General features: G+C 45.7%; 2 protein-coding genes across 5 annotated transcripts; both read left to right on the top strand.

Annotated features, from left to right (window-relative positions):
* Nucleotides 1-11,925: 11,925 nt before the first annotated feature.
* arid1ab (AT rich interactive domain 1Ab (SWI-like)) lies at nucleotides 11,926-81,331 on the top strand. 3 transcript variants are annotated; one of them, XM_035793023.2, is made up of 19 exons: nucleotides 11,926-12,020; nucleotides 41,266-41,490; nucleotides 45,466-46,110; nucleotides 46,288-46,404; nucleotides 67,122-67,362; nucleotides 67,588-67,674; nucleotides 67,917-68,087; nucleotides 69,492-69,810; nucleotides 70,604-70,764; nucleotides 70,938-71,047; nucleotides 71,318-71,527; nucleotides 71,749-71,953; nucleotides 73,819-73,951; nucleotides 74,167-74,324; nucleotides 74,577-74,841; nucleotides 75,069-75,165; nucleotides 75,377-76,217; nucleotides 77,564-77,694; nucleotides 77,945-81,331. In XM_035793023.2, exons 2-19 carry the CDS (start codon nucleotides 41,278-41,280, stop codon nucleotides 79,835-79,837), a joined length of 5,997 nt encoding a protein of 1,998 aa, XP_035648916.1. In that variant the 5' UTR covers nucleotides 11,926-12,020; nucleotides 41,266-41,277; the 3' UTR covers nucleotides 79,838-81,331. The 3 variants fall into 3 exon arrangements, with proteins under 3 accessions (XP_035648916.1, XP_035648914.1, XP_035648913.1); XM_035793021.2 differs by lacking the exon at nucleotides 11,926-12,020 and adding an exon at nucleotides 26,807-28,045 and having other exon boundaries at nucleotides 70,938-71,038; XM_035793020.2 differs by lacking the exon at nucleotides 11,926-12,020 and adding an exon at nucleotides 26,807-28,045.
* A 9,957-nt stretch (nucleotides 81,332-91,288) lies between these two features.
* LOC118398044 (palmitoyltransferase ZDHHC18-B-like) lies at nucleotides 91,289-104,441 on the top strand. Of its 2 annotated transcripts, XM_052470266.1 has the most exons (10): nucleotides 91,289-92,671; nucleotides 94,067-94,227; nucleotides 95,588-95,737; nucleotides 96,102-96,239; nucleotides 96,362-96,413; nucleotides 96,641-96,743; nucleotides 97,396-97,508; nucleotides 97,741-97,834; nucleotides 99,624-99,734; nucleotides 101,418-104,441. In XM_052470266.1, the coding sequence occupies exons 1-10, from the start codon at nucleotides 92,424-92,426 to the stop codon at nucleotides 101,832-101,834; spliced, it is 1,587 nt and encodes a 528-aa protein (XP_052326226.1). In that variant the 5' UTR covers nucleotides 91,289-92,423; the 3' UTR covers nucleotides 101,835-104,441. The 2 variants fall into 2 exon arrangements, with proteins under 2 accessions (XP_052326226.1, XP_035648912.2); XM_035793019.2 differs by lacking the exon at nucleotides 99,624-99,734 and having other exon boundaries at nucleotides 91,292-92,671.
* Nucleotides 104,442-130,935: the final 26,494 nt, after the last annotated feature.

Genomic DNA, 130,935 nt, shown 5'->3' with positions numbered 1-130,935 from the left:
CTTGGAGGAAAGCTCTCTACTATGTACAGACAAAGTGAGCATAGCCTTGCTATTGAGAATGGCCACTGTAGGCAGACCTGGCTCTCAAGAGAAGATCCTTCCTACTCCTCCTCAGACGAAGAGGAGAAACATTACAACTGCCCACAAAATGAGGTGGAAACTGAGCTGCACTAACCTCCTGCCAAATATATGACCATATAAGAGACACATGTTTCCCTCAGATTACACAGATGCACAAAAAAATCAAAAACAAACCCACTTTTGATAAACTCCCATATCTACTGGGTGAAATACCACAGTGTGCCATCACAGCAGCAAGATTTGTGACTTGTTGCCACAGGAAAAGGGCAACCAGTGAAGAACAAACACCATTGTAAATACAATCCATATATTTATTTATTTTCCCTTTTGTACTTTAACTATTTGCACATAATATGACATTTGAAGTGTTTTTGTTATTTTGGAAATGTAATGTAAATTTGTATTGTTTATTTAACTTTTGTTTATTATCTACGTCACTTGCTTTGCCGTTGTTAACATATGTTTCCCATGCCAATAAAGCCCTTTTAATTGAAATTGAATTCAGAGAGAGAGAGAGAGAGAGAGAGAGAGAGAGAGAGAGAGAGAGAGAGAGAGAGAGAGAGAGAGAGAGAGAGAGAGATGCCCTAGAGTACACGAAGATGTCAAAACAGAAGGTGCCCCATTGACACACACACGCACGCACAGAGACTCTCTCACACACACGCACGCACAGAGACTCTCTCACACACACACACACACACACGCACGCAAAGAGACTCTCTCACACACACACACACGCACGCACAGAGACTCTCTCACACACACACACACGCACGCACAGAGACTCTCACACACACACACACGCACGCACAGAGACTCTCTCACACACACACACACACACATGCACAGAGACTTTCTCACACACACACACACATGCACAGAGACTTTCTCACACACACACGCTCGCACACACAGAGACTCTCTCTCTCTCACACACACACACACGCACGCACAGAGACTCTCTCACACACACACACACAAACAGAGACTCTCTCACACACACACACACACACACACACACACACACACACACACACACACACACACACACACACACACACACACACACACACACACACACACACACACACACACACACACACACACACGCACAGAGACTCTCTCACACACGCACGCACAGAGACTCTCTCACACACACACTTATTTATTTGTATTTCTTATAATTCAATAAAGTAACATGAGATATGTATGTAAAACCTTTACATTTGACATTTTAGTAACTTAGCATATGCTCTTATCCAGGGGGACTTACAGAAAGTGCATTCATCTTAAAATAGCTTGGTGAGGCAACTACATATTACAGTCAAATATACAAGGTACGGACATCCCATTCCAGCTAAACAATAGATATATAGCGTTTTGCAACAACAAATATCTATGAATAAAAAAATCTGGGAACAGTAATATTTTACACACACATGATGGTACCCATTAGCATTCATTTCTGATGAAAAAAACACAACTCTGAAAAATGTGTGGATATAACATTTAGGAAAGAAAGTCTTGAAGATACACAGGCAGCTAATTCTGGAACAGAGAGCCTCTGGTCAATAGAAGGTGGGCCTTCTACTGTCATACTGTGAAATCTGGTCATCTACCACGCTAGTGAACAGTTTAGCGACCTCACTCTTGAAACAGCACCGGCTCAGGCACAACAAAAACCTGCATCCTTTGGAGGAATATAACAGAAAATGTCTGTAGCCACTTGGTTGGAATCACAGATGTTGGGTTATTCTGTGGAGAACCATATGTTTTTTTTTTTGGGGGGGGGGGCAAATCATCACACAAATCAGCCTCAGAAATTCTACTCCCACTTTCTGATATAATCAGAATAAAGGATCATTTTCAAGGTGAATCGGATGTTGTCTGAAAGCTTTTATAATACATATGTGTCAGTTTCACACATCAAGAAGAGTTGCTAGCTAGCATAAGCTAATGTATGTCTCCACAAGTCATCACTAAGATGGTGACACACTCTCACCATCCTGACAGGGCCTGTCAACTTAGCTGTGGATAGTTTCACCAAGTAGAACAGACTTGTAAACAAACTGGTCTGCCCCTGTTGAAATAACATCTAGCAGAGGTGTAACATGTCCGATGCTACGGCCTATGTGAGAAAGACCCTTTCTCCACCCATTGATAATAGCATGTGGGTGAATTATATGTTGGTAAAAACATGTACTATCATGTTGATAATTGTAAACCATGATGGTACTACTAGGTGCTGAGGAGAGTACAACGAACATGTGAGGCATAAAAAACAATGTCCGCCGCTCTTCTTTCCACTTTCTAAGCTCTTACAGGGGTATCAATACCAGTACTTCTCTGTGATGCCCTGACAATTGTTCTGTGTATACCGAAGTCTTGCAAACACTTCAACATAGGACAAATAAAATGTTTTAGTTTTATTCAACTATAAGGTTTACCGTGGACTGGCTGGCATTTGATCATTTGTTTTATTGGAAAAACCCACAGCTGCCCACTCTGTTTCAAGGTTTGGTGACATTTTCATTGAATTCTCCCTGTCCAAACCCAAACGGCCCCCTCCGCCTCTCTTTGTTTACTACTGACTCACTGCCCAGACCTGGAGGAACCCAGGAGGAACACATCTGTACAAACCAGGAAGAGATGACGGGTTTAAATAGGAAGGGTCCATCTTAGAGGTGGACTACATCAGAGCAATGTTGTGTGTACAACAGCTGAAGTAAACAAGGAGTTACTGTGGCACAGATGCTTAGATGTATTTGCTGCGTCAGTACCGTAGACTCACTCTGAATCTGATAGGCATACGAGGGGCTTGTTCAAAGGATAGTATGTGTATTTTCTGTTGTCATCCTTATAAAGCTGATTTCTAGATAATTCCCATATATATCCAGTTTCTAGGCATCCTTTCAATTCCAATATGAATGGAAGTTACATGATTTTTAGATCAACAATCCCATTGATGATTGCTTGCTCACCAGTGTCCTCATGCGATGCTTGGATGCCCACTTCTGGTAGGATGGAGGTGCCCAGTTGCCCTCCTTCCATTCAGACAAATCTCTTTCCTTTCACCCTGCCTGCCAACTGTGTCAAGTCATGAATATTAACAGTGTGAATCAAATGAAAACAAGGCTTGTGAATGAATCAAATAATGCAACATTACTACTCAAGGATTACGACAGGATACTTTATTCGTGAGTCTGTAAACTCTCAAAGGTTCAGCGGAAAAAAGCGAGCACTCTCAAACACAGTCAGATAATCCTATAGATAGATTCCCAGAAATGAGGTTTTCTTATGGTAGAACAACCAAAGCCTTCAGATGGCTCTGTGTTGTTTTGAACATGATAATAATACGCAATCAAAGCACCGATTTGAATTCAAATGTAGGCTACATTTCAGAGGCAGACGTTTTGGCTTCATGGAGTTTTGTCGGTACCATGTGACCTTGCATCATATCGGACCGGTAGAGGGATTGTCATTGTTAAAATGTTGTAAATATTGGAAACATTGAACTGTTGAGCCTTTGATAATAAAATGCTTTATCTTATAAAGTTGTATCCATTAATGCACGTGAGAAATTTTATTGATTTATTTTACCCCGGGAGAACAGTGAGTGAGTGAGTGAGTGAGTGAGGGAGGGAGGGAGGGAGGGAGGGAGGGAGGGAGGGAGGGGGGGTTTATGTATTGCACATTACAGCCAATTATCTTCTCTGGTTCTAAGAGCGTAGAATTGAAAAGCCAATTCCGAGCTCAGAATGCCATGGGTTTGTTCTCATTCATGTAAAGAATCCCCATCTCTCTTTTTCACTCTCATTTTCCCCACCCCCCTCTCAGATCCACTCTCCTATTTTGTCTTCAAACTTCAGTCCCTCGTTGGCCCTTGAGTTAGCTGGGTTGGAGGCCCTCTTCTGGGTGCTGATGAAATTACCCCTACTACCACTCTAAAGCCGAGCATCAATCATGAAAAAAGAGGAGAAAAGCCCAGTGTGAGAGATGCTAGATTGGAGTGGTAGCTGTGTACTCCTCCTGCATAGTAAAGCAGGTGGCTCTGAATCCATTCTATGAGTGGTGGGTCTGTGAAGTGAAGGGGTAGACTTACTTTTCTAAACTCATGGGTCATTACACACAGCCGGTGTAGGAAGAGAAGAGGGACTTCAGCCCATGCGAACATGTGAAACCTGTACAGTCTGGTCCTGGATCTGTGTTTACCATTTGTTAGACAGTAAGTGATGGATGTTAACATAGCAAAATAGTTAGTTTAAGACCTAGCAAAATGAAAGAACGGCAGCCCACTGGGAGGTAAGGGCGATCAACATCACAGCATCTTCCCTCTGTTTCTCCTAAAGGTTACACTCAACATGACACACATATCAAGACAGGAACTCGTCAGTAGACTCTTCTAATGCACGTTATTCTGAATGACAGGGGTAGCAGTGCGAGAGTTCAAACCTCTCTGAGAGACATACATATTAATATTTTGTCTGTCTGACATACTCACTCAAACAGACACACACACAAACACGATCGCATGCACAAACACGCTCGCATGCACAAACACGCTCGCATGCACAAACACGCTCGCATGCACAAACGCACGAAAGCATGCACGCACACGTAACAGATCAGTTTGAGTTTGAAGATAAAATAAGGAAAAGTGTGTCTTTGCCTTCCCTTTGTCAGAAGTCCATTGAAACAGCATGCCCCCTGCTTGCCTGGCTGTAGTGACTGGTTGTTTAATGAGTCTTACTCTCTCTCTCTCTCACTCGCTCTTTCTTGCTCTTTCTCTTTCTCTCTCGCTCTCTCTCTCTCTGTCTGCCTTCTCTCTCTCTCTCTCTCTCTCTCTCTCTCTCTATCACTCTCTCTCTCTGTCTACCTTGTCTAGCTCTCTCTCTCCTATCTGTCTCTCACTGTCTCGCTCTCGCTCTCTCTCTCTCTGTCTACCTTGTCTACCTCTCTCTCTCCTCTGTCTCTCTCTGTCTCTCTCTTGCTCTCTCCTCACTCTGTCTCGCTCTCTCTCTCTCTGTCTACCTTGTTTAGCTCTATCTCTCCTCTCTCTCTCTCTGTCTGCCATCGCTCTCTCTCTCCTCTCTGTCCCTGTCTCTCTCTCTGTCTCTCTCTGTCTGCCATCGCTCTCTCTCTCCTCTCTGTCCCTGTCTCTCTCCTCTCTGTCTCGCTCTCTCTCTCTCTGTCTACCTTGTCTAGCTCTCTCTCTCCTCTCTGTCTCTCTCTCTCTCTCTCTTTCTCTCTCCTCACTCTGTCTTGCTCTCTCTCTCTCTGTCTACCTTGTCTAGCTCTATCTCTCCTCTCTGTCTCTCTCTCTCTGTCTGCCATTGCTCTCTCTCTCCTCTCTGTCTCTCTCTCTCTCTCTGTCTGCCATCTCTCTCTCTCTCTCCTCTCTGTCCCTGTCTCTCTCTCTGTGTCTGCCTTCTCCCTCTTTATCTACCTTTCTCACTTTCTCTTTCTATTTCTCTCTCTCCAACTCTCTCTTGTTTATTTTAGTCCTGGTCTGGAATAGAGAATGAGGCTGATTACCCTTCCAAGATTGACAATTTTATGCTGCCGAATTAAAAAAGAAGCCTCTGAATTAGTGAGATAATTGTGGCAGACTCTTCTAATGGGCTGTCAGTGATTACCACCTTGCTCAACCAATCAGCTGTCAGACATACAAAGAGGGGGGAGAGGAAGGGTGGGAGAAGGGGAGTGAGGAGTGATGCGTGCTGAAATGAAATGTCAATCATATTAATCTAAATTAGTAAATTAGCGTGAGTAGCTCATTGTCAGAACTGATAAATATGGATGCGTCACCAGCAACCTGGAAGCTACGACACAGTGTTGAAGGATAGATGGAGACACTTAGATCAGGGAGCAATAATGACAGACAGACACATAGATAGAAAGAGAGGGAGGAGGAAAGAAGTTGAGAGATGGAGATAAATTGCATGTGAGTATAGGGGATGGTGACATGAGACAGCCATGAACAATTAAATAATCCCTTCCATTCAGTCCAAGAGTTGCATTGGCCATGGCTGTTGCTGTTCCCTTCACGCTGCTATATTGGTCAGTTCGCTGGTGAGAGGCTTTTGAAGTGAATGATTGTGACACCAAGTGAAGTGTAATTTTATGTCATGAATATGCAGCATACAGTATAAGAGATACGTGGGGGTCATTCTTGAATTGAGGTGAAAAACACTTCAAAATGACAAATAGTTACACATCATACATGCTTTGTTTATGTTGAACTGTTTACCAATGATAAAACATAGTGTTTTATTCTGCAAAACCTTATGTTTATGAATTGCTTTAAGTACTTAAGGTAGATCAATTGGCTTGTCCCAGTAGTGGTGTGTAATCGTTCTGGATGTTTTGGAGATTTTGTGATATCTATCAATTATTTTGAATATTAGAAAGTGAACAAAATGATTTAATATAATATATTGTAGAATCAATAAATAAAGTTGAATAAAATACATTTTTTTTGCTCAGTTTATGTAATCGGTGTTACTGCCTTGCAAATCACTCATTACAAAGATATACAAGGACCTTGAGCATTCCCTTCAATGGCAAACCGTTATCGGGGGAGCTGTCTACATTAAAGAACATTATTAGCTAATTGCACCTTGTTCGCATGTCATACATTTTAGGATTCCATTGATAATTTGGTGTGTCTATGGCTGCGTTTATAGAGGCAGCCCAATTCGGAAAAGGTACCTCCCACTAATTGGTCTTTGACCATTCAGATCAGCTCTTTTGCCAATAATTGGGAGAAAGATCAGAATTGAGCTGCCTGTGTAAATGCGGTCTAAATTCAAAGTGTCACTTGGTGTTACTCTATTTAAATGAAGGGAAATAACATTGTGAGACAAATATTTAATCATATCACTTAAGTAAATTATTGAAGCAGCCGTGGCCTTTAAGAAATTCCTCAATAACCAAAAATGTCTCATTGGTGTTACCATCATTGATGTTAATACTCCTACTGGTACAAATGAAGAGATTTGCACACTCCATATATAAACTTCCAGTAATTTATTGGGTGTGCGACTCTCTTTATTTTTATAGTTTATAGTTTATTTGCCGTTAGTCAGCACCTCCACACAAAATAATCGTTCTGGGTGTGTGCCAGGTCATGTTTTTTTTTATAATACTCCTACTCTAGGCACAATGTTATCATAAAGGTACAAATGATTTAGTCATTTAGCTACCATATTATTTGATTTAGTACCCAAATACATTTAAATAAAAAAGGATCGCAAATGTCACCGCAATTCAACAACGACCCATTGAAAACACTGAACAGGGTCAAATGAGTGTCTCTCTCTCTAACGCACGCACGTACGTACACACACACGTACGTACCCTAACCCTAATCCAAAAACCTTAACCCTAAACCTAACCCTAGCTAATAACCCTAACCCTAAAACAAACCCTAGTTCCTAACCCTAACCCTAATTCCAACCCTAGCACTAATTCTAACCTTAACCCTAAACCCTCTATGAATAGCATTTGACCTTGTAGGGACCAACAAAATGACCCCAGTTGGTAAAATGTTTGTTTGTTTACTATTCTTGTGGTCCCCACAAGCATAGTTAAACAACACACACACACACACACACACACACAAACAGTCCTCCCCTTTCACAGCATTTCCCCCGGCCATGAGGAAGCAGGTTTTAAATCAAGGCAGAATTCCCATAGCTGGAACATTCATTTGTCCGCCAGCCTGTTAGGAGGAAGCATAAAGAGAGGGATCGTGTGTCGGTAAATCATGTGACGTGGCTTTATTTATGCCCACAGCAATGAGTTTAACAAGAAGAGCAGTCCTTCAGGCAATATTCCTAAGTGGCACTTGGGCCCTCCTCACCCCCCCTCCCACACACACACACACACACACACACACACTACATAAAATGAATTGTTTGTTTGCATGATGTTGGTATCTTATACCTTTAAAAAAAAAAGAAGAAAAAAAAATAATCAAGAACCTCAGATGTTTTTATGTGGCCATTTTCTGTGAAGCAATGCAGCTTGTGGAATGGATGTATTTCCAAACTTGTGCTACATACTTTTTGTCACTAGATGGGAGTCCTGGGTTGCTGTTCTGTTTCAAAGGGCCTGATTCTGTGTCCCACACTCTTCCCCTTCACAGATGTAATTACTGTGAATAAAAGGGAGTAGTTAGTTAGATCCATTATGGACCAGCATCATTGCTCTGCTTAGCTGCGTAGACCGATGCACGCTCCTGTATTACTGTCGAAGCTTTCCTCAGACTAAGAATAGACTGGTGGTTATTCATTTAAATGAGCCTGCAATATAGCAACACTAAAAATAGCAGCTGCCCCCTTCCTATACACTCCCAACCCCCTCCTCACAGATGTGTCCTTTCTTTCTTTTGTTCTTTTCTTGTTCAAATCCATTTCCGTCAAAGAGATAATGCTATTATGAAAAGGTTCTAGAACAAAAAGGGGAACAAAATCCAACATATCTGCTACCATCCCCGTTTTAATATCCAGAAGTGTGTCAACAAAAATATTACCTCACAGTTCATTTTCCACAATAATACTGTATATGGGCTTTATTCAAAGTGTATTCTTGGATTGATTAATCAAGCATAACCGTGATTCTGAAATACATCACATTACCATATCCCTCATTACCATAATCTGCATAGTCAAAGTGAATTAGTCTTTTTACACTAATGGAACCTGCATCAACAATTTTAAAAAGACAACGAAAGAGGATCTGTGCTGTGTACAGGTTCTCAGTCTATGAAGTAAAGCACACATCATCATGATGACACTGCACCACAGTCTAACACCACAGCCACAATGGCATTGGGATTAGCTAGTGTCAGAGTCTTGTTACATGGACTCAGACTGATGGAGTCATAGTCAGTCACAGTGGAGTTACAGTAAATGTGATCATCAGTGCCTATGAGAACTGGGAGAGAGGGACATGTGTGACCGTAGCAGAGACCAAAAGAGCAGCGCAATTATTCAAACCGCATCTCATAGCCACTTTGATAACTCTACCTACATGTACAGATTACCTCAATTACCCCGACTAACCCATGCCCCCGCACATTGACTCTGTACCGGTACCGTCTTTATATAGCGTCGCTATTGTTATTTTACTGCTGCTAATTATTTGTTACTTTTATTTCTTATTTTGGTATTCTTCTTAAAACTGCATTGTCGGTTAAGGGCTTGTAAGTAAGCATTTCACTGTAAGGTCGACGACACCTGTTGTATTCAGCGCAAATACAATTTTATTTGATTTATATCTAATGTGCTAATGAAAAGCAATGATTTAATGTGCGCAGGAAATGGATTGTAAAAGCATGGGGTTGTGCATGGGTTGTGCATGGGTTGTGAACGTTTGAACACAATGGGATCCAAGTTTTCTGTCTATATACTCCATACAATAGTACTCATTACTGTATGTAATCTGCTGATTAAATGTATGCAAACGTACAAAGCATAGGTTGGGAAGGTGGTTGTCAGTGAGACCACAGAGTGAGAAACAAAGTTTCCTCCATACAAAAGCCCTGTGGTGGGGTCGCGGTGCTGACCCTTCATCCATTCCTCTGAAAAGGCATTATGTTCCAACTCAAAGCCAGCCACCACGGTGGATCAGGAGCTAAACCAGTCTGTGTCTAATACGCAGAAAGACCGGAGAGGCTAGGTCAGGAAATGTTGCATGGTGCAGAGTCACAGCCCTCTGCCCTCCTCCTCCCAGGGGTTAAGGGTCAGCTGTCAGCAGGCGTGTGTGTGTGTTCACCTGGATAGTCTAGGACTGCAGTATCGTCAACCCCGGACTCCCTTCCTCCCTCACTCAAACCATATGCTCTTTGTACGTAGGACTGCTTTGCCTACGTTGCTGTTACCAGAAGAAAATCCTTAGAATCACACAGAAATGTCTGAGTCCTGTTTAAAAAAAAAAAAAAAAATGAACATGTTGTAATATTGCAAACATCAATAAAGAAATTGTTTTTGTTGATTCTGTTAATCAGTTCGATTATGCTGTAATATTTCCTAAAGATTAAGTCTTTAAGGTATTTGTTATTTGTCTATAACCCAGGAAACTCAATCTCCTTCCAAATCATCTTGGCCCAGGCTAGATCTATGAATAGGAAGTATATAGGAGGGAATAAGGAAATGTCCAGCATATCACAGCCTATAGATAAAGGGATTATTCCACTTTGACCTGGTTTACTGTATGGGAATACAAACACGGCCTGTGTCCTTTGTTTTTGCAGTGTGACACTGTGTGTCCCATTTCAATTAGGCCATAACAGACTGCTAAACTGCTTTCATCATTATATATGCTCTCAGTACAGGCTATAAGAAGGAAATATGTACAACCATACAGTATGGACAACATAAAACATTGTTTAATACTTATAGCTGAAGAAAAATAACAAAATTGCTATTGCTTATTTATTTATTTTATCACCAGAGAGGTCAGGGGCACCATCCACGATGTGGAGTTTTTACCCTGAGACATCAATCTACAGCTGAATTCCAGGATGATGTGAAATTAATTCAGTTTTACCGGCCCACGGAACAGATGGCTATTTCATTCAGGACTCAGGCTAGTTTTGTTGCCTGGCAATCTCTCCCCAAACCAAATCAGAGACCATAAAGTGTCACTTACGGCCAGTGGAATCTGGTTTTCCACACTAGTCCGGCTGTGAAAATGTCAGGCATCCCTCACAAACCAAGGAGCCTCGGCTCTATTCGCCTCCCAGACACAAACCTCTACGCAAAACAGAAGCTGACTCAAAATGAATTGACGGGTTATATATTATATTAAGCCAAGGGAGTGGGAGGGAAGTCCCCTTTAAAGATATTGGAAATTAAGAATATGAAAGAGGGGAGAGAATTTGCCTTACAATCACTGTTTTGAATGAATAGCTCTGTGTACTGGGCCTGCATACAAAATAACAGATAGTCATATATGTGTAAAATAGATATTTCCCTCATTTCAAAATAATAATAATAATAAATAATATGGGGAAATATGTTTTGGAAATATTATAAACAGCATTTCCTCAATGTGCAGTAAAAACACTAAATTGCTGGTAGAATAACATATTTTATTCCCAGACAATCTTTGTGCATTTATGTATATTTTTCAATTAATGTACCAATTCAATATTTTTGTTGATAAACTATCTTTCCCAAAATTGCCTTCTATATTTTCTACCCGAGCCTTTCCACTTTTCGTTACCCTTATCTTCTATTTCTTTTCTCCCTTTCACCCTCTCTCTCCACTTCTCTTCTCTTCTAAGGCGGGAGTTACAGGAACAGCAGCAGGCAGGCAGGCCCCATCACCGGCGGAGCAACACAGGAATGCATTGTATGTGTTAGAAAGGCAGGACAGTCAGGCGAAATAGTCCATAAGTTAACTAAAATCGTCATTTAGTAGATTTTAATCACGATACACACACCCCTGTAAAATAGTGAGTGAAATCCTATTTTCTAGCACTATTTTCCAAGGTGAAATGGCTGGGTATTTTGTTGTTTTCCGGCAAAAAAACACAGTCACACACACACGCGCACACACACACACGCACAAGTGAGCCGCGGAGGAATCCTTAAGGTTGGCAGTGCGTGCTTCGCCGCTGAAAGCGCACACAGTAAATTGAAGCTAGAATCGCTTCGAAAACCCGGAGTGGCGTTTGATTTTAATCTAACCCAAAAACCATTTAAAAAGTATGCAAACAAAATTCCAGCGTCACATGTCTTCGGTTTAAATAGTGTCTCAATGTGAGAATTTAAATATATATTTTTCTATTCCCACATTTTAACTGTTAATAAATGCCATATTTGTGTTCATTGAGGGCAGGGCTGGTGTTCTGTACTCCAGACTAGAGCTGATATTTTACCTCATGGAAACAACGCCGGGGAAGCCTGCCTGCAACACACAGTCGTGAGGTAAAGATACATGTTTAAGTATCAATCTTTATATTTTTGCTATAGTAAAGTCAACTGTATTATTTTGTCCATATGCATTCTTATCAAATATTCCAGTCACATGGTAGGCAACATTAATACTGGGATAGAATAGAATACCATATTTTTTTCCAGAGGGAATTTATGTATTACAGCAGAAGAGAAACAATAAATAGAAATGGATTAGTTCATTTGGGTGATCTCCGCCAGACCTCAATCTTCTAATATAGGCTATACATGCCTGATGGCCAGAACTCCCTGACCATAGATTGTCTATATAGCCAACGATCTGAACTAGCCTGATCCTAAGTCTATCCACGCCAACTTTCTCCACTGTCTGCCCTCTGGCCCCGGAATGCGTCCACTGGCCGGGATTCTTCCCTCAAACAACACTCAAGTATTTGGAATGGGTGACAAAACCAACACACCTCCCTATTGGTCTATTGGTTATCCCCTGCTCCTCTGTTCTCCTCTGTCTGATGCCTCTGTCTGTCCCCATCTGTTTGTCCTCCTCTGTGCTCCGAGCATCAGAGGGGCTGTTGGACAGAGATACAGGCAGCCAGGCTGCAGCACATGTGAGAAAAGAAAAGACAGACCGATTTCAAGGAATGAGGCGGCCTCAGCCAGGACTTTAATCAAACATTGGGGTGCCACTGTGTTCGATGTCAATGTGACACCATTTCAAAGAGATGACATATTAGTGAACACAATAGGGAAAAATCACCTCCTGTTGGAGTGTTGGGAGTCTCTAAACAAAATTGCCTTTGCCCATGTCTCTGAAAGAGGCTGACAGCAGGGAGGTACATTTAGTTGACATGCAACCAAAATATTTTTGGGGAGGACTTCAAAGAAAATGATTCTCTATCATCACAGACAGGGTCTCTCTTGCTCTCTCTCTCTCTCTCTCTCGCTCTCTTTCTCTCACTATCTCTCTTTCTCATCCAGAAAGCTGATCTTAGTCTTTTTACCTCAGAAAATCATTGTGAAAAAGCAGAGCAGGAGGAGGATTTCATGCAAAATAAACATAGTGGTTCAATTTCAGTCAGTGCCGGTGTAAACGTCAGTAATGGTCACATTTGGAGAGTGGGGAGAACAGCCTTGGAATTATAATGTAAACGAATTGTATCTCTGAATGTTTTCCTGTATCCCTCGATGACATTCATTGGATGATCTGGAGGAAAGGTCAGCTCAGCATTCTGCACTGGGCCATGCTGTTATGTTTATTTAGACTGTATTGATATCACTCTGTGACTGCATGGCCCCTCCCGTCAGAAACCCCATGCTACTGTCTAGAGAAAACCCTAACCCATTACCCATATTGCATTTACCCATCAACCTTAGGGGCTAGGGGTTAGGGTGCAGGGCTAGTTTTGGGACACAGGCCCCTCAGTCAGTCCCCTGTTTGATTGTCACGTTTGTCTGGTTGACACAGAGAGCGTGCTGCCGTGGCGACAGGGATGGGGCTGGGGTTTACCCCTCCCTGTAGCGCCCAGCTGTCGATGGTTACATAATAGCAGGGCCTTGTCGGTCTGCCGGATGGCTTTGTCCCCCTGTCACTGAGGGTGATTGTGGCTGAGATTAAGCTGCGGGCGAGGAGCTGCTGCTGAGAGTTCCCTACCTGATCTCCAGCAGAGAAAACAAGCCAAACAGAGACTGCGTACCAAATGGCACCCTATTCCCTATACAGTGCACTACCATTGGCCCTATGGGTCCTGGTCAAAAGTAGTGCACTACATATAGGGTATAGCGTGCCATTTGAGACGTATCCAGAGTCACACATTTGGGGACGGACGCCGCGCTTACAGCTTAAAACACACAGACCCAGCTAGAGGCTGGAGTCGTTCCCCCTTTCCTTTCACACTGTGCTTTGTGTGGCTAAACAGTATTTCTTGTCTTGATTATGTGGTTGATGTTAAATGTATTGCCAGAGTAAAGACCACCAGTAGAGATTACACGGGCTGCCCATGAATGACACTTTCTCATAGCCTTGAATATTAAGGTTTCAAATGACATAAATGGCCAAATGGGGATACCATCTGGGGGTATGATGCCACGGCTAGGCTCTACTACGAAATGAAGTTGATACTAATTTCTGCAGCACGCGTTATATACATACACATTTTCACCTGAGACAAGTATCAAAGCTCCAGCTCTTGTAAAATATATAGTAGTTCTGCTAGCCACAACGGATTTGAACAGATTTAAATGCACCACCAGAAGTACAGTTCAAATCGGTACCTATTTTGATCCAGCTATTACTGTTGCATGTCTGCATTGTATTATTGCTATGACAAGGACATGCATGTGATTTAAGTAAGCGTGGTTTAATAGCAGGGTTATTGAGCTTGAAACCATGAAAATCAAGGGCAGTATGTGTGTCTGGGGGGGGGTCAATTTGTTGCGTTGAGGCCTGATTTCCCTGGTGCCGGTTTTGTTAATTTAATGCATTATGCCATTGTTTACCCAGCTTTAGAGCTAAGAGATAGTAGTTTAGTTTCGATAGGCAAACAACTCCTCTCAGACAAGTGGTCCCTTCCCTACCACAGAGGAGGATCACCATGGGTGCAGGGCCAGCAATTTCTCTGATTCGACAGAATCCTTTTTGAAAGCTCTACCAGTAGTCTGGGTTTGTGGTTGACAGAGTGACTCTGTGGCAGGCGCCCGTTCTCTTTCTCCCTGCTCCCTTCTGTCTCTCGCTCTCTCTGTCTCTGCCTCCCGCTCCTACCTCGGCCCGATCCAGGCCAGCTTTCCCCTCTCTCTCCCGGTTATAGCAGGGAGCCAAGCCTTACATTAAATCTGGGTTTCTGCATAACTGGCCTTGTGCATTTTTTTCAAGTCTGCTGGGCCTCCTCTCCCTCTCTCTCTCTCTCTCTCTCCCTGTCTCTCTCTCTCTCTCTCTCTCTCTCTCTCTCTCTCTCTCTCCCTCTCTCTCTCGTCTCTCTCTCTCTCTCTCTCTCTCTCTCTCTCTCTCTCTCTCTCTCTCCCCCCCTCTCTCTCTGACTCTCTCTCTCTCTCTCTCTCCCTTCTCTTGCAGTGGAAGAAGTGCCTTATACAGGCAAACCAAACCAAGCCTCCCCTTTGCCTCCTGCTCAATGTTTCTGTTGCTCTGTGTTCATACAGTTCTCTCTCGCACAACAATAGACATAACATGTTTCAAAACAAATAGTGTTATAATACTGTGATTGTCAATGCACCATTGTTTTTGACCCCCCTCTAGACACCCTTAATATGTTGTTTTTGCATTAGTCCTCGTGACTGACAGATAGAGGTCTACTGGGGGTGGAGCCTCTTCTTTTCATCTATTATCCACCTCCCTTCTTTTCATTTTCTTTCTAAATTGCATTCTCTAAAAAGGAATATAGTTATAACAGGCTCTGATAACAGCTGCATTTCTCCCATCCTCCTCCTCCTTACTGGTTTGCTGAAAGAAACACACGAAGGAAGGCAGACGAATGTCTCTCTCCTTGGTGTGTGAAATTAAACATAGCTATTGTCCCTGACTGTCTGGGTTCTTATAAGTCACTTTATTGTAACAGCCCGGTTGAGGATTGTGTAATGAGGCGCCTGCTGCTATCATAGACACCAGATATCAAAATCTCTCTTTGAGAAGCACTCAGCCAAATCCTTCAGTGGAGACACAGGTTCATGGACAAGGCACTGTCACAGCAGAGAAGTAGCATGACTGATATTAGTGGTTTCACATTCATACACCTATTTATCATATATAACACTTAGAAGACACTCACTTCCAACGTGACTCGGCGTATTTCACTCTTACCAGTGTTGCACCCTTACTGTAATTAAAATGATATGATTAATTCATGTGTGGGTCCTTTGCTCACCCCTCCAGTTCTGTGCACGGCCGCGGACTCAAAGCAACAATAGAGTAACAACAGTCTCATCAATCACTTTTTTTCATGAATACCTCCAGCCTCAGACCGAGGATTCATCTCTCTCTCTGTTTCTCAGAGGTTATCCTCCTGTTGGAGCCACGGCTAGGCAGCAGAACACTATAGTGACACATGCCAAACAAAACCCTTGGTTAGCACTCTGAGTATGTGGGCATCGTGCCTTTGCCAGCCTCCATGCTGTAGGGGTCTGTGCCAACCTTTTATAAATGCCCTATTTGGCAGCAGCCATGTTCAGCTCTGCCCTGCCGAGGCATAATTTTTTCTCTCAAGGTTCCAGTTCAAATACCCTCTCCTCTAAATGTGAACATGTTCCAAATTCTAGAAGCTAGTTTGTATTTCAAATGTTATGGTGATATTTAAAGGAAACCATGAATAATGTTCTGCCACCTCATCTGGCAATAGTCAGCAACAGACACAAGTAAACTAAGTTTGCTCTGTCATACATTATAGGAATCAAACACTATAGCCATTTTTTTGTTGGTTATCCTCATTGGATTCACTCAATGGATAGAGAGAGATGGCAGCTTTTGCTTTGTAGTGTCTACTCTCTAATTTCTAGGTTTTCAGATAGCTAATTGGCTGGATACGCCTCCTATCAGTCAGCTATAGGCCTACAAAGGAGCACTCTCAACTCAGTGTCTGTCTTTCTTTCTTTTTTCAGCATTTCAATGCAAATATCTCAAATCCTACACCCCTCTTTACACACACACACATGGACACACACACACACACACACACACACACACACACACACACACACACACACACACACACACACACACACACACACACACACACACACACACACACACACACAGACACAGAGACACACACACACAGACACAAACACACACACACCCACACACAGAGACACACACACACACACACACACACACACACACAGAGACACAGACACACAGACACACAGACACACGCACACGCACACAGACAGACACATAGACACACACAGCCTTCACATTGTCCAGGTCTTGGGGCCAATCATCAGGTCTAGATAATAGTTGTCCTTCCAAAGCCTCTGTGCTCCTTTATCTGCTGTCCCCCCCCCCCCACAGGGACGTCACAAAGCCAGGACTAAGTTTTCTTTTCACAGTTGACTGGTGGGTGGTGTTGGACGGTGTGTGTGTTTGTGTGTGTGGTGGTACGGGAACATGGAACCCCCAGCATGGGTGCGAGGGTTCATTCCTGAAGTGTGCCGTCGACCCCACGCGTCGGCATGTCCTGTCACACTGTCACAGCTGCACCTCTCCCATGGTGGAGGGGCCACGGCTATGGTCCCCAGGCCCACAGAGGAGGGAGTGGGCGGGTGTGTGTCTCAAAGAAAAATGAGGAACAGAGCCTGTGGAGGACCCGATTAGATCCAGAGAGGATCTTGTGGTTGATGTTGTTACAGGCCTGACCAGCCTGCCTCTGGTCTGACACCTCCACACCTGGTTTGTAACTCCCTCTCCAGCATTGAAAGCATTGCATGCATTCTGTATGTTGACAATGTAACCGCCAAGGTTTATTCCCAATCTCTCCTCCTCGGTCTCTGTATCAGTATGTATGGGCCGGCAGGTTAGCCTAGTGGTTAGAGCGTTGGACTAGTAACCGGAAGGTTGACAAGGTACAAATCTGTCGTTCTGCCCCTGAACAGGCAGTTAGTTAACCCACTGTTCCTCGGCCGTCATTGAAAATAAGAATTTGTTTTTAACTGACTTGCCTAGTTAAATAAATGGAAATGTATGCATGCATGTATTTCCTTATACATCTCTCTCTCTCTCATCTGTCTCTGTTTCAACATGTACCCCTGCACATATCTCTGATCAAACTGTAGCCACTGCTGCTAATATATTCACAGCGTTTAGAATTTCCCTTCATCTGTGGCCTCTGAGTTGTTGTGGTGCTCCGGCTCACACTCCAAATAACACAAACACCGTAAAGCACGTTAGAGACTCCGTGGGAGACCCCATTAGAGACTCCGTTAGAGACTCCGTGGGAGACTCCGTGAGAGACTCTGTGAGAGACTCCGTTAGAGACTCCGTGGGAGACCCCATTAGAGACTCCGTTAGAGACTCTGTGGGAGACTCCGTGAGAGACTCCGTGAGAGACTCCGTTAGAGACTCAGTGGGAGACTCCGTGAGCGACTCCGTGAGAGACTCCGTTAGAGACTCCGTGGGAGACCCCATTAGAGACTCCGTTAGAGACTCCGTGGGAGACTCCGTGAGAGACTCCATTAGAGAATCCGTAAGAGACTCTGTAAACAATAGGCTATAACATAGAGTTGAAGAGGGAATGATCCTATTCAGTGTCTGCAATACTACTGCTACTACTCATTTTCATTGAGTTTCTCCTCACTGTCACACAGTAGCTGTCACTCAGGCAGTTGAGGGAAAAGTAATAGTAATGCAGTAGAAATGTATGACTAGTAGAGCAGACGGAGCTGTTCGGATGATGACTTGTACACTAAAGTACTCAAATCTTAAGATGAATTTCAACAACTATCAAAGCCGAAACTAAATAGATTCTTTGTATTTTCTCTGGTGGGCAACGAGCGGTCCGATTCATCTTCTCAGTCTGTCATGGTTCAGATTGATTTGCACAGCTTCAAGGGCTGTTCTAAAACTGGCAGCTCAATTATTCAATCTGCACTGTGTCAATATGTCCAGCTTGGCATCACATCACTCATACTGCCCAGCCCGGCCTGACCAGTCCAACTGGCCGCCCGTCCCCTCAATGGACAGGTCTTTCTTCGACACAACAAACTCCCAACTCCTCAGTCCCCTACCATTGATTACTGTCCTGGCTCCTCAATCAGTTTTCCTCTCTGTGTACCATATAGAAACCAAGCAGTCTAATGACTGCCATGTCTGTTTTACATGAGCCAAACAAATTGGTCCATTTTATGTTGCTGTGTTTTCATTCTTTACCTGACACTCCTCTGTGCTGCCCATCAGTCCTTCTCTCATCCTTATTTTGGTACTGCGGAGTCCCCTTCTCATGACAGCGTGCTCAGTGTGATTGTCAGGGACCGACTGAGTGCTCTGTCACCAGCGGAACAAGTTGCACAATATGTTTGTGTGTGTGTGTGTGTGTGTGTGTGTGTGTGTGTGTGTGTGTGTGTGTGTGTGTGTGTGTGTGTGTGTGTGTGTGTGTGTGTGTGTGTGCGTGCGTGCGTGCGTGCGTGCGTGCGTGCGTGCGTGTGTGTGTGTGCGCGTGTGTGCAACCAGAGGAACGAGTACGGTGCGCTCTATGACCCACTAAGGAGCAGTTCTCAGTGTGAGGACAATGATGAGTCCTTACAACTACAGAGATGATTCTCTCCATTCTCTCTGCTCTCTCTCTTTTAATCCCTGATGAAAGTCTGTCTGGAGCACTTCTCTGTCCTTGTGAGGAGGACACCATGTTTTGTGAGTGCTCTTAACCCTGCTCTGTGCTTCGTTTAGACTGGGGGTACCCTTCTCTCTCTCTCTCTCTCTCTCTCTCTCTCTCTCTCTCTCTCAATTTAAATTTAAGGTGCTATATTGTCATGGGAAACATATGTTTACATTGCCAAAGCAAGTGAAATAAACAAAAGTGAAATAAACAATAAAAAATGAACAGTAAACATTACATTCGCAAAATAAAAAGACATTTCAAATGTCATATTATGTCTACATACAGTGTTGCAATGATGTAAAAATAGTTCAAGTACAAACAAATATAGGTTGTATTTACAATGGTGTTTGTGGCAACAGGTCACACATCTTGCTGCTGTGATTGCACACTGTGAAAGTTCACCCAATAGATATGGGAGTTTCTCAAATTTGGATTTGTTTTCGAATTCTTTGTGGGTCTGTGTAATCTGAGGGAAATATGTGTATCACGTTTTAAGCAAGACCCAGATGCAGACAGTGTCGAAGTATCAAATGTTTATTACTAGAACAGGGGGCAGGCAGAACGACAGGTCAAGGGCAGGCAGAGGTCAGTAATCCAGATCAGAGTCAAAAGATACAGAACGGCAGGCAGTCTCAGAGTCTGGGCAGGCAGAGGTCAGTAATCCAGGGCGGTGTGACAAGGTACAGAAAACAGGAGCAAAGGGCTGTGAGACATGGAAAGTGGGATGTACACGGCGGGTACGGGGCAACAGAGGACAGACAACAGAGGGGCTAATGACCTTGGAGATGGGGAAAGGGCCGATAAACCGGGGGGAGATTTTGCGGGACTCCAACCGGAGGGGCAGATCCCGGGTGGACAGCAATACCTTCTGCCCGAGACGATACCGGGGATTCGGGGTCCGGTGACGGTCCGCTTGTTGTCGATACCGGGAGGTGGTCTTGAGAAGGGCTGACCGGGGTCTCTTCTAGGTTTTGGCCTTTCTAGGGAGTTTTTCCTAGCCACCGTGCTTCTACACCTGCATTGCTTGTTGTTTGGGGTTTTAGGCTGGGTTTCTGTACAGCACTTTGAGATATCAGCTGATGTACGAAGGGCTATATAAATACATTTGATTTGATTTGATGTAGGTACGGTGACAGAGGAGGACAAATGTCTGGGCTGAAGGTATGCCAACCTCTTCCTCTTTCTCAGGGAAGAGTGGAGGTTGATAGCCCAGGGAACAATCAAAGGGCGAGAGACCCGTGGCAGAACAAGGAAGGGTGTTGCGGGCGTATTCGACCCACACTAGTTGCTGGCTCCAGGTGGTGGGGTTGGCGGAGACCAGACAGCAAAGTGTCATTTCCAAGTCTTGGTTGGCTCGCTCAGAATGGTCGTTGGACTGGGGGTGGAACCTAGAGAACAGGCTGGCTGATGACCCAATGAGTGTGCAGAACACCTTCCAGACCCGGAAAGAGAACTGAGGACCCCAGTCGGAGACCATGTCTACTGGGAGTACATGGATCCGGAAGACGTGCTGCACCATGAGCTGGGCGGTCTCTTTTTTGCAGATGGTAGCTTGGGGAGAGGAATGAAGTGAGCAGCTTTGAAAAACTGATCCACTACTGTCAGGATGGCAGTGTTGCGATCAGATGGGGGGAGACCCGTGACAAAGTGCAGGGCTATGTGAGACCAGGGACGGTGAGGGACAGGCAGAGGTTGAAGGAGACCAGCCGGAGCTAGCCAAGGAGTCTTGTTCTGCGCACAGACCATGCATGCGGCGACGAACACGGAGACGTCGGGAATCATGGTCGGCCACCAAAAGCATTGTCGCACAAAGGCCAGGGTCTGACAGGAGCCCGGGTGTGCCCACTCCAGGACCGGGTAGGGACCATGTCAGGAACAAACATCTGGTTATCTGGGATGTAACTTGACGTCCAGGGCAGAACGCTGGGACAGGACAGACCCCAATCCGACATCCGAAGCATTGGCCTCCACCACGAACTGGCGGAACAGGTCAGGATGAACCAAGATGGGAGCTGTGGTGAAACAGTGTTTGAGATCCTGGAACGCTGGGGACCACGTGAACGGAACCTTGGGAGAGTTGAGTGCAGACAGGGGGGAAGCCAGGGTGCTGTAACCTCGGATAAAGTGCAGATAAAAGTTAAATCCCAGGAAACGTTGCAGCTGCACTCTGGACGTAGGCTGGGGCCAATCCACCACTACTCTCACCTTCCTGGGATCCGTCTTTACACTACCTGCAGCGATGATGTAACCCAGGAAGGGGATGGTGGAGAGATGGAATTCACACTTCTCCGCTTTCACAAAAAGCTGGTTCTCCAGGAGGCGTTGGAGAGCCTGTCGGACGTGTAGCACGTGTTCTTTGGCAGAGCGGGAGAAGACAAAGATGTCGTCGAGGTAGACGAAGACGAACAAGTTCAACATGTTGCGGAGAACATCATTAACCAGAGCCTGGAACACAGCAGGGGCATTGGTAAAGCCAAATGGCATGACCAGATACTTGTAGTGACCGCAAAGTGGCCCGGGCCTTACTGAACACCTCCCGGAGGTCCTGGTACTCCGCGGGAATGACGGAATACCGGCAATGGCGGCAACTTCCGAGCCCCCAGGAAGACGTCCCGGAGCAGGCTGCGCTGACTTCAGGCACTGAGAGTGGCAGAACGGGCTCCAACCCATGATGGCACCAGCAGACCAGTCACTAAGGGGATTGTGTTGCAATAAGGGGATTGGCTCTTCTGCAGGTTTATTTCTCTGCAGGTGATGGCTTTTTTATGGAAGATTTGGGAATCGTTTTCTTTTAGGTGGTTGTAGAATTTAATGGATCTTTTCTTGATTTGGATAATTAGCGGGTATCGGCCTAATTCTGCTCTGCATGCATTATTTTGTGTTTTACGTTGTACACTGAGGATATTTTTTGCAGAATTATGCATGCACAATCTCAATTTGGTGTTTGTCCCATTTTGTGAATTCTTGGTTGGTGAGCGGACCCCAGACCTCTCTCTCTCACACACACACAGTGAGAGAAATTGAATGTTTAGAGAGGTGTGTGTGCATGCATGCTTGTCTGTGTTCCAACCTGTGTGTGTGACTGAAGTTTTCATACTGAATATTCAGGGGTTTTCAAGAATGAAAATACTTCAGAAATGCCCCAAAGCAAATGATAACTTCAGATAAAAAGTCATTCTCAGATAAAAGTACACTGGTCTAAACTGAATATATCCTATTAGCTTTGTTGTGAAAGCCTGTCAAGATGCACAGGTGTGTGTGTGTGTGTGTCCTAGCCTATTTTCACATTAGGAGCTGAGAGGATTCCATCTCTGACTGAATACAGAATACTAGCAGCCTCACACTGTTTTCTATGACAGGAATTTGATGTTTGCTTAGTATCTGGTGGTGTGTTAGAGGGTAAAAATACACATGGTTTGATTCCGTTGTATCAAATCAAACTCTTTTTGGTGTGAGTTATTTGGTGCTGAGATTGAGAATACTAACCAAGAGATGATATCATTGATAATAACCTGTTTCTAATATCATCATGATGCATTGTATTCCTTTCTTTAAACAGATTAAGTATTTGAATTGGGTATACACGTATGCCGGTCTGAGCTCTTATGTACATTATCCTACAGGGAGTAAGCCGGGCAGCCATTGGACAGTTGTCAAAGTGGTACTTCCCTCCTTCCCATGCACACTCCAGACTATGTGTTCTATTGCTGCCTGGCAACCAACTGGACACAGCCCAACTGCACTTTGTGTGCGTCTTATTTTATGTCTATGTGTGTGTTTGTGCACGTGTGAGCAAGCCTGTGTGGCAGGCCTTGTGTGGGAGTGTCCCTGACATTTACTGTGAGCATGTGCGTCTATGACAGCATGTTGTTGAGGGAATGTACGTTTTTCTCTCTCTCTCTCTCTTTGTGCTTGTGGGAGTATGTATATTTGGCGGGCTGAACATGCGGGGCTGCTTTTTCAGTAATGAATGCAAGTGTGTGTGTGTGTTTGTGTGTCTCCCAGTCACTCCAAACTCAACTCCAGTCTTGTTAAGAAATTCCACTCCACATAATTGGGTTGTCTTGGCGATCAAATGGCTCCATTCCCAGACTAGATCTCTGGGGATTAAAAAAACTTCTCAATGATCTGTCATCAATTAACTTCCTCAAGACTGACACTTTTACCATCGCACGCCTGGGTCAAAAAAGAGAAAAATAAATGTACTATACAAAAATGTCTCTATAGCTTTATGACACAGACTGAAAAATAATTAACTATGAATGCCTCAACAAGGCCTCTGGGTGAACTTTGTTAAATCACTTACTCTTTGGAAAGAACTGCAGAATGTTATTGGCCAACGATGTTGCACTCAGATTGGTGTGGGTTTTAAGCTCATAAAAAAGACCTAGAATTTGGATTTCATTTGATGATGATGAATATTGAGTACGTATTATTTACAGTTCAGTCGAGTGTATGTGGTTGGAAGGATGAATTGTTAAGTTTTGGATCCCGGTCAGGGGTTGTAACTGTGGATAGTGGACGCCAGAACAGTGCATTCTCCAGCAATGTGCTTCTTCTTTTGTATACTCTCCTAGTGAAGGCCTGTGATACTGAGGAAATACTGAGTAAAGGCCCTCTTGCTGACAATTGCATAAATACATTTGAATCATCTCTTATCATTCATTCCAACCAATGTCTTCACATTATACATCTTTGTTATCATAGCATTATGTTTCACCAATTGCCCTCCCATTTACTCAACATTTTGAAATAATGCTTTTCCTTGATGCATTGTTTGTTGTTGTTTTTACATAGAGGCCTCTAATCAATACTTAATATCAAAAGAAAAAGTAGTTCCTGGCTGTATTCCCCTGGCATGTGTCCAGGTCTGTATCCGTGGTGATGGTGGAGGAACTCAGGCCACCAGGCTTGGGGTGATGCATCATGGTCAGCTACACGGTGGGGTACAGAGTAAATACTCCTAAATCCCCATCCTAGGACAGATGTGACTGTGTAAGGAGTCCAATCTAAGTAGCCTTCTTAACACCTTCATAACATTTCATAATGTCATTAACAACTGATTCAACCAATGTTATTTCAGGTGGTTGATGACCTGAGATTATAAAGCCTAGAGGATGGTTGTAGAAGTTACATCCAAAGCAGAGTGTTTGCCTCTGGGTCAAGACAGTTGAGTGGGTATCTGGAGTGAATCTTTCTATATTCAAATGGTCCAAATAAAACTTTATGAAGACTAATAATGTCTGAAGAATACTTTATGAAGACTAATAATGTCTAAAGCATACTTTATGAAGACTAATAATGTCTAAAGCATACTTTATGAAGACTAATAATGTCTGAAGAATACTTTGAAGACTAATAATGTCTGAAGAATACTTTATGAAGACTAATAATGTCTGAAGAATACTTTATGGAGACTAATAATGTCTAAAGCATACTTTATGAAGACTAATAATGTTTAAAGCATACTTTATGATGACTTAATAATGTGTGAAGAATACTTTATAAAGTCTAATAATGCCTGAAGAATACTTTATGAAGACTAATGTCTAAAGCATACTTTATGAAGACTAATAATGTCTAAAGTGCCTTTGTCTTACATGGATTCAACAAATCACTATATGAATTTTTTGCATTATCAATGATTGTCATTTAGAATTATATTTACGTTTCATTTAGTTTAACGGGAGCTAATAATACTGTAGCAGAATATAGTATAAGGTGTGTGTGTGTGTGTGTGCAACCAGAGGAACGAGTACAGTGAGCTCTATGACCCACTAAAAAGCAGTTCTCAGTGTGAGGACAATGATGAGTCCCTACAACTACAGAGATGATTCTCTCCATTAGGACTAATTCTAAAAAGAAGTGTGCAGACAAAATATATTTAAAACCAGGTGTAACAGACGATAATATCAGTGAATGGGAGCAGGGTGGAAAATAGGACAGGAGTTGTGAAAAATAGACAGGGTCCCCTTATGATAAACACCAAGTTTATGCTGAAAAGAAAAAAAAGAAAGATCCCAACCCCCCCTCTCCTCTGTCTGCCTCTCTCTATATTCTAGCAGCACACAGCAACACTCCTCCCTCTCTAGCCAATATAGTCAGTCAGGCTTCTGGCCCCCACCCCCACACCTCCCCCTTTTACAGCCTGTCTGTCCTTCCTCCCTTAATGCACATTTCAGAGAAAAAAAAATAAACAAAACTTAAACTAAGGGGATCCCCTTTCCCATGCTAGTCAGTAGTATGAGCCTGGCCGCTGTAACTCTTCGCCAGAAAGCCCTGCATTGTAGAGGAGAAAAGGGCTGTGCTGAGCTGTGCCTGCGCTGCCCATCCCCCACGCGCTGATAGCAAAGTTCTGCTGCTTTTGCAAGCAGAGAGAGGCTGCTGCTGCTAGGAGAGAACACGAGGCAGGCAGGCGGGCGGAGAGAATGAGGAGAGGGGGTGGGGAGGGAGAGAGGGAGAGAGCAGCAGAGTGGGGAAGAGGAGAGCGTGGCTGTTGTCATTTGATTATTTACTTTATTCTTTCTCAAAATCTCCTCTTGATTTATCCTATAGGCTATTCTACGAAACCACACACACATTTTCAACGGTTAATTTTGCTTTAGATATATCATTATATGTAGGCTTTTTCAGTGGCTCACACGTTTTGTTTTCTCTCAATTTCTATTTCAATTTTGTTTTCTCTCTCACTCTGCTTTTCTCTTTTTTATCTTCACTTCCTGCTCTGTGACTGGCTCAGTCCATCCCCCATCCTTCTTCCCTTTTTCTATCCTTCTTTCTCTAGCTCTCTCTCTGTCTCTCAATTCAATTCAAAATGCTTTATTGGCATGGGAAACATATGTTTACATTGCGAAAGCAAGTGAAATAGATAATAAACAAAAGTGAAATAAACAATAAAAATGTACAGTAAACATAACACTCTCTCTCTCTCTCTCTCTCTCTCTCTCTCTCACACACACACACTGTAATTTATTGCTTTCCTCTCCACATATCAAGCCCTCTGCTTTTGCTAGTTGTTTCGTTCTCTCTCAGCACATGGCAGGAGTCAATCCCAATCTTAATACTATGTAACTGTGTGAAAATATTGTTGATACGATGCAATTATAAACATATACTTATATTGTGTGTAGAATTATATAGTCTCCCAGTAACATATTCATATGTGTGTCTACTCTGTATAAAATGAAAACTAAATGCATTATAACTATGCAGATTGAATCTTTAAGACAAATCTATAGAGCCTGTAATGGAAATAATTGATGATTTACAGATTATATGGTTGTCCACAAAATAGCCGAAATGCTGGATGTTATGAATTATGTTCCATATATAAGTCACATTATTTATCATGTTCTGCTATAGTCTCTCTAGGACGAGCTCTATAACCCCTTCAAAATAAACAGAATACATATTTTTTCCCTGCTTGTTATAGCCTAGTCGCCTCCTACCTACTGGTTGAATCCGCTCCGTGTTTTGCGTTCATCTGAACGCTTCAGTAAAATGGCTGTGTCTCGCCAAGCCTCGTGCTGGTTTGGTCGGTTTCTTGCTCACACTCTCGTTCTGTAAGAGAAGCCTTCCCACATTCTCTGTTGGTTAATTTAATTCCCTGGATCCTTATTTATATTCTTCCAGTAACTTTCCAGTCGAATCGGAGACGGGAGTGGATGCCGGATTAGGTCCGGAGGTAGGGGGAATGATCCGGGACACGGGTACATTGTTATAAACAATTGTATTTATGTTCAATGCTATTCAGAGAGCTCGATTGTGAGTGACTCGCTGTGAGAGGCAGAGAGGGATATCATGGCCGCGCAGGTCGCTAGCGTCGCCACTCTCAACACTAGCCCGCCATCCGAACTTAAAAAGCCGGATCGGGACCCACTGGAGGAGTCGGTACCGGGAGAGAAACAACATGTAAATAAGGAACCGGGATCTGACAACGGATCTCCTGGACAGAAGGATCTGCAGGACGGGGCCGATGCTGGAAATGTAGGGGGAGGAGGTGAGCCTGACATGAAGAACGGGAACGGGAATTCGTCCAGGGTGAATAATAATAACAACCAGAATGATACTGGGGGACCGGAGGGGAATAACCACTCCGGGATGGGCCATCACCACCAGGGCTCATTCCCTCCACCTCCTTACGGTTACAACCAGCACTACAGCCGGGGCCCTTTTCATCAACATGGCGGACAACAAAGCCCTGGCATGGCAGCTGCAGCGGGGCCGGCAGTGCAGCCAGGTAACATGATGGACCCATACCCGCCCAACTCACACGAGCACGGGTTCCCCAACCATTTTAACAACTACAGCCCCTTCCCGAACCGGACTTCTTATCAGGGCCAAGGATACGCCATGAATTCCCCGCGTAATAACCAGCCCCCGGCGGCTGGGGGGCAGCCAGGCAAGCAACAGCCAGCAGGCGGAACTACAGCTATGGCTGCCTCGTACAATAATCAGAGGTATAACATAGGAAACCTACAACCCACGTCTACCCCGACTTTAAATCAGCTTCTAACGTCTCCCAGCTCAACGAGGACCTACCAGAATTACCCACAAGGAGACTATAGTAACCAGGAAGGGGCTAGCAAGGGAGCAGCAGATATGGCCAGCAGTCAGTATGGTGGGGGCCATCCGGGTTGGCAACAAAGGACCCACCACCCGCCTCCAATGAGCCCAGGGAACACGGGACCTGGGAACACGGGACCTCTGAACAGAAACCAGGTAAACTTTTCTCTCAGTACTGGTGCACTTTGAGCAAGTTGCAGATAGCTCTGTGTAGCAGTGAAGGGTTGCAATGGAACAGCCATTGCCCATGTAGCTTAGCTAGGTAGCTCTCTAAAATGGCTGCCTCTGTTTTCTCCTTACACCACCTCCTTTTAGAGTATTTAAACAGAGAAACAAGCCATGTCTGTGCTAAAATACAAAACTCACTGAGCTGGTAAAGATGTGTAGCTTCTGCCTGGTCAGGGGCAAAGGGGACACGTTTGAGAGGAGAAATTGGAAGGCTAAATGTGTATTTTTCTTTATTAGCAAAGCGTGTACTGTATAAAGCGCAATGACAGTTATTTCTCCAGCTAACGTTAGCTATGCCGCTAACGAATCACTGCTAAATGTATTTGTATCTATATCCACTCCATGTAGCCCTGAAGTTTGTTGCAAGCTTTCACACCAATTTTAAATGGCAAGATGTAAATGACACATGACGTAAGATTATATTGGACTAGTTTGTTAGAAGCAAGCAGAACGGATTGTATAACTAAAAATACACCTGACTGGTCGATGCTTGTAAATGTAGCAAATAACTATCCCTCAGTTGCAACATTTCCCCCGCCAGCTTGTTATATTGTATCTTCTGATGATTGTTCCGATCGTTACATTGTAGTTAACGACAGAGAGACGTTATATTTTGCCCCTGTATTTCGGAGTGGTCTCAGTACCGGTAGTAAACACGGCCAGTGATTTGAGAAGGAGCAGATTGCTTTGCTTTGGGATTTGAATTATGGAGGTAAAATCCTTCTGTCAAAGCCAGGAGACAGTTGGTCTTAGGTTGACATGCTAGCTGAGATCTGATTGGCTCCCCATCCCCTGCTCCTGGCCATTTGTAACTGCGTCCAATGTAACGCTGTAGAAATCACCCACATCAGCTCATGTACTTTGGCAGTGTCAAGATGACATTACGCATATTATTCACGCGCTTTAGCCTGTTTAACCGTCTGTGCATGACATTTAGCCTACTTGATATGCAAGCAAAATATGTTTGTATTGCGGTCAGCGTGCAGCGGCCTACATTTCAGCTGTAATGCTTGTGTCCAAGCATGCTAAATAAAATAACAATGTGCAAAATATACTTTATGGATGGTTTCATTGAACACGTTATGTTGTGTAAGTCCCTCGGCAGTAATTTGCATGATGACTGTATTGCCTGCCACTCAAATAATACAGTACAGCTAAATTTGTTTAGTGTACATTTACGTAAAATCTCAGCTGTAGCCTTCATGCAAAAATGCTGTGTTCATACTTATACGTGCATGTACAGCTCCACAGGCAGATTGGAGATGTGGCAGAACTCTAGTGCTGATTCTGGAACATCAGAGGGAGTAGGTGTGGCTGTTTTCCCCATGCTAGAATAGTGTTCCTAGCTGATCTAGGATAATCTTGTAGAGGAGAGACAGGAGTTATGTGGTTCTGTTTGAGAATCTGACTGGTGTTCTGTGGTTCTACAGTGTGTTTCAGAATGTGTTGTATTCTTTGAGAGAATCTGACTGGTGCTCTGTGGTTCTATAGTGGGTTTCAGAATCTGACCTGTGTTCTGTGAGGAGAATCTGACCTGTGTTCTGTGAGGAGAATCTGACTTGTGTTCTGTGAGGAGAATCTGACTTGTGTTCTGTGAGGAGAATCTGACCTGTGTTCTGTGAGGAGAATCTGACCAGTGTTCTGTGAGGAGAATCTGACCTGTGTTCTGTGAGGAGAATCTGACCTGTGTTCTGTGAGGAGAATCTGACCTGTGTTCTGTGAGGAGAATCTGACCTGTGTTCTGTGAGGAGAATCTGACCTGTGTTCTGTGAGGAGAATCTGACCTGTGTTCTGTGAGGAGAATCTGACCTGTGTTCTGTGAGGAGAATCTGACCTGTGTTCTGTGAGGAGAATCTGACCTGTGTTCTGTGAGGAGAATCTGACCTGTGTTCTGTGAGGAGAATCTGACCTGTGTTCTGAGGAGAATCTGACCTGTGTTCTGTGAGGAGAATCTGACCTGTGTTCTGTGAGGAGAATCTGACCTGTGTTCTGTGAGGAGAATCTGACCTGTGTTCTGTGAGGAGAATCTGACCTGTGTTCTGTGAGGAGAATCTGACCTGTGTTCTGTGAGGAGAATCTGACCTGTGTTCTGTGAGGAGAATCTGACTTGTGTTCTGTGAGGAGAATCTGACTTGTGTTCTGTGAGGAGAATCTGACCTGTGTTCTGTGAGGAGAATCTGACTTGTGTTCTGTGAGGAGAATCTGACTTGTGTTCTGTGAGGAGAATCTGATGGCTGCAGTAATTGTAGTGTTTACAAGCAGCCAAGGTGTCAGCCAAGTGTCACTGCTTTGTTCACTGGGTTACTATGATTACTTTCACATGTGATGCTGCACAGTGTGTAACCATGTGAACAGACAAATGGTGTATTCCGGTTTTAGAATATCATCAACCACGTGTAGGCTAGCTATAGCATTGACCTCCTGAATATTGAATAGCTAGGCCTATTTGTAATTTCTATCCATTGAAGTTTTGATGGAATTTGTTGATTTCCGTTTCTTGGCAATTGTCATTTGCCGTTGTTAGCCCTAAATGTTCATATAATATTCAACATTATAAAACATTATATCAACATTTTAAACAAGTTATTGGTTAGCTCGGTAGTTCATTACCCTTTTCGATTACTGTACCACCATTTTAATTGTTCAGTTTTATTATTCTCCCCACAGAGACTTGCATGATGCCTTGTGGAATACCTGTCTTAAAGACACCTATCAAATCAAATTTAATTTGTTATATGCGTCGAATACAACAGGTGTAGTAGACCTTAACATGAAATTCTTACTTACAAGCCCTTAACAAACAAAGCAGTTAAAGAAATAGAGTTAAGAAAATATTTACTAAATAAACTGAAATAATTTTTGTTATTATCAAATCACATAACACAAGATAATTACATAACAATAACGAGGCTATATACAGGGGGTACTGATACCGAGTCAATATGCGTGGGTATAGGTTAGTCGAGGTAATTTGTAAAGTGACTATGCATAGATAATAAACAGAGAGCAGCAGCAGTGTAAAAACAGGGTGAGGGGGGGTCAATTTAAATAGTCTGGGTGGCCATTTGATTAATTGTTCAGCAGTCTTATGGCTTGGGGGTTGACGCTGTTAATGAGCCTTTTGGTCCTAGACCTGGTAGCTAGGTCATGCATCTAGCTACCAATCATGAAGCGTGTTACATTTATTGTAGCATTAGTGTCAATACAATACAGCTTCAATGCTCCTCATTGTGGCAATGTCATATCAGCTAGTGTCAATTCAGTCAATAATGGAATGGCATTTTATCCTCTAGACGGTCAGATGCCGAGCAGTTGTCGTACCAGACGGTGATGCAACCGGTCAGGATGCTCTCCATGGTGCAGCTATAGAACTTTTTGAGGATCTGGGGACCCATGCCAAATCTTTTCAGTCTCGTGAGGGGAAAAGGTGTTGTCGTGCCCTCTTCACAACTGTCTCTCAGCCTGCTCCATATCAGCCTTCGTCAATGTTAATGGAGGCCTGTCCGCCCCTCCTTTTCCTATAGTAAACTATCAGCTCCTTTTTGTCTTGCTCACATTGAGGAAGTGGTTGTTGTCCTGGCATCTCACTGCCAGGTCTCTGACCTCCTCCCTATAGGCTGTCTCGTTGTTGGTGATCAGGCCTACCACTGTTGTGTCGTCAGCAAACCTAATGATGGTGTTTGAGTCGTGCTTGGCCACGCAGTCGTGGGTGAACAGGAAGTACAGGAGGGGACTAAGCATGCACCCCAGAGGGGCCCCAGTGTTGCAGATGTTTTTGCCTTTTTGATGGTTCGTCTAAGGGCGTAGCGGGATTTCTTATAAGCATCCAGATTAGTGTCCCGCTCCATGAAAGCGACAGCTCTAGCCTTTAGCTCGGTGCTGCTGTTGCCTGTAACCCATGGCTTCTGGTTGGGAAATGTACGTACGGGCACTGTGGGGATGACATTGTCGATGCACTTATTGATGAAGCCGGTGACTGCGGTGGTATACTCGATGCCATTGCATGAATCGTGGAACATAGTCCAGTCTGTGCTAGCAAAACAATCCTGTAGCTTAGCATGTGCGTCATCTGACCACTGTCGTATTGAGCGAGTTACAGTTTCCGCTTTAGTTTTTGCATGTAAGCAGGAATCAGGGAGATAGAATTATGGTCAGATTTGTCAAATGGAGGCAGAGGGAGAGCTTTGTACACGTCTCTGTGTGTGGAGTAAAGGTGGTGTGGTCCCCCCCCCTTTTTCCCCCCCTCTCCCCTCTGGTTGCACGTGACATGCTGGTAGAAATGAGGTAAAACGGATTTAAGTTTGCCTTCATTAAAGTTTGTTCTTTCTCTCAGGTGTTTGCAGACTCCTGTTAATTCTCCTCTATGCAGGCTGTGTAGTGGACAATTTAATACCCAGGACTGCAATTTGTGATTCATTCAGCCACGGTTCTGCATGTGGAGATGCTGGAAATTCAAAGAAATTAGAATTATGCAGTTTCAAGTGGCAATCTCCTCTGAGAGACTTGTGCTAAATCAAGTTATGTTGTTAAAATCCGATCTGTGATTGACAGATGTTATTCTCGAATTGTGCTGCTCACATGAACTCGTGCTCCAACGGTTGATACACCAGAATAGAAATGCTTTTGCCTCTCCTCAGCTCCCTAGATGCCTTTTCATTAATTTGCTGTGCCTGCCTAGGCTACAACATCACTATGTTACTGACTTTTAATGCCTTTAAGTTGTTTCTGTATTTGGTGTTCATGCATTTCTATAGATCTGTGGACAGAGTTCACCACTGTATTTCCCTGCTCTATGGCCAGGTTGTTAGGGGGGTGGTGCTGAGACTGTGGGACTTGGAGTAGATGGCAAAATAGTTTTTCCTTTCCGCTGTGCTTGCTCTTTTGGGGTCTTGTCTCAATTACGGCAAAGCACTTTGTGACAAATGTTGCTTTTAATTAATTAATTAATTGATTGATGGAGAAGCCAATTGCTTGATTAAGATCGGTTGAGGCAAAGATGAAGCTGTGAGAGATGTCTAACCTAATATCAGTGGGCTAATTGATCCCTTTGGTTGTAAAACCTAGCCTAACGGTTGACTCTGATGTCTGCCGACAAACAGACCCAGTTGTTTTCTGGGAGAGAACCGTGTGTCAGGCTGAAATCAAATCTGGTTAGTGTCCATTTACTTTGACAATAAAAACCTTGAAATAAGAGTATCTACCAACGTGGACATATGGTAGTGATCCACACAGTACATTCATTTAAAGGTTGTGTCTGTCTGTGGTATTGAAGTTTGGGGCCTTGATGTGATAGTGGACCAAAGTCCAAGTGAAGTCTCCGTTCGACCGGCTTTGGTCTGTTTCCCTGCACTATGAACTTGCCTGCCCATACTGACGGGTGATGACTTCAATTTGTGGAATCTTATCGGTAAATATTGATAGGAGCATGATCACTGATTTTTAAGGTGAATGTTGTCAATCTCTGCAACCAAGATGTACTGGAGAGGACCAGAGTTGAGAAACACTGCTGTAGCCGGTGAGGTGGTGGGGACTGTGGTGTGCTGTGTAGCCAGTGGACTGGACAGGAGGTGTGTTCTACTGTATTCTGGCTGTGCATTCAAAGATTCTCTCCGCTAATTTCTCTCCCTCTCCGTCTGCAGTGCTGAGTAGTGATGAGCCACATGGCCAGGACAGCACGCTGCCTCATAACACTCTGTTTGTGTGTGCACGCCCTGTGTGACGGGCCGGTGTGTGTGTTTGTGTGTGTGAGTGTGTGAGTGAGGGAGAAAGAGTAAGAGTGTCAGTGATACCCTGGGGGGGAGGGTGTTTTTGTGAATGATCTTTGGCTGCCTGTGACAGCTGTGTGTGTGTGTGTGTCCTTGGCAGTGTGTGTCTGTGTGTTTCTGTGTGGTAGAAGCCTCAGGAGGATCCTCTCTCAGTGACCTGCTCCACGTGCCACCAGCCATCGGTCTCTTCTCTTCAGTAACACGGTACTGAAGTCTTTCTCCATCCCTGAAACAACAGTCTAGGAGGTGGCGCAAACGAAGGATAGTCTCTCCTGTCTTCATTTATTTACTGTGACCCTACATTATTCTCTCATTCCACACGTTGTGTCCACCGTTGTTACCTACCTTCATCGGTTCACTTTGTACCTGTTTTTCCCCATCCTCAAAACATTCACTCTCCTTGTACTTGTACCAGCCACTGCCCTTAGAGCAGTGGTATGGGATTGGGACCATGCCAGTGGTCTACCACTAGGTGAAGCATACAAGGTGTGCAGCTTAAAACATAAATGCTAGCATTTATTTAAGACTACGTTCAAAAAAAGAAAGGCAAACTCATTGAAAATGTCGTCAAATTCCTGGTGTCTCTCCATGTTTGGAGAAAATGTCGAACTTGGGCTGTTACTCTGGTCCAGGTTGGAATGTACAGCTAATTAAAGCATCGAATTGTCCCAATTATTATTTTTTTTCAAAATGCACTAGATTAGAATATGCTTCTCTCCTAGCTAGCGCGGCGCAGCAGACTTTATTTGCATAACGTATTGTGTGTTTTATGGAGAAACAGGTTAACCTTTAAATGTGTGGGTGTTGAGGGGGGAATGGCGTCTCAGTTGTTGATTCTGGGGGGGTAGGTCGATTGTTACTGTACCTCACATCTTTTCATACACAGCTCTACTAAGGACTCAGGCTAGCTCTCTGTGCTAAAATGCCATTGGCTTCATGAGGGGTGAGAAAGCAGATGTTGGAGGGTTTTCTTGCAATGCATTTTGGGGAATAACATAATTGACCAGGTTAAAGTTCAATGGTACAGTTACTGGTAGGGCAAGGCAACTACCATTTTCTTCTGAAACCTGTTAGTACCGTTTCTCCTTGGGTCTCGGCCTCCACCAGCGTGTAGTCCAGGTGTAGGTGTGGCAGGCTGCAGAGGTTTATCTCCTGCCATGCACCAACCTCTCCACAACCCCAGAATTTGCATGCCTCAGGCCTAACTATGGCTTAACGAAGTGTGTGTATCGCTAACTGTTGGTGCTTCGTTCCATTGAAGCACTGGATGTGCAAATTCACCAGTCCAACGGTTCTACTCCCCCTCTGAGGCAGGCTTACCTACACCGGCGACCAACTACCGGTACTTGAGTCAGTTGAGACTAGGGGGAATGACATCCCTGTCAGTCAGGTGTTGTGTGACTAAGAGTGTTAGTGGGTTAGGCTTGTGACCCAGCCAGTTCCTTAAGCACCTTCTGTTCCTCTCTGCCTGCCTGGCTTGGCCCCGCTGGCTTTGTTCAGATGGTTATTTCAGGCATGTAAATGGTAGTATAGTGACTGAATGACACACTTATTATCGTAAGGTGTCATCCATGCCAGGTCACTGTGGTCATCGTGGCTGATAGTCAGGCTGGTATAAACACCGAGGACATCATCTGACCTGTGGCCATATGGCTGGGACGTCATGGTATTGTCTTACCTCTTTGGCTGATGCATAAAACAGGCCCACTCTACGGGTTAAAATAAAGTATAGCCTAATGTGCCACATTGATTTTAACCACTAACCCTAATCATGACATTACCCCTAAAACTAAGCCAAAATAATTCCTTGTTAGCTGCTTATATGTTTTCACTTCTGGGTTGGTGACAATGGCGTAGCCAATGAAATTCGAGCAGAGGTGGGACGTTGGTTGACCAATCAAAAAGCAGAATTATTCTAAACTTGGGTTGTACTGTATGGCGTGAGCCTGTTTAATTTCTTCCTCAGTCCAACCACCAGCACTCCCAGCCTCACTTCAGGTCAGGAATGGTGATCTGGCTAGAAGATGGGTCTGACAGTAACAGGTTAATGTCCTGCAGTGGAGGGTCTTGTTCAATATCTTCCATCATTGACCTAATACCATGCTTCCTATAGAAGAAAGAAAAAGTCAGAACAAATACAATTACAAAAATAAATAATTAGATTTATTTAACTTTAACTAGGCAAGTCAGTTAAGAACAAATTCTTATTTTCAATGACTGTTCAGGGGCAGAATGACAGATTTTTACCTTGTCAGCTTGGGGGTTAGATTTTGCAACCTTTCGGTTACTAGTCCAACGCTCTAACCACTAGGCTACCTGCTGCCCCATTTCCTCTGTCAAATGGGAGAATTATTTGATGTCGCTGAATAGATGGAAGAAAGTCAGACAATTTGATCTGTAATATTGTGTTTAGTGTGACGGCGGCCGCTTTGTTCTTCTCTCAACCTAAGCCAGACAGTACTTTGCAGACCATATTTGGTTAATACTACATTTGAAGAAGGGTAGCCTATCTAGTCTAATAGCAGAGTTCAACATCCAGGTGGTTTGTCCTGTGGCCCTCTGGGCCGGTGCCAAGTGAAAGCAACCGGCCCGAATGAAGAAATTGACTAGGCCCCTCTGGATCAGCTCACAGGGAAGTGAATGGTGATCATAAGAGCCTCCCATCTTTTATGTAGGTTTTAGGCTCAGAACTTAAGGCCTGGTAACCTTGTTTCATCTCGTTCGCTTCCAACGGGGTTGAAATGAAGCGTTTTTAATCTGTGGGGTGTGTGACCTGTTGTAGTTTTGTTTTGTTCTGTAGATCTTTAGAATTCTTGCGAACAGCTGGAGGAGTATCTGTGTGTGTGTACTGCTGTATTAGCTTTGTGGTGCCTCAGACTCTCTGTCCACGTGTGTGTGCTCAGACCATAGGAGAGTAAGCAGGAGAGGTTTTTCTTGTTTTATTACAGAGTCATGTGGCAGTCAGCTTGGAGTTCTAACCACTGCTGTTGTGTGGCAGGCCAGAACATGGCATGGGTTTAACTTTCCTTTTGTTTACATTTAGCTCTTTAACTGATATGGATGGTTGCAGACCCGCTCAGTGAAATTACTATTTGGCCCACCAGACATAATATTTTCTTTTAAAAATCAACGGGTAATCGACTGTTAATAGGCATTGTTTTTCTTAGCGGTTGCGTTAGTTTGTAAAGTGTTTCACCAACTCTTGCTTTAGGCCTGTGATAGTCAGGGGAACAGGGATGGGGACTGACATACTGGTATAGAAAGTGTTCTTATGGTTGTTCTTGCTCCTCTCTTCATACACTTTTGTGAAAGCAAAGAGTATTCTTTTTCCTTAGCATGTGTGAACACTCATTGGATTAGGCCTGTTCAGTAGGTTTGCAAGTTATTTCTTAGGCTCGAAGTAGCTGTTCTAAGTACCTTAACGTCCGTGTTTGATTGATATACTCAAAGCCAACCATGAAGTCATGGGGTGTAAGTGACAGTGACGGCTGTCTAAGGGGGCCCCTGAGTGCGGGGGCCCCTGAGTGAGTGTGTCGGTGTGTGCAGGGCTTTACAACAGAACAATAGTCTGTGGAGATCCTAGGCCATGTGGAGGATTAAATTAGCAGGACTTGTTTATCGTCTGCCCCAAGCCCATCTGTTTGAGTCACACACACACACACACACACACACACACACACACACATACACACATACACACATACACACATACACACATACACACATACACACATACACACATACACACATACACACATACACACACACAGCACCAGTATCATCAGTCCCTCCACCACCCTCAAAGGCCAAGAGTGTTCTGGCTTTCCTCTATGCAGATTAGCCATGTGCTAATTGCATTTATTTATTTTTAGGGGGAAAGAGGAAAGAAAGGAGGGAGGGGTTTCCTTAAAGCGATTGATTAGATGACTGGGCAGAGAGCAAGGGAGGGACAGTGTGTGAGAGTGTGGAGTAGAGGGGGAGGGACAGAGGGGGACAGTGTGGTGGAGAGGGGGACAGAGTGTGGGGAGTGCTGTATATAGCCATATGAAATTTGAAATGTCTTTATTCTTTTGGAACTTCTGTGAGTGCATTGTTTACTGTACATTTTTGTCTACTTCTTGCTTTGGCAATATTAACATATGTTTCCCATGCCAATAAAGGCCTTGAATTTAAATTTAAATTCAGAAGGACCATGCAGGGGAGAGAGAGGGAGAGAACCGTGTGGGGTAGAGCGAGAGAGAGCGGACCTTCTGGGGTAGAGAGAGGGAGGGAGAGAACCGTGTGGGGTAGGGCGAGAGAGAGAGGACCTTCTGGGGTAGAGGGAGGGAGAGAACCGTCTAGGGTAGAGGGAGGGAGAGAACCGTCTAGGGTAGAGGGAGGGAGAGAACCTTGTGGGGTAGAGCGAGGGAGGGAGAGAACCGTGTGGGGTAGAGCGAGGGAGGAAGAGAACCGTGTGGGGTAGAGCGAGGGAGGGAGAGAACCGTGTGGGGTAGAGCGAGAGGGAGAACCGTGTGGGGTAGAGCGAGGGAGGGAGAGAACCGTGTGGGGTAGAGCGAGGGAGGGAGAGAGTTTCTAGACTGTCATAAACCTTTGAACGTCTCCAGCCACTATCTTTTTACTGTCGTTCTCACCAGTCAGTTCAGAAGTGAACACACTTGCGCATGCAGGCTACACAACAGCAACAAACATGCCTCTGCAAATTCATCTGACCTCACAATACCATGTCACGATACTTAGGTGTCGACACCATGTATACATTTTCCAAACATATTGCTCACCATATGTCTGCTGTAGAGAGACTAGGGAGCATGATAAAACAAAGTTTGATCAGTCAGGGAATGCTGAAAACATGTTGACTCACTTTAAAAAAAAAAAAAGATGGAGAACAAGCTATAGGATGAAAAATAACGCTGTTTTGGTGCAGGTAGCGCCAACTAGCGCTAGCTAATGCTAGGCCTACCTACAGTAGCACCATTCATTTTTTGTGTGCAAATTAATAGTTTGAGACAAATATGAAAATTGTAGGATTCATTAATGGCTATTGTCAAATGAACCATGACGGAAAAGGTAGAGGACATCAATTGATTTATGACACATTGAAATACCAACCTTCGTGTGTCTGTAATTCTATTCAAAGCAACACGTTTCATTCAGTCACTAGACTGTTGCTCAGTTGTACAGTACTCCATAGGTGAGTTAAGGAGCAGAATGCCATAACAATCCTTGACCTCCATCCAGGAGATTGAAAAGACAAGTATCTCTCTCTCGCACACGCCGCAAGGGGATCCCCTAGGGCCTCGGACTCAGACTGGGCAGTATGTATGTGTGTGTCAGACATTTGAACAACTTCAACAATATAAGGAAATGCTTGCAAGTAAACCGATCAATGAAAGAATGGTATAGATGATGGTCAGTCACCTGACTGTGGTTGGATGACACACCTGTGAGGCTGGTAAACTAATGACTGTGATTTTGTTTTTACCTAATTTGAACGAATAAAACGTCAAACCTGAAAGTGGTTGCAGACAGTATTTACCTTTTCTAGCCAGAGGACAGCTAGAGGGTCGTGTGGCTGGCTGCCTCTGCACATCCAGTCAGACTCCAAGAAAGACTGGGTTAAAAGTGGGGTCACAGGAGAATAGCTCCCTGTGGTGGGGTCCTGTAATGACCCTAGGGAGTATAGTAACACATACTCTCTGTCTGTGAACCTGGGGTAGCCCTGGAGAGAGAGGCCTGCCCTGTGGGTGACTGGGCTGGCTGAAGGTAAAATGTGGAGTGGGTGAATGTGTTATCTCCTTATGCTGACCCCACCCCCCATGGGACCAGTTCCCTAGCCTCTCCCACATACCGCCAGTGTCATTCATACGGTGCCAAAACGGCGTTATTAAAGCAGGAAAAGAAGAGAGGAGAGGAGCCAGTCTCTGGCCCAGGTTCAAACGTTATACAGCTGGGACCTGTTATGTTTCAGGCACACTGCCCTCTCCCTCCTCTCTGGTCTGGGCTATAAATACATTATGGTTGTCTTCCTATAACCAGGGACTGAGGTTTGATTTGGCAGGGGAAAACATGATGGATGAATAACCGTGGGAAGCAGTGAGAAGGCCTTGTGTCTGTGTTGCCCACCTGTCTTGGTGTCCAAGAGGCTCAAGGTGTTGCTGCCTGGTACTTCAAAGCATCCTCTCTCTCTACTAGCATCCCCTCTCTGATTGTATGCTGGCGGTTGCCGCCAGTGGCATTTACATGAAAAGAGACAGACTGGCTTAGATGTATAAGAAAACAACAGGCATTGAAGTCAAATCAAGTGTTATGTCACTAGAGTAGACAACAGGTGTAGACTAAGAGTGCAATGCTTTCATACGGGTCCTTTTCCAACAATGCAGATAAGAGTGGAGCAATACCAACTAGCCGCCCTCAGCTCTCAGTAGTAGGGGAAACACTGCTGGTGGTATTCCACCAGTCCAGTCAAACTGACGCTTAAAACACACCGACCGCTCCGTTGCATTTTGGTACACCAGAATTACATTCATTTCCAATGAAACGCTGCGTTTGCCTTGCAGCATTGCGTTGCAGAGGCGGTTGCAGTACGTTCGGGGTGTGGTGCATAACGTTGGATTTATAGAAGGTAGGCGTCAAAATGTATGCGTAGACGGCTTGACAGAAATGGTGAATGTTGAACTTTTGTTGCACACATATCAAGATGATGCTGCTTACTATTTTGCACTATTGCGCTGTCGGTGTGTTCAACGCATTACTGAGGCGACTGTGTGTGTTTATGTGTGTGAGACGCTGCCCCAGCCATGTGGCTCCCCCTGCCACTCCACCCCAGGTGCAGCCAAGGTCAGGCTCCTCTCCCATGATGTCTCTCTCCCCTCCAGCTGAGAGGTGGGCAGGCCTCCAGTCACCACAAACAGACGGACACTTCCATTTCCTCCAGATGATTTTCCTAGGAACTTTAACACTCCCCAACGTCGGAACGTAACTTTATCCTCCCGCTGGCATTCTGATCTCCTGGGCAGTCAAATGCTCCTGGCGGAGGGATGGAGGGGGGATAGACTGGGCTCATTCATTCATGGCCAAGTTTTTTTTAGTGGGAAACTAATCCTGTTTTGTTAGCATTCTTTAGCTATACCCTCATAGGTTTCACTTTTCCCACCGGTGGCATGGCCTTGTTATGAGACCCCGGAGTGAGATCTCGTGCAGTTAGATTTAAAAAAAATAAAAAACAAACTTAGCTTGTGTACAATTCATCACAATGTCACATTTTAATGAGTTCAGTTATTTCAAATAATTTTATTCAGGGATAAGGTTATCACAATGTTTGTTGGAAATAAACATATGAATGTCTTAAGTTTGGTTTCTTACTAGCCCTCTCCCCCTCTCCAGCCCCCCAGCCCTATGGACCAGGCAGGGAAGATGAGAGGCCAGGGGTATGGTGGAGTCAACCCCTACTCTCAGCAGCAAGGCCAGGGGCAGGGCCCTCCTCCAGGGGCTCAACAGGGTGCCTCCTACCCAGGCCAGGGCTACGGACCCCCAGGGTCTCAGAGATACCCCATGGGCATGCAGGGACGCACCCCCGGCGGCATGGGTGGCATGCAATACGGACAACAGGTTGGTAATGTTTTTCTGTTGATCCTGCTCTTTCGCTCGCTCTCTCTCACGCTTTCGCTCGCTCTCTTTCTCGATCATCATACCCTCTGTCATCACACTTCCATGCAGTCACGGCTAAAATGGGTCTGTTAGTTTGATAGACAGTCGCAGGCCTGTTGGGTGTTCTAAGCACCCTGTAGAGAAGACAAGTCCTGTCTCATTGTTACCTCTCACACAACCGCCACTTCAGGTGGGTTTGATGCAGGTCTTTTCTGCAACTCCTCGTGTTTTCTTTGAATCCTTGAGAGGGTAAGTGCCCTGCTAGACACCACACAGCTTTTGTTTTAATTTTTCCCTCACTGGACTTGCTAGGCAAGGTCAGCTGCTCTTTCGAGTTACCAGTGAACAATACAACACCAATGTGCTGTGTTGTAAGTAGAGGTCGACCGATTATGATTTTTCAACGCCGATAACGATTTATTGGAGGACCCCCCCAAAAAACGATACCGTTTAATCGGTCGATTTAAAAAAAAATAATAATAAATGTATTTGTAATAATGACAGTTACAACAATACTGAATGAACACTTATTTTAACTCAATATAATACACCAATAAAATCAATTTAGCATCAAATAAATAATGAAACATGTTCAATTTCGTTTAAATCATGCAAAAACAAAGTGTTGGAGAAGAAAGTAAAAGTGCTATATGTGCCATGTAAAAAAAGCTAACGTTTAAGTTCCTAGCTCAGAACATGAGAACATATGTAAGCTGGTGTGGTTGCTTTTAACATGAGACTTCAATATTCCAAGGTAAGAGGTTTTAGGTTGTTGTTAATATACTATTTATAGGACTATTTCTCTATACCATTTGTATTTCATAAACCTTTGACTATTGGATGTTCGTATAGGCACTTTAGTATTGCCAGTGTAACAGTATAGCTTCCGTCCCTCTCCTAGCCCATACCTCGAAATTACCCATCGCTCCACAAAATCCACGGCCCTTGCTGAGCAAGGGGAACAACTACTCCAAACGCTATTAGCGTGCACCCCTCTAACTAGCTAGCCATTTCACATTGGTTACACCAGCCTAATCTCGGGAGTTGATAGGCTTGAAGTCATAAGCAGCTCAATGCTTGAAGCATTGCGAAGAGCTGCTGGCAAAACGCACGAAAGTGCTGTTTGAATGAATGCTTACGAGCCTGCTGCTGCCAACCATCGCTCAGTCAGACTGCTCTACTAAATATCAAATCATAGACTTAATTATAACATATTAACACACAGAAATACAAGCCTTTGGTCATTAAGTTGGTCGAATCCGGAAACGAAACGTTTATTATTTCAGTGAAATACAGAACCGTTCCGTATTTTATCTAATGGGTGGCATCCCTAAGTCTAAATATTGCTGTTACATTGTACAACCTTCAATGTTATGTCATAATTACGTAACGTTCTGGCAAATTAGTTCGCAACGAGTTAGGCGGCCCAAACTGCTGCATATACCCTGACACTGTTGCAGAGAAGTGACACAATTTACCTAGTTAAAAGAAATTCATGTTAGCAGGCAATATTACCTAAATATGCAGGTTTAAAAATATATACTTGTGTATTGATTTTAAGAAAGGCATTGATGTTTATGGTTAGGTACACGTTGGAGCAAAGATTGTCCTTTTTCGGAAATGTGCACCGCGTCGATTATATGCAACACAGGACACGCTAGATAAACTAGTAATATCATCAACCATGTGTAGTTAACTAGTGATTATGATTGATTGTTTTTTTACAAGATAAGTTTAATGCTAGCTAGCAACTTACCCTGGCTTCTTACTGCATTTACGTAACAGGCAGGCTCCTTGTGGAGTGCAACGAGAGGCAGGTGGTTAGAGCGTTGGACTAGTTAACTGTAAGGTTGCAAGATTGAATCCCCCTGAGCCGACAAGGTATAAATCTGTCGTTCTGCCCCTGAACAAGGCAGTTAACCCACCGTTCCTAGGCCATATTTGAAAATAAAAATGTGTTCTCAACTGACTTGCCTTGTTAAATAAAGGCGTTAAAAAACATTTTTTAAATAAAAAAACATCCAAATCGGTGTCCTAAAATACCGATTTCCGGTTGTTATGAAAACTAGAAATCGGCCCTAATTAATCGCCCATTCCGATTTAATCGGTCGACCTCTAGTTGTAAATGTTTTTACGTACAGGAAAGCCTCGCAAGACTACCAAGTGACTTTGTAAAGGGGCAGCTATTAGAGTATTTTAATCTTATTTAATATAGCCTAATGTATAAAAATACATGTTATATGTTAACTGCCGAATTTGATTGTTTTTCTTAAATCAATTTATTGTATTTTGTTAATTACAGTTGAAGTCGGAAGTTTACACACACTTAGGTTGGAGTCATTAAAACCTCTTTTTCAACCACTCCACAAAAGTCTTGTTAAACTATAGTTTTGGCCAGTCGGTTAGGAAATCTACTTTGTGCATGACACAATACATTTTTCCAACAATTGTTTACAGACAGATTATTTCACTTAATTCACTGTATCACAATTCCACTAAGTTGACTGTGCCTTTTAAACAGCTTGGAAAATTACAGAAAATTATGTCATGTCTTTAGAAGCTTCTGATAGGCTGGCTAGTTAACATCATTTGAGTCAATTGGACGTGTACCTGTGGATGTATTTCAAGGCCTACCTTCAAACTCAGTGGCTCTTTGCTTGACATCATGGGAAAATCAAAATAAATCAGCCAAGACTCCTTGAAAAACATTGTAGACCTCAAGTCTGGTTCATCCTTGTCAACAATTTCCAAACGCCTGAAGGTACCACGTTCATCTGTACAAACAATAGTACGCAAGTATAAACACCATGGGACCACGCAGCCATCATACCGCTCAGGAAGGAGACGCGTTCTCTCTTTTAAAGATGAACGTACTTTAGTGCGAAAAGAGCAAATCAATCCCAGAACAACAGCAAAGGACCCTGTGAAGATGCTGGAGGAAACTGTTACAAAAGTATCTATATCCACAGTTAAACGAGTCCTATATCGACATAACCTGAAAGACCGCTCAGCAAGGAAGAAGCCACTGTTCCAAAACTGCCATAAAAAGCCAGACTCTCGGTTTGCAACTGCACATGGGGATAAACATTGTACTTTTTGGAGAAATGTCCTCTGGTCTGATGAAACAAAAATAGAACTGTTTGGCCATAATGACAATTATGTTTGGAGGAAAAAGGGGGAGGCTTGCAAGCCGAAGAACGCCATCCCAACCGTGAAGCTCAGGGGTGGCAGCATCATGTTGTGAGGGTGCTTTGCTGCAGGAGGGACTGGTGCACTTCATAAAATAGATGACATCATGAGGAAGAAAATTATGTGTATATATATGTAATGAAGCAACATCTCAAGACAGGAAGTCAGGAAGTTAAAGCTTGGTCGCGAATGGATCTTCCAAAATGGACAATGAACCCAAGCATACTTCACAAAGCCCTGACCTCAATCCTATAGAAAATGTGTGGGCAGAACTGAAAAAGCGTGTGCTAGCATGGAGGCCTACAAACCTGACTTAGTTACACCAGCTCTGTCAGGAGGAATGGGCCAAAATTCATCTAACTTATTGTGGGAAGCTTGTGAAAAGGCTACCTGAAACGTTTGACCCAAGTTAAAGAATTTAAAGGCAATGCTACCAAATACTAATTGAGTGTATGTAAACTGCTGACCCACTGGGAATGTGATGAAAGAAATTATAGCTGAAATAAATCATTCTCTCTACTATTATTCTGACATTTTACATTCTTAAAATGAAGTGGTGATCCTAACTGACCTAAGATGGAAATTTTACTAGGATTAAATGTCAGGAATTGTGAAAAACTGAATTGAAATGTATTCAGCTAAGGTGAGTGTAAACTTCCTACTTCAGCTGTATGTGTATACAGCGACCCCTGATATAGATTGTAAAGACTCTAAATCTGTGATTACATTGCTGTTTGTCCTCTCTAGATGGCCGGCTATGGGCAGCAGGGTCCAGGGGGCTACGGTCAGCAGAGCCAGGGCTACTACGGCCAGCATGGCCCCCCACCACACGCTGGTCAGCAGCAGTCCCCCTACCCCCAGCAGGTCCACACCTCCCAGGGTCAGCCCTCAGCCCAACACAGCCAGCCTGGGGCCCCCGGCCCCTATCCCCAGGGTCAAGGCCCTCCGCAGGTGGGTCCACCTCAGATCCAGCCGCCCTACAACCAGGGACCGCAGCAGCAGGGCCAGGCCGTGCCTCAGGGTCAGGGCCCCCAGCCCAGCTACCCTCAGCAGCAAGGACCCCAAGGGCAAGGGCAGCAGCCTCCACAGCAGCAGCTCCCCTCGCAGCAGCAAGGACCCCCCCAGCAGCAAGAAAGGGTGGCCCCTCCACAGGCCCAGCCACCCCCGGGCCATCAACAACCCCCAGGCCACCAGCCACCCCCTAGCCATGGTGGGCAGCAGCCACCCACAGGCCATCAGCCCTCCCCAGGCCCCCAGGGCCACCACCCCTCTCCAGGTCACGGTGGACCCCCCCAGCAGCAGGGTCAGTCTCAGCAGGGCCAGCCCTCACCCTACTCTCAGACCCCACCCCTGCAGCAGTCGCCCTTCCAGCGGTTTCCACCTCCACCGCAGGTAAATCACCACACCCCCGTTGAACTAAGACCTAGGCATAGCTTGGGGAGCTAACGTAAGTCGGCAGGGTTCCACGTCAGGACGATGTCTTTTGATATGGAAAAAGGAAGTGTAGGCTCCTCAGTCTACAGACGGTCATCTGTTTTTCCTCACCCTTTTTCTTCCCTCTGTCTTCAGGAGCTCTCCCAGGACTCGTTCAGCTCCCAGTCCAGTGCTCCCCCCTCCAACCAGCCCATGACTTCCACAAAGAGTGGAGCAGAGGACAGCATGCAGGGACGGCCTTCTAGCTTACCGGTGAGCCCTCCCAAGACATTAACGGTCTGTCACTCAACACACACGTACACACATTCTATCATTCTACCACTACAACAAACACTACCTCCCTGACTGTCAACTCAGCAGACCTCTTTCCCAGCACCTTATTTTAGCATATCCACCTCCTCCGGCCCAGCCCCCTCTGTTGGACTGGCTGCTGGCTGAGTTGACCTTGACTGTTCACATGGTAATAAGCTGGAACACAAACACACACACACGTCACGGTCTTTATAGACTCTCTCCTGGGTTGACAGTTATTCTGACGTGAGCGTTCCCTTCACACTGCAGGGAGGAGTGGTGAATCAGGTCTCTGAGAGGAGAGGTAAGGCGAAAGGGCAGGTTGGTGGAGCTGTGGGATGAACAGAGGAGTTGAGTTGAGTAAAAGGCCACATTTACTGAAGCACAATTAACCTGTCTCGAGAAGCAGGTGAAAACATGTTCATGAGGTAAATAAAAAGTGATTTATATTTGATATTTTTCACTTTGAAATTGACCTTTTATTTCACCCCTAATTAATTAGCAAATGCTAATTCAAAGATACCGGATTATGAAAGGAAAGGGTTTTGAACTTTCACTACTTCTCTCTCTGTGTGAAAAAGCGTAACACTCCAGTTGAAGTCAGTATCTGTGGTTGTTTATAGGTTGAGGCAGAGAACACATATGACCTCATTCAAGGCGGCAGGGATAGAAGGTGAAAAATTAGATCGTTAATGAGATATAATGAAAGTGAGGGGGAGCGATTGAGCAACACGCGCTAAGGATGTGTTTCCCTCTCTTATTTATCCTATTTATTTATCTCGGGACTCAGCCATTGGCCAAGGAGGTTGTGTTTCCTGGGGATTCCCCCCATCGGCTGTGTGTGATTGGCTATGAGAGCCATTCATCTGGCAGAGGTCTGGACAAGCAGATTCCACATTGCCTGCCGCCCCCTCCTCCCCCTACCTTCCCCGTGGAGTGCACATGACAGAGTGTGCAGATTAGTCCCGCCAACTTTAGCCATGCTGCCTTTCAGCCTGACACACACACACACACACACACACACACACACACACACACACACACACACACACACACACACACACACACACACACACGGCTGGCTGGCTGGCTGGCTAACACCTCAGCCAGAACAGTGGAGATACAACACTGATCGCCTCAGCTATATCATAAAGCCAGTGTTGCCAATGCCAAATGATAGCCCAACCAGAACAGAGCACATTGCATAATTCTAAACCACCAATGTCAGGTAGGTAGCTTTAGGACAGCTTAGGTCTACTGCCTTTTTAAAATGAAACTTTTGAAAAACTTAATTGTTCACACAATGTGGAAATTTCCATTTGGTTTCACCATAACATTTATGGTGAATTGATTAAACTTTAGCAAGGCAACACCTCCTCAGCCATTGTACAAGCAGACTGGTCTGCTTGATCCAGGTGCTGACAACCAGTGTTTCTGTCTGCTGCATATTCCTGTGGGAATTCACAAGACTAACTGACAGACGGTAGTCAATCCCTGGTAGCACAACAACAACCAGCATGAGAAAATGGAAAAACAGCCAGGCAGCGAGGTTGAAACCAGATGGACGAGTTGAGCTGGTTCCTCGTTTGTTTTCAGCCAGGTTGCTAACGGAACTGCAAACACTCACTCTCTCTCTCGCTCGCTCTGTGTTCAACATACTGTGTTGTTACACATACCGCACTCTTCTTTTAATAAGGTTTTTATTTGACACAGTGTTATCAGATCTTCAACCAAAACCTAATATTAGATTAAGGGAACATTTGTGAACAAATAACACATTGTTGATACTTATTTTATTTATTTAATTAACAAAGTTGTGCACCACCCAATGCCCCAGTGTGAAAAGTAATTTCCCCCTTATACCCAATAACTGGTTGTGTTACCTTTTAGCTGGCAATGACTGCAACCAAATGCTTCCTGTAGTTGTTGATCAGTCTCACATCGCTGTGGAGGAATTTTGGTCCGCTTTTCCATGCAGAACTGCTTTAACACGCCGACATGTGGCTTTTCCATGCAGAACTGCTTTAACACGCGACATGTGGCTTTTCCATGCAGAACTGCTTTAACACGCGACATGTGGCTTTTCCATGCAGAACTGCTTTAACACGCGACATGTGGCTTTTCCATGCAGAACTGCTTTAACACGCGACATGTGGCTTTTCCATGCAGAACTGCTTTAACACGGCGACATGTGGCTTTTCCATGCAGAACTGCTTTAACACGCGACATGTGGCTTTTCCATGCAGAACTGCTTTAACACGGCGACATGTGGCTTTTCCATGCAGAACTGCTTTAACACGGCGACATGTGGCTTTTCCATGCAGAACTGCTTTAACACGGCGACATGTGGCTTTTCCATGCAGAACTGCTTTAACACGCGACATGTGGCTTTTCCATGCAGAACTGCTTTCCATGTGGCTTTTCCATGCAGAACTGCTTTAACACGCGACATGTGGCTTTTCCATGCAGAACTGCTTTAACACGGCGACATGTGGCTTTTCCATGCAGAACTGCTTTAACACGGCGACATGTGGCTTTTCCATGCAGAACTGCTTTAACACGCGACATGTGGCTTTTCCATGCAGAACTGCTTTAACACGCGACATGTGGCTTTTCCATGCAGAACTGCTTTAACACGCGACATGTGGCTTTTCCATGCAGAACTGCTTTAACACGGCGACATGTGGCTTTTCCATGCAGAACTGCTTTAACACGGCGACATGTGGCTTTTCCATGCAGAACTGCTTTAACACGGCGACATGTGGCTTTTCCATGCAGAACTGCTTTAACACGGCGACATGTGGCTTTTCCATGCAGAACTGCTTTAACACGCGACATGTGGCTTTTCCATGCAGAACTGCTTTAACACGGCGACATGTGGCTTTTCCATGCAGAACTGCTTTAACACGGCGACATGTGGCTTTTCCATGCAGAACTGCTTTAACACGGCGACATGTGGCTTTTCCATGCAGAACTGCTTTAACACGGCGACATGTGGCTTTTCCATGCAGAACTGCTTTAACACGCCGACATGTGGCTTTTCCATGCAGAACTGCTTTAACACGGCGACATGTGGCTTTTCAAGCAGGAAATGCTCGTTGCAGGTCCTGCCGCAACAGGTCTGGATTTTGACTAGGCCATTCCAAAACTTTTGTTTGCATTTCAGCCATTTTTATGTAGACTTCTTTGTGTGTGCTGTATCATTGTCTTCACTTCAACTAAGACTGATGGCCTGACATTCTCTGATGCAGAGCAGAATTCATGGTTCTTTCAGTGTTGGCAAGTCGTCCAGGCCCACAGGCAGCAAAGCATCCCCAAAACCATCACACTACCACCACCATGCCTGACTGTTGGTATGAGTTCATTTCTGTGGAATGCAATTTTTGGTTTTCACCAGACATAATGGGAACCATGTCCAATAAGTTCCACTTTTGACTTCCAGGAGTCTTGACGATCATCCAGGTGCTCCCAGGTGCTTTTTGGCAAGCTTCAGGTGACTTTTTGGACTACTTGGGTCCTGTCATGCATCAAGACCATGATCCAAAACACAAGCAAGTCTACATGCAAATGTCATAAAAGCAACAAAATTTTTGTTTTGTAATGGCCTAGCCAAAGTCCTGACGTAAACTCAAGATGACCACGAGGTGAGGTCGTCTGGGGACTCTTTCCAGGCCGTGAGGGAGAGGATTTAACCCTGCTTAGGTGTCTCTGACCCTGGGTCGTCTAGGCATCGGCTTGGCCTCGGGTTGGATCCAGGCAGAGACATACAGGGGTCAGGGGGTCACTACTGTAGGAGCATAAATTGAAGTCCTCTGGGTTATATGGATATTGTAATATCATTTACAAGGCCCATAGTTGACACATAAAACCCCAGACCGACACACAACACTATGTGTGTCTGTCACTGTATGTGTGTGTGTCTGTCACTGTATGTGTGTGTGTCTGTCACTGTATGTGTGTGTGTGTCTGTCACTGTATGTGTGTGTGTGTCTGTCACTGTATGTGTGTGTGTGTCTGTCACTGTATGTGTGTGTGTGTCTGTCACTGTATGTGTGTGTGTCTGTCACTGTGTGTGTGTGTCTGTCACTGTATGTGTGTGTGTCTGTCACTGTGTGTGTGTCTGTCACTGTGTGTGTGTGTCTGTCACTGTATGTGTGTGTGTCTGTCACTGTGTGTGTGTGTCTGTCACTGTCTGTGTGTGTGTGTCTGTCACTGTGTGTGTGTGTGTCTGTCACTGTCATGTGTGTGTGTGTGTGTGTGTGTGTGTGTGTGTGTGTGTGTGTCACTGTCACTGTGTGTGTGTGTGTGTGTCACTGTCACTGTGTGTGTGTGTGTGTCTGTCACTGTGTGTGTGTGTGTGTCTGTCACTGTGTGTGTGTGTCTGTCACTGTGTGTGTGTCTGTCACTGTGTGTGTCTGTCACTGTCACTGTGTGTGTGTGTGTGTGTGTGTGTGTCTGTCACTGTGTGTGTCTGTCACTGTGTGTGTCTGTCACTGTGTGTGTCTGTGTGTGTCTGTCACTGTGTGTGTGTGTCTGTCACTGTGTGTGTGTGTGTGTGTGTGTGTGTGTGTGTCTGTCACTGTGTGTGTCTGTGTGTGTGTCTGTCTGTCACTGTGTGTGTGTGTGTCTGTCACTGTGTGTGTCTGTGTGTGTGTCTGTCACTGTGTGTGTCTGTCACTGTGTGTGTGTGTCTGTCACTGTGTGTGTGTGTGTGTGTGTGTGTGTGTGTGTCTGTCACTGTGTGTGTCTGTCACTGTGTGTCTGTCACTGTGTGTGTCTGTCACTGTGTGTGTCTGTCACTGTGTGTGTGTGTGTGTGTGTGTCTGTCACTGTGTGTGTCTGTGTGTCTGTCACTGTGTGTGTGTGTGTGTGTGTGTGTCTGTCACTGTATGTGTGTGTGTGTCTGTGTGTGTGTGTGTCTGTCACTGTGTGTGTGTGTGTGTGTGTGTGTGTGTGTGTGTGTGTGTGTGTGTGTGTGTGTGTGTGTGTCTGTCACTGTGTGTGTCTGTCACTGTGTGTGTCTGTCACTGTGTGTGTCTGTCACTGTGTGTCTGTCACTGTGTGTGTCTGTGTGTGTGTGTCTGTGTGTCTGTCACTGTGTGTGTGTGTGTCTGTCTGTCACTGTGTGTGTGTGTGTCTGTCACTGTATGTGTGTGTGTGTCTGTCACTGTATGTGTGTGTGTGTGTGTGTGTGTGTGTGTGTGTGTGTGTGTGTGTGTGTGTGTGTGTGTGTGTGTGTGTGTGTGTGTGTGTGTGTGTGTGTGTGTGTGTGTGTGTGTGTCTGTCACTGTGTGTGTCTGTCACTGTGTGTGTCTGTCACTGTGTGTGTGTGTGTGTCAGTGTGTGTGTCAGTGTGTGTGTGTGTCTGTCACTGTGTGTGTGTGTCTGTCACTGTGTGTGTGTGTCTGTCACTGTGTTTAAGGGGGTGGGAAGCGGTCTCAGTGTTGTCAATGTCAGGCAGTTCTTTCACTTTCCCTGGAAGTGACACTTCCTCTCCATGTCAGCCCTCTGTGGGAATGGGAAAGTCTACCCCCCACCCTCTCTCTTTTTTAATCTTCTCCTTGCCCTCTGAGAGTTTCTTTTGTACCCCTCTCCCAACGTGGGGCTAATCCCACTGACACTCCCACTGGTCTTGGTCTTTTGCCCCCGCTGCTAAGGATCCTAAGGACTCGGTGTGTGGGCACTGACTGACTGAAAGAGCTCTGGACTAGAGAGAGGAGGAGTGAGAGAGGGGAAGGTCACATGTTGGTCACACACTCGCTCTCTGTTGTTTTTACGCCCTCTCTTTTCATCCCTCCCTTCCGCTTTTCCCCTTTTCTCATTAACCAGCGTTTCATCTGAAGTAGTTGATTCAGAACTTATACGATTCAGGGTCTGTGTTGTCCAGCGTGTTTGTGTGCAAGAGGAAAGCCCAATTGGGCCCCACCCTTAGATTCCTTCACACAGGAACTTGTGGCTTGCATCACTGTTAGCGGACCAACCCCATCTCCCAAACAGCCCCCATGACCTATAGTGTATGTTCCAAGTTCTCTCTACTCCTCTGCAGCAGTACAGCTTGTTTGTGCGACACAGCTCTGGCGCATTCTGCCTAGCTAGGCCGGACCACTTTTTCTCTCTCACCCTACTCAGCCCCAACCTTTTCTTTTGGCTTTTGTTGGTTTGGCCAATTTTTTAAAATTTGAATAGTAGGCAATGTAACCAATCACAACCCTCCTTTTATATCATTGCAAGTCCTGCATATTGATTATACACATTCACTCTGTTGGTAATGCAGACAAATCCGATCATAACTCTAAAGGTCGTAGAGAGCCTACTATGGAACTTCAATTAGCCCGTAGATTATATTATGTCCATCAAGATGTTGAAACATTTACCCATTCAGAATGTCCATATTTTCAATAAATTAATATAATTAAAAAAAAATTGAAATCAAAATACTACTCTTATTACAGAACAAATGATTATTTTACAATGACGGCCAAACCCTCCCCTAACCCGGACGATGCTGGGCCAATTGTGCGCCACCCTATGGGACTCCGATCACGGCCGGTTGTGACACAGCCCAGGATCGAACCAGGGTCTGTAGTGACGCCTCTAGTACTGAGATGGAGTGCCTTAGACCGCTGCGCCACTCAGGAGTCCATATAAAGCTTCATATGACACGTTTGCTTTGTAGCACGTACAATATAAAACATGGAGTCTTAAAGGAGGCCCGGTAATGCCAAAATGTCATAAATATGCTAATGTTGATTGTTTCTATATTATGCTTTTAGATACAAATGTCAACAATCCTTCCTCCAAAGGACCATTCTATAGATTAAATGTTGTGATAATGGTATTTTTTGTCCTGGTTTTGTAAGGAATCACCCTCTGTCTCTGTGTATAAATTAGCTTCGGCTCAGCCTTATTTTGTGAACCTCTCTCTCGGCTCTGCCTGTCGTTGCAGTATTCAGTGTCCTGGGCGTATTTCCTGTTGCTATTCTGGGGCCAGAGCTTCCTGTGCCCACGTGTCTTATTCAGATTCCTGGGTTGACTGCCTCTCTCGGTTTCTCTACTCTTTTTCTCTCACCCCTCTCATTCTCTCTCTCTCGTACGTACATGATTTTTAATTAATGTACTTGAGAAAATTCAATCTGCTGATAATGTATTGTTTGAATTTGCCTCAGTGAATTGTTTTGGAGCTGGCTAACCCAGCCTGCTTTTTGCTCTTGTGCGCGCACACTCTCACACACTCTCTCACACACTCTCTCACACAAGCACGCCCCTCCCCCCTCCATTTCTGCTAGGCTGAGCTAGTTTTTCAGCACAAAGGCAGTGGCTGACTGCAGCACTGTCTATCCTCTCTGCTCCCTCTTTCTCTGTGGTGGTTGCTTGGACAGGGGGATTTTAGATGCACCAAAACAGCTCATTAAATTTTAAGTAATGCTCTTTTAGATTAAACCACCTTTTGTTGTTCTGCTCTGAGAAACGGTGGTTGGGTCAGTTAGTGAAGGGCTTTGGCAGCGCCCTCTAGTCTACTTTGGGTTGTTGCTGGGTGTCTGTCGTCGGTGGGAGGGGCGTTGCTCTGGAGAACAAGGCAGAGAAGCAAGCAGTCTGAATCAAATAAAATCACATTTTATTTGTCACATGCACCGAATACAACTGGTGTAGACTTTACTGGGAAATGCTTGCTTATGAGCTCTTCCCAACGATGCAGTTTTAAAAATAAAATGGTAACACATGGAATAAAATAAAAATACACAAGAATGAAGCTATATACAGGGAATACCATATTAGTGTTTAGAGGTAGATGGGTACATGAAAGCAGGGTAAAGTGACTAGGCATCAGGATAGATAATAAGAGTAAAATCAAGAACAGAGTAGCAGCAGCAGCATATGATGAGTCTAAAAGTGTGTGTGTGTGTATGTATTTGCGTATGTAGTGAATGTGTGTGGGAGTGTGTAGGTAGGTATGTATGTGTACCAGTTAACCTCTTGCTCCTACCTGGCACGCAGGCGTCCCATCTAGAGCTCTGGAAATGCAAATGCATTACGCTAAATGCTAATAGTATTAGTTAAAACTCAAACGTTCATTAAAATACACATGCAGGGTATTGAATTAAAGCTACACTCGTTGTGAATCCAGGCAACAAGTCAGATTTTTTAAATGTTTTTCGGCGAAAGCATGAGAAGCTATTATTTGATAGCATGTAACACCCCAAAAGACCTGCAGGGGACGTAAACAAAATAATTAGCATAGTCGTCGCTACACAAACCGCACAACAAAATATAAAACATTCATTACCTTTGACCATCTTCTTTGTTGGCACTCCTAGATGTCCCATAATCACTATTGGGTCTTTTTTTCGATTAAATCGGTCCATATATAGCCTAGATATCGATTTATGAAGATAATAATAAACTGAAAAAAATAGCGTTTCATAACGTAACGTCATTTTTTAAAATTCAAAAAGTCGATGATAAACTTTCACAAAACACTTCTAAATACTTTTGTAATGCAACTTTAGGTATTAGTACACGTTAATAAGCGATAAAATTCATCAGGAGGCGATGTCAATTCTATAGGTGTCTGTCTCGAAAAAATGTCTTGGAGAGAGCTCGACCAAAACATCCGGTCGGAGACCGGAGGGAATCGATTCCCTTGATTCGGTTAGACCAAGAATCACGGCTGAATCAAATGACAAGACTCTAGACAACGTGTGGAAGCTGTAGGCACTGCAACCTCGGCCTCATTTAATTCGGTTCACTTTGAACAATTCCTGGAAGTGGCGCATGGATATTTATTTCAATTTTCATTGATCAGATTTTCATGCACTTTTCGATGAAACACACGTTCTGTTATAGTCACAGCCGTGATTTAACCAGTTTTATAAACGTCTGAGTGTTTTCTATCCACACATACTAATCATATGTATATACTATATTCCTGGCCTGAGTAGCAGGGCGCTGAAATGTTGCACGATTTTTAACAGAATGTTCGAAAAAGTAGAGGGTCGACTTAACAGGTTAAACAAATCCAAATATATTTTAGATTCTTCAAAGTAGCCACCCTTTGCCTTGACTGCATTGCACAGTCTTTGCATTCTCTCAACCAGCTTCATGAGGAATGCTTTTCCAACAGTCTTGAAGGAGTTCCCACATATGCTGACCACTTGTTGGCTGCTTTTCCAACTCATCCCAAACCATCTCAATTGGGTTGAGGTAGGGTGATTGTGTAGGCCAGGTCATCTGACGCAGCACGCCATCACCATGCTTCTTGGTGAAATAGCCCTTACACAGCCTGGAGGTGTGTTTTGGGTCATTGTCCTGTTGAAAAACAATTGATAGTCCCACTAAGCGCAAACCAGATGGGATGGTGTATTGTTGGAGAATGCTGTGGTAGCCATGCTGGTTAAGTGTGCCTTGACTTCTAGATAAAAACCAGCAAAGCACCATCATACCTCCTCCTCCATGCTTCATGGTGGGAACCACACATGCAGAGATCATCCGTTCACCTACTCTACGTCTCACAAAGACACTGCGCTGGAACCAAAAGTCTAAAATTTGGACTCATCAGACCAAAGAACAGATTTCCACCAGTCTAATGTCCATTGCTCGTGTCTCTTGGCCCAAGCAAGTCTCTTCTTATTGGTGTCCTTTAGTAGTGGTTTCTTTGCAGTAATTCTACCATGAAGGCCTGATTCACACAGTTTCTGAACAGGTGATGGTGAGACATGTCTGTTACTTGAACACTCTGAAGCATTTATTTGGGCTCCAATCTGTGGTGCAGTTAACATTAATGAACTTATTCTCTGCAGCAGAGGTATCTCTGGGTCTTCCATTCCTTTGGCCTTCCTCATAAAATCCAGTTTCATCATAATGCTTGATGGTTTTTGCGACTGCACTTGAAAAAACTTTCATAGTTCTTAATTTTCCGAATTGACTGCCCTTCATGTCTTAAAGTAATGATGGACTGTCATTTCTCTTTGCATATTTGAGCTGTTCTTGCCATAATATGGACTTGGTCTTTTACCAAATAAGGTTATCTTCTGTATACCACCCCTACCTTGTCGCAACGCAACTTAATAGCTCAAACGCATTAAGCAGGAAAGAAATTCCACATATTAACTTAAGGCACACCTGTTATTGAAATGCATTCCAGGTGACTGCCTCATGAAGCTGGTTGAAAGAATGCCAAGAGTGTGCAAAGCTGTCATCAAGGCAAAGGGTGGCTACTTTGAAGAATCTCAAAAATAAAATAGATTTTGATTTGTTTAACACTTTTTTTTTTGTTATGGTGTTATTTCATAGTTTTGATGTCTTCACTACAATGTAGTAAATAGTCAAAACAAAGAAACTCTTGAGTGAGTAGGTGTGTCCAAACTTTTGACTGGTAGTGTGTATAAATGTATGTGTGTATGTATAACACACACTACCGTTAAACATTTGGGGTCACTTAGAAATGTCCTTGTTTTTGAAAGAAAATCCATTTTTAAAATAACATCAATTTGATCACAAATACAGTGTAGACATGGTTAATGTTGTAAATGACTATTGTTGCTTGAAACGGCAGATTTTTTTTTTTTTTTAAGTAAAAAAATAAATAAATGAATATCTACATAGGCCTACAGAGGCCCATTATCAGCAACCATCACTCCTGTGTTCCAATGGCACATTGTTAGCTAATCCAAGTTTATCATTTCAAAAGGCTAATTGATCATTAGGAAACACTTTTGCAATTATGTTAGCACAGTTGAAATGTGTTGTGCTGATTTAACCTCTGGGATATGTGGGACAGTAGCGTCCCGCCTCGCCAACAGCCAGTGAAATTGTAGGGCGCCAAATTCAAAACAGAAATCCCATAATTAAAATTCCTCAAACATAGAAGTATTTTACACCATTTTAAAGATAAAGTTTTTGTAAATCCAGCCACAGTGTCCGATTTCTTAAGGCTTTACGACGAAAGCACACCAAACGATAATGTTTGGTCAGTATCTAGTCACTGAAAAACACAGCCATTTATCCAGCCAAAGAGAGGAGTCACAAAAAGCAGAAATAGAGATAAAAGTAATCAGAAATCCCAGTTCCACAATAAATGTTTGATTTGTTCGATAAAGTCCATCTTTTATGTCCAAATACCTCCTTTTTGTTTTCGCGTTTAGTACACAATCCAAACTCACGAGGCGCAGGCAAGTTCAGACGAAATGTCATATTACAGTTCGTAGAAACATGTCAAACGATGTATAGAATAAATCTTTAGGATGTTTTTAACATAAATCTTCAATAATGTTCCAACTGGAGAATTCCTTTGTCTGTAGAAATGTGATGGAACGCAGGTCACTCTCACGTGAGCGCGCGTGATCATCTCATGCCAGTCCCTTCACAGAACAGCGCAAACTGTCTCTAACTAGAACAGAATGAGTGGGAGGCCCTGGTGCACAACTGAGCAAGAGGACAAGTACATTTGTGTCTAGTTTGAGAAACGGACGCCTCCCAAGTCCTCAACTGGCAGTTTCATTAAATAGTACCCGCAAAACACCCGTCTCAACTTCAACAGTGAAGAGATGACTCTGGGATGCTGGCCTGCAAAAAGAGAAAAACAATGGAATTACCTTAAGTATTCAGACCCTTTGCTATAAAACTTGAAATTGAGCTCAGGTGCATCCTATTTCCATTGATCATCCTTGATGTTTCTACAACTTGATTGGAGTCCAATCAAGTAAAGTCAATTGGTTGGAGGTGACCAAGAACCCGATGGTCACTCTGACAGAGCTCCTGAGTTCCTCTGTGGAGATGGTTGTCCTTCTGGAAAGTCCCCCCCATCTCTGCAGCCCTCCACCAATCAGGCCTTTATGGTAGAGTGGCCAGACGGAAGCCACTCCTCAGTAAAAGGCACATGACAGACCGCTTGGAGTTTGCCAAAAGAAACCTTAAGACTCTGACTATGAGAAACAACATTCTCTGGTCTGATGAATCCAAGATTGAACTCTTTGGCCTGATTACCAAGCGTCATGCATGGAGGACACCTGGCACCATTCCTACGGTGAATCATGGGGATGGCAGCATCATGCCGTGGGGATGTTTTTCAGTGGCAGGGACTGGGAGACTAGTCAGGATTGAGGGTAAAATGAAAGGAGCAAAGTACAGAGATCCTTGATGAACACCTGTTCCAGAGCGCTCAGGACCTCAGACTGGGGTGAAGGCATCGTGCCATGTCCTTGAGTGGGCTAGCCAGAGCCCAGACATCTTTGGAGAGACCTGAAAAAAGCTGTGCAGCGACGCTCCCCATCCAACCTGACCAAGCTTGAGAGGATCTGTCGAGAAGAATGGGAGAAACTCCTCCAAATACAGGTGTGCCAAGCTTGTAGCGTCATACCTTTAGGCTGTAATCGCTAATGTAAGTGCGGAGTAAGAGGTCTGAATACTTATGTAAATGTAATATTTCAGTTCTTTTTTTAATTTGACAAATATGCTAACATTTCTTAACCTGTTTTTGCTTTGGTATTGTGTAGATTGTTAATGGGGGAAAAATGATTTAGAAGCTGTCTCGGAGCCTGTTGGTCCGAGAGCTGATGCTCCGGTATCATTTACCATATGGTAGCAGAGTGACCAGTCTGTGGCTAGAGTCTTTGGTAAGTTTTCGGGCCTTCCTCTGACACCGCCTGATATAGAGTTTCTGGATGGCAGGGAGCCCTGCCCCAGTGATGTACAGTCACTGTCCGCACCACCCTCTGTAGTGCTTTGCTGTCAAGGGTGGTGCAATTGCCATACCAAGCAGTGATGCAGCCAGTCAATATGCTCAGCCCCTGGTATCAGACAGGCTGTTGTTCCTCCCTCCCAGCCCCCAGATCCGCCCCTGGTATCAGACAGGCTGTTGTTCCTCCCTCCCAGCCCCCAGATCAGCCCCTGGTATCAGACAGGCTGTTGTTCCTCCCTCCCAGCCCCCAGATCAGCCCCTGGTATCAGACAGGCTGTTGTTCCTCCCTCCCAGCCCCCAGATCCGCCCCTGGTATCAGACAGGCTGTTGTTCCTCCCTCCCAGCCCCCAGATCAGCCCCTGGTATCAAGACAGGCTGTTGTTCCTCCCTCCCAGCCCCCAGATCAGCCCTGGTATCAGACAGGCGGTGGTTCCTCCCTCCCAGCCCCCAGATCAGCCCCTGGTATCAGACAGGCTGTTGTTCCTCCCTCCCAGCCCCCAGATCAGCCCCTGGTATCAGACAGGCTGTGGTTCCTCCCTCCCAGCCCCCAGATCAGCCCCTGGTATCAGACAGGCTGTGGTTCCTCCCTCCCAGCCCCCAGATCAACCCCTGGTATCAGACAGGCTGTCGTTCCTCCCTCCCAGCCCCCAGATCAGCCCCTGGTATCAGACAGGCTCTTGTTCCTCCCTCCCAGCCCCCAGATCAGCCCCTGGTAGCAGACAGGCTGTGGTTCCTCCCTCCCAGCCCCCAGATCAACCCCTGGTATCAGACAGGCTGTTGTTCCTCCCTCCCAGCCCCCAGATCAACCCCTGGTATCAGACAGGCTGTGGTTCCAGCCCCCAGATCAGCGCCTGGTATCAGGCAGGCTAGGCAGACCCTGGTCCCTCCCTCCCAGCCCCTCCTATCCCATCACCCAGGACAGGGCAGCTGCCTGCCTCACTGGGGCATCTGTGCAGAGCTTTGGGATTCTCCTCTACCATTGTGATATGTACAAAAGCCCCCCCCACACACACACAAACACCCTAGCCCCATTATTCACAGCAGTTAGTTAGACCCCCCGCTCTGTATTGCACACAGGCTGCTGCAGTGTGTGTTACTACCAGTAGATAACCTCAATGTTCAGGTGTTCAATGTTTACAAACCCATCTAGTCAGGTAGACAATTTTTTCATGACTAAACATTTGACCCATCCGTGCTCTTAAGCATAATCATCTAGATTTCTGAAAAGAACACCTGAGCAATATTGATTTAGTTTATTATGCTGTTAAAAAAACTGGATAGCAGTCTGTTACCTTTTTATACGATGTCCCCTTCCCACGTTGCCTCCTCTACCTTTTCCATTAATTACAATCCCCATATGGTGTTCTGTATTAAGTAGCAGGCTAATGTTGCTCTCGGGGGAGATGGGACTGGGAAGGGACTAGGTCTGTAGAGGGAACATACCTTTTAGATTAGGAGGGGTTCCGAGTGGCGTGTGCTAGGGGAGAGAACAGCATCTAGGTTTGGGGTATACTGTTTTGCATTTGGCTCTGCTGCCCTACCTGCCGTCAGGGCAGAGACTAGAATGATTTTCATTTAAATGTAATCAATTATCCCCCACGCTCTTACATTGCTTGGATATTAGGATATTCTACGATGGTTTCAGCAAGACCGCAGTAATGCGTTGTAGTCGATTCTATAGCCCTGTGTGTATGGTTGGCTTTATGTTGTATAAGGTACCATTGGTGGTAGTGAGCTTCTCATTCTGCAGCCTTGTGTTTCTGAAACTGTAATGGCTGCTGTGCTGTATGAGGCTGGGGCCTGCCTCTTCTCCTCTCTCTTCTCTTCTACTCCTCTCTCTGTTTCTCCACTGTGGGATGGGAGTGCCCCCTTATGGTTGAGCTCTGCCTAGCCAACCCAGAGCTGGGGAGCTGGGGCTGTGGTTCTCCATCTCTACACCCACACTGAGTAACCCAGAACACTCTAACCTACCCTGGCCCTGCATGCAGGGAACATTCCAAACCCTCTCCTCTGACCATGGATGGTCATCTCCCCTCCCCCACTTCTCCTGTTCAACTCTCCTGTTCAACTGTATTCAACTGTGTATGTTCAGATGTTACGAGGGTCTATGGTGGAGCCACATACTCACAGAATGCAAAATGGCCCCCAACAACTACTGAACGAAAGGCAAATATGAAAATAGGTATTTGTTGTCATATTAAGCCTATAAAATGGCTGCAGTGCAGTCGTCATTTGAATACCATGCATCTGAGTCCAGGTAGTGGATATGCACTGAAGCAGTGGGGAGAAAACACTGGAAGTGAAATCAGGTGAGATGTTGTTTTGATAGTGAAATGGGGTCTTTGGAAAAATAATTTAATCTCTTCTGAGAAGATCAGAGACGCACAGTACCATAGCAAGCAGACATTACCCATAGTAACCGGAGGTAAGGTACGATTTAGTGTTCAGTTAGTAGAGCAGTACTATAACTGATGAAAACATAATGCAAAGCTGGGAGGAAGAGGATGGCTTTGGTTTATTTGAGCTTCTTGTAACAATGATGCCACTTCTTGTGACTGCAGCGTGACCCCTATAGGCTCACAGGGAGGCCAGAGGGGAGGGGCGGTGTCTGCACTAATGTGTTAATGTGTCAACACACGTGGAGTATGGTTACCATGGCAGCCCCAGAGATGCAGCAAGCTTTTTTTTCTTCTTCTTTCTCCTCACCCATCCCCCTCCCCCACCCATCTCCTCACCCATCCCCCTCCCCTCACCCATCTCCTCGCCCATCTCCTCTCCCCCCCCTCACCCATCCCCCTCCCCTCTCTGGAGAGGATGACAGAGCATATGTGCAGACGTACGTGTTCCTATGCCCTATCTACTGTCTCTGTGTGTTTTTATCCCCAAAGCCTGTTTGTCTGTGTTTCTGTGTGTACTGAGGTCTGTTCTCAGAACCTGGCAGGCAGTGAGTGGGTGAGCAAGCAAGCCAGAGGGAAATAGAGAGAGGGGGGTGTTATTGAGAGTGGGTGACTGTGAGCTGAACTCTTCCAGGACCACCAGCCCACTAGTCCCCAGATCATGTTACACTGCTGTCCCTGACCCGGTCACAGCCTAGCCTCCAGATAGCAGCTAGGTTACTGACTGACTGGTGATGTCACAGCACACTCACACTAACCACTGTCCTCCCCCTACTTTCTGCTTCTCATGGGCTGTGTCGAAAATACACTACTTTTGAACTGGGCCCCATAGAGCTCTGGTCAAAAGTAGTGCACTAAATAAGGAATAACGTGCCATTTTGGACTGTAGTGTAGACTAATGTTCTGGAGTTTAGCCTGATTGATTCACTGAAGTAATTTGCAAATGGAATACATTAGACTGTAGAGTGGATGGAACAGGAGACTGGAGCTGTAAGGCTATGCTAGTGGCTGCTTTAGAAACAACATGGATACTTACTATAAGACTATGAAAATTGGGTCAAATGATCTTTTAAGACTGGACCTTAGGAATTCATTATTTTATCATTTTTATCTCTAGAATTTTAGATTTTGTTTTACAAGTGCTTTTCTATTTTAGTCGGTGTTTTCTTGTTTTAAAAGATGGAATCGAGCTCTATGGAAGTTCCCATGTTAGCTGGAAACACAAAATGGCTGCCACCGAGCAGAGGGGGAGATGGTGCTATAGAGGAGCTGCAGCACTGGCTTCCACTCTCTCTCTCTCACCCACGTTGCGCTAGCTTAGCCTTAGTACGTAACATATGTGGATTGTTGTCAGGGCTCTGATAGGGGTCTGTTTTCTATTTCTGGGTCATTTCTATTCAATAGTCTTTTCCCCCAGCCCTTCTGTACTGCACCATCCTCTCTTTACTCTCCCTCATTCTCCATCCCTCTCTCTATCTCTCTATCTTTCTCTGTGATGAGTAGCCATCTGGTGAATGGCAGCAGTAGGTAGTGCTGGCACCCCCCTGTTAAGCTCTCTCTCTCTGTGTCCAGGCAGCCAGCAGATCTGTGCAGTCAGCACAACTGAACAGGACAGAGCAGAGCCTGGCTCTCGCTCTCACTGCTGCTGCTAATATTGTGTTGGGGGGGGAAAAATCAATGACTGGCTGCGGAGTGGGAGTAGTATAGCTAGGCAGAGGTTCTGTGTGTGTGTGTGTGTGTGTGTGTACACAGCACTGGCTGTATCCAGGGATCACAGCTGACAGTTTTGGTTGGGGGAGATTATTGGGGAATTTTAAAGAGGTTGTTTGCGCGTCGTGCACAATAACTGGTTATTCAGTTCTCTCGCTAAGCTCCACACTGGTAGGACCATACCTTGTGTCACATTCAGTGTCTCCCTTCCCATTTTCCCAGGTACTTTTCTTGGTGTAGCCTAATTTTCTCTGGTAAAATGCAAGACGTTAGAAAATGTAGCATTCTTTCTATGTTAAACATTAGACATATGAAGGCCCTGCATTATTTTAGTGAGCAAAACCTTGCTGTTTCATTGAAAGATCATTTAGTTGTGTGGCTGCTAGCCAAATAGTGTTGCACTTCTGTTGTCATTTGATGGAAATGAAGCTATTTTGTGCCGAATGTGTTGCACTAATGTATTTTCTGTGAAGGGAAACTATAGTTGCACATCCCTGATCACTCTGACGAAGATAAACACGGTTGACTTTCAATATAAAACCCAGGTGAAATGGTTTAAAATGCTGATTTCTAAACTCTAACCCGACCACTGTTTCCTGGTCTTGCTGAGTTTCTCTATAGTCCTGATGCCTGTCTATTTAGAGTGAGCTCCAAAAATATTTTGACTGTGACACATTTTTGGTGTTGTTTTGGCTCTGTACTCCAGAACTTTGGATTTGAAATTATACAATGACTGTGTGGTTAACGTGCAGGCTGTCAGCTTTACATTTGAGGTATTTTCATCTATATCTGGTAAACCATTTAGAAATTACAGTCATTTTTGTACATAGCCCCCCATTTTAGAGGACCAAAAAATTGGGACAATTTAATTTGTGTATTAAAGTACTAATAAGTTTAGTATTTAGTCCCATATTCATTGCATGCAATGACTACATCAAGCTTGTGACTCTACAAATGTGTTGGATACATTTGCTGTTTGTTTTGGTTTTGGTAACATTTACTCCTGAGGTGCTGACCTGTTGCACCCTCGACATCCACTGTGATTATTATTATTTGACCCTGCTGGTCCTCTGAGCATTTGAACATCTTGGCCATGTTCTGTTATAATCTCCACCCGGCACAGCCAGAAGAGGACTGGCCACCCCACAGCCTGGTTCCTCTCTGTTTCTTCCTAGGTTCTGGTTTTCTAGGGAGTTTTTCCTAGCCACCGTGCTTCTACACCTGCAATGCTTGCTGTTTGGGGTTTTAGGCTGGGTTTCTGTACAGCACTTTGAGATATCAGCTGATGTAAAAAAGAATAATCAAAAAAGGGCTATGTAAATGCTTTGGTTGTTTCTCTGATTATTTTGTGCCAAATCGAAATGAATGGTACATACAGTATTGTCTCATTTTGGAGTCACTTTTTATTGTAAATAAGAATAGAATACGTTTCTGAGCACTTCTACATGACTGTGGATGCTACCGTGATTACGGATAATCCTTGACTGAATGGTGTATAATCATGAGTGATAAAGTTAGACTCGTACATATCATACCCACCCAAAAATGCTAACCTCCTACTGTTTTTGATATTATTTTTTTTATCCCTTATATTACCAGGTAAGTTGACTGAGAACACATGATCATTTACAGTAACGACCTGGGGAATAGTTACAGGGGAGAGGGGTGGATGAATGAGCCAATTGTAAACTGGGGATGATTAAGTGACCATGATGGTATGATGGCCAGATTGGGAATTTAGTCAGGACGCCAGGGTTAACACCACAACTTTTAAGATAGGTGCCATGGGATCTTTAGTGACCACAGAGAGATTCAGGACACCCATTTAATGTCCCATCCAAAAGACTGCACCCTACACAGGGCAATGTCCCCAATCACTGACTTGAGGCATTGGGATATTTTCTTTAGACCAGAGGAAAGGGTGCCTCCTACTGGCCCTCCAACACCACTTCCAGCAGCACCTGGTCTCCCATCCAGGAACCGACCAGGACCAACCCTGCTTAGCTTCAGGAGCAATTGTATTGGTGAGAGGTTAGCATGTCGTGTGGGCATGATGTTTGTGCCTCTAATTTTCTCACTCATCATTATTCAAGATTCATTCAGGATTATCCATAATCATGGTAGAATCCACATTCATGTAGAAGTGTTTAGGGACATAAATTATATTCTTATTTACAGTAAAAGTGACTCCAAAATCACACTACATTATTTACCATTAATTTCTATTGGTCATAAAATAATCTGAAACCCAACCAAAACAAACAGAAGTTTGTAGTCACAAGCTATGTACAAAAAGTGCCGCAATTTCCAAAGGGTGTACCCGATATGGATGAAAATAGCCTCAAATGAAAGCTGTCAGTCTGCACTTCAACCTCATAGTTACTGTATCATTTCAAATCCAAAGTGCTACAGCCCCCCAAATGGTCACTGTCCCAATACTTTTGGAGCTCACTGTATGTGACCTCTTAATGAGATGACCACAGAACACAGCCTTAGATGATTAACCCCTCACCTCTGACCTTTAACGCCTACCTTGTGGCCTTGGTGGGGTGGGGATGGAGTTTCTCTTGCTCTCTCTCTGAGACGGAGTGGGGTCCTCAAGCAGGGAGATGGGCAGGGATGCTGGCAGGCAGGGCTGGGCCCTGGGCAGAATGCTACAATGACTGCTTTACCTGGGCTGCCTCTCTCTCGCCCTGCCTCCCGTCAACCCTGCTGTCAGATGACTGGTCTTGTGAGTACTGTGACCAGAGTGGGGGAGGTCAACTAACACGGTTCAAATCCTGACATGGCTCTTTAACAAGGGATGCCTCCTCACTTTTTGGTCTAGCCCCCAATCTGAGCATTTTTCTTTTATTATCCACCTGCACCCCCCTGGGTTGCTTACAGAAAAGGGGGGACACTCTTGGGACATATATATATATATACACATTCTCGTGAAGTCCAAGGCAAGGCCACTATTATAGAGTGGAGTTGCATACAGACACTCCCCACCTCTCCTGTGGGTTACACACACACACACACGCACACAATGCCATGTTCTTGCGTGGGTCATGGCACTCACAGTTCTTTGCTGGCATAGAGCGAGAACGAGGGAGGCGAGGGTTGCTGAATCATCGTCCTCCTTCTGTCGGCCCCTCTCGGGTGCCTCCGTCAGGTCACGGCCCAAAAATAGCACCGGGCTCCGTTTCAACTTGAAAACCGCCGGCTTCGGGGCCGCAGCCAGCCTCTCTGCCTGCCTGCCACAGAGTGTGAGATTTTTGTGGGAATACTTGGCTACCTTCCAGTGAGTTTTTTTTTCTTTTTCTCTTTCTTTCTCCACCACCTCCCTCCACTTCTTTTTTCCCTTCCCTCCCTCCGTGACTGTCAGCTGAACTAGCTGTTAGAGAGGAGAACACATGGGATCCACGGGCGTGTAAACAACTGAACTTCCTGCTTGAACACAATGATCAGCCCACCTCTTCTGACAATGGCATTGCCACACCATAGCATTAGGGCCAGACTGAATCCTGAACTGGGGAAAATGTGTCACCCCCACAATGTATTGTGAATAGCCAGATGGATAAATGGTGACGCTTATGTCTCTGAATTGGACACAGGACTGCAGTGTTTCTTCTGAGATGCATCACACAGCTGGTGGGTTTTGTTGTCTTCGTCCCTGGAATCTGTTCATGTGGATCCCCTCTATAGACTTTGGACAGATGAGACGACTTGACTTTTGCTGCCCAATATGTTTGAACCTACAACCCACAATATCCAAGTGAACTTCACACGTTCTATTGCATAACCAAAACCATGTCTTCCAAATAAATAAATACTGTTTCTCGATTCATACTTCCTAGTGTTCTATGTCATTCTATGGTACTTACTCTCTCCTCTCTCGCCTTCTCTCGTTCCAGGACCTCTCTGGTTCTATAGATGACCTGCCGACTGGTACGGAGGGGGCTCTGAGTCCGGGCGTCAGCACGTCGGGGGTGTCCAGTAGCCAGGGGGAACAGAGTAACCCCGCCCAGTCACCCTTCTCACCTCACACCTCGCCACACTTGCCTGGCATCCGCGGGCCCTCCCCTTCCCCCGTGGGCTCCCCTGCCAGCGTCACCCCCTCCCGCTCTGGACCCCTCTCGCCTGCTGCCGTGCCAGGTGGGTGGAGAGAGAGAATAGAGCTACACGCGTTTATGATCGCACATCCAAGTGGTCAATAGAGCCACCGATGTTGGTTTCCAGAGAGAAGCAGTAATATCCTATCACATAGTACACGTCCAGCTTCCTGAAGCCGGTGTAAAACACCACTTTGTTGTAAGATGGAGGCTTGATCTGTTTGCTATGATGCCCATTGGGTCTGAATCTCTGGTGATAATCACGCAGGTAACCAGATGCCTGCCCGGCCACCCAGCGCCCATTCAGACAGCATCCACTCATCCATGAACCAGTCAGCCATGGGCCAGGACAGGGGTGAGTAGGTTAAGAGAGGGGTCGTGTTTGAGATCGACTACCCTGGCGCAGGTGACTGCAGCCTGCACGATCGACAAATCAAACTTGCTTATTTCTAGTTTGTTAGGACGGATTGACTTTCAACACCTGTCCCTCAATGGGCTTTTAGGAGACGAAAACGACTCTTCTATGGCTGCTGTGTGTGAATGAAAAGAGTGTAGCTAACTTTTCCTTTCCTCCATCTCACGCTCTTTCTTTTGTAGTGTACATGCGTAACCCCCAGATGCCTCCGTACGGGTCGCCGCAGCAACCTGGCTCCGCCTTATCCCCCCGCCAGTCGTCGGGAGGCCAGATGCATCCTGGGATGGGGCCCTACCCTCAGAACAACTCCATGGGGAACTACGGCCCTCAGGGTGGACAGTACGGACCACAAGGTGAGGCTCCGTACACACAGCTCTTACACAATGAAGTCATCAGGTTGGTTCTGTCCCGCTGAATGGGGCGGCAGATAGCCTAGTGGTTAAAGCGTTGTGCCAGTAACCGATAGGTCGCTGGTTCGAATACCCGAGCCAACTAGGTGAAAAACCTGTTTGTGTCCTTGAGCAAGGCACTTAACCCTAACTTGCTCCAGGGGCGCCACACTATTATGGCTGACCTTGTAGGTTGGCCTGACTTGCCTAGTTCAATAAAAAAATCAAATGACCGGCCTAAATATTCCAGGTCTCTCTTGAAAAGGAGACTAACCTGGTTAAATGAATGTTAGGAAGATACGTTCACAACTATGTAGACCTCATACAAACCGATGGCAGCTACGCAAAGTGTTTTGCCGCTCCGCGTGATGGAAGGCTGCATGCTGAAGCACCTTGGTTATAATGGGATAAGCAGGGGGAAGAAGACAAAGGGCTTCATTGCCAAAATCCCGAAGTATCCCTTTAACGATGTCCGTTAAGAGCTGCTGAATGATTTTTCTCCCGGCTTAGTGAAAGGAATGGGAGAAGAAAAGGGGAAATAAGTGTCAACAGGGAACATACGATCCTCCTGTTCTAGATCTTAGCGCGGTAGTAGGAGCCACGTGCTCCCTTTCTTGCTTTAAAGTGCTATTGCTGTGACATACACACGTGGCTCGCCCTGATTGTAAAGCCATTGATTGTCGGGATAGTAGGAGCACTGTACCCTCCTTTTGTCCTCTTTTATAGCCTGGCATTGGTTTCTGGACCGTTGAAAAAGATCAGAACATTCTAATCTTTCACAAGATTTCGTAGCTTAGATACAGTGAACCCTTTTGAAGCTGCATTTTAAATGTAGAATAAAAATGTAAAACGTGTAATTTTCTCTAGCTCTCTCCCTCAGAGGGCTTTTTTCACTGTTTTTGAAGAAGTATGGAGATAGATTAGTCATCGAATCAGACTCTAGCCCAGCGTCTACACCATGTTTCATCAGCTAGCCTGTCAGAACAGAGACCGACCATATCTGTGGAGTTAAATTTAGACGTGGACCACTGAAACTCCCAGGCAGGTTTCTATATGCCGGAGGCTAGAAGGTTTCTGAGGCAGACTAGGTCTAGGGTTCACCACAGGCTGCATACAACAGGCCTAAAGATACACCACAGGTATCGATATATCTGCTTGAATCCAAACCACCTCCTTTTTAAACTCACCTCCCAGCTGTTAAGTCCTTTTTCTTATTTAAGATTAGAATGCCTTACTCTGTTAGAGTAAGACCTGGGTTGTATTCAATTAAAATAAGACGTTTGGAAATGATGAAATGGGAAGGTACTACATGGGCAAATGACATATGCCCTCTAGAACCTGATGTATCTCTCTCTCCCCACCCTCCAGGCTACCCCAGACAGCCTGGCTACAGTGGCATGCCCAACGCCAACTATCCTGGAGGTCCAGGAGGCATGAACCCTATGCCAGGCCAGGCTGGTGGGGTGCCGTACGCAGGCATGCCCCCCGGCAGGATGGGTCCAGGTCAGATGGGTGCTCGCCCCTACGGCCCTGGGATGGGCCCCAATATGGGCCCTGGCATGCCCCCACAGGTGACCTCTGGGATGTGTCCCCCTCCAGGCATGAACAGGAAGGTCCCCGGGGGCCCTCCGGATGCAGCCTCCGCCATGCACCACGGTGGCCCCGGAGCTAACTCTATACATAACAGGTAGGCCGCCTGGTCTGCACTCAACGACACAGTATTGCTGCTTTAGGAGACAGATTCGCGTGCCATTCAGTGTTACATGGTTAATCTCTTTGTTGGAAAGAGAACCCCATTGTTTGATCTTTCCCACTCCCAGCGGGTGAGGTCCGGTGTGAGCCCATTCAGTCTACCAGTCAGGCAGGGTAACACAGAACACAGGGACAGAGAGGAAAGCTCACACCGTTGTTCAGTCAGGAAGTCAGCTGAGGCTCAGAGCAGAGAAACAGCTCCAGAGACAGACAGGCAGACAGACAGACAGACAGACAGACAGGTGGAGAAGCCTGGAGACCCAAACGGGTATATCAGGAGGTAAGATGTTTTGAAACAGAGGGAAATACTCTTTATTTTTTTTTATAAGAGTGTACCCTACTGAACACAACCCAGGTGTCCACTGAGGATGTTGAGCAGAGAGGGAAGGGGAAAAAAGGGACGGAGATAACAAGGGATTTTAGGCAAATGTGGGCCACTGTAAGAAAAGGGAGGGATGATAAATACAGTATTCGGACATTTTAGTTGGTTTTGTTCGTGAAAGATTATTCATATCGTCAGATTAAAATCTCCAAAACAGAAACTTGTCAGGAAATGGAATAAACTGCCATATTTCCCCATTGACGAACATACAATTTAGAAACGTCAGAAGCTATTTTGAATCCGTTTTCGTTATGAGGTTTTCATCCGACGGTATTCTTCCGCGTATGTTTTTTAACTGTCATGTATCGTAACCATTGTGAATGGTTTTATGTTGCCCCCCCCTCAGGCCTCCAGGCTACCCCCCCAACATGCCCCAGGGGATGATGGGAGCAGGGTCTCCGTACGGCCCGGGGCCGGGGGCCATCAACAGCATGCAGGGCATGTTGAACCAAGGAGGACCCTATGGAGGAGGGCCCATGGGAGGGAACATGGCCAACAACACACCTGGTGAGTCTGGAGGACATATCCAATCTGTTGCGTCTCGACATTTTATTATCACCAAACTCAAGTGGACAACATTTTTGCTTTTGGCATATCATCTGACGTGATATTTGAAATTGTATAGAACTGGATTGAAATGTTACTTAACTAATAAGTAACATTTGTTCTCCTTCTGCCAGGCATTGTTCCTAGCCCTGAGTTTGGCATCGATGTCAAACTGAACCCAGCCCAGAAGATGAACAACAAGGTGGACGGCACGCCCAAACCTGAAACCAAGAAGGTAAAGAAGGTTTGTGGTCACCGACTTTGTGGTACTGAATGATACAGTCAGAATGAAAGCGCTGCATGGTTGTGTTTGTGCATAGAAATAGAATCCCTAGGAAGGTCAAAGCCCCTCTGACCATGGCACTTTGGCTGGTAACGTCATGGGCACACTCAATATGGCTGACCTAGTATTGGGATTCTACTACTGTGGCTTGGTGAGTGGAAGTAAGTTGATGTCAATGGTGAACATCAAGCCAAATCCTCACCTCTTCCTCCTCCCATTTCCCTCTTTCAGAAGTCAAACTCTTCGACGACGACCAATGAGAAGATAACTCGTCTGTATGAGCTGGGTCCGGAGCCGGAGAGGAGGACTTGGGTAGACCGGTATCTGGCGTTCACTGAGGAGAAGGCCACGGGCATGACCAACCTTCCTGCCGTGGGACGCAAACCTCTGGACCTCTTCAGACTTTACGTCTCGGTCAAAGAGATAGGAGGCCTCACACAGGTCAGTGGGATACCGGTTTTGCAGTACTTGGTGTTTAGTGTGTCTTTATCTGTGTGTTTTAGTATACCGACGTGTCATCATTTGCCTGATAATCTTGTCTTATCGTCACTTAATGTTTCTACAGAAATCTAGAGTTGTTCTATGAACACATAGTTACCTAGTCTGGACTGTTTGAGAGCTCTGTGGTGTTGTAAGCTCTCCTCGTTCCGCCCGCCCACCAGGTGAACAAGAATAAGAAGTGGAGGGAGTTGTCCACCAACCTGAACGTGGGCACGTCCAGCAGCGCCGCCAGCTCTCTGAAGAAGCAGTACATCCAGTGTCTGTACGCCTTCGAGTGTAAGATCGAACGTGGCGAGGACCCGCCCCCGGATCTCTTCATCGACGCCAAAAAGACCACCCAGCCCAAGATCCAGCCCCCCAGCCCAGGTCAGTGTTGTGTGTGTGTGTGTGTGCATCAGCCCCCAGCCCAGGTCAGTGCCGGACAGTCAAACTAAACCTTTACGTCCCCTCCCTCCCATACCGACTCTGTTCAGGTTGACTTATAGTCGTATTGATTCAACTGGAATGAATGAAAGTTTTTCATTTCTCCAGTCTCTTGCGGTTGGTTACTGTTCTATTTATCACATGGATCTCTCGTTTCCCTCCTCGCCCCATATAACTGGGCCATGAACTAGCATATTTTACTGTATCCTATTTATTTTAAAGTTAAAAGGCAATCTTCCAACACCGTTTTGTCATCTCTGTATGAGACGCCGCCTTCTCTAAATCACCGCTGTTTTGGCTGATAAGTGATAGCGTTGCCAAGGTAGTAAGTCACGGGTGTAAATACTCCCTGGCATTTACCAAAGTGTGTGTGTGTAAAGACAAGGGGCGGGGTCGACTTGTCCTTTAGCCTGGTATGTGTTGGTATGTGTCCTGTCCTGGATGTCAACGTCCTTCTGCCCCCTCAGGCCACAAACACTCATTCAGTTTATTCTAAACATATTGGTATGCTGAGGCAGTCCTGTGGTTGTCTATGAGAGGCGCAGATCGTGTGTGTTTTGTTCTGTGGTTCCTCATCGTCTAATGCTGGAGGTTAAAGGGGCTGCCCTCAGTCATCTGCCCTACGCTGCTTCTCTCCTCAGGGGGGTGTAGTGTTCTGTTGGTGTTCTCACCCTAAATGCTATTTGTTTTGGAGAGGCTGGTCTCTGGGATCCCCCAGCCTGCCTGGCAGACACACCATGATGACATGATGCCAGAACTAGCCACGTGCTCCTCAGCAGTCTGCTCTGCTGGTCTGGTCTGGCCTAGCCAAGGATAGTCAGTCATATCTGGTGGCAGAGAGTCAGTGCTGGGGGGATGGTGGGTGAGGAGTCAGGGAGGGAGTTGGGGGGCGGAAAGGGACGAGGATGAAGGGGGATTGTCTGTTGATACCTCCATTACTAGCTGCTGCTGCTAATACTACTACAGTGCCTGGTGTCTGGTTCCTGGCCCACGGCTTCAGACACCCTCTCCCTCCCTCCCTGGAGCTTTGTGCTGAGCCAGAAAATGATGAATGGGAAGAGAGGTGGGTGGGTGTGTGTGTAAAGTGACACACTTTTTTTTTTTTTGCTCCCTCCCTTGACTGCTCTTTTTTTCCCTCCCTGAGATTCTGCCCCCTCCTCCTTCCCTTCTCTTCAGCTGTAGTGGAGGGAAATCCCTGCCCCAGGGGAGGGAGGGAGAGGGGCAGGGATTTCCCTCCAGCTGACTGATGTGAGCGGTGCTGTATGTGACAAGTGAGAAAATGTGAATAACTGTGACCTGCCAATGACCTCCTGTGTGTGTTTGTGTCAGTTAATGAATGGAACACATGACACATCAGAAAGGCGTGAGCTGGGCAAAGGACGAGAGCCCCCCCCCGCCATGCAACACAAACACACTGGGCCATGTGGTAATCTGACGAGAGCCCCCTCCCCCATGCCATGCAACACACACACTGAACCATGTGGTAATCTGATGAGAGCCCCCCCATGCCATGCACCACAAACACACTGAACCATGTGGTAATCTGACAGAGGCTGACTTTCGATCATTGTTTCCTGGTGACTTGGTGATGCCATCAGCTAGGCATGCTGAGATGTAGGATTCCCAAAGCCAGCCTGACTCCTCTGTGCACTGTGTGTGCAGCATGGGGTTTGAGAGAGGTTTAGCCTCAACACTGCTAAGGTGGTCTCTCTATCTCTCACTGTGAGCCTCTACTACCACTGAGGCTGTGTGGGATTTAGCCCTGTGACGTGTGCCTAAAATGTGTGTATTTCTACTGTGTGTTGCAGCTGGGTCTGGATCTCTGCAGGGCCCCCAGACCCCCCAGTCCACCAGTAGTTCCATGGCGGAGGGGGGGGACCTGAAGCCCCCCACCCCAGCCTCCACCCCTCACAGCCAGATACCCCCCATGCCAGGAGTCAGGTACCTATGATACTCTCTACTACTCTCTCAAAACATCACTCTACCACACCTGACAACAATCTCCTACCCTTCCTCCTTTCACCGAAGAATTGTTTGTAACTAAAACAGAAGAGATTTTTCCATTCAAGGGGAAGCAAACTCATTAACACAATTGAAAACTCTATTTAGCTTTTTTTTATTGTGTGGGTAATTAACTCTCTCTTGCTTCCCTATAGGCTGCAGGACCCGTTTGCAGACGGGGGCGACCCGGCGTTTGCCAGACGGAACTCTATGACCCCTAACAGCTACCAGCCTGGGATGGGTGGTCCGGAGATGATGGGGCGCATGGGGCCCTATGAACCCAACAAGGACCCCTTTGGTGGCATGAGGAAAGGTGAGCAGTGGGTTAACTGGTTTTTAGACATTTTATTTGGAGGTCATAGGAAATTGTAGAAGAATGCTGTACGAAGACTTGGAGTATATTGTCTATCATCCAGTGTGATCATGCGTGGCTCAGCTGGTTAAGACTGTGGCTTTGTGGGTTGTGGTGGGTTCTAACCACCTGCTAAGTGGCCTAGACAGACTTGTCCCGTTCAATATTGAGACACTGTTTAGTGTTTAACCAGAACTCTTTGTGTCTCTGCAGCTGGAGAGCAATTCATGACTCCAGCGTTGGGCCCTAACAGTGGTGTGGAGGGGCAGTTCAACAGAGGCCCCCCAGGGCCCATGGTCCCCAACATGCAGATGGGTCAGAGACAACAGTACCCCTATGTACCTGGATATGACAGGAGACAGGAACCAGGGATGGGTCCTGATGGCAGTATGGGTCCTGGAGCCCCCCAGCCCAACCTGATGCCTTCAGGGGCCGATTCGGGGATGTACTCCCCCAGCCGACCCCCACCGGTGCAACGGTCAGTACCTCAAACTGGGCTAAGTCACATAATGGATCTTATACATGTTAAATAATTACTGTATTTTGTCAAGAAGGTGTGGATCTCGGTGTGAGCTTATGTTATCTATTCAAATGTTTACCTTGTCTTATTTTGTGTTGTTTTCTGTGTAGTTTATTTGAGTTAAGTTCTGCTGCATTTCAATAGCCAAAGTGTTAGTTTGTTTACCTTGTTGTATGTTGTTTCAGGCATGATTCCTATGGTAATCAGTATCCTGGCCAAGGAGCGCCACCTGGTGGCCCCTACCCCAATCAGCAGCCAGGAATGTTTCCACAGCAACAACCGGTAAGAACATTTTGTCCACTGCTCTCTTTGTATACCCATATCTGCTTCAGAAGCCTTGTAAATGTGGAGTTAAAATGGACTTACATTTATCAGTATAACTTCCATGTAATGAATGTGGGATGAGATATATATATTTAACTTGAAATGTATTGAATTCATAATCAATACTATTGTTTTGATATTGAGATGCTAACAATGTTACTGTCTTCAGAACTATAAGCGGTCTCCAGGTGACGGGACCTACGGTCCCCCAGCGAAGCGTCACGAGGGGGATGGGATGTACAATGTCCCCTTCAGCGGTCAGCAGCAGCCAGGGCCCCAGCCCCCTGGGGCCCCCCAGGGCCAACAGGACATGTACAATCAGTACAACACAGGTTATCCCGGCTCCGACCGCCGACCACCTGGCCCCCAGGGCCAGTTCCCCTTCCCCTTCGGCCGAGACCGGGGGCCCTCTAGCGGTGGCCCAAACTCCCAGTCCCCCATGCCTCCCCAAATGATGGGCAGCCCAATGCAGGCGGCCCCTGACGGCCCTCAGTGCCCCATGTGGCAGGGACGCAACGAGATGGGCTACCCCAACTACCCCAACCGCCCGGGGCCTCCGGGACCTGGCCAGGGGCCCCCCCAGGGGTACCACGGCATGAACCGGTCTGAGGAGATGATGCCAGGGGCAGACCAGCGGATTAACCACGAGGGCCAGTGGCCGGGACACCCCAACCAGAGACAACCCCCCTATGGGCCGGGGGGCTCGGGTCCCCCCATGTCCAGACCTCTGCAGTCCAACTATCAGAGCTCCCAGAACCACATATCCCAGGTGTCTAGTCCTGCCCCCATGCCCCGCCCCATGGAGAGCCGGACGTCCCCCTCCAAGTCTCCCTACATGCACTCCGGCATCAAGATGCAGAAGGCGGGTCCCCCCGTGCCTGCTTCCCACATAGGCCAGGCCCCTGTGCAGCCCCCTCTCATCAGGCGGGACATATCCTTCCCCCCAGGGTCGGTGGAGGCCTCCCAACCCATCCTCAAACCCAGAGGAAGACTCACCATGAAAGACATCGGTACGCACACTTGCCATTTTCAGGAGATTAAATGTTAGCAGACACTTTACACAATGTCACTTACATTGGGGTCACTTAGAAATGTTCTTGTTTTTGAAAGAAAAGGTCCTTTAAAATAATATCAAATTGATCAGAAATACAGTGTAGACATTGTTAATGTTGTAAATGACTATTGTAGCTGGAAACGGCTGATTTAAAAAAAAAAAAAAAAAAAAAAAATGTAGAATAAAAATAATAGTAATAATTATGGAATATCTACATAGGCGAGCCCATTTTCTGCAACTATCACTCCTGTGTTCCAATGGCACGTTGTGTTAGCTAATCCAAGTTTATAATTTTATAAGGCTAATTGATCACTAGAAAACCCTTTTGCAATTATGTTAGCACTGCTGAAAACTGTTGTACTGATTAAAGAAGCGATACAACTGGCCTTCTTTAGACTAGTTGAGTATCTGGAGCATCAGCATATGTGGGTTTGATTACAGGCTCAAACTTGCCAGAAACAAAGAACTTTCTTCTGAAACTTGTCAGTCTATTCTTGTTCTGAGAAATGAAGGCTTCCATGCAAGAAATTGCCAAGAAAATGAAGATCTCGTACAATGCTGTGTACTTCACAGAACAGAGCAAACTCGCCTCTTCACTGTTGATGTTGAGGCTGGTGTTTTGCGGGTACTATTTAATGAAGCTGCCAGTTGAGGACTTGTGAAGCGTCTGTTGCTCAAACTAGACACTCATGTACTTGTCCTCTTGCTCATTTGTGCACCGGGGCCTCCCACTCATTCTGTTCTAGTTGGAGACAGTTTGCGCTGTTCTGTGAAGGGAGTAGTACACAGTGTTGTATGAGATCTTCAGTTTCTTGACAGTTTCTCGCATGGAATAGCCTTCATTTTTCATAACAAGAATAGACTGACAAGTTTCAGAAGTAAGTTCTTTGTTTCTGGCCATTTGAGCCTGTAATCGAACCCACAAATGCTGACGCTCCAGATACTCATTTACTCCAAAAAAAGGCCAGTTTTATTGCTTCTTTAATCAGAACAACAGTTTTCAGCTGTGCTGCTAACATTGTTAAAAGGGTTTTCTAATTTTAAAATTATAAACTTGGATTCGCTAACACGTGCCATTGGAACACAGGAGTGATAGTTGCTGATATTGGGCCTCTGTAGATATACCATTAAAAATCAGCAGTTTCCAGCTACAATGGTCATTTACAACATTAACAATGTCTACACTGTATTTCTGATCAATTTTATGTTACTTTAATGGATTGAAAAAGGTCTGTAATGCTAGTAAAGTGGTTCCATCCTCCTGTATCAGTCACTGATGTATTTTCTGCTGTGTTCTCTCAGGCACCCCAGAGGCCTGGAGAGTGATGATGTCACTGAAGTCAGGCTTACTAGCTGAGAGCACTTGGGCCTTGGACACCATTAATATTCTACTGTATGATGACAACAGCATTTCTACTTTCAACCTCTGCCAGGTGAGTTACAACAACAGGCCTTAGAATGAAACACCCATAATACTTTTATTATATTAATATTATACTTAAAAAATATAACATTTTTACCAGATGATAGTGTTTTTCTTTAAGAAGCATTCTAATAAAACTTTCAAATATCTATGTATTGTCTGACATTATTCTCCAATCAGATTTTCTAGGTTGTCACATCTCTGAATAAAGAATTCATGCATGATTACAGCCTGTCCTGTCATATCCTGTTTCCTCTCAGCTGCCTGGGTTCCTGGAGCTGGTAGTGGAGTATTTCAGACGCTGCCTCATCGAGATCTTTGGCATCCTGAAGGAGTATGAGGTGGGAGACCCTGGCCAGAGGATGCTCATCGACCCGCATACTGCCGACGAAGACTGCTCTGATGAAGAGCTACCTGAGCAGGAGGACATGGAGGAGGACGAGGAAGAAGAAGAGGATGACGAAGAGGAGGAGGAGGAGAGGAAAAGCAACACAGACACCACCACCTCGTCGCAGCAGGTCCAGGTGAAACAGGAGGGGGTGGGGAAAGAGGAGAAATCCACAACGGAGAAGTTGACAGCAGAGGAGGAAAGGGAAGGAGGAGAGTCTTCTTCTTCCTCCTCCCCAGCCCCTCAGGACTCTAGCCTCTCCCAGGAGAAACCCAAACAGGCCAGTAAGTTCGACAAGCTGCCCATCAAGATGGTGCGTAAGAAAGACCCCTTCCCCGGTTGCCGTTCCAGTAAACTAGGCCGGCGGCAGAGCTTTGACAGCGGACTGATCCACTGGAGTATCGGCGGGGGGGACACCACGGAACACATCCAGACCCACTTCGAGAGCCGGTCCGACCTCCTCAAGCAGCGGAAACGGGTGCCGCCGTCAGTCACCGAGAGCAGGAAGAAGGTTGCCGTGACTGTGTCGGAACACCCTGAGAAGACCAAGCCTGGCAAGGAGCAGACCACCTCCCCTGCAGAGAAGACCACCAAGACCTCCGCCCCAACCACACCTGCCCCGGTCACCGCCACCATTGACGACGTGCTGTCGGCCCGGCCGGGCTCGGTGACGGAGGAGGCGGTGCGAGGAGCAGCTGAGGAGCAGAAAGAGAGCGGGGGACAGTTCCTGTTCTCCATCCGCCAGGCACAGCAGAGCCGACGCAACATCACCATCCTGGAGGACGAGCCTCACAGCAAGGACGAGACCCCACTGAGCACGCTGTCGGACTGGCAGGATGCCCTGGCTCGCCGCTGCATCTGCGTCTCCAACATTGTTCGATCGCTCTCCTTCATCCCCGGCAACGACCTGGAGATGTCCAAACACCCAGGGCTGCTGCTGCTGCTGGGCCGTCTGGTCCTGCTCCACCACCGTCACCCAGAGAGGAAACAGGCCCCCGTCACCTACGAGAAGGAGGAGGACGAGGGGGTGAGCTGTGAGAGGGACGAATGGTGGTGGGACTGTCTGGAGGTCCTCAGGGAGAACTGCCTGGTCACTCTGGCAAACATCTCTGGCCAGCTGGACCTGTCCATCTACCCAGAGAGCATCTGTCTGCCCCTGCTGGATGGCCTGCTCCACTGGGCTGTTTGTCCCTCAGCCGAGGCCTTGGACCCCTTCCCCATGCTGGGGCCCCACGGGGCCCTATCCCCCCAGAGACTGGTGCTGGAGACCCTCAGCAAGCTGAGCATCCAGGACAACAACGTGGACCTTATCCTGGCCACTCCTCCATTCAGCCGGCTGGAGAAGCTGTACGGGACGCTGGTGCGTCTGGTCGGGGAGAGGAAGGTGGCTGTCTGCAGGGAGATGTCTGTGGTCTTACTGGCCAACCTGGCCCAGGGAGACAGCATGGCGGCCAGGGCCATCGCCATGCAGAAGGCCAGCGTTGGTAACCTCCTGGGCTTCCTGGAGGACAGTCTGGCAGCCACGCAGTACCAGCAGAGCCAGAGTTCCCTGATGCACCTACAGGGGGCTCACTTTGAGCCCACCAGTGTGGACATGATGCGGCGAGCGGCCCGTGCCCTGCACGCCATGGCTAAGGTGGAGGAGAACCACTCAGAGTTCACCCTGTACGAGTCCCGCCTACTGGACATCTCTGTCTCACCACTCATGAACTCTCTGGTGTCCCATGTGATCTGTGACGTACTCTTTCTGATTGGCCAGTCATGACAGCCGTGGGGGTTTCAGCTTCGCTTTCTCTTTCTGTTCCCCCACCCCGTTCTTCACCCCACCCTTATTTTTTTTGTGTGTCGAGTGGGAGAACTAAGAGCAAAACTGACTGTCCTAGTTTTAATTTATGCAAAATCACCTCGGATTCCACTGTCTGTCCTTTCTACCCCCCTGGTTCTCACTTAAAGGATAGATTTACTGAAGTAGCGGTGGAGTTAAACATTCTGGAACACGGAAACTGAGAAACTAACGTGGATATGTGATAAAACAGATTAAATGGGACCCTGGCTTGGGAGGGAGGGAGAGCGCTGCCCGGCGAGAAACAACTTTTTTAATGAAAAGATTTTAAAAAATTGACACAAAAAAATAAAACATAAAAACTGTAACCAAAGTTGCTGTCTCGTTTACAGTGAGTTTGGGGGATATATGTGCCCGGGTTCTCCTCCCTTGGAGTTGGTGGTGAGCAGGGCGGGCATGGACAGGGAAAAGCTGTTTTTGGTTAATGTACGGTGAAACAGACTCCTGGACTCTGGTTTGGTATACTGCTGTAACTTGGACGCTCTCTATTCAGCCCTACACGACCCAGGTTATCAGCTGAGAACAGACAGACGGACATCTTCAACGGGGAGGAGGCCTGTGCAGTAGATTGTAGGACTTTTTCCCCCCTGTACTGTACACCTTAAAAACAACTGTAAACATACTGTAATAATACTGTTTCACACTGAGATACGCTGGCTTGGCAGCAAACTGTAGTTTTTAAAAATGATTTTAGTTAAATGTTGAACTGAGAGAGATGACAAAAGGCTTTCCCCCCAAAGTATCGTGAACCTTACAACACCCCGACCTCTTCTTTGTCCCTCGATTGTATGACTTGACCCTTATAAAATAAGTCACCTTTTAGGACTGCTCCTCTACTTTAGACTCAGTCCCGACTGCTGTGTATATATGATGTTGTACATTACACCTCTCTCTTTCTCTCTAACCTTTCTGTTGCTCTTCACCATTTTTAATCTTAGATGAATTAAAGGTTACACTCAAGTGAAATTCCCTGCATCAAGTTCGCCATGGAATTACCTTTGAACCCTCACCCCTGACCCACCCGCCTGTCTCTCGCTACAGGGACTCCGCTGCTGCGACTCCCTCGCAACGTCTCATCCCACTCCCACACACACCCCCACGACACACACTGATCAAGTTTGTCTCCAGTACCACTGAGTCTAACATGACAGAAACCATGTCTGCTACAGTTCCATTTCAGCTCCTACATCAAAGCAAAGCAAGACCCCTGATGAAGAAATAAACCGTTTGAATTTTGTTCATTTGTTTTTCCAGTGATATGGATTCTGCATATTTGTATTTCAGACGATGTAGCTAAAGACTTGATGTAAATTCCTATTTTTTTCCCTTTTCTTGGCTTAATGAATATAATTTCTTCATTATGAAATCTTTATACTATATGTTCCACGTGTTACGAATAAATGTACATTAAATCTTCGTAAGACGTTTGATTTATTTACTATGGGCTTTTGAATGTGTCTGTTATTGGTGGCCCTGCAGTCATACACCACAGGTGTATTCACTAGGATCCGAACGGGCCGAAACAGGGCAGAAACTCTCATTTTGTACAAAGTGTTTTCCGTTACAAAGCATTTTGCTACAGTGTGCCACACGTCTTTTGGATGTTAGGATCTCTGCTGTAGTCAAGTTGAGGCATATATATATCTTTTTTTTTACAATGCTACTGATCTCTACCATGTGTATAGTTGATAATCTCCTAGAGGTTGCTGATAGTGTGTTATGAGATTGAGCATAGAACTGTACATACAGGAAGTGTGCTATCTACCTTCAACTCGATTTTGTTAGCTACCTCAAATTGGGTTCAGCCAGGTTCTAGCACCGTAGAGGCCAGTACATTGCTTAAAAGTAGACTGAACTGACGTTTCCATGAGCAGCACCGGCGATATTGAGCTTGTTTTTGAGTGGTAAATCAAAAGCAACTGACTAGACAAAAGTCGAGCAGTTTGGCCCGCTCTTGTGTGCAGAACTGCTCTTACTTAGCGACATCTGTGGGTTTTCAAGCAGGATCTGTTCATTTCAAGGCCTGCCACATCTCAATTGGGATTAGGTCTGGACTTGAACCATTTTCATGTACACTTGATTGTGTGTTTTGTATCATTGTCTTGCTGCATGATCCAGCTGCGCTTCAGCTTCAGCTCAGACAGATGGCCTGACATTCTCCTGTAGAATTATCTGATACAGAGCAGAATTCATGGTTCCTTCTATTTAAGGCAAGTCGTCCAGGTCCTGAGGCAGCAAAACATCCCCAAACCATCACACTACCACCACCATGCTTGACTGCTGTTTGGAGTGTTTATCTGACTGAAGAAAAACAAAAATTAGATATATCCGATATATCCTCCCCACTTCTAAACCAAAGTTGTGCCCCTGGTCAAAATAACTTTTTGCCTGACATGGGTCCCATTATGCCTGGTGAAAACCAAACACAGCATTCCACAGTTGGTTCCAGTTTCAATCAGGTCTTTGGTCACATTTGCGTGGGTCAAACAACACCCTAATGATTGGTTGACAATAGAGCCTCACACAATGCAGGAGATAGATGCAGGATGAAGAGCAATAACTATGTATATGAATGGACAAAAAAACATTGATCACTTGACGCCATTCCTATGTGAAGACTCAACAGCATATTGAAGCCAAATGAAGTTGGTTAAGATGGCGTCTCATGGAGACAACTTTTGCAGTTTGAACTACTCCAGGAAGTGACATTCCAGGCTTGCTCAGTGCTGCCCCCTCTCATTGACAAATGTAAGTTCAATGCCAACTGGGGTATTTCAGGCTGCCATTAGCAACTAAACTATTCTTATAACCTCTTCTGTGTGCGATTTAAAATAATTGGTTCAAGGACACATCTGGTGTATTAGAATACATTATTGCTACCATGATTGTCTTCAAATGTGTTATTTATCTTAACAGTTAGAACCGATGACGTGTTCCTACGCATGAGTTTAGATTAGCCAACGTCTCCATGATATCGCCGACAAGTGTGATTGGGGATTTCTATTGGAGAAGCAGTTTCTGCCTATCTTCATACTGTAGTGTGACTTCACTCTCACACGGTATCTGCGCATTTGCTTCACAGGTTTGCTTCACAGCGTTGTAGCCAGGGGACCAAAAAAGAAGAGAAGTTGAGCCCCGTGCTTCAAATCTAATTTATTTATACAGCCCTTCTTACATCAGCTGATATCTCAAAGTGCTGTACAGAAACCCAGCCTAAAACCCCAAACAGCAAGCAATGAAGGTGTAGAAGCACGGTGGCTAGGAAAAACTAGAAAATCTAGAGAGGAACCAGGCTATGAGGGGTGGCCAGTCCTCTTCTGACTGTGCCGGGTGGAGATTATAAAAGAACATAGCCGCAGGCAGAACAGTTGAAACTGGAGCAGCAGCATGGCCAGGTGGACTGCGGACAGCAAGGAGTCATCATGCCAGGTAGTCCTGAGGCATGGTCCTAGGGCTCAGGTCCTCCGAGAGAGAGAAAAAAAGAGAGAATTAGAGAGAGCATACTTAAATTCACACAGGACACCGGATAAGACAGGAGAAGTACTCCAGATATAACTAGGCCCCCGCCGACACAAACTACTGCAGCATAAATACTGGAGGCTGAGACAGGAGGGGTCAGGAGACACTGTGGCCCCATCTGATGATACCCCCAGACAGGCAGGATATAACCCCACCCACTTTGCCAAAGCACAGCCCCCACACCACTAGAGGGATATCTTCAACCACCAACTTACCATCCTGAGACAAGGCCAAGTATAGCCCACAAAGATCTCTGCCACGGCACAACCCAAGGGGGGGCCCAACCCAGACAGTAAGATCACGTCTGACTCAACCCACTCAAGTGAGGCACCCTTCGAAGGGACGGCATGGAAGAGCACCAGTAAGCCAGTGACTCAGCCCCTGTAATAGGGTTAGAGGCAGAGAATCACAGTGGAGAGAGGGGAACCGGCCAGGCAGAGACAGCAAGGGCGGTTCGTTGCTCCAGAGCCTTTCCGTTCACCTTCACACTCCTGGGCCAGACTACACTCAATCATATGACCCACTGAAGAGATGAGTCTTCAGTAATGACTTAAAGGTTGAGACCGAGTCTGCGTCTCTCACATGGGTAGGCAGACCATTCCATATAAATGGAGCTCTATAGGAGAAAGCCCTGCCTACAGCTGTTTGCTTAGAAATTCTAGGGAAAATTAGGAGGCCTGCGTCTTGTGACCGCAGGGTACGTGTAGGTATGTATGGCAGGACCAAATCGGAAAGATAGGTAGGAGCAAGCCCATGTGATGCTTTGTAGGTTAGCAGTAAAACCTTGAAATCAGCCCTTGCCTTAACAGGAAGCCAGTGTAGGGAGGCTAGCACTGGAGTAATATGATCAAATTTTTTGGTTATAGTCAGGAATCTAGCAGCCGTATTTAGCACTAAGTGAAGTTTATTTAGTGCTTTATGGATAAAAAGATACAAATTTATACATTTTTCTGCATCATTTTTGGACAGAAAGTTTCTGATTTGTTCAATGTTACGTAGATGGAAAAAAAGCTGTCCTTGAAACAGTCTTGATATGTTCGCCAAAAGAGAGATCAGGGTCCAGAGTAACGCCGAGGTCCTTCACAGTTTTATTTGAGACGACTGTACAACCATCAAGATTAATTGTCAGATTCGACAGAAGATCTCTTTGTTTCTTGGGACCTAGAACAAGCATCTCTGTTTTGTCTGAGTTTAAAAGTAGAAAGTTTGTAGCCATCCACTTCCTTATGTCTGAAACACATGCTTCTAGTGAGGGCAATTTTGGGGCTTCACCATGTTTCATTGAAATGTACAGCTGTTTGTCATCCGCATAGCAGTGAAAGTTAACATTATGTTTTCGAATGACATCCCCAAGAGGTAAAACATATAGTGAAAACAATAGTGGTCCTAAAACGGAACCTTGAGGAACACTGAAATGTACAGTTGATTTGTCAGAGGACAAACCATTCACAGAGACAAACTGATATCTTTCAGACAGATAAGATCTAAACCAGGCCAGAACACGTCCGTGAAGACCAGTTTGGGTTTCCAATCTCTCCAAAAGAATGTGATGATCGATGGTATCAAAAGCAGCACTAAGGTCTAGGAGCACGAGGATAGATGCAGAGCCTCAGTCTGATGCCATTAAAAGGTAATTTACCACCTTCACAAGTGCAGTCTCAGTGCTATGATGGGGTCTAAAACCAGACTGAAGCATTTCGTATACATTGTTTGTCTTCAGGAAGGCAGTGAGTTGCTGCGCAACAGCTTTTTCTAAAATTTCTGAGAGGAATGGAAGATTCGATATAGGCCGATTAGTTTTAAAAATATTTTCTGGGTCAAGGTTTGGCATTTTCAAGAGAGGCTTTATTACTGCCACTTTTAGTGAGTTTGTTACACATCCGGTGGATAGAGAGCCATTTATTATGTTCAACATAGGAGGGCCAAGCACAGGAAGCAGCTCTTTCAGTAGTTTAGTCGGAATAAGGTCCAGTATGCCGCTTTAAGGTTAAGAGGCCATGATTATTTTCATCATTGTGTCAAGAGATAAAAACACTTGAGTGTCTCTCTTTATCCTAGGTCCTGGCAGAGGTGTGAAGACTCAGGACAACTGAGCTTTGGAGGAATACACAGATTTAAAGAGGAGTCTGTAATTTGCTTTCTAATGATCATGATCTTTTCCTCAAAGAAGTTCATTAATTTATTACTGCTGAAGTGAAAGCCATCCTCTCTTGGGGATGCTGCTTTTTAGTTAGCTTTGGGACAGTATCAAAAAGAAATTTAGGATTGTTCTTAATTTCCTCAATTAAGTTGGAATAATAGGTTGATCGAGCAGTAGTGAGGGCTCTTCGATACTGCACGGTACTGTCCTTCCAAGTTAGTCGGAAGACTTCCAGTTTGGTGTGGCGCCATTTACGTTCCAATTTTCTGGAAGCTTGCTTCAGAGCTCGGGTATTTTCTGTATGCCATGGAGCTAGTTTCTTATGACAAATGTTTTTAGTTTTTAGGGGTGCAACTGCATCTAGGGTATTGCGCAAGGTTAAATTGAGTTCCTCAGTTAGGTGGTTAACTGATTTTTGTCCTCTGACATCCTTGGGTAGGCAGAGGGAGTCTGGAAGTGCATAAAGGAATATTTTGATTGAGAATTTATAGCACAACTTTTGATGCTCCTTTGTTGGGTTCAGAGCAGATTATTTGTTGCGATTGCAAACGTAATAAAATGGTGGTCCGATAGTCCAGGATTATGAGGAAAAACATTAAGATCCATGGGACAAAACTAGGTCCAGAGTATGACTGTGACAGTGAGTAGGTCCAGAGACATGTTGGACAAAACCCGCTGAGTAGTAAGTGTTAAGTTCCTCGGCGTACACATCACAGACAAACTGAATTGGTCCACCCACACAGACAGCGCCATGAAGAAGGCGCAGCAGCGCCTCTTCAACCTCAGGAGGCTGAAGAAATTCGGCTTGTCACCAAAAGCACTCACAAACTTCTACAGATGCACAATCGAGAGCATCCTGTCGGGCTGCATCACCGTCTGGTACGGCAACTGCTCCGCCCACAACCGTAAGGCTCTCCAGAGGGTAGTGAGGTCTGCACTACGCATCACCAGGGGCAAACGACCTGCCCTCCAGGACACCTACACCACCCGATGTCACAGGAAGGCCATAATGATCATCAAGGACAACAACCACCCAAGCCACTGCCTGTTCACCCCGCTATCATCCAGAAGTTGAGGTCAGTACAGGTGCATCAAAGCAGGGACCGAGAGACTGAAAAATAGCTTCTATCTCAAGGCCATTAGACTGTTAAACAGCCAACACGAACATTGAGTAGCTGCTGCCAACATACTCACTCAACTCCAGCCACTTTAATAATGGAAAAATTGATGTAAAAATGTATCACTAACCACTTTAAACAATGCCATTTAATATAATGTTTACATACCCTACATTACTCATCTCATATGTATATACTGTACCCTATATCATCTACTGCATCTTTATGTAATCCATGTATCACTAGCCACTTTAAACAATGCCACTTTTATGTTTACATACCCTACATTACTCATCTCATATGTATATACTATACTCTATACCATCTACTGCATCTTGCCTATGCCGTTCTGTACCATCACTCATTCATATATTTGTATGTACATATTCTTCATCCCTTTACACTTGTGTGTATAAGGTAGTTGTTGTGGAATTGTTAGGTTAGATTACTCGTTGGTTATTACTGCATTATCGGAAGTAGAAGCACAAGCATTTCGCTACACTCGCATTAACATCTGCTAACCATGTGTATGTGAAAAATAAAATCAGATTTAATTTACACAACATGTCTACCACTTTGAAGATGCAAAATACCACCTGATATAGAGGTCTTGGATGGCAGGCAGCCACAGTTAGAGGCTAATAGATGCATGGTGTGATTGTACATCTTAAGGCCAAACACAACATGCAACCAACATTCTATCTCTGACACGCAACCAATGTTATAAGCAATAAGACATTTATTAACACATTATTTAATCTTGCTTCTAAACTTGCATTTGATTTCCAACAGTGATGGTTTGTATAACCCTTGCTGTCAGCCTGTCTGTCTGACCTCGCAAACAATGTTTCACTTTTGAAATTCGACCTCGCTCCTCTACAGAGAATGCTGTGCACAAACGAGACATAAACTTTTCTGATCCATGAGAAATAATGAAACAGTATTATTATCAGTGGCGATTTTAGCATGTAAATCTTGGTGGGACAAAAAAAAGAAGAAGTGGAATGCATGCGAGCAAAGCACCTACACAACACAACACTAAACAATACATTGCACTATAACTGTGACAAGGGTGCCCACAAACTATTAGGGCCTACATAAAGCTGTCCCAACAGCAGAGTCCCAACATCTTACCACTGCTACACCTGGCTATCAGCGAAGCCTTGTATGGCAGTGAAACAGTTCATTCAGCCTTATTTACTGCCTTTAAAAAAAACACACCTGATATGGCTGACTTGCTTAAACAAATGTGGTTTCTAATGACAATTGAGAAGTACAAACTATGGCATAAGGGGACGACAAGCGTATAAGAGGCAATCCGTAATTTTGATTAAGACATGAATGAGCGAGCTAGGACGGACATAGTGAATATAACTATTTGTTTGGCACTTTTGAAATGTACACCAAGAGAATTCAGAACATGGGCCGTGTACACCAAGTCAGAGCCTTAGGATAAATAAAGGGGCAGATACAGTGCCTTGGAAAAGTATTCATCCCCTTTGGCGTTTTTCCTATTTTGTTGCATTACAACCTGTAATTTAAAAGGATTTTTTATTTGGATTTCATGTAATGGACATACACAAAATAAAATGGAAAAGTGGTGCATGCATATGTATTCACCCCTTTTGCTATGAAGCCCATAAATAAGATCTGGTGCAACCAATTACCTTCAGAAGTCACATAATTAGTTAAATAAAGTGTTACATGATCTGTCACATGATCTCATCATACTGCTAAAGCAACACTCAAGTGGTTTAAGGGGAAACATTTAAATGTCTTGGAATGGCCTAAAAGCCCAGACCTCAATCCAATTGAGAATCTGTGGTATGACTTAAATATTGCTGTACACCAGCAGAACCCATCCAACTTGAAGGAGCTGGAGCAGTTTTGCCTTGAATAATGGGCAAAAATCCCAGTGGTTAGATGTGCCAAGCTTATAGAAACATACCCCAAGAGACTTGCAGCTGTAATTTCAGCAAAAGGTGTCTCTACAAAGTATTGACTTTGGGGGGGGGTGAATAGTTATGCACGCCCAAGTGTTCCGTTTTTTGTCTTATTACTTGTTTGTTTCACAATAAAAAATATTTTGCATCTTCAAAGTGGTAGGCATGTTGTGTAAATCAAATCAAATCAAAATTGTATTAACTAATAACTATATAAATGTGCACACATTAGCATAACCTAACCCACCAACAGTAACTCTTAAACCATTCCAGCTACATACACCCAACCAATTTTCACATGTTCTGGCTATCTTAAATTCAAATTCTTTAAAACTTTTATCAAGTATAACGATCTAAATTAGCATAAAATAACTAACGAACAGTAACTCTTGAAGTGTTCAAGCTCGATACACCGTACCAACTTTCATAAGTTCAGGCCATTCTACATTTCTCAACTATAACCAGTCACCACCGTTACTACTGCAGACACTACCACTACTATAACGTTTTCCCAAACCATACGTACTTTAAAACGGATTTAAAGTCAAACTTTTTAAACTTCTACCACAACAATACTTTAAAGAGTTTAATCCAGTCCTATCAATTGTACTTGAAGTACAATTACCATATAGTACATGGTATTTTTATTATGAAATGTATAATAAAACAAATAATTCAGCCTTTGGCGCTATTGATACTATGCAGTGTTTCCTAATTGTAAATAAAATCACTCTCTCTTCTATTACAGAGAACCTGCATAGGCCACAGTATTCAGAGGAGATTCACTGCTGAGTCTCCTTCCGAGCTCTTGCCATGAAGCAAACTGAAATGGGTGGAGCTGATTAGTATGCTGTGTATACTGATGACCAAATCCATCATTAGCTCCTTGTCTCTGGATAGAGTTTTTCAGGTTCCAGTTTATGCAGTCTCGGGTAGGAGTCCTGAATACCTTTATCGATCCTGTATGATATTCATAACACCTCATATTAGATTGAATTTGGTGCTAAATATGCTATAGACTACCGTATATTATTTTATAAAATCCTGATGCATTTTTCTTTCCACGGATACAAAGGAAAGCAGAGCTTGGGCTGTGAAGTTTGGTAGGAATACCAGAACACTGGTGCCAATCCCCTCCTCGCCCCACCCACACTAACAGCCAGACGGATAATAAGCCTGTCCAAGAGGACAGCAGGAGGAAAATCCAACTTCTCCAGGCTGCCAAGAGGAAAGTATCCCAAAGGTTAGAGACAGACCTATAGCCAGAAGGTCACTGGTTCAAATCCCGGGCAGGGCAATGAAAACGTGGGAACTGAAATTGCAACTGAAGGGCTGGTGGTTTCAGAGAACATTTTGAAAAATGGACGAATAAAGTTCTATTTTCATCCCTTATTCTCTAAAAGGGTGGTCAACTCCATGGACTTGGACATTTCCAGGACCACTAGTAGAAGCAGTGGGATGGTGGCTCTGCTGGGTTGTCCAGTCAAGAGCAACAACAGTTTGTTCAGCGAGCCTCCAAGCCCCTCTGCAGCCACCTCAAACACATCCTTGGCAGCCTCTGAGATTAAACTCTTGTGTAAACTCTTCCAGCGGGATTCCCCAGACTTCATGTCATCCAGTAGCAACACCAGCCCAAGCCCCCCAAAGGAACAGTAGTGACAACAGTCAACTAATGGAAATGCAGAAACTTAGTCTTCTAAATATCTATGTTTAATAAAAGTAATTTTGCATTGACATTATTGTGTCACTTGTTCATGATTTAATATGGTTAATCTGATCACAAAACAAAGTAGACTATCTGGATTTTGCCTTTTGAGGTGTAAGCAAAGATACTGGTAACTTCATTTACAATTTAGTTATTTAGCAGATGCTGTTATCCAGAGCGACATACTATTAGTGCATTCATCTTAAGATGGCAAGGGGGGACAACCACGTATCACAGGCATAAAAAGTACATTTTTTCCCTCAATAACGTAGCTGAGTCAGAGCTAGAAGATTTAAGATAATGTTTGAAGAGGTAGGGTTTTAGATGTCTTTGGAAGATGGGCAGGGACTCTGAACCTGGTTCCACCATTGGGGTGCCAGGACAGAGAAGAGCTTGGACTGGGTTGAGCGTAGCGGTGGGAAGGCCAAGAGATTTGAGGTGGCAGAACGGAGTGCTCGGGTTGGGGTGTAGGGTTTGAGCATAGACTGAAGGTAGGGAGGGGCAGTTCCGTAGGTAAGCACCATGGTCTTGTTGTGGATGCAAGCTACTGGAAGCCAGTGGAGTGTGCAGAGGAGTGGGGTGACATGAGAGAACTTGGGAAGGTTGAAAACCAGACGGGCTGCTGCATTCTGGATAAATTGCAGGGCTTCGGCAAAAGCGGGAAGCCCAGCCAACAGTGAGTTGCAGTAGTCCAGACAGGAGAGGACAAGTGCTTGGATTAGGACCTGCACCGCTTCCTGTGTGAGGTAGGGTTGTACTCTACGGATGTTGTAGAGCATGAACCTGCTGCAGGAGCGGATCACCGCTTTGATGTTTGCATAGAAAAACAGGGTGTTGTCCAGGGTCAAGCCAAGGGTCTTTGCACTCTGGGAGGGTGACACTGTGGAGTTGTCAACCCTGATGGAGAGGTATTTGAGCGGGCAGACTTTCCTGGGGAAGAAGAGCAGTTCGGTCTTATCGGGGTTGAGTTTAAGGAAGCAGAGATGCGTGTCGCCACCTGGGTGTCAGAAGGGGGAAGGAGAAAAATGGTTGACTCACCCACTAAAGGTTTCCACGTTTGTCGTAATTCCTTGCCAGCAAATCATGAACGCCGTACAACATTTTAATGTGTCGTAAACATTCCATAGTGATCATAACCAAATATTATATATTATATCGACAAGGGACCGCTTTTACAATAGAAATGGAAATACATGTGATGTCAGTTGGAAAAAATGGGCTTATTCTCACGCGGATAGATTTTGGGTGGAGTAAATCCTCTCGCTTCGCCGCTTCCTCTCGGTCATAACGCTGGATGATAGAGAGAAGTTCGCCTGACCTGTACGTTTTCCTGAATGTAATAGACTACACGAGATTAACATAAATGAGAATTTCGATTACGATGTTTATTAGTATAACAGACGGACTGCAGTTGGTTAGCGTCGATTTGTAGCTACGAAAACTCCCGGCGAAAGCCCTCATCTACATCACCACCGGGAAATTCCAACATCACTTTGTTTCATCTGCCTGGCTGAAAGTGTAGGAGTTGGTGGTTTCAAATAGGATCATATTGAACCGTCCGTATCAAACAGAACCCTGGTATGGTATTGATACCTATTTTTATGCTGTGCATTGGATATGCTTTCTACCTAGCTACTATTCACTAACGTTAGTCTGTTCATCACTGTTTTTTGGGCTAACTTGGTAGCGTTAGCCTAGCGAGAGCGTTAGCCTAGCCAGCTAAGCGGTCATACGTATGCAATGGGTCACACACACCGCTGTTCTTCAGGTTGATATACCGATATGATGGATAATACCATAGTCGAATTGTTCTCCTCGTGGAGTGTAGATTTTTGGGGACATTGTTTGCATACACTGGATACGCTTGGTGACGTTGATTCAATGACGACATGCACCACTAACTTACAGGTACTGGAACATGTTTGTAGCTGACGTTCCTGGCAACACGCTAGTCGATGTTATTGTTAGGTAACGTTAGTTAGCAAACATTAGCTAGAGAATTAGCAAGTTGCTGCCTATGTAGATAGCGGTGGCAAGCACAAGACAGGTCTTCTATTCGGGAAGCGCCAAAATTTCGTAAATCATGAAACATTGCGAATACCAGCAAATCGACCCGCAGGCACTTTCAACGCCAACACCGACCCTGCCGCCACAACACGCTGTTGTTCAGGAAGAGAAGAAGGGGGAAACCGCACGGAGAAAATGGGAAGTTTTCCCCGGCAAGAATCGCTTCTACTGTGATGGACGGATCATAGTGGCTCAGCAAAGTGGTGTCCTACCACTCACCCTCGGCCTCATTTTGGTCACCACTGTACTGTTCTTTGTTTTCGAGTAAGTACAAGTTCTCGTTTTCTTTTGCATTGCTTTGACACAAACATGTTTGCCCTAGCCATTAAAATGATGCCACATAGGTTTCAACAAACCATGGTAAGTTTGTTTGTGTGTCTAGCAGTTTAACCAATACAGTAGATTCTGGTAACAACAATAGAGGAATAGTTTTAATACCAGAACATGTCATTACATATTCTTACAAGTGTCTTGCTGAAATGTGTGTTACATCTCCTGAGACTATGCTACCAGTAGTAATTAAAAAGTGAAAGTTGATTAAAACCAGATCCTGGTGGGTGAGAAACTATTGCAATATTGTACTATTGTTTGACAGGATTTTCAGTTTCTCATGTTGAAAATGAGAACTAGTCCTTCATGTGGTTAGTCAGGGTCCTGATTGTCGCTGCAGTGCTCTGCAATCAATCTTGTCCTCTTTCGTTGTCCTGGTGATAAAAAAAACTTTAATGAAGCCAGTCTACACAAAACACTTTAGGCTGCATTTAACAGTCAGCCAAATTCTGGTTTTTATTTTCAGTACCCGACACACGAACGTTACGTTATGCGCATGATTTGTGGTTGCGGAAATGAAGCTGGAATAACCACACATTGTCAGTCAGCGCGCATGTATTATCACCCGCTGAAATAAGATATTATCATTTTTTTGGGGGTGTGTTCTCCTTGGCTTACAATGTTGTTTTGATTATTGCTTGAACAGTCACTAAGATTATATTTGGTTGTGATAGTTGCAAAATACCTGTTTTTGATTCAGCAGTTGTTAGTTAGAATGCTAACGCTCATTGACAGGCATGTTGCAAAGCTAACCAAAGAGCCATTTTACTGGTTTGCGTGTTTTTGAAGTATAATTAATTTGATTGGCGAGGATGACACAAACTTTATATTAAGCAGAGCATTTATGCACGACTCACAATCCAATTTATAATCCAAAAGTATTGTGAAATACACTCATAAACGACATGTAAATAAGGCTTTTTAAGCAATACTCCGAGTATTGCTTAATGAGATTTTCCTGAAGAAGCGCTCCCGATCGTACCCAGATAATGCTCAGTAATATTCTGAATAGATTGTGAAAAACGAATACTTAAGATCACCATTTGCGCTCCACACGGATTTACTGCATTTGTAACTAGCAGTTTACATATTAGCAGGGAGGGGATTCTGCAAATTGCACGCACATCGCCCTCTTGTGGCAGTTTGCAAACGCAGAAAAGGGGTCATTGGTCTTTTGATTCATCAGGTCAGCTCTTTTGCTTATTAATTGGGCAAAATATCAGAATTTGGCTTCCAGTATAAACACACCCTTAGTTCTAACATATAAGACAGTCCACTTTAATTGTTCCTGAATATAGTCCTCTTTTTTTCTTTGTCCTGTCACCACAGCTGCCCCTTCCTGTTGAAGCACCTGACCGTGTTCATCCCAGCAATTGGAGGAGTGCTGTTTGTGTTTGTAGTCATCTCCCTCCTGCAGACCAGCTTCACTGACCCTGGCATCCTGCCCCGGGCTACAGCGGACGAGGCCGCAGACATTGAGAAGCAGATTGGTAAGGGCAACACATACACACCTGAAAGAACATTCTTCCTTTCCCACTCACTTTCACAGCTTTGTGTAGACGTTCACCATTTGTTTTCCTGCTCCATATTCTGGTCTCCTTTTGAGCTTTTATCACCAGTTTGTTTGCACTAGTTTTTGAGACACAGTAGTAGCAACATATATGGTAGTTTCCTGCCTTTTTTGTTTGAAGCAATGCATTATTCAGCCAACAAATGGTTGAACCACACACACAGTCTCTTCTGACCGGGCATGTAGGGAGGGAGGGAGGGAGGGATGGATGGATAGAGGTCTTTGAACTGTTAGTGGCACTGCTTGTTTCTGTGTGGGTGGTCAGTCTGCTGTGTGGGTAGTTAACTCTGCTGTTTAATTTTGTGAACAATTAAGACACGGGCCCCATTGCAGTGGGTTGCCACTAACATCTCTCTCTCGCTCCCCCTCCCTAATTTTCTCTTCATCTCTTTCTCTCTCTGTTTTTTTTGTAGAGTGGAAACTCACTTCACGTAGAGGGAGTTGTGGTTTTAAATAGAGTAATTTCATTGTGTGGCACCAAAAGTATAAAAATAAGTTATTGAGTGATATTCTCATGCTCTTGTGACGTGTCTCTGTTAGGATGACAGAGCGTGATGTCCACTCAGCTTTCTGCAACATGGTTTAGGCCTAAGTTGTGCATATCTGCTGGTTAGGCCTATTTCCCTAAACCAGATGAATACTTCCAGAAAGTTATCAACAGTATCATACTTAGTTCTGACTAGCTGCCAAATATTCAGCTGTCTATCAAACATTGTGACTCCGTTGTTATCTTGAACGTACCTTACACTTTACTATGTATTAATGAGCTCATGCCATGTAGTGATAGAGCCAGTCTAATACATCAAATCATCACTCAACTGAAACCTGATACTCAACTGAAACAAAAAGATCAGAATCTGACTGCCTGTCTAAACTCAGCATATGGGAGTGCCAGGCAGGCAGCACACTTTCATACATTACACAGAGCCTGTGTTGATTGATTAACCTCCCCATGAAGCCGCTTTAATGGACACCACTCCGCCAGCAATTAGGCCTAAAGCTACTACTGCCTGGATCACAACATGGACACATGCACACAAAGCATAGGTTTTACTATACTAGTGGGGGCCAAAAATAGATTTCCATTCAAAATCCTATTTTCCCTGACCTCTAATTCTAACCCTAATACCTAAGCCTGAAATGAGAGAATTTCCCTTGTTTTACTGTCCTTGTGAGGGATTTGGGGGATTTCCGGTACCCAAGAGAATAGTAATATACACACACACACCTTGTGTACTATATCTCCTGATATGTCCTCCCTGTCTTTCTCTCCTCCTCAGATAACTCTGGCTCTTCCACCTACCGACCCCCTCCCCGCACCAAGGAGGTGATGATCAACCAGCAGGTAGTGAAGCTCAAGTACTGTTTCACCTGCAAGATGTTCCGGCCACCGCGCACCTCCCACTGCTCCCTCTGTGACAACTGTGTGGGTAAGGACTGGTGACAGAGGTGGACGTTCAACATGGAACGTAGACAGAGGGACACACTGCCATTTATTAGACTGAGTGATTTAGACTATACCACACAGCCTGTTACTGAGATTGATAAAGACTGTTCATACAAAACAGTCTTATAAACAGTATTTATTAGTGTTGGTCTCCTCCGTAAAGATGTTGAGCAACTTTGAAAGCAGACCTTCTTAATTTTTTTTTTTTTTTTAGACTTTTCTACATTTAATTCACATTTATTTGACTGTTGAAAGGGGCTTGAGAGCTTGGCCTTCGTGTCAATGAGATGTCCTTTGTAGATATTTGTAAATGTTCTTCTTCCTCAATCTTTCTTCCTGTCCTCCAGAGCGATTCGACCACCATTGTCCCTGGGTGGGGAACTGTGTTGGGAAGAGGAACTATCGTTTCTTCTACACCTTCATCGTCTCTCTGTCCTTCCTGACAGTCTTCATCTTTGGCTGTGTCGCCACACATCTAGCACTGAGTACGTAGTCTACGCAGAAGACCCTGTCCGGGCTTGTGATTTTGTATGGAACTTTTGCGTAGATCCTGATTTATCATCCTGTCATGGTTTTCTGTATCAACTTTCAATGGTTCTGTCCTCAGGGGCACAAGGAGGGAGAGGCCTGATGTTTGCTCTTCAGGAGAGTCCAGCCAGATATCCTTTTACCAATACTGTGTGTCTAGTGTAACTGATCAGATCCCCTCATAATACCACTCCCTGCCTCGAGTAGTCTGGTGTTAGGGCACCTAAACTGTCATTCACTTCAGCTTATTGGCCATATTGCAGAATACGAATGGGTCTCTCAATCTGTCCAGCTGACATCTCTGGTGGTATTTAGATACTCAAACCATACATATTGTCCTTGACTTTTCTTCCTGCACTGCTGTGGAGCTGGTGATTTGCTTCTTTTCAGTTTGGTCCATCTTGGGCCTCTCAGGCTTCCATACCTATCTGGTTGCTTCTAACCTGACAACAAATGAAGATGTGAGTAAATGCCAATGAGTGTGATATCTCTTGTCTCTTCTGGGATATGTATAATAGACATATAGGTATTATACACTTTAAAGGTTCAATGCAGCTCTTTTTATTAAGTATCTTTACTATGATTGTTTTTCAATTAAAATGGTCAAAAAGAAACAAAGGCATCTTAGCAAAGGGCAATTTCTCAAGTAAGAGTTTAGCTAGGACTGTCTGGGAGTGGTCTGAGTGGTGAGGGGGAAATTGACAATAATCTGTTATTAGCAAAGAGGTTTGGAACTATTTCTTATTGTATTATAAACTAATTTACCACATAGTGATGCTACCATTGAAGGCCAAAACCCCATCCCACCAAAATGGAAACATTTCAGACGGGCTTTTCAAACGGCTCTTACACTGAGGGCATTTTCAAAATGTCATATTATTACTCCAACCTTATAGTGTGGAAATGTATATAAAACCCAGGAAAATCAAATGTTTGACTGACTGCAGATTTTGCGCTTTAAACAGTTAAGTGACCCTTCCGGTATGTGCAGACTGCAGTAAGAAAGTAGCCATGTAGCTTAACATGGTGTCATGTTTGTTGTGCCTGGTCCCTGACAAATAAACTAAAACTAGTCTTGGACAAGGACTGATGGTCAATCTCTCTTGGTCCCAGATCAAAGGCTCGTGGTCGGGGAAGAGTGGGACGGAGGACACCGGTAACCCCTACAGCTATAACAACATCATTACTAACTGCTGCTCTGTACTCTGTGGACCCATGCCTCCCAGGTGAGACTCAGCCTGGTTTATAATGGATCTTTGATAGGGGTTGAGTCAGTTCTTTCTTCAAATCCGTCTATTTAGGAAGTGTTTAAAAATGCCCCATTGTTTTCCGAGGATTTTCTCCAATGTATGAATTTAATTTCTAATCACTCCTTGATTTGACTAAGAAGGAAACTGAATTGACCTGAAGCCTGAACTATTTGACTAACCTGTTTCCTCCGTGTTGTCCCGTGTTCAGTTTGATTGACAGGCGAGGCTTCATGCCAGTGGAGGAGTCGTCCCAGACAGTTGCCACGGAGATAGAGCTGGCCGCTAAGAACGAGATAAACGTGGTAGGAGGGCCCACGCCGTCCCAGCTGCCCCCTTGTGCATTGCAGGTTCCCCCCTCCCCTATACCGCTACCTGCAACCCCAAACCACCATCAGCCTGACTTGCAGACTCCAGTTTAGTTGCCTTTTCCAACCGAACCCCCTTTGACTGTTGCCTGACTGGCTGTTGTGTATGGGGTCACCCCCTCATGACTTAGTCCCTCATACCAGAGTACTGTAGTACTATTGCTAAGGGTCCAGGATCCTGGTGTGGTCATTAAATATGTTGTTGCCTGGTCCTGGTAATCCAGTCTACACCAGACTGTTCATTGTTTACAGTTGACAGTAAAAGACTGTCTCTGGCTGGAAAGAGGAAGTGAAACTGGCTGCTAGGCCATGTTTGACCTGGGTGTAGCTCAACCGTTAGTTACTCACGCCATTCCATAATCTTATAATCAGGCAACTCGGTGTCATTTATGTATTTCATTTCAGTGAAAAAGGGAACAGCCTACATATGATTCATCCGCTTCCCAGCTGGGTTAAAGGTTTTGCCCTTGTTTTGCAGTTGAGGAGAAACGTCAGTGCTCAGAGTTTTCTTTAAAATATGTTTGTTTACAAAGTACGACTGCCACTGGGTTTTTAGTTCAGTCTGACAGCAGTGGCACTCTAGGCCTTCCTTCTGTTTACATTCAAGCAATAGGGACAAGCTAACCTAACCTCGGTTTACTTTAAGGATACAAGGGCACTGTCATGTCTGCTGGAAGTTTGCGGATTAGAATGTATTTGCACATAAGGAGTTAGATCAGAGAGAGAGACCAAGCACAGTATTGGTTCAGTATTTCTACTTTTAGCAACCACATGCTGGTAATGGAAGCGGTTACTGCTGGGAATTTACCGGTCACAAATACATCTGTACCCAAGTGCTGTTTTCATTTGTCTCAATCTGGACACCCTCCCTCACTGATATTCAGTGGGTCTGCTGAGAAAGCATGGAAGAGGTATTCTATTTATGCACATGGAATTATCTTTGTTTACAGAGTGTGAAAACACTTATTTGTCTTCCCTCGATGTTCTTGTTGTCTGCATTTGTCTCTGACGTGACTCTGTGTATTGGCGTGTGTGTGTTGAGTTTTGTGTGTCATACCATAATGTAATGGTCATTTTAAACGTGACATAAAAGCTACCTGCATTTACATTTTGAAATGTTTTCAGTAATTTAGCAGACACTCTTGTACAGAGCGACTTACAGGAGCGATTAGGGTTCAGTTCCTTGCTCAATATCACATTGGCAGATTTTTCACCTAGCCGGCTCGGCGATTCGAACCAGCGAATCCGATGCTGGCCTGACACTAGGCTACCTGCCTGCCTCAAGACAGTCCAAATCATCTCCCTCTTACTGTTTTCTTATGCTTTTTAAAATATGCTTTATATTACAATCTTATTATTTTTGTCTTTTTTGTTTATTTTGGTCATCTAAATATTTATATGTCATTTTGGAATAAATTATGTTAATCTGAAATGTACAGTAATAAATATTCCATTTTAACAATGAAATAAATACGTTTTTATTTCCAAATGAGTTTAATAGACGTGCATTCCTTTTTTAATTCTCACCTGTGTGTTACAGTTAAGATGTAGCATAATTCCCGGGACCACCCATACGTAGAATGTATGCACACATGACTGTAAGTCGCTTTGGATAAAAGCGTCTGCGAAATGGCATATATATATATATATATATATAATCATATGTGTGAACAGTCCCGATGTCATCATTGTCACTAAGCCTTACCCCTGTGTGCCTATTCCGTAGTGTCAACTGGTATTGTGTCTCTCCGTATTTGTGTGTATGGCCCATCACCACCCCCCACTAGGAGGACAGCTGTCTGGACTTTGCTCTGTCCTGTGCTGGCTGATGAGCAAGGTTAGTGGAGACAGACAGGTTGGTGAGATGACCCCAGGTAGAGTGCAGTAAGAGTGTTTGGCTGGCCTTACCCGTCTCTGTGGCTACTGTGTCTACATCTTCGTCAATTGAATGCCAATTCACTTATTTGGAAGTACTGAGTTGAAAACGGAATAGAGCCCAACCCTGGTGCAGAAGGAAGGTTTTCTAGGGGGCCCTCTCTCTGTGGCTGGTTGCTGTCTGCTTTATTTTTTTGCCTGCCTGGCTGGCTTCTCTCCCAGTGCTACTATGCTTTTCCTTTAACGTGGCTGATTTCAACCACGTCAGGCTGGATCCCATCACACACAGTCAGCCTCTCTAAACTCAAGGTCCAGACCTGTGAGGTTTGGAATATCAGACCGTCAAACCGAGGAAAGGATAATGGCACATTTGTTGTACTTTAATATATTTGTGTTTTCTTGTCAGCTATCCCTCAGATATGCTTAAATGCACAGATAGTGAGCCCCAAAAGTATTGGGACTGTGAGTGTTTTGTTTTGGCTCTGTACTCCAGCGCTTTGGATGACATGATACAATGATGGAGGTAAAAGTGCAGACTGTCAGCTTTAGTGGACAAAAAGTATTGGGACAAATTCACTTGTGTATTAAAGTAGTCAAAAGTTGAGTATTTGGACCCATATTCCTAGTACACAATGATTACAGCATTTGCTGTTTGTTTTGGTCCCCTGAAATGGGGTGGAAAGTGCAGTATTTTCTAAATGATTTATGGATGAAAGTTTAGTCTGCACTTTAACCTACTTCATAGCCATTGTTTCATTTGAAATCTAGTGCTGGAGTACAGAGGCATAACAACAAATATAACTGTCCCAATACTTTGAGCTCACGGTATATGTACACACCAGACAATGATCAAAACCTTTTCAAGCAGTAGACTCGTTAATAGTTTATATCCATTCAGTCTTTACAACTGCTTCTTATTTTCTCTTTGGAAGCATAAATGAAAATTGTTCCACAGAGGTGAAAATGCAAACACTTCTAAATTCCCATTGGTGGTCAGGTTCTGCATGTGCTAAATGTGCGCTGACAGCTACGCCAGTCCTTTACATAACATCATAAGAGCATCTCTCTCTTCTCTACTTAAGCAGTCAGACATGCAATCATCTCCACACTACAATGTTTATGCTCTGGTGGGTTTTTGTTGACCTTTGTTACTTCATCTTTCAAGTAACTTTAATTTATCTGTCACTTTTGCAAGCGAGAATAAAACCCTCAAAGGACCATTCTTTAAAGCAATAGCCCTGTCCCCTTACCGTGTATGGGTCTTACATTTCTCAAACGACAATTTGATGTGATCTCTGGTGCTGTGGAAATACCGTGGCAAGATTGATACAACAGCACTGTGTTACTTTGTGCTTCCAAGTTGCATTTTTTATCATCTGCATGGTTACCCCTCACCAAAATGACTGTCTGCTACCACGCATCAGAATACCTGCATGTCCTTGCACCACCTCAATTACTTATAGCTTGACCGTTGACCCATAGTTTTGCTCTGCATAGCTGTCTGAGGGATCTCTCCTCTCCCCTGGGGGAGTTCTGTTTTATTTTCAGCTGGGCTAACTGTTCTTGGTGGTTCTTGTCTTTTCTGCTGCCCTTGTCTCATCTCTTTCTCTCCGCCACCCCCTCCCTCTCTCCTTCTCCCACCCAGTGCACGCAGGGAACTAAAGATCTGTTGGAGTCGGCATCTCGCTCTCCCTGTCCCCAGACAGGGAAACCCCAGACCGTCTCTACTTCCTGTCCCGAAAGCATCGACCCAGCTGACCCGGCGGTGACCTTTAACCCTGATGTAACCCCTGACCCTGTTGCGGTGCCCTCTCTGAAATGCGGAGGCCGCCACCACAGCCACACCACCAGTCCTCCGGACGAACCCCGCCAGCTGCACCACCACCATAACCGGCACCACAAGACGCGGTCGGCACGGAGCAGCAGCAAGCGGGCTGCTCTCCACATCTCCAACCCGGCATACAACGTCAGCCTCAGCCCCCCCACCTCTCCAGGCCTTGGGCCTAGTCATGGCACAGGGGCAGAGGAGCACGTAAGGGACAGCTTTGCCACATTGCACTGAGTCAAGCAAAGTCTTCACTTCCTCTGAGTGAATGGACCTGCGCCTTGCTGCCTTCCATAGCTCTACGCTCTGCATGCTGTACAACAGTTTAGTCCCACTTGCCAGACTCATGGCGCACGGCTATAGGAAGAGACTACAGTCAATCACACTGGATGCAGTCAGGTGGTAGCTTTTATAATCTATGTAAGTCCACAAGTCCTCTGGGAGAGGTGGCACATGACTGAAGCATCACCCTCTTTACATCCTGGGCCTATGTGGTGGTTGGGGACAAGGATGTGTGACTGTTACTTTGGAGCTTAAGGATGTATTACTGAGGATAGCTGTGGGGGGTGTGACCGTCTGGAGAAGTCATTGCACGGTGGCCAGCTTTCACTAGCTATGCCTATCACATCTACTACCAATTTGTATAGCCTGCTTGGGCCTTTATTAGACTGCAAATGAATGGAGAGCCCTTCTAGAGATACATTACAGCTTCCTATCAGAAGAGGGCCTGCAGTGAGAGTGGTACATGTGATGTGAACACTTATAGGACACATAGACAAACCTCCAAATGTAATTGAACTGAATAGCCCCTTTGTTTACAGCGAAAAGCACAACAAAAGAGCTGGTATTTTGTGGGGCAAACTTGTGTAGCTACTCAGTGAACCATACATTCTTCTGTTGACACACTCCAGCTGAAGAGACCAAGCCAGCACTACAGGGCCTCATACAGACTGTTATTTTTCTGGGTGGCCAAAAACTAGCCTAGCATCCAAACTGATGTCGCTATGAGTGCAGCGTTCAGTCTGACTTAAGGCTTGATACACTTTGGGGATACCTACCTACTGATTTGGGATGGCTCAGATTATTAGAGTAGTTGGCTTGAGGCCCAAAAACCTGGCTGTGTGAGTGCCAAACAACCCAAATCCTTTTCTTAAATCTAAAAGCAGAACCGGATGGATGAGCTTGAGTTAGTATGTGATAGGCTAGCGTTAGTACATAGAGCTTTCTATATATCAATGTCTGAACTTGAAGAGACCCCCCACATCGATAAGAGTAGCTCTCATACTTAGCCCTAGACCCAAGGACAGTAGTAAGAGTGACTAGTATGCACAACACGGACATGGCTGAAATGCACTGGCAGATGAGGACGTCTTAAATCCTAACTGCTGTTTTACGGTTCAAAACCAACCATTCATTCAACAGTAACAACCCAAGACACCCCTACAGCATACCTCAGAAATGCTTCACCTCACACAGGAATGTGTTCTTACTAAAGCAGTGTTTCCCATGATTCATATACACCTCTATAATAATGCTATGTACCTGAGACATGTTAGCAGTATCTTGCGTCACATGTGGTTGCCTCATGCCATGTCCAAATACTCCTTCCTCCTTGAGTCTCTTGCACTATTAGTCCATACAGGATCCCCAGCACTAATTGCTATTCCATAATCCACATATTAGATGTGTGAATCTGATTCCTTCCTTGATTTTGATTCCTTCCTTGATTTTGACCAAAATTAGCCTCTTGTTCATTTGAACCTTTTTTGTTCTTTGTGCGGTTTGACAAATCTAATAATCTAATGTGATATGAGAAGGCCCACTGAACCAGGGCATCTGAATAGGAAGAATTCAGTGAGGTTCTCAATCTGAAACCAGTCTTTGTGTTATAGGCTTAGTTATTTGATATACAAGATAACTGTGAAAGTTCACGTTGATCCACTTCGTTACGCCTACCCCTGCAGTCATTTGCACAGAAAACGCAATGAACTGCCACTGAGCATGAAACGTGAGCACACTGAGTCGTAGGGATACACAAAGATCACTTAACACTTGACAGTCCATTTCATACAAATAAAAGTATATTCCTTATTGTCCACTTGGACCTACGGCATTCGCATTCACTAGAGCAGAGAAGTGAATTCACTGCACATTTTGTATTTCAAAAGTGTTTCCCTTCATCACAACAACTTGGACATACTGTAGATCAGTGGTCACCCACAATGCATTTCAAATTAGATTCTAAAGGACATTTCCTGTTATTTCAGCCAATATTCCTCAAAATGAAAAGCACTGACTTTATAATGGTCTATTTCATGTCAGTCATAGATCCAGAATGATTGGTCTGTTGACCTCTGTGCTTATTTATGTTCAACATTGTTGATTCTTTATGGAAAACCATAAAAACAGTTGTGTGTTTATAACCTGAGTGATACGCTTGTCTCCGCACAGTAACTGGAATGGATGCTTTCTGTCTGCGTATTACACACCAAGGCCACCAGATGGCGATGGTTACAACTAAATGGAGATTTTCACATCATGTTCACACACTTTCAAAAGAGCTCTCTTCCCAGAAATAATCCAATGTTTGTTCAGTAAAGTAGTTACATAAACAAAGGCTCTCAGGCAATATGTTTATCTTTTGTGTTTGTTTTTATTTACTGACAAAAATGGCCCAAACATGTGGACGAGTCTCCCTTTAGATGTTTATAGTATAACAGGGTTTTGTCATTATTAAGCAATTTAAACAGATGGCCAGTGCTTATATTGTCCGTAAAAAATAAATACATCTAATGTAGGCCAACTGAATCGTGGGGAATATTGCACAATAAAAGATGAACTCAATGATATTTCTTCTTCCTTCAGCAACAGGCCCCTGCATGTCCCTTAATTGTAGCTTGCCTGTGCTGTCTGAATGATGTTGAGGGTTACACAGGGCAGGTGCTGTGCGTATGACTGGAGGCTACCCTTACCCTCTCCCTGTGTGTCCACGGTGTGTATCCCTTGGAATATCAGGTAGTGTTGAGTTAGTAGCCTAAAGCCATGGAAGTCTGTCTTGTTTAAGAAGAACAGATGTTTGTTTTAAAGAGAGACAGCAGCTAGGATCAGATACAATATGTACTGCTTAATACACACTTTCTTCCTAAGCGTCCTGCAGCACAGGGAGTGTATACATTTGTATGTGATTCCTGAGGGAATTGAACCCAAACCCTAGCACCATAATGGCTTATTTTCATCCCCAGTCCATGTATTACAGTACCATGACATAAAGAGTTGTCAGGCATGTAGGCAGGGAGATCCCCACTCCAGCTGATGATGAGAGGGTCTTTATCTTAGTGTTCGGCTGCAGGTCACAACTTAAAACTATTTAATATAAAATCTCTCTGGCATGGGGTCATGCCTCTGTTTGATATTATACGATCAATTATTTGGTCTAATAGGTCTGATTTTGAATCAGGATATGCATAAAGGGACACTTGATGACAGGTTATTGCCGACCAACCCTAATAACAGGTTACTGTGTCTGTAACGACGATGATAACCTCGCTCCTATTTCAGTGATGATGTGGCCACGTCAATTGGTTCTGGAGAGAATGATTGCAGACAATCACAGTGATTCCCATGATGGACCATGCTACAAATACAGAGTACCATTCAGTGCTGCTGTCCTATTTCAAGCATAGCAGTAAATAAGTGCCTCTTCACTGGAGGATCCTGATGGGTGATTATTGGCAAAACACTCTAATTATCCACTCCTGATCTCTCTCTCTCTCACACACCTGATAACACAAGAGTATGGGGGGAGGAGTTACCCATAGTTCAGATAGCTGATAGGCCACGAGTTTTGGGGGTTGAAGGGGGTCAGAGCGAGACAGACCGCAATAACATCTCTGAGTTCCACCAAGTTATACAGTGAGCCAGATAAGTTTATTGTTTTGGGCGACCCTTCTAACAATCTGTTAGCCTGTATTTCGAAGCCGTTTAAACCTGGTTCCCCGGTTCATCTTGAGCTATCATCTCCTCATTCTTCTAGTTAGCTAACTGGCTGATTGAGTGGACCCTCTAACGCCACATTGGTGTCAGAAGTGGGATGGCGGCCGTGGGGCCATCGGAAAATACAGTCCGAGATGTGTGAGGGGGCTGAAGTTAGTTGAAGCACGGGGACGTGTGAGGGGGCTGAAGTTAGTTGGAGCACGGGGACGTGTGAGGGGCTGAGGGTAGTTGGAAGCACGGGGACGTGTGAGGGGGCTGAGGTTAGTTGAAGCACGGGGACGTGTGAGGGGCTGAGGTTAGTTGAAGCACTGAGGGGACGGGGTGTGAGGGGCTGAGGTTAGTTGAAGCACTGGGACGTGTGAGGGGGCTGAGGTTAGTTGAAGCACTGGGACGTGTGAGGGGCTGAGGTTAGTTGAAGCACGGGGGCGGGAGGGCGTGTGAGGGGCTGAGGTTAGTTGAAGCACTGGGACGTGTGAGGGGGCTGAGGTTAGTTGAAGCACGGGGACGTGTGAGGGGCTGAGGTTAGTTGAAGCACGGGGACGTGTGAGGGGGCTGAGGTTAGTTGAAGCACGGGGACGTGTGAGGGGGCTGAGGTTAGTTGAAGCACTGGGACGTGTGAGGGGCTGAGGTTAGTTGAAGCACTGGGGGGGCGTGTGAGGGGGCTGAGGTTAGTTGAAGCACTGGGACGTGTGAGGGGGCTGAGGTTAGTTGAAGCACGGGGACGTGTGAGGGGGCTGAGGTTAGTTGAAGCACGGGGACGTGTGAGGGGGCTGAGGTTAGTTGAAGCACTGGGACGTGTGAGGGGGCTGAGGTTAGTTGAAGCACTGGGACGTGTGAGGGGCTGAGGTTGAAGCACGGGGACGTGTGAGGGGCTGAGGTTAGTTGAAGGGGACGTGTGAGGGGGCTGAGGTTAGTTGAAGCACGGGGACGTGTGAGGGGGCTGAGGTTAGTTGAAGCACGGGGACGTGTGAGGGGGCAGAGGTTAGTTGAAGCACGGGGACGTGTGAGGGGGCTGAGGTTAGTTGAAGCACTGGGACGTGTGAGGGGGCTGAGGTTAGTTGAAGCACGGGGACGTGTGAGGGGGCTGAGGTTAGTTGAAGCACGGGGACGTGTGAGGGGGCTGAGGTTAGTTGAAGCACGGGGACGTGTGAGGGGGCTGAGGTTAGTTGAAGCACGGGGACGTGTGAGGGGGCTGAGGTTAGTTGAAGCACGGGGACGTGTGAGGGGCAGAGGTTAGTTGAAGCACTGAGGGGCTGAGGTTGTGACGGGGGTGAGGGGCTGAGGTTAGTTGAAGCACGGGGACGTGTGAGGGGCTGAGGTTAGTTGAAGCACGGGGACGTGTGAGGGGCTGAGGTTAGTTGAAGCACGGGGACGTGTGAGGGGGCTGAGGTTAGTTGAAGCACTGGGGACGTGTGAGGGGGGGGCTGAGGTTAGTTGAAGCACTGGGACGTGTGAGGGGGCTGAGGTTAGTTGAAGCACGGGGACGTGTGAGGGGCTGAGGTTAGTTGAAGCACGGGGGACGTGTGAGGGGGCAGAGGTTAGTTGAAGCACGGGGACGTGTGAGGGGGCTGAGGTTAGTTGAAGCACTGGGACGTGTGAGGGGGCTGAGGTTAGTTGAAGCACGGGGGCGTGTGGGACGTGTGAGGGTGAGGTTAGTTGAAGCACGGGGACGTGTGAGGGGCTGAGGTTAGTTGAAGCACGGGGACGTGTGAGGGGGCTGAGGTTAGTTGAAGCACGGGGACGTGTGAGGGGGCAGAGGTTAGTTGAAGCACTGGGACGTGTGAGGGGGCTGAGGTTAGTTGAAGCACTGGGACGTGTGAGGGGGCTGAGGTTAGTTGAAGCACTGGGACGTGTGAGGGGGCTGAGGTTAGTTGAAGCACGGGGACGTGTGAGGGGGCAGAGGTTAGTTGAAGCACGGGGACGTGTGAGGGGGCAGAGGTTAGTTGAAGCACTGGGACGTGTGAGGGGGTGAGGTTAGTTGAAGCACGGGGACGGGTGGGGGGGGTGAGGTTAGTTGAAGCACGGGGACGGGTGAGGGGCTGAGGTTAGTTGAAGCACTGGGACGTGTGAGGGGGGTGAGGTTAGTTGAAGCACGGGGACGTGTGAGGGGGCAGAGGTTAGTTGAAGCACTGGGACGTGTGAGGGGGCTGAGGTTAGTTGAAGCACGGGGACGTGTGAGGGGGCTGAGGTTAGTTGAAGCACGGGGACGTGTGAGGGGGCTGAGGTTAGTTGAAGCACGGGGACGTGTGAGGGGGCAGAGGTTAGTTGAAGCACTGGGACGTGTGAGGGGGCAGAGGTTAGTTGAAGCACGGGGACGTGTGAGGGGTGAGGTTAGTTGAAGCACTGGGACGTGTGAGGGGCTGAGGTTAGTTGAAGCACGGGGACGTGTGAGGGGTGAGGTTAGTTGAAGCACGGGGACGTGTGAGGGGCAGAGGTTAGTTGAAGCACGGGGACGTGTGAGGGGCTGAGGAGGTGGGAGTTGAAGCACTGGGACGTGTGAGGGGCTGAGGTTAGTTGAAGCACGGGGACGTGTGAGGGGCTGAGGTTAGTTGAAGCACTGGGACGTGTGAGGGGCTGAGGTTAGTTGAAGCACTGGGACGTGTGAGGGGGCTGAGGTTAGTTGAAGCACGGGGACGTGTGAGGGGCTGAGGTTAGTTGAAGCACTGGGACGTGTGAGGGGGCTGAGGTTAGTTGAAGCACTGGGACGTGTGAGGGGGCAGAGGTTAGTTGAAGCACTGGGGCGGTGAGGGGCAGAGGTTAGTTGAAGCACTGGGACGTGTGAGGGGGCTGAGGTTAGTTGAAGCACGGGGACGTGTGAGGGGCTGAGGTTAGTTGAAGCACTGGGGACGTGTGAGGGGCAGAGGTTAGTTGAAGCACTGGGGGAGGGGCAGAGGTGTGAGGGGCAGAGGTTAGTTGAAGCGGGGGACGTGTGAGGGGCTGAGGTTAGTTGAAGCACTGGGACGTGTGAGGGGGGCTGAGGTTAGTTGAAGCACTGGGACGTGTGAGGGGCTGAGGTTAGTTGAAGCACGGGGACGTGTGAGGGGCTGAGGTTAGTTGAAGCACGGGGACGTGTGAGGGGCAGAGGTTAGTTGAAGCACGGGGACGTGTGAGGGGCAGAGGTTAGTTGAAGCACGGGGACGTGTGAGGGGGCAGAGGTTAGTTGAAGCACGGGGACGTGTGAGGGGCTGAGGTTAGTTGAAGCACGGGGACGTGTGAGGGGCAGAGGTTAGTTGAAGCACGGGGACGTGTGAGGGGCAGAGGTTAGTTGAAGCACGGGGACGTGTGAAGCACTGGGAGGGGGCTGAGGTTAGTTGAAGCACTGGGACGTGTGAGGGGGCTGAGGTTAGTTGAAGCACGGGGACGTGTGAGGGGCTGAGGTTAGTTGAAGCACGGGGACGTGAGGGGGCTGAGGTTAGTTGAAGCACGGGGACGTGTGAGGGGCTGAGGTTAGTTGAAGCACACGTGTGAGGGGCTGAGGTTAGTTGAAGCACGGGGGCGTGTGAGGGGCAGAGGTTAGTTGAAGCACGGGGACGTGTGAGGGGCTGAGGTTAGTTGAAGCACGGGGACGTGTGAGGGGCTGAGGTTAGTTGAAGCACGGGGACGTGTGAGGGGCTGAGGTTAGTTGAAGCACGGGGACGTGTGAGGGGCTGAGGTTAGTTGAAGCACGGGGACGTGTGAGGGGCTGAGGTTAGTTGAAGCACTGGGACGTGTGAGGGGCTGAGGTTAGTTGAAGCACTGGGACGTGTGAGGGGGCTGAGGTTAGTTGAAGCACTGGGACGTGTGAGGGGCTGAGGTTAGTTGAAGCACGGGGGGACGTGTGAGGGGCTGAGGTTAGTTGAAGCACTGGGACGTGTGAGGGGCTGAGGTTAGTTGAAGCACGGGGACGTGTGAGGGGCTGAGGAGTTGAAGCACGGGGGCTGAGGTTAGTTGAAGCACTGGGACGTGTGAGGGGCTGAGGTTAGTTGAAGCACGGGGACGTGTGAGGGGGCTGAGGTTAGTTGAAGCACTGGGACGTGTGAGTGGGCTGAGGTTAGTTGAAGCACGGGGACGTGTGAGGGGGCTGAGGTTAGTTGAAGCACTGGGACGTGTGAGGGGGCTGAGGTTAGTTGAAGCACGGGGACGTGTGAGGGGGCTGAGGTTAGTTGAAGCACGGGGACGTGTGAGGGGGCTGAGGTTAGTTGAAGCACGGGGACGTGTGAGGGGCTGAGGTTAGTTGAAGCACTGGGACGTGTGAGGGGGCTGAGGTTAGTTGAAGCACTGGGACGTGTGAGGGGGCTGAGGTTAGTTGAAGCACGGGGACGTGTGAGGGGGCTGAGGTTAGTTGAAGCACGGGGACGTGTGAGGGGGCTGAGGTTAGTTGAAGCACGGGGACGTGTGAGGGGGCTGAGGTTAGTTGAAGCACGGGGACGTGTGAGGGGGCTGAGGTTAGTTGAAGCACGGGGACGTGTGAGGGGGCTGAGGTTAGTTGAAGCACGGGGACGTGTGAGGGGCTGAGGTTAGTTGAAGCACGGGGACGTGTGAGGGGCTGAGGTTAGTTGAAGCACGGGGACGTAGGGGCTGAGGGGGCTGAGGTTAGTTGAAGCACGGGGACGTGTGAGGGGCTGAGGTTAGTTGAAGCACGGGGACGTGTGAGGGGGCTGAGGTTAGTTGAAGCACGGGGCACTGAAGGGACGTGTGAGGGGCTGAGGTTAGTTGAAGCACGGGGACGTGTGAGGGGGCTGAGGTTAGTTGAAGCACTGGGACGTGTGAGGGGCTGAGGTTAGTTGAAGCACGGGGACGTGTGAGGGGCTGAGGTTAGTTGAAGCACGGGGACGTGTGAGGGGCTGAGGTTAGTTGAAGCACTGGGACGTGTGAGGGGCTGAGGTTAGTTGAAGCACGGGGACGTGTGAGGGCTGAGGTTAGTTGAAGCACGGGGGGACGTGTGAGGGGGCTGAGGTTAGTTGAAGCACGGGGACGTGTGAGGGGGCTGAGGTTAGTTGAAGCACGGGGACGTGTGAGGGGGCTGAGGTTAGTTGAAGCACTGGGACGTGTGAGGGGCTGAGGTTAGTTGAAGCACGGGGACGTGTGAGGGGCTGAGGTTAGTTGAAGCACTGGGACGTGTGAGGGGCTGAGGTTAGTTGAAGCACGTGTGAGGGGCTGGGACGTGTGAGGGGCTGAGGTTAGTTGAAGCACTGGGACGTGTGAGGGGCTGAGGTTAGTTGAAGCACTGGGGCGTGTGAGGGGGCAGAGGTTAGTTGAAGCACGGGGACGAGGGGGCTGAGGTTGTGAGGGGCTGAGGTTAGTTGAAGCACGGGGACGTGTGAGGGGGCTGAGGTTAGTTGAAGCACTGGGATGCAGGGGCTGAGGTTAGTTGGGGGACGTGTGAGGGGCTGAGGTTAGTTGAAGCACGGGGACGTGTGAGGGGGCTGAGGTTAGTTGAAGCACGGGGACGTGTGAGGGGCTGAGGTTAGTTGAAGCACGGGGACGTGTGAGGGGCTGAGGTTAGTTGAAGCACGGGGACGTGTGAGGGGCTGAGGTTAGTTGAAGCACGGGGACGTGTGAGGGGCTGAGGTTAGTTGAAGCACTGGGACGTGTGAGGGGCTGAGGTTAGTTGAAGCACTGGGACGTGTGAGGGGCTGAGGTTAGTTGAAGCACTGGGACGTGTGAGGGGCAGAGGTTAGTTGAAGCACTGGGACGTGTGAGGGGGCTGAGGTTAGTTGAAGCACGGGGACGTGTGAGGGGCTGAGGTTAGTTGAAGCACTGGGACGTGTGAGGGGGCTGAGGTTAGTTGAAGCACTGGGACGTGTGAGGGGCTGAGGTTAGTTGAAGCACGGGGGACGTGTGAGGGGGCTGAGGTTAGTTGAAGCACGGGGCGTGTGAGGGGCTGAGGTTAGTTGAAGCACTGGGACGTGTGAGGGGCTGAGGTTAGTTGAAGCACGGGGACGTGTGAGGGGGCTGAGGTTAGTTGAAGCACTGGGACGTGTGAGGGGCTGAGGTTAGTTGAAGCATGGGGACGTGTGAGGGGCTGAGGTTAGTTGAAGCACTGGGACGTGTGAGTGGGCTGAGGTTAGTTGAAGCACTGGGACGTGTGAGGGGCTGAGGTTAGTTGAAGCACTGGGACGTGTGAGGGGGCTGAGGTTAGTTGAAGCACTGGGACGTGTGAGGGGGCTGAGGTTAGTTGAAGCACTGGGACGTGTGAGGGGGCTGAGGTTAGTTGAAGCACGGGGACGTGTGAGGGGGCTGAGGTTAGTTGAAGCACTGGGACGTGTGAGGGGGCTGAGGTTAGTTGAAGCACGGGGACGTGTGAGGGGGCTGAGGTTAGTTGAAGCACGGGGACGTGTGAGGGGGCTGAGGTTAGTTGAAGCACGGGGACGTGCCTTGACATTTGGAGGGGGAAATGTACTGATCCTAGCTATATGAACCATGTTACAATTCTCACCAAGTGGGTTAACCCTATTGGCACGATGTGTATGGTGTTTGCCTTTCACTCCAGCAACCTGGGTTCGCTATAGTATCATTATCATTAAAGGACCTGAACCCAGGTCTCCTGCATTACACAAGACTGTGCTAGCCTGTTGAGCTGAAGCCTAAGTATGAGCTTGGGGACTTTACTCTCAAGCAAGGTTACTCATCACGCAAGTGTGGTTCACCAAACCATTTCCACATGAATGGAACAAACCTGCTGGCATCCAATTGACTCTGACACTGTAGCTGTCAGCCTTACAGTGTTTGCCATGTTATACCATGCCAATTAATTGGCAACTGAATATGACTTGGAGCAACATGCCTTTTTAATGGCCGTATAATCAGTTCATCCAGCTGTCCTTTTAAACTGATTTGGGCTGAGATGAACTATAAACCAGTCAGCTCCTGTGGCCATATAGACCTTGTGTTACCTCTCCACGCTGCCATCTTTTCCCCCAGTATTTACTGCAGCCAACTACTGTACTATAGCCAGAAAATTGTTAATTACAGGGCAAAGCGTTTTGGATGGCAGAGATGACATCATTCAGAAATATGAATGAATGTATTTGTCTCTCAGATGTAGTCGCTATAGCGGCCATGTTAGGGATAAAAGTTATGTACCCCACCCATGTTCTGTCTACTCAATGGATTAACCCCTATAAAGCAAGCGCTTGTCAGACAGACACACATATGCACGCCCTTTATATACAAACGCATACAGCGTAAACATATACTGTCCATGTGTCCACAAACGGTTAGTGTGGAAACTAGGAGGAGTTGTACTTTGTTTTGTCTTTTCATCTTTGTTTTTTTGTGCTCGGTGCTGTAAAATTATACATCTCTCCATCGTCCTTATTTCTTGTTGGCATGAACTCTTTACCTCACTGTCCAGCATGGCTCACTCTTCTCTTTTCCTTTCTCTCTCTTCCATTCTTTCTCCTCCGTCTCCTGGTCCTTTCTCTGTCCCACACCCCTCTGTCTCTCCCTTCACCAGTCCCTGCATGGCCACAATGTTCTCTGTCTCTCTCTGTCGCACTCCCTCGCTCACTCTGTCTCTGTCTCTAGGCCTGTCTGTGAACAAACTGTCGCTCTCCCTCGCTCACTCTCTGTTTCTGTCTCTAGGCCTGTCTGTGAACAAACTGCGGTTCTTTGCAAGCTCCCTATTTGACCTTCTCCACTCTTTTCCCTAGTACTCGTAGCACATTGATTGCTGGGAACCCAGTGCCAAGGATTTACAGAGCAGAGTAGAGAGGGGACAGGGACAAGGCCTTTCCAGTGCAAGGACACAAAAGCCTGCTTGGCCATATTCACTTCTAGCCCACAGCCAAGAGAAGAGTAGTACTACTGGAAGAACCATGCATGGCCATTCTTGTACTTCTGCACACTATTCTGCATTTCTGCATTGCATGAACCACTGCCAGTCATAAAATACTGCCTAATGTTTACAGTTCCATTGTGTGGGGTGTTGGAACACACGCATACACACACGCACGCACGCACGCACGCACGCACGCACGCACGCACGCACGCACGCACGCACGCACGCACGCACGCACGCACGCACGCACGCACGCACGCACGCACGCACGCACGCACGCACGCACGCACGCACGCACGCACGCACGCACGCACACGCACGCACGCACGCACACACGCACGCACGCACGCACGCACGCACGCACGCACGCACGCACGCACGCACGCACGCACGCACGCACGCACGCACGCACGCACGCACGCACGGGCACGCACGCACGCACGCACGCACGCACGCACGCACGCACGCACGCACGCACGCACGCACGCACGCACGCACGCACGCACGCACGCACGCACGCACGCACGCACGCACGCACACACACACACACACACACACACACACACACACACACACACACACACACACACACACACACACACGCACACACACACACACACACACACACACACACACACACACACACACACACACACACACACACACACACACACACACACACACACACACACACACACACACACACACACACACACACACACACACACACACACGGGGGCTCAGATCCTTTCACACACTGACAAACTAATACACATGCAGATATGTAAAGTAAACACAGAGCAAAATAACAGCTGTAGGCTGTTGACTTGTTCACAATGTTTATTAAAACTCACTCATGGACTCGTGGAGACCAAGTGCTGTTTTTGTGAGCAGGAGTGTGTATAGTTTATCTACTGGTAAAGCCAGTGGAGACAGGCTGAGTGGAGAAGAGCTGAGAGGAACTGTGTCACTGTGTTAATACCTACTTGGTCTGGTTTCACCAGGGCGGCCCAGCAGGATGAGTAGCTAATCCACCAAAGAAGAAAGTGTCTGTGATCCACTTAGTCCCCTGAGGAACCTGCTCTTGTCCTGTCGTCACTTTCCTTCACTGCAGATCAAGAGCTTAACGCTGATTCTACTTACCCTATTTCTTGTTCCTCAAATAGTACTTCCTGTATGGTTGCCAAGTCACAAGGAGTTGGATCATTGATTACACGGCCATTTTCTTTGATTACTCCCAGTCCTTTATTAATTGTAGCTCATTGAAAACTAAACCATTTGATTTTGTTGAGAAAGATAAAAGCTCATTGGAAACAGGCGTCTTTGAGTATGATTTCAGTTTGACAATTTTTTTCAAAATACTTGCCACAACTAATTTTTTTATTTTATTTTGTTTGTTTACAAAGTGAGGCTGGTTATCATGTCCACAAGCACAATGGGGAATATTGATGGGATTGTGACCAGCAACTTCTACATAGACACATCTGTGTCTACACTGTACATACAACTTCTGTTATTTGAATATGAAGATCGCATTGTGGTCGGATCTGTTCAGATGATCTGTCTGATTACTTCAAGTCATCAGGGGCCTAGACTTGGCAGTTCATATAGCTTTTGTTTCTGATCATGGAATTCCGAACATGTAATGCTTCTACAGCTAAATCTATCGTGTCCACATTGTTTCCGGATTCCCTTTTCCCGCGCTATATTCAAATGTATTGTTATTTTTTATTCATGCTAGTATGCATTCTGCAAACTCTGGAACACGCTAAATCTGATAAAACAACAACTTAATAGCAGTAGCCTAACTAGCCAGCTAACCTCTGTAACTAGTCACCAAGCTAGCTAGCAAAGCTAAAGGGATTGCAAACAGGTTAGCATAAGTCATCTAAATAAGCCAGCTAACTGGCTAGCATTTATAAATGCCATTTATAAATATTTCCTTAATAAAACAGGTTCCTCTCGCTCTCAAAACACAGATTTTCTGGAGACTTGTGGCCTGATGACATCGCCCATTGTATGTGCTTTCAGTAGCCTGTGTCCAGACTGAGGAGAAACCCATCCAGACTGAGGAGAAATCCATCCAGACTGAGGAGAAATCTATCTAGACTGAGGAGAAATCCATCCAGACTGAGGAGAAATCCATCCAGACTGAGGAGAAATCCATCCAGACTGAGGAGAAATCCATCCAGACTGAGGAGAAATCCATCCAGACTGAGGAGAAATCCATCCAGACTGAGGAGAAATCCATCCAGACTGAGGAGAAATCCATCCAGACTGAGGAGAAATCCATCCAGACTGAGGAGAAATCCATCCAGACTGAGAGGAAATCCATCCAGACTGAGTGGAAATCCATCCAGACTGAGGAGAAATCCATCCAGACTGAGGAGAAATCCATCCAGACTGAGTGGAAATCCATCCAGACTGAGAGGAAATCCATCCAGACTGAGAGGAAATCCATCCAGACTGAGAGGAAATCCATCCAGACTGAGAGGAAATCCATCCAGACTGAGAAGAGAAATCCATCCAGACTGAGAAGAGAAATCCATCCAGACTGAGAAGAGAAATCCATCCAGACTGAGAAGAGAAATCCATCCAGACTGAGAAGAGAAATCCATCCAGACTGAGAAGAGAAATCCATCCAGACTGAGAAGAGAAATCCATCCAGACTGAGAAGAGAAATCCATCCAGACTGAGAAGAGAAATCCATCCAGACTGAGAAGAGAAATCCATCCAGACTGAGAAGAGAAATCCATCCAGACTGAGGAGAAATCCATCCAGACTGAAGAGAAATCCATCCAGACTGAGGAGAAATCCATCCAGACTGAGGAGAAATCCATCCAGACTGAGGAGAAATCTATCCAGACTGAAGAGAAATCCATCCAGACTGAGGAGAAATCTATCCAGACTGAGGAGAAACCCATCCAGACTGAGAGGAAATCTATCTAGACTGAGGAGAAATCCATCCAGACTGAGATTTCTCCTCTTGAAGCTTTATGTCCACCAGATGCATCAAACTCTTAGCGTTCTGGCGGAAGTCATGCATTGTCAATGGAGAGCATTCCGCAACGCTATGGTTAGGATGCCACACTAGGCTCTGGTGTGTTCTGTGTACCGCTTATGTTCAATATTTAAAATTTGTGCTGCATTACCGTGTGGTGGTATAAACAGAAGCTCACGATACAGAGGCCAAATGATAATAACTATTGTATAGTTGTTGACAAGATGATACTGGCACCGAATGCGCATACAATGGGCAATGTCATCAGCACATCAGTCTGAAGAAAACTTGTGTTTTGTGAGCGAGGCACCTTTTTGTCATTAAACTTGGAAGAACTATGTTCCTAGCGTGTGAGGAATGTGTTTGCTGGCTTCATAAATGCTAGCTAGCTCGATAGCTTATGTAGAAAAACGCTGGCTAGTTACAGAGGTAAACTGGTTACTTAGGCAACTGTCACCAAGTTGTTGTTGTGTTATTATCATATTTGGAGTGTTCCACCATCAGAATGCATTCTGGCATTTGAATATAGCACTGAAAAGGGAGTCGTAAACACAATATGGACATGGTAGACGCATTTAAATGTAGGTGTAGAAGCATTATGTTTGAGGAATTCCATGATCAGAACTCCATGATCAGAATACAAAAGCTGCATGAACTGTCAAGTCTAGACAAGGCCTGTGTTTGTGTACTAAACATGCATGGAGCATTGTAAAGGGGATCTATCCGGTTTATTATAAGTTGCAGCAGAGAGACACCTCCAGAACAAAAGCAGAGACAATGTTAATCACACAGCAGCGAATGTTTCGTGAACACCAGCTTGAGAGTTTTGTAGGAAGTCACAGCCTCCGCTGCTACAGAATCACACAGTGTCACATACATTAGGCTCCTTCCACCACTTCGGTGCGTTTTGAGATGTGTAACTTGCAGATTTTTATTTCACTTAATTTTAACATTCTGTCACAAAGAGCACATGTTCCACTTAAAGCTTTTTTTTATTCATAAAAAGTGGGGAGAAAAAAAGACTGTAGTAAATGCCTATCAAGTGCCAAATAAAGTAACAGGGTTGACAATTTCATCTTAAATCAGAAATAAATCCCCTTGTGACAGGGAGAATATTCAACATTTCTATCCATTCTATCTATTGGTAACAGGGTTGACGTCTTCTGCCCGTTTCCCACCACTAAACACAAGAAGATGACCAAAAAGAGTGGAACCAGATCACCTGCTTCTACACTATGATTTGACTATCAGATGTCCAATGTTTATTTTGATTAAAACGATAGTTCAGTTCATGTAACAGAGTTGACCTTAAAACGAGGGTCATAAATGAATCACTAATCACATGAAATAAATTGGAATCATCAGAAATGAAAATAATTAGGGCTTTACGGTGACAACTTGGAAACAAATTGTGGTTAAGTGGGTTAAAATCTTCCTGGAAGTCCCAGAGGGTGCATGGAGGAGTAAGGAGATGAAGAGACTAGCCAGTCAGTCCCTGCTATCGGATGGAGGGGAAATAGGCTAGTATAGAGCCCTGCTGATCTGCCTACTGTATACACTGTATCTTAATTGTACAGTAATCTTATACATGTAGACCTGGAGGTTAGAGTTAGTCATGGTCATACACATGTAGACTAGGAGGGTCAGCTCCCGTCCACGAGGACCCGTCCAAGTATCAAACGACCCGTCCAAGTATCAAATGACCCGTCCAAGTATCAAATGACCCGTCCAAGTATCAAATGACCCGTCCAAGTATCAAATGACCCGTCCAAGTATCAAACGACCCGTCCAAGTATCAAATGACCCGTCCAAGTATCAAATGACCCGTCCAAGTATCAAATGACCCGTCCAAGTATCAAACGACCCGTCCAAGTATCAAACGACCCGTCCAAGTATCAAACGACCCGTCCAAGTATCAAATGACCCGTCCAAGTATCAAACGACCTGTTCAAGTATCAAACGACCTGTCCAAGTATCAAATGACCCGTCCAAGTATCAAACGACCCGTCCAAGTATCAAACGACCCGTCCAAGTATCAAACGACCCGTCCAAGTATCAAATGACCCGTCCAAGTATCAAACGACATTTGGGTTGTACCTGTTCCACTATTTGACGTGTCAGATAACACTACTCAATTAGAGGACGCAGTACAACCCAAACTGCGTTCGATACCAAAGTGTCCAGTTGTCATTTCAGCTGTTTGCGATGCCTTGCTGCCTGTCCTACTGGTTAGCCCAACAGTAGTCAGCTCTCCTAAAACTTATAACAGCAAAGAAAGCCAGTGAAAGCAATAGCATTTCACAAAATCTCAATACCGTGTAAAGCCTGCCATGTCTTGATTCAGCTCCAAAAAGCATGACTCTTTTCTGACAGTTTCCCGTTTTAGTTACAGTAAATACCAAAATGGAAGCTGAGATTTTATATCCAGTCTATATTAAAGTAGGAAACCAAGAGCAGGACTTTTTATCGTTAACATTTATCATGCGTTGGTTGTGTGGTCTGGTACCAGAGAGGGCAGTAAAGAAAGGGGTTTGACTGCGAGCATGTCGTCTATGGGGGGTAGTTGACTGATTTCATGTTTGTCTGTTAAGAGAGGCTTCCAACGTCTGCTCTGCTATGAAAGACAGGTCACAAGGTACAGTAAGAGAAAGATGAAATAATATTTGACTCTCCTGTTTTACCATGTAAGTGGTAAAGGTGTTGCTTCTGTGCTATCTTATATTCTCTGTGTGTGTCTCTCGCCCTCAGTCGCTCTGTATGTTCATGTGTGCGTGTGTGAATGCCGACACATCTGTGCGCGTCCATGCATTCATGTGCATCTCACATTTTCACCTCTGTTCCGTTTCTTATACCTTTTTTCTGCTAGTGGAGTACGAAGTTAGTAGATGAAACTGTGTAGAAGTTAAAGACGAGATCAATATCATCTAGGATCAGTTTCATAACCTGGGCTGCGTTCACAATGACACTATGTTCCCTGTTCTGTGCACTACGTCTGACCAGAGTTCCTATCACAGGAGGTTGGTGGCAACTTCATTGGGGAATGGTATCAAATACATCAAACACATGGTTTCCATTTCTTTGATGTCATTCCATTTACTCCATTCCAGCTATTATTATGATCCGTCCTCCCCTCAGCAGCCCCCACTGGTTCCTATGTACCCTGGTCAAAAAGTAGTGTACTATACTGAACAAAAATATAAATGCAACATAAAGTGTTGGTTTCAGGAGCTGAAATAAAATAGCATTTCTCCTTTGCCAAGATAATCCATCCAGCTGACAGATGTGGCATATCAAGAAGCTGATCAGTACACAGCATGATCAGTACACAGGTGTACCTTGTGCTGGGGACAATAAAAGGTCCCTCTAAAATGTGCAGTTTTGTTACACAACACAATGCCACAGATGTCTCAAGTTTTGAGGGAGCTTGCAGTTGGCATGCTGACTGCAGGAATGTCCACCAGAGCTTTTGCCAGATCATTTAATGTAAATGTCTCTACCATAAGCCGCCTCCAATGTCGTTTTGGCAGAATTTGGCAGTGCCAAAGGACCTCCACATCCGTCTTCTTCACCCGCAAGATCGTCTGAGACCAGTCACCTGGACAGCTGATAAAATTGTGGGTTTGCACAACCAAAAAATGTCTGCACACACTGTCAGAAACAGTCTCAGGGAAGCTCATCTGCGTGCTCATCGTCCTCACCGACTTTAGTAGGCAAATTCTCACCTTCAATGGCCACTGGCATGCTGGAGAAGTGTACTCTTCACGGACAAATCCTGGTTTCAACTGTACCGGCAGACGGCAGTACGGCGTTGTGTGGGTGAGCGATTTGCTGATGTCAATGTTGTGAACAGAGTGTCCCATGGTGGCAGTGGGGTTATGGTATTGGAAGGCATTAGCTACAGACAATGAACAGAATTGCATTTTATCTATGGCAATTTGAATGCACAGAGATACCGTGATGAGATTCTGAGGCCCACTGGTTTGCCATTCACCCGCTGCCATCACCTCAAGTTTCATCATGCTAATGCATGCCCCCTTGCCACAAGGATCTGTACACAATTCGGCCCACATCTCCTGGAAGCTGAAGATTTCCCAGTTCTCCCAGATTTGTCACCCATTGAGCATGTTTGGGATGCTCTGGATCGATGTGTATGACAGAGCGTTCCAGTTCCCGCCAATATTCAGAAACTTTGCACAGCCATTGAAAAGTAGTGGGACAACATACCACAGTCCACAATCAACACCCTGATCAAGGAGATGTGTCATCTGCATGAGGCAAATGGTGGTCACATAGATACTGACTGGCATTCTAATCCATGCCCTACCTTTTTTTAAAGAATGTGACCAACAGATGCATATCTGTATTCCAGTCATGTGAAATCTATACATTAGGGCCAAATTAATTTATTTCAGTTGACTGATTTCCTCATATGAACTGTAACTCAGTAAAATATTTAAAATGGTTGCACGTTATATTTTTGTTAAGTATAGTTAACTCATAATAACACGGTATATATAATGTTCATTGCTATCAATGCTGCTGAGGTTATGGAACTGTTATGTTCTGTCTGTCTGCAGGCAACAGATTAAGTTTATGTAGTAGGATGGACAGTGAAGAGAAAGGGTGAGCGGGGGGGTGAAGAGCACAGTATGTATCACATAGGAGGAATGTAAAAGATGTTTGAGTAAGACTTCACTTGGTAAACTGTTTGGGATATGGAGGGAGAGAGACACAGAGAAAGAGAGAGAGGGAGAGTAAGAGGGAGAGAAAGATGGAAGAGAGATAGAGAGACCGACATCTGAACCAGTGTTTGCAGGTGATTAGCCGTCTTATGTCAGGCATGGTTTCCAGGGTCACGGTGAGCAGCTAGATCCAGGTTGCCGTAGCGATGGCATACACTAGTGTTACATCACCGCGATCAGCCTCTTAGGTAATGACAAGCTGTCTGGTTCTCACACTGATCTGATTCCCCCAACAGTTAACACATAGGGAAAACACAACCTGCTAGCCATGGGAAGGCAAGGCTAACAACTTGAGTGTGCGTGTGTTTGTGTGTGTGTGCGTGTGTGTCAGTCAGTCAGTCAGACACTTCCCCTACACTCTTAGGGAAAACGGTGCTATCTATAACCTGAAAGGGTTCTTCAGCTGTCCCAATAGGAGAACCCTTTTTGGTTGCAAGTAGAACCCTTTTGATTCCAGGTAGAATCCTTATCGTTTACAGTGTTTCTACAGAGGGTTCTACATGGAACCCCTAAGGGCTATACCTGGAACCAAAATGGGTTATCCTATGGGGACAGCTGAATAACCCTTTTGGAACCCTTTTGTCTAAGAGTGTACAGACAGAAAAACATGTCTGATAGACTCTGTAATCGTTCTGTAACAGACAGACCACAACATGTTTGTCTATGTCTGCAACACATTGGTCGGGCCCTCTCTCCTCCACATGCATCATATATTTGCTCTCTCTTTTATATAGAGGTCATTCGGAAAGCATTTAGACCTGTTGACGTTTTCCACATTCTGTTATGTTACAGCCTTATTCATACGTTTAATCTACATTTTTCCCCTCATTAATCTACACAATAAAAACCGTTGTTTAGAAATTTTAACAAATGTATTGAAAATAAAAAATTTAAATATCACATTAACATAAGTATTCAGCTCCTTTACTCAGTACTTTGTTGATGCACCTTTGGCAGCGATAACAGCCTTGTGTCTTGGGTATGACGCTATAAACTTGGCAAACCTGTATCTGGGGAGTTTTTCCCCATTCTTCTCTGCAGATCCTCTTGGGCTCTGTCAGGTTGGATGGGGAGTGTTGCTGCACAGCTATTTACAGGTCTCTCCAGAGATGTTAGATCGGGTTCAAGTCCGGGCTCTGGCTGGGTCACTCAAGGACATTGAGACTTGTCCTGAAGCCACTTCTTTGTCTTGGCTGTGTGCTTAGGGTCATTGTCCTATTGGAAGGTGAACCTTCGTCCCAGTCTGTGGTCCCAAGTGCTCTGGAGCAGGTTTTCATCAAGGATCTCTGTACCGTTCATCTTTCCCTCGATCCTGACTAGTCTCCCAGTCCCTACCGCTGAATAACATCCCCACAGCATGATTCTGCCACCACCATGCTTCACCATAGGGATGGTGCCAGGTTTCCCCAATACATGACACTTGGTATTCAGGCCAAAGAGTTTCATCAGACCTGAGAATCTTGTTTCTCATGGTCTGAGAGTCCTTTAAGTGTCTTTTGGCAAACTCCAAGCGGGCTGCCATGTGCCTTTTACTGAGAAGTTGCTTCCGTCTGGCCACTCTACAATAAAGGCCTGATTGGTGGAGTGCTGCAGAGATGGTTGTCCTTCTGGAAGGTTCTCCCATCTCCACAGAGGAACTCTGGAGCTCTGTCAGAGTGACCATCGGTTTCTTGGTCACTTCCCTGACCAAGACCCTTCTCCCCCGACTGCTCAGTTTGGCCAGGTGGCCAGCTCTAGGAAGAGTCTTGGTGATTCCAAACTTCATCCATTTAATAATGATGGAGGCCACTGTGTTCTTGGGGACCTTCAATGCTACAGAAATGTGTTGGTACCCTTCCCCAGATCTGTGCCTCGACACAATCCTGTCTCGGAGCTCTACGGACAATTCCTTCAACCTCTTGGCTTGGTTTTGTGGGACCTTATATAGACAGGTGTGTGCCTTTCCAAATCATGTCTAATCAATTGAATTTACCCCTGGTAGATTCCAATCAAGTTGTAGAAACATCTCACGGATGATCAATGGAAACAGGATGCACCTTAGGATGCACCTCAATTTCGAGTCTCATAGCAAAAGGCCTGAATACTTATGTAAATAAGGTATTTCAGTTTTTTAAATTTTTACATTTACATTTCTAAAAACCTGTTTTCGCTTTGTCATTATGGGGTATTGTGTGAAGATTGATGAAGAAAAAAACATAGCAAAATGTGGAAGAAGTGAAGGAGTCTGCATACTTTCCGAATACACGGGTATGTCAACAAAATACCCAGGGCCTCTAAAGTAAGGAGTTATAGCTGTATATCTGGTTGTCTCTATATGACTGTAGAGTTATGATAGGTTATCTAGAAGCTTTAGCTCCCATATGTTACCATCCAGCCGTGGTCAATGATCAAGCCAAACATTCTGAGACGACAATCCCAAAGCATTTCACTGTAAGGTTGTATTCGGCGCATGTGACAAATCAAATTTGATTTCTTTTGATTTCATTTTCCACTTTTCAGCTTTTTTCTGGTTTTCCCAGCTCTGTCTGTGACACTGTAAATAAAAGTAGTCCTGGTAATAAGTATTGCACAAAAGTAGTGCACTTTATAGGAAATAGAGTTCCATTTGGGATGCAGCCGGAGATTGTGATTCTTGGAGATTTCCCTCTCTCTTTACGAGCAGAGGTTGTTTTATGGTCACATTTCGGCATTTAGGAGCACGGAAAGTTCCTTCTTAATTAGTGGTGTGATCGGGGAAAGTTTCTAGGAAACTGGGTAAACTGCGAGTTAGTATACATTCTGTTCCGACTTCAACCACAGGAGGGGAAAGATCTGAGGATTTCCTGGGAACCACTGACCGTATCACGCCTGAATAAACTAGACTGGTTTATTGGGGTGTGTGTGGATGGTTCTCTCTCGTTCTGTGTGTGTGTGTACATTTGTGTGTTCAATATGAGAGGAATTTTTTTCAAACATGACTGCCGCTGTGGTTGTCTGTGCCCAACGAGAGGCCATCTATACAGCCCTTAAGTGTTCAATACAGTGAAGGCTTCATATATGCTATCGAACACTCTCTCTCTTTCTCGCCCGCTCTCTCTGTCTCTCTCTCTTTCTCTGTAACACTGATACAGACACAACGACAGGCTCTAAGTGCCATTGATAGGGTTAGAGTGGCTCCAACAGTGAGTATATTATCCATGTCGATACCTCCTGTCCAAAGGCCCAGGCAGTGAGTGTCAGTGGAAACTATCTGGCCCCAAATGTTGCTCACCCAGCCATCCACGCTCATTATTAGAATCCTTGGTTACGGAGAACACAGGCTGGCTGGGAGGAGGAAGAACACAAGCTGGCTGGGAGGAGGAAGAACACAGGCTGGCTGGGAGGAGGAAGAACACAGGCTGGCTGGGAGGAAGAAGAACACAGGCTGGCTGGGAGGAGGAAGAACACAGGCTGGCTGGGAACACAGGCTGGCTGGGAGGAAGAACACAGGCTGGCTGGGAGGAGGAAGAACACAGGCTGGCTGGGAGGAGGAAGAACACAGGCTGGCTGGGAGGAGGAAGAACACAGGCTGGCTGGGAGGAGGAAGAACACAGGCTGGCTGGGAGGAGGAAGAACACAGGCTGGCTGGGAGGAGGAAGAACACAGGCTGGCTGGGAGGAGGAAGAACACAGGCTGGCTGGGAGGAAGGAGGAAGAACACAGGCTGGCTGGGAGGAGGAAGAACACAGGCTGGCTGGGAGGAGGAAGAACACAGGCTGGCTGGGAGGAAGAAGAACACAGGCTGGCTGGGAGGAGGAAGAACACAGGCTGGCTGGGAGGAAGAAGAACACAGGCTGGCTGGGAGGAGGAAGAACACAGGCTGGCTGGGAGGAGGAAGAACACAGACTGGCTGGGAGGAATACAGCCAGGCAGAGGATATTGCTGGGTAACCGTGACCCTATTGAAGACTGGTATTAACAGCTTGAGTGGAGAGGTGGAGATGGAGGGGTGGACAGGGGGAGAGGAGAGTGGCGGAACAAACGGCTGTAAGTGGCCATAAAGTGACCATGTGTGTCCAGACTGTCCACAGCTTCCATCAGGGGATGAAACGTAAGAGTGTGTCCTGTGTTTCTCCATCAATTTCTCTCTCTTTCTCTCTCTCCATTTCTCAATCCGTCTCTTGTTCGTGCGTGAGTGCATGTTTACCTGCCTATGTGTGTGTGTTGAGATCCCATGGCCCCTTGGGCCCCAATGATGAATGGATATGAACGGTAAACAGTCAGAGAAGAGCCACAGTAGCAGATCACTGCAGGGATAGGATAATAGTGCATAGAAGGAGGACAGGGAGAGGACTGTTCCCTCTCCCACCACGTTCAGTGTTACCCTGCAGACTGGGGCTGGGACAGGAGCTGGTGGAATTTGCCACTGTGGTGTTGTAGGAGACTTTTGCCAGTCAACTGTCAAGTCTACTTATTAAGTCTGTCCTTTTTCCTTTTGATTTCTCTCTCACATCAATGTTTTATCCATTTTAAAGTAAAGTAGAGGCTCAGTATAAAATATTGAAATTAATGTCCGGTGGGTGTTTTCATACTGTCTGGCTTCCTAGAAGATGGAATGTTTTTTTCTAGTATGTAGCAGGGTTAGAGTTGGTCTGTGGTCAAAGTTGGGCTGCTGAGCGATGGTCTTGGTTTGACAGGGTCACACCGAACTATGTGACGTGCAGACCAGAACAGTGTGGGTCAAACACTGACATACTACACAGTACTACACAGATCTTCTGTGACCCTTATACACTAACCTATTCCAATATACCCACTAGCAGGCTATACTCGTCAGAATACTTGCCCAATACATTTCTTAGTTCTAAGTAGTATGCGTATATAGACATTATAGCATAGCCTACAACCTGAGTTTTTAGGTCGTAGTCATGATCATCTGTTTATCATAACACTTAGGCTAATTGTACATGAGATTTAACTGAGCGACGTCCCCCACCCCCACCCCTCCACTTCCATTCCCAATGGTCGGTAAGGTCCATGCTGAAGATTTTGCAGCAGATGGAAATGACCTTTGAACACTGTTGAGACGGTGGGGCTTATTTAGCAAATGTTCTGGGGGTGTTTTCACAGATATGAAGCTGTCACCACAAACTAAAAATGATCAATAGAGCTCAATAAATATTTTTCTAGCTTGAAATCTTATAGGCCATTAGGCAGCTACTGTATATTAGTGAAGGACCTCCAGTATGTTGATACATCACCATCAGCAGTGAGAGAATGGTCAGGTGGAAGAAAAGCATGAAGAAACACAATCACACTGCATGGAAGATTTGATGGATGAGCTTCTTCAGAATCCGAGCTGAGTCCCGGCAGTAGGATAGCGGTACTGTTGGTATTCTGACTGGGGGTGACAGTTCTCCCCCGGTGCCTGTGAAGCAGCAGAGAGACCGCTCAGAGACAGCGATGTTGGAGCCAGGGGTTAGCTGGTCAGTGGTGTGGTGCCTCTAGTCCTCTCACACTCAGCTGAGATGAGGTGGTACCAGTAGCCGTGTCAAACCACCAGGAGCAGGCACTGATCAAATCAAATCAAATTGTATTTGTCACATACACATGGTTTTTATTTATTTTATTTTTTATTTCACCTTTATTTAACCAGGTAGGCAAGTTGAGAACAAGTTCTCATTTACAATTGCGACCTGGCCAAGATAAAGCAAAGCAGTTCGACAGATACAACAACACAGAGTTACACATGGAGTAAAACAAACATACAGTCAATAATACAGTATAAACAAGTCTATATACAATGTGAGCAAATTGGGTGAGAAGGGAGGTAAAGGCAAAAAAGGCCATGGTGGCAAAGTAAATACAATATAGCAAGTAAAACACTGGAATGGTAGTTTTGCAATGGAAGAATGTGCAAAGTAGAAATAAAAATAATGGGGTGCAAAGGAGCAAAATAAATAAATAAATGAAATACAGTTGGGAAAGAGGTAGTTGTTTGGGCTAAATTATAGGTGGGCTATGTACAGGTGCAGTAATCTGTAAGATGCTCTGACAGTTGGTGCTTAAAGCTAGTGAGGGAGATAAGTGTTTCCAGTTTCAGAGATTTTTGTAGTCCGTTCCAGTCATTGGCAGCAGAGAACTGGAAGGAGAGGCGGCCAAAGAAAGATTTGGTTTTGGGGGTGACTAGAGATATACCTGCTGGAGCGTGTGCTACTGGTGGGAGATGCTATGGTGACCAGCGAGCTGAGATAAGGGGGACTTTACCTAGCAGGGTCTTGTAGATGACATGGAGCCAGTGGGTTTGGCGACGAGTATGAAGCGAGGGCCAGCCAACGAGAGCGTACAGGTCGCAATGGTGGGTAGTATATGGGGCTTTGGTGACAAAACGGATTGCACTGTGTTAGACTGCATCCAATTTGTTGAGTAGGGTATTGGAGGCTATTTTGTAAATGACATCGCCAAAGTCGAGGATTGGTAGGATGGTCAGTTTTACAAGGGTATGTTTGGCAGCATGAGTGAAGGATGCTTTGTTGCGAAATAGGAAGCCAATTCTAGATTTAACTTTGGATTGGAGATGTTTCATATGGGTCTGGAAGGAGAGTTTACAGTCTAACCAGACACCTAAGTATTTGTAGTTGTCCACATATTCTAAGTCAGAGCCGTCCAGAGTAGTGATGTTGGACAGGCGGGTAGGTGCAGGTAGCGATCGGTTGAAGAGCATGCATTTAGTTTTACTTGTATTTAAGAGCAATTGGAGGCCACAGAAGGAGAGTTGTATGGCATTGAAGCTTGCCTGGAGGGTTGTTAACACAGTGTCCAAAGAAGGTCCAGAAGTATACAGAATGGTGTCGTCTGCACAGAGGTGGATCAGGGACTCACCAGCAGCAAGAGCGACCTCATTGATGTATACAGAGAAGAGAGTCGGTCCAAGAATTGAACCCTGTGGCACCCCCATAGAGACTGCCAGAGGTCCGGACAGCAGACCCTCCGATTTGACACACTGAACTCTATCAGAGAAGTAGTTGGTGAACCAGGCGAGGCAATCATTTGAGAAACCAAGGCTGTCGAGTCTGCCGATGAGGATGTGGTGGTTGACAGAGTCGAAAGCCTTGGCCAGATCAATGAATACGGCTGCACAGTAATGTTTCTTATCGATGGCGGTTAAGATATCGTTTAGGACCTTGAGCGTGGTTGAGGTGCACCCATGATCAGCTCTGAAACCAGATTGCATAGCAGAGAAGGTATGGTGAGATTCGAAATGGTCGGTAATCTGTTTGTTGACTTGGTTTCGAAGACCTTAGAAAGGCATGGTAGGATAGATATAGGTCTGTAGCAGTTTGGGTCAAGAGTGTCCCCCTCTTTGAAGAGGGGGATGACCGCAGCTGCTTTCCAATCTTTGGGAATCTCAGACGACACGAAAGAGAGGTTGAACAGGCTAGTAATAGGGGTGGCAACAATTTCGGCAGATAATTTTAGAAAGAAAGGGTCCAGATTGTCTAGCCCGGCTGATTTGTAGGGGTCCAGATTTTTCAGCTCTTTCAGAACATCAGCTGAATGGATTTGGGAGAAGGAGAAATGGGGAAGGCTTGGGCGAGTTGCTGTGGGGGGTGCAGTGCTGTTGACCGGGGTAAGAGTAGCCAGGTGGAAAGCATGGCCAGCCGTAGAAAAATGCTTATTGAAATTCTCAATTATGGTGGATTTATCAGTGGTGACAGTGTTTCCTATCTTCAGTGCAGTGGGCAGCTGGGAGGAGGTGTTCTTATTCTCCATGGACTTTACAGTGTCCCAGAACTTTTTTGAGTTAGTGTTGCAGGAAGCAAATTTCTGCTTGAAAAAGCTACCCTTGGCTTTTCTAACTGCCTGTGTATAACGGTTTCTAGCTTCCCTGAACAGCTGCATATCACGGGGGCTGTTCGATGCTAATGCAGAACGCCATAGGATGTTTTTGTGTTGGTTAAGGGCAGTCAGGTCTGGGGAGAACCAAGGGCTATATCTGTTCCTGGTTCTAAATTTCTTCAATGGGTCATGTTTATTTAAGATGGTTAGGAAGGCATTTTAAAAAAATATCCAGGCATCCTCTACTGACGGGATGAGATCAATATCCTTCCAGGATACCCCGGCCAGGTCGATTAGAAAGGCCTGCTCGCTGAAGTGTTTCAGGGAGTGTTTTACAGCGATGAGTGGAGGTCGTTTGACCGCTGACCCATTACGGATGCAGGCAATGAGGCAGTGATCGCTGAGATCTTGGTTGAAGACAGCAGAGGTGTATTTAGAGGGGAAGTTGGTTAGGATGATATCTATGAGGGTGCCCGTGTTTAAGGCTTTCATGGGGTACCTGGTAGGTTCATTGATAATTTGAGTGAGATTGAGGGCATCAAGTTTAGATTGTAGGATGGCTGGGGTGTTAAGCATGTTCCAATTTAGGTCTCCTAGCAGCACGAGCTCTGAAGATAGATGGGGGGCAATCAGTTCACATATGGTGTCCAGAGCACAGCTGGGGGCAGAGGGTGGTCTATAGCAGGCGGCAACGGTGAGAGACTTGTTTTTAGAGAGGTGGATTTTTAAAAGTAGAAGTTCAAATTGTTTGGGTACAGACCTGGATAGTAGGACAGAACTCTGCAGGCTATCTTTGCAGTAGATTGCAACACCGCCCCCTTTGGCAGTTCTATCTTGTCTGAAAATGTTGTAATTTGGAATTAAAATTTCAGAATTTTTGGTGGTCTTCCTAAGCCAGGATTCAGACACAGCTAGAACATCCGGGTTGGCAGAGTGTGCTAAAGCAGTGAATATAACAAACTTAGGGAGGAGGCTTCTAATGTTAACATGCATGAAACCAAGGCTATTACGGTTACAGAAGTCATCAAAAGAGAGCGCCTGGGGAATAGGAGTGGAGCTAGGCACTGCAGGGCCTGGATTCACCTCTACATCGCCAGAGGAACATAGGAGGAGAAGAATAAGGGTACGGCTAAAAGCAATAAGAATTGGTCGTCTAGAACGTCTGGAACAGAGAGTAAAAGGAGGTTTCTGGGGGCGATAAAATAGCATCAAGGTATAATGTACAGACAAAGGTATGGTAGGATGTGAATACAGTGGAGGTAAACCTAGGTATTGAGTGATGAAGAGAGAGATATTGTCTCTAGAAACATCATTGAAACCAGGAGATGTCATTGCATGTGTGGGTGGTGGAACTAATACATTGGATAAGGTATAGTGAGCAGGACTAGAGGCTCTACAGTGAAATAAGCCAATAAACACTAACCAGAACAGCAATGGACAAGACATATTGACATTAAGGAGAGGCATCCTTAGTCGAGTGATCAAAAGGGTCCAGTGAGTGGAGTGGTTGGTTTGGGGGTCACGGTGATTTAGACAGCTAGCCAGGACATCGGTAGCAAGCTAGCATAGGATGGAGGTCTGTTGTTAGCCACCTCTTGTGTTCCGTCAGTAGATTAGTGGGGTTCCGTGTGGTAGAGGGGATTAGTCCAAATCACACAACAACAAAAATAAAATAAAAACAATAGATATAGTTATAGAGGCCCAAGAAGAAACATAATAATAATACAAATAAATAAATTGTCCGATTGTCTATTCTGAGAGCAGCCGGTAAGACAGCTAACGGTTGGCAGGCCGCAGATGGGCGTTCAGGTAACGTCGCGACGGAGGAGCCAGCCGGATCTCCTTCGGGTAGATAACGTCGGCAGTCCAGTTGTGAAGGCCCGGTGGGGCTCCGCGTAGGCAGTAAAACGGGTCCAGATAGGTGACTGCAGCCCAGGAGTGATTGACGGAGCTGGCTAGCTCCGGAGTAATTGATGTTTGCTCCGGAATCGACGAGAGCAGATAGACACACGGATAGCAGCTAGCTAGCTGTGAGATCCGGGAAT

Source organism: Oncorhynchus keta, chromosome 19, assembly GCF_023373465.1.
Source record: "Oncorhynchus keta strain PuntledgeMale-10-30-2019 chromosome 19, Oket_V2, whole genome shotgun sequence".
NCBI classification, from domain to species: Eukaryota; Metazoa; Chordata; class Actinopteri; order Salmoniformes; family Salmonidae; genus Oncorhynchus; species Oncorhynchus keta.
The sequence above is the reverse complement of the archived record's forward strand: the minus strand, read 5'-3'. Positions and strand labels throughout refer to the sequence as shown.

Coding starts and splice junctions, on each gene's coding strand:
- arid1ab (XM_035793020.2), top strand. CDS start 27,125: ATGGCCGCGCAGGTCGCTAGCGTCGCCACTCTCAACACTAGCCCGCCA. Junction 75,166..75,376: donor TGTTTCCACAGCAACAACCG/GTAAGAACATTT, acceptor TACTGTCTTCAG/AACTATAAGCGGTCTCCAGG. Junction 77,695..77,944: donor CTACTTTCAACCTCTGCCAG/GTGAGTTACAAC, acceptor GTTTCCTCTCAG/CTGCCTGGGTTCCTGGAGCT.
- LOC118398044 (XM_052470266.1), top strand. CDS start 92,424: ATGAAACATTGCGAATACCAGCAAATCGACCCGCAGGCACTTTCAACG. Junction 94,228..95,587: donor AGACATTGAGAAGCAGATTG/GTAAGGGCAACA, acceptor TCTCCTCCTCAG/ATAACTCTGGCTCTTCCACC. Junction 95,738..96,101: donor CCTCTGTGACAACTGTGTGG/GTAAGGACTGGT, acceptor CCTGTCCTCCAG/AGCGATTCGACCACCATTGT.